Source organism: Castanea sativa, chromosome 9, assembly GCF_040712315.1.
Source record: "Castanea sativa cultivar Marrone di Chiusa Pesio chromosome 9, ASM4071231v1".
In the NCBI taxonomy this organism is placed as follows: domain Eukaryota; kingdom Viridiplantae; phylum Streptophyta; class Magnoliopsida; order Fagales; family Fagaceae; genus Castanea; species Castanea sativa.
The window spans coordinates 30,305,950-30,430,000 of record NC_134021.1 but is presented as its reverse complement, the minus strand read 5'-3'; the positions used below and the strand labels follow the sequence as shown (position 1 = coordinate 30,430,000).

The 124,051-nt window shown below is 35.8% G+C and overlaps 8 protein-coding genes and 1 pseudogene across 17 annotated transcripts; 7 read left to right on the top strand and 2 right to left on the bottom strand.

Annotated features, from left to right (window-relative positions):
* Positions 1-17,512: 17,512 nt before the first annotated feature.
* Positions 17,513-18,508, top strand: LOC142611409 (ethylene-responsive transcription factor ERN1-like). The gene has a single exon (XM_075783528.1). It carries the CDS (start codon positions 17,651-17,653, stop codon positions 18,479-18,481), a length of 831 nt encoding a protein of 276 aa, XP_075639643.1. The 5' UTR covers positions 17,513-17,650; the 3' UTR covers positions 18,482-18,508.
* Positions 18,509-19,232: 724 nt separating this feature from the next.
* On the top strand, positions 19,233-19,661 carry LOC142609029 (uncharacterized). Its single transcript, XM_075780672.1, has one exon. The coding sequence runs from the start codon at positions 19,233-19,235 to the stop codon at positions 19,659-19,661; it is 429 nt and encodes a 142-aa protein (XP_075636787.1).
* Positions 19,662-23,672: 4,011 nt separating this feature from the next.
* On the bottom strand, positions 23,673-28,418 carry LOC142611412 (tubulin alpha-5 chain). Its single transcript, XM_075783531.1, has 5 exons — positions 28,180-28,418; positions 26,441-26,655; positions 26,155-26,354; positions 25,185-25,693; positions 23,673-24,289 (listed from the first exon to the last, which is right to left on the bottom strand). Exons 1-5 carry the CDS (start codon positions 28,290-28,292, stop codon positions 23,974-23,976), a joined length of 1,353 nt encoding a protein of 450 aa, XP_075639646.1. The 5' UTR covers positions 28,293-28,418; the 3' UTR covers positions 23,673-23,973.
* Positions 28,419-32,914: 4,496 nt separating this feature from the next.
* LOC142609028 (arabinogalactan O-methyltransferase 1-like) lies at positions 32,915-33,540 on the top strand (annotated as a pseudogene).
* A 2,787-nt stretch (positions 33,541-36,327) lies between these two features.
* On the top strand, positions 36,328-49,787 carry LOC142610884 (double-stranded RNA-binding protein 1). 5 transcript variants are annotated; one of them, XM_075782855.1, is made up of 7 exons: positions 36,328-36,376; positions 37,395-37,755; positions 43,034-43,165; positions 43,905-44,140; positions 44,288-44,507; positions 48,300-48,467; positions 49,238-49,787. In XM_075782855.1, exons 2-7 carry the CDS (start codon positions 37,419-37,421, stop codon positions 49,519-49,521), a joined length of 1,377 nt encoding a protein of 458 aa, XP_075638970.1. In that variant the 5' UTR covers positions 36,328-36,376; positions 37,395-37,418; the 3' UTR covers positions 49,522-49,787. The 5 variants fall into 5 exon arrangements, with proteins under 5 accessions (XP_075638970.1, XP_075638973.1, XP_075638969.1 ...); XM_075782858.1 differs by lacking the exon at positions 36,328-36,376 and having other exon boundaries at positions 37,497-37,755; positions 43,015-43,165; XM_075782854.1 differs by lacking the exons at positions 36,328-36,376; positions 37,395-37,755 and adding an exon at positions 40,979-41,372.
* Positions 49,788-60,444: 10,657 nt separating this feature from the next.
* Positions 60,445-70,247, top strand: LOC142610827 (diphthine--ammonia ligase). The gene is made up of 12 exons (XM_075782768.1): positions 60,445-60,690; positions 61,033-61,104; positions 61,531-61,610; positions 62,180-62,405; positions 62,494-62,526; positions 62,738-62,820; positions 62,972-63,044; positions 64,863-65,208; positions 65,326-65,657; positions 65,833-66,170; positions 68,039-68,396; positions 69,729-70,247. Exons 1-12 carry the CDS (start codon positions 60,613-60,615, stop codon positions 69,942-69,944), a joined length of 2,235 nt encoding a protein of 744 aa, XP_075638883.1. The 5' UTR covers positions 60,445-60,612; the 3' UTR covers positions 69,945-70,247.
* A 2,545-nt stretch (positions 70,248-72,792) lies between these two features.
* Positions 72,793-77,849, top strand: LOC142610632 (superoxide dismutase [Cu-Zn] 2). Its single transcript, XM_075782498.1, has 7 exons — positions 72,793-72,958; positions 73,045-73,149; positions 73,230-73,325; positions 73,408-73,439; positions 73,740-73,815; positions 77,374-77,427; positions 77,612-77,849. Exons 1-7 carry the CDS (start codon positions 72,871-72,873, stop codon positions 77,638-77,640), a joined length of 480 nt encoding a protein of 159 aa, XP_075638613.1. The 5' UTR covers positions 72,793-72,870; the 3' UTR covers positions 77,641-77,849.
* A 2,525-nt stretch (positions 77,850-80,374) lies between these two features.
* LOC142611048 (eukaryotic translation initiation factor NCBP) lies at positions 80,375-87,806 on the bottom strand. Its single transcript, XM_075783060.1, has 6 exons — positions 87,476-87,806; positions 85,685-85,780; positions 85,473-85,577; positions 84,419-84,496; positions 80,845-80,964; positions 80,375-80,751 (listed from the first exon to the last, which is right to left on the bottom strand). The coding sequence occupies exons 1-6, from the start codon at positions 87,671-87,673 to the stop codon at positions 80,620-80,622; spliced, it is 729 nt and encodes a 242-aa protein (XP_075639175.1). The 5' UTR covers positions 87,674-87,806; the 3' UTR covers positions 80,375-80,619.
* A 15,862-nt stretch (positions 87,807-103,668) lies between these two features.
* On the top strand, positions 103,669-110,805 carry LOC142610196 (translocase of chloroplast 34-like). Of its 6 annotated transcripts, none has more exons than XM_075781944.1 (8): positions 103,669-103,793; positions 104,569-104,694; positions 104,816-104,923; positions 105,028-105,152; positions 105,313-105,577; positions 109,996-110,064; positions 110,207-110,368; positions 110,464-110,805. In XM_075781944.1, the coding sequence occupies exons 2-8, from the start codon at positions 104,596-104,598 to the stop codon at positions 110,572-110,574; spliced, it is 939 nt and encodes a 312-aa protein (XP_075638059.1). In that variant the 5' UTR covers positions 103,669-103,793; positions 104,569-104,595; the 3' UTR covers positions 110,575-110,805. The 6 variants fall into 6 exon arrangements, with proteins under 6 accessions (XP_075638059.1, XP_075638055.1, XP_075638054.1 ...); XM_075781940.1 differs by having other exon boundaries at positions 104,566-104,694; XM_075781939.1 differs by lacking the exon at positions 103,669-103,793 and adding an exon at positions 104,064-104,300 and having other exon boundaries at positions 104,566-104,694.
* Positions 110,806-124,051: the final 13,246 nt, after the last annotated feature.

Sequence of the window (124,051 nt, the reverse complement as noted above, 5' to 3'; positions counted from 1 at the left end):
GTCCAGTTTAAGACGGTCGTCGATAAGAAGGTCGTCCACGCAGGAAGGTGCTTGGACAAAGCTTTGCATGGTCAAAGTTCAACCACACCATGTCATCCAAGGGAACCTCAACCTCGTCCATAATAAGGTCGTCCATAAAGGGACAACCTTTCTTGGAAGCGAGATATGCATAGCTGGAGGACCCCTGGATGAGGACCCCTGGACGAGCCATTGACACTTAGGGAGTTCTTGAGTATGTAAAAAAATTCTGTATTACACGCATAACTTCTAATGACCGTTTTGTGAGAAAAAAGATAACTCCTAAACAATTGAAGAAGTTATCCCTAAACCCTCACACCTCCTCAAATCCAAGGGAGGTTACAAGTCTAATAACTACTCTTAGGACACTATATAAACACTCATTCAGACCAAATAAAGGTACGTTTTGACATTTCCTAAAAATTTGGAACTCCAAAAGTATAGAGAGAAAACTAACTTTAACATCGGAGGGTTCTTGGCCGGCAGCCCCGATCACCTTTGATCGTTTTTCTTGCTTTTTCAGATCATCAAGACAGCAAGTAGTCCTTTCAAGTCCGAAACATCCAGCCTACTGATTTTCTTCGCATCATCAATATATATATATATATATATGTTTTTTTTATAAATATTTTATGGGTTCCTAGAGTGGTGAATGACGTAGCTCATGCTTTGGCTAAATGGTTTAAGGAATAATGTATACGGCTCTTTTGATTTGGCACGTGGCCCTTTCTGTTTTGTATCCGTAGTTAAGGAGAAATTTACCAGCCACTCTATATAATTTCCTTGCTTGTTAATAAAATAGTTCCATTCCATCAAAACAAAACTCCACCATTCATTTCTAGCCTCGTGGCCGAGGATGTCCCCAATTTTTAGTTTTCAACTGGTATCAATAATAAAAGTCTGTCTTTATTATCCAAAATGAAATAAAATAGAAAGAAAAACAAGAAAATTGAACCTAAAAGCTTGAAGTGCTGGTTAAGGCCAAATTTCGTCGAACAGTCAAAAGGATTGCTCCTAAAAATTAGCTAACAATAGCTTTTTCTATGTGCAACTAATTCTACTCAATTACACAATGGCTAGGTGCTTAAGTTTCAAATTATTCATAATAATATATACTCTTAACGACCAGCAATAACAACTCAGAAATTAAGAAAAACTATAAAGAAGATAGAGATTGTGAGTATGGTTTTGAAACTCAAATTGTTCAAAGAACCAGAGAAAAAAAAAAAAAGTTCAAAATTTTTGAGGTTGAACTGCGATAATATCATAATTAATTTAACACAAAATAATTAAAATAAATGCGTAAAATTATGTGTAGGGGTATTGGGCCCAATAATTTATGAAGGACGGCCTAACGAGGTCTTTTGGGCTAGAAACCCAAATCCGAAAATATCAAAATGATCGTGGAGTATTTAAGTGTCCCATACCGTCCGAGGAGTAGATTTGTCCTCGGAATGTTAAGCCGAGGATACAAAGTATACGTGGAGGACAGTAGAAAGAGCGGTGGAATGTCTAAAGTAAAGCTGCTACCACCGCCCATATATTAAAGACTCTGTAATTGATACGCTGACAGTATAGATGGAAGGATGGGACCTGAGCATAGAGCTTGGAACTTGGTCCCAAATTCCAGCGGGCTTTAGGGAAGAATGGATGGGACAAGTATCCAAAAATGAGGGTTGCAACCATGAGGTGGAAGATGATGAAGAGAAGAGGAGGAGTATAAAGAGGAGGGAAGGCATACGAAGAAGAGGGAGGCTTTTTGAGAAAGAAAAAGTGTATGATAATCAATATTTGTATCCAAACTTGAGAAATACTATTAGAAACTATCCTCGGAAACAGTCCGAGGAGGAATTCTCAGTCTTACTCTTTGCAAACGATTCTTTGTTTTGTTCCATTGGGCCCAAAGCCCGTTCTTTTTGTAATTGTCTAAGCCATCCTTGAAATCTAAATTACAAACCCATCCTCTACAAATTAATTGTGAAAAAAGGCCTTTCAAGCCCATCTTCCTCCCAGTCGTGGTTTGGGAATTTGAATTGAGTCCTTACAATTGGCGTCGTCTGTGGGAATTTAGTCTTTAAGGAAGTTTAGGACATCATGGTAGGATCAGGACCACAACGCAGTGCGGAGTCCATGGGCTCTCAGCATGAGGATCACTCCTTGCATCCTGATCACGGAGAGAACCGAGAAGGAAGTGTACATACTACACACACCATCAGAAGTGCAAGTCATTCGCAAGGAGGAAGCAGAGCTCCTTATGAAAGAAATGCCAGGGCCATGCAGAAGGAGATTGACGGCCTAAAGAGGAGATTGCGCCGCGAACGGCGGAGGAGAACTCCTCCGGTGTCTGACCCCTCTTCGGAAGGATCCGAGGATGACAATTACGGGCAGAGATCCAGAACTCCCCCAGGTGAATATGTCTCTTCCGAAGAAGACAATCTGCATGGGAGACGTGGCAGAGACTACCCCCCTAGGGGCTTAGGAAATGACGCAGTGGGAAAAGCATTACACCAAATCTCCAGATCACCCTTCGCGCGCAGATTGGAAGAAGGAAGGTTGCCTCGGCGCTTCACACAACCGGCCTTCACTCTTTACAATGGTCGGACGGATCCTGTGGAGCACGTAAGCCATTTCAGCCAGAGAATGGCAGTGCATTCCAGGAATGAAACTTTGTTATGCAAGATTTTTCCTTCCAGCCTAGGGCCCGTAGCCATGAGATGGTTTGACGGCTTAAGGGCAGGCTCCATTGATTCTTTCAAAGAGCTTACTAGGGCATTTGGTTCTCGCTTTATCACATGCAGTAGAGTTCCTCGTCCATTAGATTCTTTACTATCCATGGCCATGAGGGAAGGGGAAACCCTGAAAACATATTCGGACCGGTATTGGGAAATGTTCAACGAAATTGACGGAGACTTTGACGATGTAGCAATAAGGACCTTCAAGGTCGGCCTACCAACGGAGCATGACTTGAGGAAATCCTTAACGAAGAAACCTGTCAGAAGCGTACGTCGACTGATGGATCGCATCAACGAGTACAAAAGGGTTGAGGAAGATCAGCAGCAGGGAAAAGGCAAGGCGAAGGTTATCCCACAAGAAAGGAGGGATTTCAGGTCGGACCGATACAACAACAATAGGCCTGCGCGGGATTTTTCCAGGCAGGCTGGTCACATGCGCCCACAAGTGGTCAACACCGTATTCAGGGAGCCGGTGCAGCAGCTGTTGGAGAAAATAAGGCATGAGCCTTTTTTCAAATGGCCAAATAAAATGGCAGGGGACCCTTTGAGACGCAACCAAAATCTCCACTGCCATTATCACCAGGAGAGAGGTCATACCACCGAGGACTGTCGCACTTTGTGGAATCACCTGGAACAATTGGTTAAAGAGGGAAAGCTGAAGCAGTTTCTGTACCAACCCAACGGGCGAGGAAACCAATCAGGAGTGGCAAACCACGACGGTCCTTCATCCAGACCTCCTCTAGGTACTATCAATGTCATTTTTGCAGCACCTGGTAGGACTGGCTCAGCTCCTTTCAAGGTAATGTCAGTGGCTCGAACATTGGCCGAAGAGTCACGGGATCAGCCGAAGAGGATTAAGGCAAGTATCCTGCCAGTCTTAAGTTTCTCTGAAGAGGACAAGATGGGGACCATCCAGCCTCATGATGATGCCTTAGTGGTAACCCTCAGAATAGGGAACTATGATGTAAAGAGGGTAATGGTTGATTAAGGCAGTGGTGCAGATATCATGTACCCTGACCTATTTAGAGGCTTGAAGTTAAGAGTTGAAGATCTTATGCCATATGACTCACCCTTGATAAGCTTTGAAGGGAGAGCTGTCATTCCAAAGGGGCAAATTAGACTGCCGGTGCAATCAGGTCCGGAGGTGGTAGACGTAGATTTCATCGTGGTCGATGCTTATTCTCCCTATACAGCTATTGTGGCAAGACCTTGGCTGCATGCGTTAGGGGCTGTTTCCTCAACCTTGCATGTCAAAGTCAAATTTCATTCTGGAGACCAGGTGGTGGAGCTACTTGGGAGTCAGTCTGTGGCTCGACAGTGTGTCACGGCTGCAATTCTGCGTCGACCAGAACCAGACTCCTCGGCCTCGGCTAACAGAGAGACATAGCAATCAAAGTCTCTTCACACAGCCGAGGTAGATGAGGCGGTATGTGAAGAATTGGAGAAAATTCTCATAGACAATGATCCTGAGAAGTTCTTCCAGGTTGGAGTTCAAATGCCACAGGAAGAGAAGACAGAGCTGATTTTACTTTTAAAGAAAAATATGGATGTATTTGCTTGGAACGCGTATGAGGCCCCTGGAGTTGATCCGAACTTCATATGTCATCATTTAAAGGTCAATCCAACTGTAGTGCCGAGGAGGCAACCACCTCGGAGGTCCTCCAAAGAACATTCTGAGGCCGTAAAAGAGGAAGTGCTCAAACTCAAAGAGGCAGGGGCTATCAAAGAAGTGTTTTATCCTGAATGGTTAGCCTATACGGTGGTGGTGAAAAAGAAGAATGGGAAGTGGAGAGTTTGTGTAGACTTCACAGATTTAAACAAAGCTTGCCCAAAGGACTCATTCCCGATGCCTCGGATTGATCAATTGGTTGACGCTACTGTTGGACATCCTCGGATGAGTTTTCTTGATGCTTTCCAAGGTTACCACCAGATACCTTTAGCCGTTGAAGACCAGGAGAAGACTGCATTCGTCACTCCGACAGGAAATTATCACTATAAGGTAATGCCCTTTGGTTTGAAAAACGCAGGGGCTACCTACCAAAGGATGATGACGAGAATGTTTGAGGCCCAGCTAGGGAAAACTATTGAGGTTTACGTGGATGACATGGTGGTGAAGAGTAAAGAAGTTTCTGCACATCTGGAAGATCTGAGCAACACTTTTCAGAAGCTGAGAGAATATAAATTGCGGCTCAATGCCTCTAAATGCTCTTTCGGTGTAGGATCGGGCAAGTTTTTAGGATATATGGTGACTCACCGGGGAATTGAAGTGAATCCTGCTCAAGTTAAGGCAATAAACAGCCTACACCCACCTCGGAATCCTAAAGAAGTGCAAAGACTAACAGGTATGACTGCTGCTCTCAACCGATTTATATCCCGGTCCGCGGACAGATGCAGACCTTTCTTTCAATTATTAAATAAATGGAAAGGTTTTGAATGGACCGAGGAGTGCGCAGTGGCTTTCCAACAGCTAAAAGAATATCTCTTGCGACCACCAGTTATGTCTCGACCAGAAGTGGATGAAATTCTGTTTGCATATATTGCGGTGGCCAACCATGCAGTTAGTTTGGTTCTTATCCGAGATGACAATAACATCCAGAGACCGGTTTATTATGTAAGTAAATCTCTACACGAGGCCGAGCTGAGTTATTTACCACTGGAGAAAGCTATCTTGGCGGTGGTACATGCTACACGAAGACTTCCCCATTACTTCCAGTCTCATACAGTTGTTGTTCTTACGCAACTCCCTCTTAAATCTATTCTGCGAAGTGCAGATTATATGGGAAGAATTGCCAAATGGGGAACTGTCCTAGGAGCTTTCGATATCAAGTATATGCCTCGCACCTCTATAAAGGGACAGGTCATCGCGGACCTTGTGGCGGAATTTGCTGAGCCTTCGTTAGAAGACTATCAAGAAGGCATGGGTAAAAAATCAGTAGGCATGGTTTCGCGTGAAGGGCCTCCATTATGGAAAGTCCATGTTGATGGAGCAGCAAATCAGAGGGGGTCGGGTATAGGACTAGTTTTGATATCCCCAGAGGGAATTACTTTTGAGAAATCTTTGAGATTAGGGTTCTCGGCCACCAACAACGAAGCAGAGTATGAGGCCGTCCTCGCAGGGATGAACATGGTTCATAAAATGGGAGGAAAGACGGTGCAAATGTTCTCGGATTCACTATTGGTGGTAGGCCAAGTAGAAGGGAAGCTAGAAGCAAGGGATTCCAGAATGCGAGAGTACCTAACCCAGGTCAGGTATATGCAATCTAAATTTGAGTCTTTTTTACTATTGCATGTATCCAGATGTGGCAATACCTATGCCGACTCATTAGCCACGCTCGCAACGTCCTCGGCACAAAGTCTACCACGAATTATCCTTGTTGAAGATCTGTTGAAACCCACTGGGACGGACGGTAACCCCACTCAAATTCTCCAAATTAGGACTGGGCCTAGTTGGATGGATCAAATAGTAACATTTCTCAGAAACGACATCCTGCCTGGAGAAAAGACTGAAGCAGATAAAATTCGCAGGAAAGCCACTCGTTTTTGGTTATCCGAGGACCAGAAATTGTACAAACGTTCCTTTTCCGGACCATATTTGTTATGTATACACCCCGAGGCAACGGAGCTACTTTTGGAAGAGCTACATGAAGGGATTTGTGGAAGTCACACAGGGGGAAGGTCTTTGGCTCACAGAGCCCTCACTCAGGGCTATTGGTGGCCAAATATGCAGAGAGAAGCGCAAGATTATGCAAAGAAGTGCGACCAATGTCAAAGGTTCGCTCCAAATATACATCAACCAGGGGGAGTCCTGAATCCTCTATCTAGCCCATGGCCTTTTGCTCAATGGGGCTTGGACATTGTTGGACCCTTCCCCAAAGCAACAGGAAACAATCGGTGGCTTCTCGTGGGAACAGATTATTTCACCAAATGGGTTGAAGCTGAGCCATTATCAAATATCAGAGACATGGAAGCAAAAAAGTTTGTATGGAAGAATATCGTTACCAGGTTCAGCATCCCTCATACTCTCATTTCAGATAACGGTTTACAATTTGATAGCAAAGCCTTTCGAAAATACTGCTCTGATCTGGGCATTACGAACAGATATTCCACTCCGGCTTATCCCCAAGGAAATGGGCAGGCCGAGGCTGTCAACAAAGTAATAGTGAGCGGACTCAAAAAGAGGTTGGGTGACGCCAAGGGGAAGTGGGTGGAAGAATTGCCACATGTCTTGTGGACGTATCGAACTACACCACGAAGATCCACAGGTGAAACACCTTTCACCATGACTTATGGAGCCGAGGCAGTAATACCATTAGAAACTGGGTTCCCAACCCTGAAGAAAAGCTCTTTCATTTCAGATAGCAATGATGATCTATTAATGAGAAACTTAGACTTAGTTGAGGAATGACGAGAAACGCCATGGTTCAACTAGCTTATTATCAACATAAGCTCAAGCAGGGATATGATTCTCATGTGAAACTTCGACCTCTTGGACCTGGGGACTTAGTATTAAGGAAAGTTTTGGGTACGAAGAATCATGCGTGGGGAAAATTGGGGCCCAACTGGGAAGGACCTTATCGTATTACTTCGGTCGCAGGAATAGGGGCCTACAATCTGGAAGATTTGGACGAACGTGTTGTACAACGTCCCTGGAATGTAAATAATCTACGAAGGTACTATTATTAAATAAAAGGCACTTCGGCCATTTTTTGTTGTAAACTACATTATATTCATAATCTTCGTTCGTCTAAGTATCAAGCTGAAACTTGGTATGCCTGGATCCTCGGACCACATACCTCGTCTAAATTGATACTCTTTACTAAATGTTAAACAGAACCTAAGTTACGCCTGGTCCTTGGATCATCTACTTTGGGAAAATTAACATTTTAAATTTATTCGTCTAAGTATCAAGCTGAAACTTGGTATGCCTGGATCCTCGGACCACGTACCTCGTCTAAATTGATACTCTTTACTAAATGTTAAACAGAACCTAAGTTACGTCTGGTCCTCGGATCATCTACTTTGGGAAAATTAACATTTTTAAATTTATTCGTCTAAGTATCAAGCTGAAACTTGGTATGCCTGGATCCTCGGACCACATACCTCGTCTGAATTGATACTCTTTACTAAGTGTTAAACAGAACCTAAGTTACGTCTGGTCCTCGGATCATCTACTTTGGGAAAATTAACATTTTAAATTTATTCGTCTAACTATCAAGCTGAAACTTGGTATGCTTGGATCCTCGGACCACGTACCTCGTCTAAATTGATACTCTTTACTAGGTGTTAAACAGAACCTAAGTTACGTCTGGTCCTCGGATCATCTACTTTGGGAAAATTAACATTTTTAAATTTATTCGTCTAAGTATCAAGCTGAAACTTGGTATGCCTGGATCCTCGGACCACATACCTCTTCTAAATTGATACTCTTTACTAAGTGTTAAACAGAACCTAAGTTACGTCTGGTCCTCGGATCATCTACTTTGGGAAAATTAACATTTTAAATTTATTCGTCTAACTATCAAGCTGAAACTTGGTATGCCTGGATCCTTGGACCACATACCTCTTCTAAATTGATACTCTTTACTAAGTGTTAAACAGAACCTAAGTTACGTCTGGTCCTCGGATCATCTACTTTGGGAAAATTAACATTTTAAATTTACTCGTCTAAATTGATACTCTTTACTAAGTGTTAAACAGAACCTAAGTTACGTCTGGTCCTCGGATCATCTACTTTGGAAAAATTAACATTTCGAATTTATTTATCTAAGTACCAAGCTGAAGCTTGGTATGCCTGGATCCTCGGATCATTTACTTGGGAAAAATTAACACTTCCTTTATTTTTTGTCAAAAACATCAGATACTTAAAATGCATCACTTAATGCAATTCCCGGCATAATTAAACCTTCCTGGAGTATCAATTTCAATTCAAGTTGTTACTAATAACTTTGGTAAAAGACCAAGTGATGATATTTATGGAATGATATGATCAAAACAGAGCAAAAAGTAAGAATCATCTAAACAAGTAAAACAACATTCGTGCTTATATTAAATTCAAAATAAAGTACTTTTTCAATCACATTTAGAAATTACACTTAGGCATTCATTGTTTCAGCTTGATCTTCAGAGGGCCTTTGGGGTCTTTAGGAGATGGAAGCTGGGCCGAGGACTCAACTGCAATTCCTTTGCCTTTGGGATCATCTATCAAGGGTATTGGATTAGCTTGATCACCCAACTCATCCTTCGAAGATTCCCTAAGGTCACTTGAGGGCTGTACGTCTTCAAGCGCCTTTTCTTGTACTGGATCGGCTTGCTTAGGAGCATCTTCAGGAAGAGTGGAATCCTCAACCAAATCACCCCCTTATCCTCAGATGATCCCTGGGCAGCTTCATGGGCAACTTCAGGAATGGAAGAAGCGCGAATTGCGGGAGGATAGTAGACACTCTCTGCTTTCCAAAGAGTGGAAGAGGCATCAACCCCAGCTTGGGAAAGTGCCTCATTCCACACTTGGAGGCAGTAATGCCTACATACCTCGGGAACCTGAGCCTTGAAAGTTTCGGTGACCTCCTTCACGCCTATATCATAACCGTCTTGTTCGGCTTGGTCCCTTGAGATCTCGGCCTCTTCTTTCGCTTTCTCGGCCTTTTTCTTCTCCTCAATGGCTTCCTCTTTGCCCTTGATGGCTTCCTCTTTGACCTTCTCAGACTCGTTCAGATCTTTCTTGAGATCCTCTACGAGCCTTCGTGCTGCTAAGAGGTTGTTGTCGGCTTCACGGAGCTTTAGGCGCTGATCCTCGGCTTGATTAGACGTTGTCTTCAGATCAGCCTCCAAGCCTGCCTTATCACTCTCTGCCTTGGCCAACTTTGCTGTGACCTCCTGCAGTTTCTTCTTGTGAAGGTCCGAGATCTTTTGGGCGGTTTCACGCCTGGCTTCCTCGGCCCTCAGAGATTTGTAGGAGTTGATGGCAATCTCCTCTGCCCTATGGGCAGATTGAACGGCCTACGAACAAAACATATAGAAATTAGACATATGTAGATAGGAAATAAAAACAAAAGCCAAGATTTTAGAGAAAGAAAACTTACCATTGCAAGCTCCTTCTTCAAAGTCATGAAGACGGTATGGTCCCTTTTCTTTCTCAGCTCAACCATATCCTCGGGGAGTAACAGCGCCTGCTCCAATGCATCCGTGACGCATGCAGCTGTCCCTTCATCGGAATTTCTAATGGACGCATCCACGGTAATGACCTCGTCGTCCATAGACATGTCAGGGAGCCATACAGGGGCGCGCACGGCCACCTGTTGGTCAGTTCTTCTTTCCGACCTAGTCTGTATAGTGCGGGCCTGCTTTCCACCCTTTTCCACCTCGGGCTCCTTGGAAACAGAGCCCTTTCCTACCTCCACCACTTCCTTTCCTTTCGGCTGATCCCTTTTTCTTTTGAGATCAGCTACGTTGGTGCGTTGAGTTTGGGAGGATGGGGGAGGAGGAGGAAGCCTAGCTTCAGGGCCTTTGTCAGCACCCTTTTCTTGAGTCCGAGGGCGCACCTCTTTTGGTGGTTCTTGGACTCGAGGGGCCTTATCAGTGCCCTCAAGGACATCCTTTAGGCTGGGCTTAATCTTTCGTTGAATGCCCATATTGTCAAAATCTTCAGTAGTAGCCTTTGAGATATGGGTAGAGGTGCCGAGGATGGAAGTTGAATCTTCAGGAGGGTAGGGTTGATTAAAAACCTCAAACTCGTCCTCGGAATCTGATACCTCAACTATTTCTTCTTCTTTTTCCTTTACAGTGGAGTGGGAAGACGCGGCCTCACCAAAGGTTAATTTTGTAGAGAAAGGAACTGTGGGAATCCCAACCGGAACGAATTCTGGTGGTTGGATTGGTTGGGTGACCAAGGTGCCTTGAGGAATGGTAGTCCCCTCCGGTAGCAAGAAACCTTCAACAGCAACACTGATCCGAGGAAGACGAGGATCGTGGGCTTTGATCACGCACTTCGGCGCCTGAAAAGCTTTGGATATTGGAGTGTAGCCGAGGATCAGATGAGCTGCTCGGAGTTGGCCGTCAGTGTGCACAAAAACCTCAGCTTGTAGGATCCTATCCAACCGTCCGAAGTCAACGAGATTGGGATGACGATCCGCAGCGTGTGGATCTGTAGAATTATCCAAGTAAAAGAGGGTAAGAATAAGTAAAAAGACAGAGGATAATAGTATGTAAAAGAAATTTCACCTGGAGTCCCTTCCCTTGTCGGACAGGGGAGGCCGTCGTGCCAATTTCCTGATATGATCAGGAAGTCGTTTTTTAGGCCCTTATTTGATTCAGGCAGACATTGAATTAGCCTAACTTCTGGGTATCTAGATTTTAGGTAATACTCGTCTTTTTTGCTTAGGAAATGGAGGTTGTAAACCCAGTTCACGTCGTGGTGAGTGAGCCCTAAGTTCATCTTCTCATTTAAGGCATCTATGGAACCTAGGATCCTAAAGACATTTGGGGCGCACTGGGTGGGAGCTAATCTAAAAGCCCTAAGATAATCCCTAGTCACGGTTCCCATGGGGATTTTCATTCCCCCTTCGATGAACGCAATCATCAGGATTACGACTTCCCCCGTTTCTCTTTTTGTATAATACTCTTCCTCGTTACAGTACCTAATGGATACATCTGAGGGAATTTTGTACTTAACCTTAAACTGCTCTATTTTTTCGTTTGAATCTACCAGGGACGCAAATCTACCCATTCTTATTTTGAAAAAAGGGGGGGGTGTGAAGAAAACTAACTACGCCGAGGATGAAAGACACAGTGAAAAAGAGAAGACGGGAAGGAAAAGAAACAAAAGAAACAAAAAGCTGATAAGGAGGGGAAAGAGTATTGAAGAACTTACTTTTAAAAAAGAAGAAAGCACGTCACCTCGGACAGAGTACTTGATAGAAAGAGAGAGTACGGGGAGATGGAAAGTGTGGCAGGTACGTTATGAGGTTTCTGTAGTGTGGAGAATTTTGAAGAAAATTAGTATTTATATGTCAAAAGGTGTTTTGAAGCGGGCGAATTCCCGCCTCAACACAGGAATCGCTCTCGACCGTTGGATATGTGTCATATCAATGAAACGCGGGGGACATAGAAGCGCCAATAATAAATTCGGGAGCGTTTCGCATACCGAAGCATCGGGAACACGCGATGGGTAACTCAGAAGTTATTTCCGTTAGTAATATTCCAGGATTCTGCAGGGTAAAAAGGTCTTTTAAGTCGAGATCCTATTTTCCTCCCGAGGTGAAAGAAAAATAAAGAATCTCGAGGGGCTATTGTAGGGGTATTGGGCCCAGTAATTTATGAAGGACGGCCCAACGAGGTCTTTTGGGCTAGAAACCCAAATCCGAAAACATCAAAATGATCGTGGAGTATTTAAGTGTCCCATACCGTCCGAGGAGTAGATTTGTCCTCGGAATGTTAAGCCGAGGATACAAAGTATACGTGGAGGACAGTAAAAAGAGCGGTGGAATGTCTAAAGTAAAGCTGCTACCACCGCCCATATATTAAAGACTCTGTAATTGATATGCTGACAGTATAGATGGAAGGATGGGACCTGAGCATAGAGCTTGGAACTTGGTCCCAAATCCCAGCGGGCTTTAGGGAAGAATGGATGGGACAAGTATCCAAAAATGAGGGTTGCAACCATGAGGTGGAAGATGATGAAGAGAAGAGGAGGAGTATAAAGAGGAGGGAAGGCATACGAAGAAGAGGGAGGCTTTTTGAGAAAGAAAAAGTGTATGATAATCAATATTTGTATCCAAACTTGAGAAATACTATTAGAAACTATCCTCGGAAACAGTCCGAGGAGGAATTCTCAGTCTTACTCTTTGCAAACGATTCTTTGTTTTGTTACATTGGGCCCAAAGCCCGTTCTTTTTGTAATTGTCTAAGCCATCCTTGAAATCTAAATTACAAACCCATCATCTACAAATTAATTGTGAAGAAAGGCCTTTCAAGCCCATCTTCCTCCCAGTCGTGGTTTGGGAATTTGAATTGAGTCCTTACATTATGTAATATTGACTAAATCGGTGTTTAAAAAGGTTCAAATATATCTTAATTCAAGATAAGATGATATTGTGTTACAATTCATTGCATAAATTTGGTAAATTTTCTCTTGTTATTTAAAATATTTTAACAAATTATATCTAAAAATAATAAATTAATATAGCTAAAAATTTTCTTAAAACAATATAACTAAATAATAATTATATTAAACTTTTTTATATATATACAATTATATTAAACCTTTAATAAGCCATGCAAGATAAAAGGAAGAAAAAATAAATCCAATACAACTCATAACTCATGAGATCTCATCTAGCAAGGCTTTTTAAGTAAATAATTAAAAACATCCAAACCCCACTCATGTTTCCCCAAGTCATCAATAACCAAACCCTTCCTCTGAACATTTACACAAGTCTTTGTAAAATAGAATAAGCCCCAAATTTTGCCCAACCAACCCCCAAAACCTCTCAAATCAGTATGTGTATAATTGTGTAAAATTCATCACTTTCACCTCCAAACCTAATTCTTCTCTTAACATTTTCTCCCCTTTTTTAATCCCTCTTCCACAATTTTCAAACAAACAGAGCATAAGAAAAAGTGCAAAACAATCCCTCTCAGTCTCTCCCCCACATCTTTTTTTGGCAAAACTACATTATGGGGGTACAACCCACGATTGTGTAGCAATCATTGGGCTTGGGCCACAATTAATTTGTATGAAAATGAGGGTATAGCTCACAATGGGAGGTCCAAGGTAGGATTAAATTGGTGGTTGGTCATTCGAAGAGGCTGTAAGGTGGTTTGAAATTATCTGTTGAGCCATTCGAGGAGGTTCTTAGGTGGCCGAGGTGCCCTTCAAGTATTCTGAACTAGATTACTTTTTTTTCAAAAGGAATGTGTTATCCTTCCTGATCACTCATGTTTCTCTCCCCAGAAGAATGTTCTAACTCCATTTCCTTCAATTTCTCTCCTTTTTTATACTATTCCATTAGTGGGTCAGTAATGATGAGAATTTTCCACCTATGCATGGGCCCTACCACTTGTAGGTTCTAGGTGGCTTTTTAAGTCTAGAGCATTGTTCAAGCACGTCCAATCTGTTAGGATATGTGTCCTTTAAATCTTATTGTATAATGCTATGTATGACATTATGTATGATATTATATTGTGATTAATAAAGTTGTTTTATTATTATCTAAAATAATGATAACGTGAATATTTGGACATTATCATATAGTTCATAAGATATATAGTATGTGATTTATGTGATTTAGTCACAGAAAATATAAATCACAAGTTCTTTGTAAACTCAAAATTTTAGTTCGTAGTCGATGATGAAATTGGGCATTTCATCTGCGAAGACTATAACATATCAATTAATATGATTTGTCTTGATCATGGAAATAGAGACTTCTAGTTGATATGTTTTAAGTGTTAAGACATATTAAATTGGATCGCTATGAGATTTATTACTACACTATCAGTTTACTTGTCAAAAGATTAAACAGTAATTTTACTATCATTAACTTCTTTTTAAAACTAGGATACGTTTGTATAAGTTCTTAGAAAATTGTGTTTTGAGTTTAAATAAGTATTTGCAAAAAAAATTTATATGGAGTTATAATTGCAAGACAGATTTTTGAGTTTTAAATATACTTTTTTAATCTCCCTAAACACCTAACCAAAAGGACCCTTAGTCTCAATGATTTTGGGCTACCAATTAAAACTTTAAGATTATTACAAATTAACAGGTGTATTTTGTGATATATTATTATAAGAACAAAGTTTTGCTACAAATTTAGTTATAGCCAATTGTTACATCAATATTCAATATCTTTTTATTGGATATAAATTTTTACATATCAACAATTGGATTACATTTTCTTCTTGTATCATTCATGCTGGCAAACTTTTCAGAATATCAAAGTTCAACAACCATGTTATCAATTAAATGTTTAAATTTTAAATTTTTTTAGGCTAAAATTATACATAAAAAATAAGTGTATAGATCGAATAGTAAATAACATCCAATTAACACAAAATTTGACATGTGTGTTAAGATTTAAGAACATGAAATTCAGCGATTGAATTTTCAAAATATGTAGTCATATTAATTTTTTTTAATGGAAGTTGTACCTTTAGGCTACAACCAAGTTTGTAGGCAAAATTTATCCTTACTATAAATTTTATGGGAAAGTACTAGAGGTACTACAAATTTACTACTAAAACCTACAAACTGATGTAACAATAAATGTGATTAGTGAGTTTCAACCATCTCATAACTGAATATTTAAATTACATTTTTATGATTAGTGATACATCAATTTGAAATCTCAATGTAGTAAAACATGTAGTACCTGTAGCACTACTCAATTTTAAATAACAAAGTCTTTTACATAAATTAATTAAATGTTTTTGAAAAATATTATGTCCACAATATTTTCACAACAAATTCTAAGTGGTGGGTTATTATTGGTTGTTATGAGTGGACAAAAAAAATTATTTAAGTCGTAGATTTAAATTAAAACCAATAAAAATTTATCATCTATAATTTATTGTAAACGTAACACTCTTCAATGTTTTTTGGTTGAATGAGTATCAAAATTGGTTGTACTATAGTATAACAAACATTATTGGTTTTTTTTTTTTTTTTTAACGGGAATGTTTGTATCGTTTTTTGTTTTTACAGAACAATATAAAATCCATGTATTTATTTATTTTTGTAGTTTTTTTTTTATGAACTATTTATTTTTGTAGTTAGCATATGTAATCACAGGAGAAAAATTAGATATCCTCTAAGAACAGAACATTCTGTTATGGATAAAGTCATAACCTAATCTCAGTCCTAGTCTTATTAAGAACAGAACAATTATTTCAAACCTTACAAGTTTCCTACAAATGTAAGCACCTCCATTTTTTTTGGTTGAGAAAGAAGTTAGTATACAAATTATATTGTTATAGTAATAAGTTAGTCATAGGGACAGAGGAAAGGCCAGTATACTAGTAAGTACTGAACTGTCTGTCTTTTCTTTTCTTTTTTTCTTTTTCTTTTTTTATCATTAATTTACTCTCATTTTTAAGTTGAAGAGTTGTTAAACTGTCCTCTACTCTATCAGATCATTGTATTTTTTTTAAGTAATTAAAAATATCGTTAGCAACTTGATTATAAATTTATTCATTACGAATTAGATAAAACTAATAATAAATCTACGAATAAGATAAGACAAATTAAAGCAAACAAGTTTTGTTTGGTGACGATCTGTAGGGAGGGAGTTAGAACAAACGCACCGTTCAGCACAGGATAATTTGATAATCTTTTGTCCTGTGTATAATTATATATTATAATTTATTTTTTTCAAGTTTCAATTTATGACAACCGTTTTTTATAATAAATAATAGTTCTTTATCATCAAATTAAGACACTAATTAATTTTTAATATAGACTATTAATTATTTTTTAATATAGACAAAGATTAATTCTAAATCTCTTATTCAACTATTAAAATTTATTAATTGAATTAATTGAAATTCATATATATTATAATAAGTGAGTACTACTAACAGGGTCTACCTTAATTCCAGCCCATTAACTTTGAAAGTTGAAACTTGAAACACTTCAGTATTTGTGTTCATTCTAAGGATTGTTTTGGTGCCTCCAAGTGGCAACCCTTCGTGCCTTCACGACTTTCTTCTTCAAACGCTTGACTTGGGCAGAGGGAAGACAGTAGTGAGCATCTCTGAACCCCTCTAGGTGGGCCAAGGATATATATAATACCCTAGATTGTTTTCCACCATTTTTTTAGGACACCCTTGTGTGCTTCCTGAATTACCTTTAATGTCCTTGCAGTGATAAGTATTCAACAGGAAACATGTTATATCAAGTTTTACTAAAATAAATTTACATGAGAATAAATTTGATTAATATTACATTAATATCATAATGAATAAATTTCTTAATTATTTTTTTATGTTGTGCTTAAAAATTAATGTATTTTGTAAACATTATATAGTAAAAATTATGTTACCCATATTCTTTTTCTATTGTTGGATCTTGGCAATTCATCCCTTGTTAGACATATTTTTTAGGTTTGAAATTAAGTTTTCTACATGGATTCAAGTTATTTCAACTATTAAAGTAATTTAATATTTAGATTTGAATTCAGTCTACGCTAAAAATAAACTAGTAAAATAATTTAATATTTAGATCGAAATTCAATCTACACTAAAAATAAATTTATTGGTGTTTTCGCTTGATAATACAAATAAAAATATGATGTACCAAGCTTATAATTTTCAAATTCTATCATTATTATTATTATTATTATTATAAGAAAAAGAGTTTTCTATTCTGTTGGAGTTACTACTCTATTTACTACTATTTACTAGGTGAAAGTGACTAATGCAGGATATATGTTCTAGAATTATGTTTGAGTTTGAAGAAATTGGGGTTCATGAGGTTGTTTAACTTTTACCAGTACTCATTTGATACAAACAAAATATGAGGGTAGATTAGTCATTTGATAAAAGTCAAAGCAAGGGTACATTAGAAAGAGAAAAAAGAATCAATTAACTGAATTTTTTTTTTTTTTTTGAGGTAGATTAACTGAATGGTAGATTAACTGAATTAATTAAGTGATGGTTTGTCCACAATGTGTATAATAATATCATAAGATGACAAGTAGAAACCAACACCTGCGAATGAGTCCGTGAAACTCTTAAAGACCAAATTGCTTATAGAAAACTCCGACCTCCAATCCATAACATTCAACCAATAAGAACATGTAGACGAGCTCTCCACCAACTTATAGAGCTAAAAACAGATCTCTTCTTTAAATCACCACCCCTATATCTCAACCCCCCCTTAATTATTCTATTGTGGACAATTTGCAATGGAGATCCAGTTCCAACAACAAAAGACTACGCAGCATAAAAAAGCAGGCATTCCCATCAGCAAAGATAGCAAGTTCAAGGTAAGAAACAGAAACACTAGTAACACAAACAAGTTTGTTGGAGTGAGGCAAAGGCCTTCTGGGAGATGGGTAGCTGAGATTAAAGACACTACACAGAAGATAAGGATGTGGCTTGGCACATTTGAGACCGCTGAAGAGGCTGCCCGAGCTTATGATGAAGCCGCTTGCCTTCTTCGCGGATCAAATACTCGCACCAACTTCATTACCCATGTGTCTTTGGATTCTCCTCTCGCCTGTAGGATTCGAAATCTCCTCAAAAACAAAAAGGGAGCCATAGAACAACAGGTTAATGTTGATGCCTCTAGTACTAGTTGTACTCCTACTGTTACTCCCACTATTAGTACTGGTACTAATATTAGTAGTAGTTCCACTACTTCCACAAGCAGCTGTGTAAACTCTCTTTCCAGTCAAGATATCCGGTTGTTTGATGGTGCGTACAAACCAGATTTAAGCAACTGCAGAGAGGAATTTGAGTTGGGTTCTTCTCAATCTGATCCTTCATGCGGTTTCGGGCTTGGGTTTGATCGATTTTCGTTTACTCAAGAAGCGTTGGATTTGCCAAAGAATTTAACTTTGCCTGACACAGACACAGCCGAGTTGGAGATTTCAGAATTTGAAAGGATGAAAGTTGAAAGACAGATATCAGCTTCGCTATATGCAATGAATGGGGTGCATGAGTATATGGAAGCTGTTCAGGATTCTGCTGAAGAGTTATGGGATCTTCCGCCATTATGTTCATTGTTCTGCTAAATTTGATTGTTTTAATGGCCTTTAAAAGATATTGTTCTCGCTTATTACTAGCTTCTTTTTTCTTTTTCTTTTTTTGTTGTTTCCTTTAATTTAATCCCATAAAATGGTGTATGGTTGGGGATGGGATGCAAGATTACATAACAAAGAAATTTAGTTATAACTTATAAAAGATGAAATTTCTGTTTGTCAGACTTGTAATTCTTTGCTTTGAAAATGCCGACAGAAAAAAACGCATAGAGATGTTAGACCTAATGATTTGGACAGGCCTTCTCGATCTTCACTCTCTATATAAACTATAAAGTCTAACTAATCATACTCATTTATTAGTTTTTTTTTTTTGGGGGGGGTTGAATATTCAAAGTCACCATCCCTATATTTTGAAATCTCTCTATGCTTCTCAAAAAAAAAATTTCTCTGAGCCAAAAACTCAATTAAATAGCACTCTATAATATTTTAAACAATAACGTCAAAGATTTAGATTCCTTCCTTCATTATAACTATAAAAATAAAATAAAATAATCTCTTATCTTCTTGGAAGTGCACAAAGATGTCATCAATTTCTTATTATTAAAAACAAATTGCATCCTCTGACAGCTCAAATAAGGAATTTTCAATTTTCGAGGGCCCTACCCTCTCTAGCCAGCAATAAGGTCAGTAAGTGTGAAACAATTGTGCTGGAAAAACCCACCAACTGGATTTATTAAGTTAAATGTAGATGCAGCTGTCCCAGGTCAGTACTTCCATAGCAGTTATGGCTAGAAATGAGGCTGGTGGTGTTGTCAAAGCTTGGGCTAGGACACTCCCAAAGTGTGAACCAATTGCAGCAGAAGCAGCTGCCATTGTATGGGCTCTAAATCTTGCCATGGAGGAAAAATTCCAAAATATTGTGATTGAAGGAGATGCAAAGCTATGCTTTGATGCAATTAATGGGGATGTTCAGAATTGTCACTGGAATGCAAAGACCTTGCTGGCCAATCCTGTGGAGCTCAAAGCTTATTTTGCTAATTGTTGTTTTTGTTGGGTAAAGAGAGAATGTAATGTCATAGCTCATGCTCTAACTAAGACTGTTTCTCTCTTTTCTCCTGTTCTCAAGTGTAATAATTACTACCTACCCCCTGATGTACGGGATGCACGGGAAAGAGACATGTTGCTTGTAAATTCTATTTCATTGGCTGATTAATGATATGGATTTTTTTTTTTTTTTTTTTTGAGGAACATATGGAATGTTTGTTAAAAAAAAAAAGAAAAAGAGTAAACTATCTTGTGTATTATTTATATATGAGTCTAAATTTGGTAAGGATGGGATGTAAAACCCACTATCCAATGAGAGATTTTCATATCAACATTTTACTTAAAATTTAATATATTTACAATCATCTAATAACATTTCAATAAACTCTTTTTTTTTTTTTTTTTGATAAACTCAATAAACTGCTAATTTGGTTAAATTTAAACATGGATAACAGAATTGATTGGGTTTGGTTGTACTTATTCTTAAATATGTAATAAAATGAAGTAGCATGTTGAGATTGGAAAATAAAACATACCACATCCTTACAAAATTTAATCTCATATATACCATCATCTTGCATGAGCTGGTTACAAAACATCATGACCATCATCACAAATAAATAGATAAAAGTGAAAACTCATGAGAGGTAAATTTTTTTCCGTTCAAAATCCAATGCTAGATAGAGGTCCAGTATTTTCATAATGATGTTGATGGTCGACCCTGTAGATGTGAATTCTCCACCGAGTTTGGAGTCCATATAAAGTTGTCCGCTTCCTAATTTTGTGACAAATGAATTTTGAGAATCTTTAATATAGACTATTCTCAAATGTGGACTAGATTAAGTTCCCTATTTCATTGAAATATGATTCTTTTTGTTTATAAGGTTAAGGGAATCCTTGCCATCTCTTCTATCCTGAGCTCTGTGCTGAGAGTTCAACCATGAACCATGTCTTTTTTCTTGACCAATATTCATACTGACTTTTCAAGTATGAAACCAAATCCGGTTTTAGGTATAGGTATGTCATACTCCTTGTGCCTCATCTTTCTTTGTGTTTCACTTAGGCTGTGCATCTTTTTCCCCAATGACCTTTGAACTGTTAGAATTACAATTTGGAAAAGTCATAACCTGGCTAATAGCCTATAATAAGCCTTTGGTCAGAATCCTTTGTCCGTTTATTTAGAGTATCATATTCTACCAAACCTTGTGATAGTTTAAAAAATCCACTCCATGGTTTTGTGAATAAAGAGTTTCTTAATGAAGTTAAAGTCATGACATGACTCTCTTTCAGCATGGACATCTTCTATCATGAGCTTCTTAAAATGATTCCTTATACTTCAAGCATTTTGTGAATGGTGACTCCCTTCCTTGGGTTGTGAAAATGGCACATAACGGAGGAACAAAATGTCAAAAGATGGCATTGATGATACCTTCTGTTTTAAGGAGTCCCTAGTAGATCTATTCACACCGTCATTTTCCTAGTCTAAACATTCTTTTGAGGAAGGAATGACTCCTAAAGGTCTTGCCAAGCAAGTCATTTGCAATAGTGGATCTAATGTTTTGTATGTTGTTACTTGTGGAAGGGATCTCTACTGGAATTCACTAGCTAGGAACATCATCTTCCAAATAGAACTTTACATCAGCAAAGTGAAACTTAGCTTCAGTAAAAAGGAAGTCATTGTACATCTTTCTCACCCCATTCTAGAAGTATTTGAAACATTGATGCAAAGTTAATAGAACTATTCCATTCTTGTGGATCCATGGACGCCTAGTAGTACATTGTAGCTTGTCTTGACATCAATAGGATCTGGAACAGGAGATTGCTCTTCAATTCTCCAATAGTCAATTCCAAGCGTATGATACCAATTGCACATTATCTTCCTTGTTTATTCCTTGGATTACCAAGTGACTACTTAACAACTCTTCCATTGTAACGCCAAAGGTGTCTCCGTATCATCTTAAGCATCAAGTAGGCAGTTGAGTCTCCTTCAATAAGGATACAATTGACCTTTTTCTCACAAGCATAACCAGAGACATAAAGCGATCGATTATGAGGCCTATAACCTAACAATAAATCTTCATTTAGTGAATAACTATTGTGGTAGAGCAAGCATAATAGAGACCATTGCATCCATCGGCTTGTTGCACTACAAAAATATTGTACTATAATGGTGTTTCCAAACCGCTGTTATAGTTCTATAAAGTGTTGGTATAGACCAAATTGGGCTATGTTAATGCTTTTAATGCTGACCATTTTTAACGCAGGCCAAGAATTGACATAATAAGTTATAATCTTCAAGTTATCAGAATAGACCTAAGCAAGCTATCCTGGTAGTTCTAATGACCGCCGTAGGAGATCATAACCTATATGTCATTCCATAAACAATTATTTTCAAAAATAAATAAATAAATAAATTTTTAAACCCTAATACAGTGGTTAAAACTGCCACTATATGCTTTTTTTTATGTTTTTTTTAAATAGGCTTTAGCGGCACTTTGAAACCTGCCGCTATAGGTCCATTTTTCCCCTGCCACTGAATTTTATTTTCTCAACCTATTTATAGATAAAAAAAAAATAAGCAATTCAAATATAGGTCTGGATCTAGTTTACACACATGTATACATCCCACAATCAAATATGTCCAAAAGTATCAAATTAATACAATACAATAATAAAGGTTCTGACTATAATAATTGTTATGCCCAAAAACAAAACATTCCAAATGTCTAGAACGTTATATCAAAGTTCCATACTATTTAATAAATTTAGTACAACAAAATAAAATAAATAGACTCCAAACTAACAAAACCACAAGCAACATATTTCCTAATGAGATTTTCCTGATGATTGATTTTGTGCAATAGGAGAATGTTCATCCACATGGATAAGTATTTTCCTAATCAAAGCAATGCATTGTAAGAATTCAACTAAATTAAAATGCAATGGAGCTCCTTTAAGAATGATAGAATCTCGCCTTCACTATCATTCCTTTTGGAAGGATTTAGTTCAATATGTTATGAGTCTTTTTCCTCATTAAGGATGTCATAATAGGAAACCAGATGAACAGTTTTCACTAAATTATTTTGGAGGAAACCTTAGGGCAAAAACTTGACTAAGGGCAAAAACTCAAGTTGAGTGACAAGAATTTGGGATTTTTCAACAAATGAATGATTGTATTGCAATTTGGCCTTTGGATTTCTAGCTTCTTGATGTCTTACTCCTTTGATCAAGAATGAGGCACGTTTCACAATCTTCTTGATTTTTGAGCGACTAATTAAATATGGGAGGAGCATTTGTTCGTCAAGTCACCATTGTACATCCTTTTTCTTCATATGTCATTAAATTAATAACATAAAATGAATCATGGTTTGGGAAAAATTATTAGAAAGTATGGGAGCATTACTTCCTCCTCTCACATGAAGGATAAGCCCCATAGTAAAACCCACATTTGAAGCCCACTCCTTATGTGAGAGGAGGGAGTATTGCTCTAGGAGTATATAAGTATTAACCATAGTTTGGACTCCTTTATGGTGGCTAGATGGACACGTGCTTGAGAGAACCAAATTGAATGAGTGTGGTGTTTGACCCTTGGAAACATCATTACACCATTTAATCTATGAATAGAAAATGAAAGTTTTTCTTACCCTCTAATAAACTAAAATGCACCAACTAGAAATTTTATGGTTACCCAATATGATAGTGCAAAACTCATTTTTTTTTTCTACTCTAATGAAACAATAAGTTTTAATTCTTGCAGTGACACCAAGAGGGACTATAAATTTGGAGTGTAAAACATTAAAAAATTGCTCGTGGGCCCTAAGAGATGGTCTTTCTATGGCTAGATCCTTAAACATTGATAATAAATTTATTATCAGTGTGGATGCATCTTTAGTTTTTTTTTTTTTTTTTTGGGCCGAATGTGGATGCATCTGCAGTTTTTAACCCAGCCTATTGCGGATGATTGCCGGAACATTTTCCGAGCTTTCCAAGAGCTCAACCAGGGAAACCAACGATGTTGCTGATGCTCTTGCAAAACTTGGCCGCTGCCAATCTGCACCTTTTGTCTATTATGTAATTCCTTTTGATATTATAGAGATCTTATCCTCTGACTCTAATGCCATAATATGTACCCATTTTATTCGGGCCACAATTGCTAATAATTAATATTATTATCCCCGTATTTTACCCCAAAAAAATCAGCCTCTCTAGAAACAATTAGAATTAAAATTCTCTAGGAATCACCTCTCCCAAACTTTACTTACGTGGGAGCTTTATACATTGGGTTTAACCTTTTTATAGATAACTCATATCAAACACAATGAAAATAATTTGAAAACCACCATAAGAACTGAACCAGCACACATGTTGAGAACATTGGCCATACAAGAGAACGTAGATAAAATTATGACAATCCACAGCTGGAGAATAACACGAGGGATGCAGAAGGATAGACAGAATTTTTATGCTTCAACGGCCGACTTTCAGTAATCTTCTCCTTCATCCTCATCATCATCAGCTCCTTCTGCCCCAACTTCCTCATAGTCTTTCTCCAGAGCAGCAAGATCCTCACGGGCTTCTGAGAACTCACCTTCCTCCATGCCTTCACCAACGTACCAGTGGACAAAAGCCCTCTTGGCATACATGAGGTCAAATTTGTGGTCAATCCGAGAAAAAACCTCTGCCACAGCTGTATTGTTGCTTATCATACAAACTGCACGCTGAACCTTAGCAAGATCACCCCCAGGTACCACTGTTGGGGGCTGGTAGTTGATGCCACATTTGAAACCAGTTGGGCACCTGCAAGTACATGTATGACAGTAACTCAGATCACAAGAAATAGAAATGACAGATAAATCAAATGTTTTTTCCCCTAGACTCAAAATACTTTATCATCACCTCTTAATATTTATGATACCTCTACTTATATATATCATCAATCACAGGAAACCACACTCCTAGAATAGTGACCTAGTTTCTTCTTCACCAAACAGATTATAGACAAAAGTGTTGCAGTTTCTAGTAGAGTGGCTTTATGTCATAATGTTACTACCAATACATTGCAACATATAGTGCATGGACCAAGACAAATAATATACAATAACTATCTATGCCCCAAAAAAGGATATCTTGTGTTCAGAACTTTACATTATTACCATCAGTGCAGGGATCATTTATATTTTAAACATGATTTTGCATAGCATGTTTGGAAATTGATCTGGAGTGTGGCGTATAGATGCCTTACTGGATTTAACTGGGCTAAAAATTACCTAAAATGAAGCAACTTCTTGGTGGTTTTACTCGAGCAATCCTTGAATGCTCACATCAACTATATTTGATGGGAAAAGAATGAGAATTCCCAAGAAAAACATAAAGATAACAACATTCTCATATGCGGACTGTAAGCTGAAATCTGAATAAGTTTAAAAGTTTGAAGATACTCAACAAAAATCTCTGCAAACCTGAGGGCAAGTTTTGTTGTATTCCTTCAGGTTATTTCAATTTTATTTCTTCGTTTGTGATAACATAAAATTGTAATTTGTAAGTTTAGATGTGTGAGTATTTCTTCTCTGTAAGCCACTTGCAGCTTTGTAATTTGGGTTCGAACTGTTTGGAGATTTTTTACTTTTTTTTTTTTTTTGGTCAAATAAACTTTCTTTAATAATCAGAAAACAAAAAAGATGAAAGAACTAACCAGTCAACAAATTGAACTGTCCGCTTTGTCTTAATAGTTGAAACAGCAGCATTCACATCCTTGGGTACAACATCCCCACGATACATCAAGCAGCATGCCATGTACTTCCCATGCCTTGGATCACACTTAGCCATCATACTTGAGGGCTCAAATACTGAACTTGTGATTTCGGGAACAGATAGCTGCTCATGGTAAGCCTTTGCAGCAGAGATAACCGGGGCATAAGATGAAAGCATAAAATGAATACGAGGATATGGTACAAGGTTTGTTTGAAACTCTGTAATGTCCACATTAATGGCACCATCAAACCTCAAGGAAGTGGTCAAAGAAGAGATGATTTGGGATATTAATCGATTTAAGTTGGTGTAAGTTGGCCTTTCAATGTCTAAGGATCTCCTGCAGATATCATATATAGCTTCGTTGTCCAAAAGCACAGCCACATCTGTGTGTTCAAGTAGAGAATGAGTTGAAAGCACACTGTTGTAAGGTTCCACTACTGCTGTAGATACCTGCACAATTAAATTGCTGTATCAGATTTTTGTATGCATGATTTGAGAACCATAGGGCAAAAAGAGAAATTTAATATGTATATCTACTAAAGGGGAAGACTCTCTAATATGTTAGTCTTAAAAAAAAGCTCTCTTCCCCCATGTCCTGTTTTTAGTCCAACATCATTTTAGTGTTTTAATACTACTTAAAATTCAGAAAGCCCCAAACTGAAAGCCTGAAATTTTCTGTTTAAACAAAGATTTGTAGAGGTGGCCATTTCTCAAGATTTAATACTATGCTTTCCCTATAGATTTTGAATAGGAAGGTAGCCACACCTGTTCCTTATGCATACAAAAAGACAGCTGCTGCATAAAAATTTATGGAGAGAGAATATAATTTAAAGACGTTTGCTATGTTTATCCAAAATGCATTTGAAGTACTCATCAAGAAAAAAATAAAATAAAATAATTTGAGAATGCACCTGAGGAGAAGGAAAGATGGTGAAGCCAAGTTTTGACTTTTTCCCGTAGTCTAGAGACAAGCGTTCCAGAAGCAATGAACCCAAACCAGAGCCAGTGCCACCACCAACAGCATTAAATACCAGAAACCCTTGCAAACCAGTGCAATTATCAGCCAATTTTCTCACTCGATCAAGGCACAGGTCAACGATTTCCCTCCCAACTGCAGCATAACAACATAAAATAAATGGTTTATAAGCCAATGAAATAGGCAGCGTAGTTAACATTACAATAGAAATTTATAAATACCAGTATAATGTCCCCTAGCAAAATTGTTAGCAGCATCTTCCTTGCCAGAAATAAGTTGGTCAGGATGAAAAAGTTGTCTGTAAGTTCCAGTCCTAACTTCATCAATGACCGTCGGTTCCAGATCAACAAATATAGCTCTAGGCACGTGCTTGCCAGAACCAGTCTCGCTAAAGAAGGTGTTAAACGCATCATGTGCAACACCTACTGAGGTGTCGCTGCAAAATGTTGATAAAGCTAATCATTAGGTCAAAGAAGAAGAGTGCATATCAAAAATTCCCCGTACAGAATTTTTGTTATTTGGAAAAATGAGTTCTAAAGTTAGTACCCACTACATATACAAATTGGATACTCCTGGCTACATGTGTTGTGTTATAGCAATTTTCATGCATTTGCAAACCAATTAATGCCCACACAAACCATCAAAGTCTGTTTATTGGCGGGTCATTGCAATTTTTGCAAATTATAATGGTGCGCTGCAGACTCAAGATAAGAAGTCATGTAGTTAGGACTTAGGAGGAGAAATAACAATGTATGTACGTAGTACTGATGACTCTAGATTTTATACTATAATTTATGGATTAATTTACACATGCTGTTCACCATGTTGATTAGGTACAATGTGATTCATTGAGAAAGGTCCAAGTTCATTAATTACATCGTTTTAAACAAGACAGGCTACATTGGTTGAATCAAGTATATATAGTGCATTGCCTGAACCATCAGAGAAACAATAAGTACTAATAAGATCGATAGAAATTGAGCATCCTTCAAAAATCCAAAAATCAAAAATAGTGACAATAATGAGAATAAATCCTCCATGCATTACTTATAATTAAGGGATATACCACAAGAAAAGCTAAATTAAAACATGGTGTAGCGAAAGGATAGGACAATTTAAAACACATTTCCATTTTTCCTTAATTCAATGCTATGGGTCTAAAAGTAGACCCATGACATCATCTGGTCCAGTACTACTAAACACTGGACCTCTAAGCTTGACCAATTTTTCTATGCATGTGACAGTGACAGTGACAGTCACAGATAAATGAGAAAGTACATATTGTTAAAGACAAATTAATGAGTGCCGTAATGTGGATTAGGAAATTAATTAATGAAGTGAAAGTCATTATGAAGAACGGTTCAAGAGCTGTGCGCTGCTGCATGCATTGGACCATTTCCTTTAAGAATAAATAACAGCATGATTATTATTCCTCATCCTCACGCAATTATTACTCGCTAAAGGAAACGAAATTTCAGATTGCCAATAAATCTTTTTTTTTTCTAATAATAAATTAATCTAAATGCTCTGATAGAAACAAAGACAAAAAAAAAAAAAAGAACTCACAGAATTGAACTGACAACGGGGCTCATTTTTTTAAAATTTTAGGGACAAAAAATGCGCTCGACACGTAAACTTTGGGAGTAGCAGCGTTAAAAAAATAGAGAGGCGATTGTTTTCAATATTTTCAAAACAAATTATAAATAGTTAATTATTATTGGTTATAATTTCCCGAAATATAGAGATTGGGGACTAAGGAAATATAAGTAAAGTGATATTAAGAGATAGTAAGAAGAGTATCAAATAAATATTAGAATTGTAGGAAGGTGAAGAGAGGAAAAGATGGTGGTTAAAACTATTATATCTATATGGTATACAAATACTACAATTATGGAAGTAGAAGACTCGGGTTTGTTTGGTTCGCAGAGAGAGAGAGAGAGAGAGACAGAGAGAAAGGCACCTGGGCATCGTTCCGTCAGGATGAATGCCATGCTCGAGACAGTACAGCTCCCAACATGAATTTCCCACCTGAACCCCTGCTTGTCCTATATGTATGCTTATGATTTCTCTCATCTCTCTCTCTCTCTCTCTCTCTGTTTCCGTTTGCGTATTGCCTGAAATTAATAAAGACAGAAAGAGGAATAATAAAAGTTAGAAGATATTTTGCCCTCAAGTCCCAACCCCAAATGTTTTTTTTTTTTTTTTGATCGGACCAACCCTAACTGTTAGCAAAAAAAAAATGTCCCACCCCCAACTAAACTAAAAGTTATCACTTTTCTTTTTCTTTTTTTGTTGCTAATCACCAAACTTTATGACTTATTATTATAATCAAATAAATAAATGACGACTGATAAATCAAGGGCGACGAGGTCAACAAAAGATATGCTTCTTGTTTTCTCTTTTTTTTTTCCTTCTCAAAAAAAATTAGAATTTTAATTTATATATAGTTGACAGATGATTGATTTTTATTATCACAATAAAATATTAGTTAATTAATTTTTTGTGTAAATAAATTCGTTAAGACAATAAATTTTATATTTTTTAAGAGAATATTAATTTATAGCATCTGTTTTAAAAATAATTCTTTATTATCATATTAAAACATTAATTAATTTTAAAAATAAGCAAAATTGACCCAAATCTTTTATCCAAACTATTCGGAATCACTAATTTTTTTGGCTGAGTTTGGAGCGACAGATTTATACAAGGTTAACATCGTTGTTTTGTTTGATATATTGTTGTAATAAAGGCAACAATGCCCAATTTTGGGATCGGGAGTTGGGACCGCCACGGGAGACAAGTGTGTGGTGCAGAAGTGGAGTTCGGCACAGCTCTTTGATTGTCGCTTTCCTTTCCTTGCAGTTAGTTAAGGTTCCCACTCATCCACTTGCCTATTGTTCATTGTACTTTTACCCATTTCCCACCTTCTCATCAATGCTTTCTTTTTTTTTCTTTTTTGTTATTATATGAGATTCACATGTCAATTGCTTGTTATTTAGGTTGTTAGATTTTTTTTTTTATACCCATATTATCATTATTACAATAATTTTGAAACACAAAAATATTCATAACTACCAATGTGACAAAGAAGTTTTTTTTTTTAGTGTCATATATTTTCTTTTTTTAATAAATTTTGAATAAATTTGTTTCGAAGACTTGTAGATAAACTATCAAAAAAAATTATAAGTAGGTAAACTATCTATATAATTAATAAGACTTAAACACTTTTTACATAGAAAAGATAATCACTTAACGCAACAACTTTTAAGATTCAATTATTTAAAACATAAATTTATAATATATGATAAAAATAATGAAAACAAACAGGGTAAAATACACTAACTACTACTTTGGTTTCAGCTAATATATATATATAGCAGAAATTAAAAGAAAATCCAATTAGATTTTAAATTAGAATTTAATTAAAGTCTAATTTTGTGTTACGGGTCTCATTTAATCTAAACTTTTAAATTTTGTGCCAAGTGAGTTAATTCAATGTAAAAATTAAATTGTAGTAAAAATTTAATTTTGTGCCACATATCCCATCTATTCTAAATTTTTTAATTTTTATACTAAGTGAGTTAATTCAATGTAGAAAACGAGGCGTCCAATATAAATAAACCATAAAAACCTAATAATATACCATGACTATATACAATCCATTACTAACTAGGTAATATATATATATATATATATATATATATATATATATATATATATATATATATATATATATATATATATATATATTCAAGGCATAGTGAAAATTCAATTAGAATCAAAATTGAATTTTGCTTTTGTTAGCTTTCCATACAAATTAAATTGTTTATATTTTTGTTATTATTTTTTCTCTAAACTAATGAGCATATTTTTTTATACCGATCTATTTAGATATTTTGTATGCGAAGATTTTGAACGTTACAAACTGTTATTAAGTTGAACGATCTCATGCACCTATCCTCATTCAATTTAGGAGATACTATTGGACCAATTTTTTATTTTGTGTTGTATTTAAGAGAATTTCACAGACAATGGTTGTAAATTCATATTGTATATGTAGTATCCAATAGTGATTTTCAAAATTATGTATGTAATAGCAATGTAATGAGAAACTCGGCGTAACTAATATCACATAAAAGATATCATACCATTTTCAACCAAACTCATGAATTTAATGCTAAATATTTCTTCCAGCAGATGACATCATACAGTTGATATTATCCATCAACGTCAGGACAACTACTGTTGTGCAGCTGTTAGCTGCAGCAGCTATTGTTATACTGCTGTCAGTTGCAGCAGCTACTGTTGTACTACTGTCAGCAGTAGCAGCTACTGATGTACTACTGTGTCAGTTGCTATACAGGTATAGTAACAGCCTTAAAGTTTTAGATTTCTTCTTTTGGCTAAAAACCAAGACCAACTAAAGAAATCACTCATTTTAGTAAAGATCTTTCCTTATTTGCTGACTATTCCTTCAACTAAATCTCATTTAGTTATATAAAGAGACCAAGCAACACACAAGAACACACACCCATAACCCCATCAAGCACTCACTGTCTCACTCTCTTATTTTGAAACTTCATTATTTTGCAATCCATAAACACATTTTCATCTCTTTCTCCACTTTTCTTACAAAATCTCTTTTCTTAGAAAGCATCATAACCCATAACATAACACAAAAGACCACTCTAGCAGCAATTATAAACTTATGTATTTGCTATATTTAACTTCCATGTCTCTCATACTTCCATATATTTTACAAATACATTCTTCACAAACTATCCATACATACTTCCCGTATATTTGCTCATACATATTACAAACATCACATCTCACAAAACATATATATTTCTTACTATCTCCATATATCTTAAAACATATCAAACACTCTTCCAACAACATTTTATCAAAATTCTTTCTCATAGAAGGCATATATTTATAATGCTAAAAGCCCTTCTTATGAAAGGCACAAACTTATAATACTAAAAATCATTCTTATAGAAGGCAATATCACTCATATTTGACTAAAAAATAAAAGAGCATTACATGAGAAAAATCATTTAAGTTCATGATAAAGGGAATAAACTTAACCAACCTATGCACACGGTTGGACATATTCTCTCCCTCCAATTGTACCCATTTTTCCCCTTCAATTATGAAGTCACCATGAAGGACTTATATTATCATACTATATCACTAGACTCATTTTATTATATTGCTAAAATGTTATAAGCAGGGGTGTTCGCGGTGCGGTGCGGTTTTGGGCCATTTTTAGCACCGCACTTTGCAGTGCGGTTTAACTAAAACCATAACTGCACCGCACCTTATTTTTGCGGTCACATATGCAGTGCGGTGTGATATGGTTTAAAGTTTAGCCAAAACCATAACTGCACCGCACCTCATTTTTGCGGTCACATATGCAGTGCGGTGTATAAGATGCGGTTTGAATGATTTAAAGTTGGTATATTTTTTCGAATTTTGGGTTTTTTTTACCCAGCCCAAAACTAATTTTTCCCTTTGTTTTAGTCTAAGTTTTAAACTATTGAGTTAGGTTTTCTTTATTTTGGATTGGCTCTCCTAATCAACACTTGCTACGATTATCAAAAAAAATTTTAACTAGGGTTATTAAACTATTAAAAATATATTTAATATTAAAAATAATTAAATATATTAATATATAGAGAGGGTGCGGTGCAGTTTGTGCAGTTTTTTTATTATAAAACTGCAAACCGCACTTCACCATGCGGTGTGGTGCAAAATTACTTGCAATGCGGTGCGGTTATACCATTTTGCAGGCGGTTTTGGTGCGACTTTTGCAGTTTATGCGGTTTGGTGAACACCTCTAGTTATAAGTCCACTGATGTTATACAGCCAAAGCTGCAAACCACATAAAGGGTTGGAGCCACAAATCATATAAAGTGATGCAATAGTTGGGACCACAAACCATACTAAAATTAGTCAACGTTTCTCTATCTTTGAAATCACATTATTAAGTATATGTTAACTCATTATCACTATAACGCTAAATGCAAATTATTCTAATAATATCTTACTATTTAACAAATATGGATTCACTAATATTTCACTAATGAATACTAGCCTCATCGCATGCGTTTCACACGTGGTATGAGGCTCTTTTTATTTACTTATTTAATATTTTACTGTTATTTTTCAATTTGAATTTATCTATTATTAGTGAGGTTACAAAGAAAGAGATTTTTAAGAAACTAAATTTAAGGGGTAATTACACTAAACCTACTTGTGGTTTGGGCGAAAATCAGTTTGTCTACCCGTGGTTTGAAAAGTATCACTTAACTCACCTAAGGTATGTTCCGTTTGTTTTCCGTAACCCACCTTTATTAAAATCAAGGGTAAATAAGTATTTTTGCTCAAATTTTATATCTCTCTCCTCCCAAAACAAAAAATAGCACAAAAATGTAAGAGAAACAAGATTAAAAAGTGATATTGATCTCTCTCTCAATTCACATAAACCTTGAACATGAAGAATATACCCAAAAAAATAAAACCCAGATCAGAATATAAGAATACTTGTCCAAATCTGAGAAAATTTAATGCTATAAAAAAAACACTTTGTATTTATATCCTCATTCTATCCTCTGCAATACCCATTCCTTTTTTTTTTTCAAATCTCCCAACAACATTGAAGAATGAGTAACAACAGTTCACAAGAAAACATGAAGAACAATAATAATCATCGAAACTCAATTCTCGGAAAATCTTTGTTCATCAGAGCAGCTCTGTCTGGTCTTATAGCCGGCACGCTTCTCATTTCCGACTTCATTGGCTCAAGATCGGGAAACTCTCTGTTCTATTCCCTAGCCATTGTGAGAAACGGCGACGGCGAGCGGTCACTCTCCAACGCCGATCCAGCTCCAGGCCATTCTCCATTACGCCATGTCACGCATGGTCCCATAGCACTCTTTAGGGGAAATCATGGTTTCCTACGACTTGTTGAAGACCAGAGCTCCGTGCAACTTCCTAGTGTTCGGACTCAACCACGAATCACTGATGTGGACCTCGCTAAACCCACGTGGCAAAACGGTGTTCCTTGAGGAAGATCCAAAGTGGTTCCAGACGGTTCTTAAGGACTCACCGTACCTAAAGGCCCACCCAATCAAGTACCGAACCTAGCTCTCCCAGGCCGAAAGGGTACTTCGCCGAAGCGCCAGCGCCAGGTAGGATGGGTGCGATTTTCTTGGCGGCTGTCATGGCTCCCCCTCCAAACACTCCAAACCACAAAAAACACGTTGGTTTCACCACAGGTCTCTCTCGAAAAGTTTCTGAGTTTTGGGTGTTTTGATTCTTGTTATGTTGTGTTTTGGGGTTAAGAGGTGTTTTTGTAACGGATGGGCCTGAGGTGGGTTACAGAGATTGACGGAAATATACCACAAGTGGGTTAAGTGATACTTTTCAAACCACGGGTAGGCAAAGTGATTTTCATCCAAACCACAAGTGGGTTATGTGTAATTACCCCTAAATTTAAGATTTGAAAATGAGTAAACTGTTAGATTTAGTGTGTGCTAGTTTTTAGGGGAAAAAAATGTATCAAACGTATGCTATGTCCACAACATTTTTACAATATTTTTACAACAAATCATATGTGGTTAGTTGTTATTGGTTCAAATTTGAACCTAATACTGAGATTACCTTTTTGTCTCAATAATAACAATTACTACCAACCTGCCACTAAGTATTTATTGTGAAAATGTTGTGGACATTGCATTTCTCATATTTAAATAGAAAGTGTGCTAATTTTTAGGAAAAAAAGTTTCTTTGGTATTTTTTTTAAAATTTTGTTGAATTATAATTTTAACCCTATTTTTTATTTTTAAAAAATTAGACTAATTAGATTATGGGCATTTTTAACATTTTATAAAGGCATAACTAACTTTAGGAATTTTCTTAATATATAGAGATAAAAATATTGACAAATTGAACCCATCCCACTATACATTATTTGGACATGAACCACCACTGGATATGTATTATTTGGGCATAAACCACCACTGAACATACATATTATTTGGACATAAACCATAACTGGATATAGGGAAAATTATTGTGTACTCTTGGAGTACCATAAATGCATACTCCCTTCTCTCACATGGATGGTGGGTCCTACTAATTAAATTCATGGTGGGACCCACCATTCATGTGAGAGGAGGGAGTACGCATTTATGATACTTCGGGAGTACCTAATAATTTTCCCTGGATATAGACTATTTTGGACTCATCCCATTATTGGACATATGACACTTAATTAATTACGTTATAATATTGGACATCACTTAATATACATAATAATGATGTTCAACTCATCATTTACTTAAAGCTATTCAATTAAACATATTATTTATTTATTTTAACCATTATCACAATTCTTAGACTTTGGGCTTTATCTATTTTGTAGGCTTAAAAATACACTGAAAGCTATTGGTCTATGTGACCCAATATCGAGTTTTGGACTGAACTCTCCAAAACAAATCCGGGCTAGCAAAGTCATCCCTCCAATAGAAAACACGTGACTACATGCAAAAACGGCCCCCGAAAACCATAATGCCCATGCAATAGTGACTACCTTAGCTACCTTTTCTTCTTCAACTCTGTCAATCATTAGCATATTCCATAATAAATCTTGGAGTGACTGGCAACTAGACGTACTAATGGATGCCACAACTGTTGAACACAACTAGGCCTCCCTAACTTTAGGACAGTTCCATAGGATGTGTCCTAACGTCTCAACCTCTCTGCACTCATCACAAATGCATTCCTAAAGCACATTCTGTCTCATGAGGTTGACCTTCGTGGGTAGGATATCTCTACAGGCTCTCCACGTAAAGTGTCTAATCTTGTGTAGTATAGGAAGGCTCCAAACCTTTCTCCAGAAGCGTCGTACCTGACTATTATTTGAGCTAGCTCCATTATTAGCAGGATGAGAGAGCTTCACTGCTAGCGTATAGGCCCTACGCACGCTAAAGAGATCGTTTGGTGATACGGCCCAAATTAGCTTATCATTGTGGAGTTAAGAACTTAATGGAATGCTCTTAAACACCTTAGCTTATGTGGAAGGAACAGAACATCAAGGACCACTGACTTCCAACCTACAATTTTAGGGTTAATAAGTTCGCTCACCCTTGAATCTAAGTGCATGAAGTGTCTGTTTGGGACAAGCTTTTTTGCAATTTCAGCTTTTTTTTTATACTATTCATAGGTCTCACTGAACTATTCTGCTAGTATTATTCATGGGTCCCATTGTACTATTCAGCTAACTTTTACCTTTATCTACAATACTTTCAGTAAAAAGTTTTCAGTTTCAGCTAAATAAGCTATTCCTAAACGGACACGAAGTGTCAAGGAGAGATCGTTTTGTGTGTGGAGGCAATGGGTAACCATTTGTCGCCCTAGATCCAAATATTGGTACCATTACCCACCCTCCATCGCAATCCATCTCTAATCAAAGGTTGAGCAGCCATAATACTTCACTAAGTATGGGAAGGGTTGTTGCTAACAATAGCTTGAACGAAACCACACCTTGGGAAATACTTAGCCTTAAGAACTTGGTAAACCAGAGAATTGTGGTATGTTTGAGGCCTTCATCCTTGTTTTGCAAGAAGAGCCAAGTTGAATTGTTTTAGTTGCTTAAACCCCATACCTCCACAGGACTTTGGTTCACATAGCTTCTCCCAGCTAAACCAAGCTATTTTCTTCTCATCTTTCTTCTAACCCCCATCAAAAATTCTGAATCATACTCGTTAAATCTTCACAAAGAGAGTTTGGTATTTTAAAACAACTCATTGTGTAAATAGGTAGAACATGTGCAACTACTTTAATTTACACTTCCTTCCTTGCTTTAGATAGCACCTTCTCTTTCCAACCCATTTATTTCTTCCCAAGCTTCTCCTTGATACCATTAAAAGTATTCCGTTTGTTTCTCCCCGCAAGAAAAGGTAGGCCAAGGTACTTTTCGTGTTGTTTTTATGACTTGAGCGCCAAACCTACTTTGATCTCCTCTTGGACTTCTATAAAAGAGTATAGAAACTTTATAGATGTCAAAAAAAAACTCTTCTATACTCTTTTTACTTTTCCCTTTTATTCTATGCCAATTGTAGCCTCCTCCAACAGAAGAAATTCTATAGGTGAGCGTTAAAGAACTTTGAAAAGTACTCAAATTGATTACTTTATCTAAATTTTGCTTGTACTTTATTTGCTATAACCTACTTGTTCTTTGCTTAACTCTCGCTTAAGGGAGCTTACTTTTCTTTTCTTTTTTTATAACAAAAAAAGGATAGGGAGGCAATCAACATGGCAATCCTATCTTAATTAATTAATTAAGTGTTGATCCGAAAAGTTTGATTTCTCGAATTGCACTCACATTACACAATGATTTCTATTTTTTCATGGTCTTTTACTTTTAATTAAAGTAAGATAACTCACCCTACACATATTATATATATTCACAAATACACAACATTTCAAACAAAGTGAACAAAATTTCATAACTGTCATATTTTACTAATAAATACTTGAAATGTGATTTAGTTATTAAAAAAAATATATATATATATATATTAAAAATGATTTATTTAAAAAATAGCAACAAATTCTCATAAGGTTTGTGAAATAATAGAAATAGATAAAACAAAGTAAAAAGAAAACAAGAAATATATATTAATAAACTCTTGTATTCAAGTGGTCATCCACAAACTTTTTGATATCTCTTAGATGTGTTCAATAACAGTAAAGCAATTCCACATATATATAGAACCTTAGAAGAATGCTTGTAGAGTTCATGGCATAAGGTTGCAATAATGAGTACAATTATTAATATACGTTTCCCTTATAGTCTTTACATATTTCAGCTTTTACACATTCTAAATAACTTTTTTATTGCCCAAACTTTACACATTCAAATCAGACTTTATTTCTAATAAGGAGTTTATTAAAAGGAAGAATAATAATGATAGGATGACGGTGGGGGGTCGGGCCTCAAGACATTAAAGCTCAAATAAAAAAAATGATGTGATACAGTTAAGCCCATCCACCCGTGAACATATATAATACATTCATTCATTTTGATTTTTTTTTTTTGATAAACATTCATTTTGATTTTGATTTTGATTTGAATTTCCCTGGCTGTAAATGTAATTGCAAAAGCAAAAGCACAGGAAAGAGAGAGAAATGTACAAGTCGAAGCTGCAAGAGTTGTGCCACCAAAAATCATGGGGTTCACCGGAGTACGTGAGTACAAAGGACGGCCCAGACCACAACCCCTGCTTCACCGCCACTGCCGCTCTCACTATTAATTCTAATTCTCCTCCTCAAACCTTTCATTCTTCTAACCCTTGTAAGTCCTCCAAAGAGGCCCAAAATGACGCCGCTAGAGTCGCTTTCCTCCACTTTACTCAACCTCCACCACCACCACCTCCTTCCTTTACTATTCGCTCTTCTTTCGCTTCTTTTCCACAGCCTTCACTTCCCTCCTCTTCCTCTTCCTCTTCCTCTTCCTCATTCTCAGGTAACTATATTTAATTTAAACATTAACTTCTTTGAAATAAACCTTAAATCTTTCATTTTTAAGCAAAAATCACAAACCCCATTTAAATTTACAGCTTTTAAGAACCCACCCATTAAAAATTTATAATAAAATAAAAACTCATATAGAGAACTAGCGCTTTATTCTGGACAAATTTGGAGATTTTTACTCTCAAATATATATTGATGAACATATCAAGATTATACATCTCATCAATTTCTAAGCATATGGGTATAACATATGAAGCGTACCATGACATTTATTAATTTTATTTAATACTTTTATGAATGTTCATAAGCTCTGTATTTTGCTCAAAATTAATCCTGTTAGTCTAGTTAAGTACAAAACATCAATTAATGTAACCATTCATGTCATATTGATGGAGGGAACTTCTGCTGCATCTGCTGGAGGTTCTCTCAAGTTACTTCATCATCATGAAGGCCTTGCCACTTATCGAGTTCCTCGGTGATGGTTTGGTTTCACAACTTCTTACTCCAGTGTTGCAAGACCTTATTGGGCTTGGGGACAAACTCAACTTCTTGAACAAGAGCAGGTAGGATTGTGGAGGGAGTAACATTCTTTTCAAGCTTCAGCGCGAGGCATGACACATTGAATGTAGGATGAATTCAAGAATTGTAATTTCAATTAGTAGGCCACCTTCGCGATGAAATCATTTTTGTGGCAATGTGGTAATTGGTGTTGTACGAATACTTGGCTAGGGGCAGCCATTCCAACTACAAGTTAGGCCCATTGCAAGCATGCGACAAATGCCACCGGAAATAGTTCCCAAGAGTTTTAATTTTCATAAACAAACATCCTTTGGTAAATTAATCCTAGAGTGTATGCTCTAATTTCAGCTTTTAGAGGGACATTCTAAGCACAACCATATTATAGAAAAACAAGGGGAAAAGAAATAAAAATGGAAGTGGTGCATTAGGTACAACCATGCAACGTTGCATTTGCAGGAATACGGTCAATAATAGTACTTTCTAAAACATTGTGCCTTCCTCTCAGGTAAGTCAGGTCAGGGCCCCTTGATTGTATCTCCTGCGCACAAAGGAAAAGAAACTCCTGAGATCTCATCTTCTAGCTTGCAACCAAATGTCACTGCTGATCTGCAACAGCTTGTGGGAGCTACCATGAATTTGAACCCATGCACCAGGCAAGCTGGGGAGAACAGAGGTGAGGTTTCACAAAGCCCTTAGCATTTTATTTATGAAATCCATATTGCTATTTTGTTAGACCATCATTCTCGACTTAAGATTTGGTTTTTTATTTTTATAATTTTCCCCCTTTTTCACTTGCCAGGTTCATACTTTTTGTTTAGGCTAAAATGCACTTTAAGTTCGGGGTCACTTCTAAATCGGTCCATTGGCTTTCAAACTTTACAAGCTACACACTTGACTATTAGAATGTGTCCCTTATGCCATGGGCAGCCACATTTTCACCGTTTACCCACTTAAGAATGACTTTGTTTTTCTATTTTTCTGTCCAAAACAATGTCTTTTTGAGTGGGTTAACTGCAAGTTTCTAATAGATGATAATGAAAGGGGCAAACTTAGAGGGTGTATAAATGGTGTTTTAGCCATTTGTTTATGCTTCTTATATGCATGCAATTCTCTTTTGTGGCACTAACCTCCTCTTACACATAACTAGATCTAAAAGGACATTAATTGGAGTATTTGAAGGTTTAAATATTCTCAAATTCTCACCAAATCTATGACATAATTTGCATAAATAAAAGACTATGCCATTTTGAAATGTTGACTCATTACAACTACAGATTTTTTCAAGCTATATACATATGTGTGTGTGCATTTGTGGGCAAAGTTCATTAGAGTTGCATGTATCTTTCTCAGATTGCTAGGTAAATGATTTCCATGTTCGTACTGACGTGTATGACATTAATGGTATTTATGTCTCTAAGAGCCTTCTTGTTTGGACCTGATTACAGTGAGTATCGAAGTCAGCCTTAATCAGCCCTCCACTCTATCTTCAGGACCTGATACCTTTATAACATGTAACAGAGATTCTTCGGTGGACGCTTCATACGGCCTATCTTCACATTCTTCAACTAATTTGGTTATGGACTCAAGTCTTGTGCCGCCAGCTGAAACAATTATCTCATCCTGTAAAATGATATTTGTTCACCCGCACGTGCCAAACATGACAATTCCTAGGGGCTACACTATATTGCCCAAGAGTGATGATAAATGGGTTGCATTCTCCCCTAATTGAGATAGCAGGCTGACCAGTTTCGTTTGGTGATATTTATGAGCTCACAATTGTACATGCAACATTTATAAACATTTGATTTGACCTTCCTACATTGATATTTTCTTTTTCTTTTTTCTTTTTTTTGAGAAACACACACACACATATAGGGCCATTAAAGATGGCGTTAGCAACCGGAATAATCCTTTACATGCATAATGCATTGCTGTCTTTAGTGAGAATGCATTAACTGCTAATCGTTGGATTGATATTCCTCTTGGAGACACGTTAATATTGAGCAATCAATGTGAAATGGCACTATCGTCCCCTCCCCTCCTTTCCCAACAGGCTGCTTAGAACTTAAGCAAATTTCAGTAGCAGGCAAGCACCCTCAATTATCTGGTACTGCATCCTTGTAATTTTTTTTATCCAATTAGATTCTATCACACAATTAATTAAATTTAATCCTTTAAGGAACCAATCATAATCGTACATGATTGGCCTTAATCATACTAATCATTAGAATGCACATCAACCGTGGATATTTAATTCTCACTAGTCCTGTATAAGCTCATAATATGTCATTTTTTTGTTAGGACTTCTAGATTTATTTTTAATTAAGCATTTGAAAATCTAATAATAAAATTACAATTTTTTTCATAGGTTGTGAAACAATGATTTTTCTCTTGAAGTGAGGTTAAACATAGTTGCAAAATCTATAAAATGTCCCTCGTTAGCGAGCTTTGAATAAGTGAATGTTAATGTAAAAGAAGACATCCCAAATAACCTTTTCATTATCCAAATTTTACACATTTTAATCAGACTTTATTTCTAACAAGTTTATTAAAAAAAAGAAGAATAATAATGTAAGATGGGGTGGCGTGATCGGGCCTCAGGAAATTAAAGCCCAAATAAAAAAAATAATGTGATACAGTTAAGCCCATCCACCCGTGAACATATATAATTCACTCATTCATTTTAATTTTGATTTGAATTTACCTGGCTGTGAATGTAATTGCAAAAGCAAAAGCACAGGAAAGAGAGAGAAATGTACAAGTCGAAGCTACAAGAGCTGTGCCACCAGAAATCATGGAGTTTACCGGAGTACGTGAGTACAAAGGACGGCCCAGACCACAACCCCCGCTTCACCGCCACTGCCACTCTCACTATTAATTCTAGTTCTCCTCCTCAAACCTTTCATTCTTCTAACCCTTGTAAGTCTTCCAAAGAGGCCCAAAATGACGCCGCTAGAGTCGCTTTCCTCCACTTTACTCAACCTCCACCACCACCACCTCCTTCCGTTACTATTCGCTCTTATTCTTCTTTTGCTTCTTTTCCACAGCCTTCACTTTCCTCCTCTTCCTCTTCCTCTTCCTCATTCTCAGGTAACCATATTTAATTTAAACATTAACTTCTTTGAAATAAACCTTAAATCTTTCATTTTTAAGCAAAAACACAAAACCCCATTTAAATTTACAGCTTTTAAGAACCCACCCATTAAAAATTTATAATAATAAAAAAATCCCATATAAAGAACTAGTGCTCTATTCTGGATAAATTTGGAGATTTTTACTCTCAAATATATATTGATGAACATATCAATATTATACATCTCATCAATTTCTAAGCATATGGGTATAACATATGAAGCTTGCCATGACATTTATTAATTTTATTTAATACTTTTATGAATGTTCATAAGCTCTGTATTTTGCTCAAAATTAGTCCTGTTAGTTTAGTTAAGTACAAAACATCAATTAATGTAACCATTCATGTCATATTAATGTTGATACAAGTAATATTGTGCTATTGCCGGCAAACCTGGTTTGTTTGTTTGTTTTTTTGTTTTTGGGTTTGATGGTCGATGCCAAGAACAGTGATTCAGCCATTAGTGTGTTGATTTTCTTTTTGTTTTATTTTTTGGGTCTTACTCTTGTGTACATCTCATGAACTAGGATTGTGCTCTTTTTGCAGTTTCCTAATGAAATTCATTATGACCATGTCTGGATAATTTTTGATCCATATATCATGGAACATTACCTACTAGGACAGAAAACTGGATATAATATCAACTAGACATGGATTTAAGCAGTTTAATGCATTTGACTATGTGTCTATCTTTATGATTTTTCAGGTTCAAGATAAGAAATTTAGTTTCATGTGGAGTTCCTAAGGGTTGAGGGCCACAAGTCCATACAAAAGCATTCTCCTTTTTTTTTTTTACTTTCAATTTTAATGATTATATGTTAGTGAGTTAGCATTGCTTTGAAATTTGTAGGAACATTACTGGCTCACATGAATGAGAACTTCATCACCTAAGGTGAACCGTCACATCCCATATTGAGGCTAATATGAGAGAGCAAAAATATTGAAAAAAATGACAATTAAATTTTTCTTAGGTATAAATATTATTGTTTAGAATGCTGGAAGTTTCCTGAGTAAATATTGAAATTTTTTTGTACCAATACTTTAATGAGACAAAAGAATTATGATGTTGATTACATTCCAATATATTTGACTGATAGTTTTTGAAAATAAGAAAGTAGTGACACGGTTCATTGGTCTATGGAGTCTTCTAATATTCATTATTGACTAAGATATTGTAAATTTGGCTATATTTAAGACCTTGCTTAGGTGGGACATTCTTATGGAAAGATCAAAGTTAGTTTTTCCGGTAATAGCATCTTTAATTTATTACCCATTTATTTTTTTTGTGCAAGTTCGTCATAGTATCATCCAGAATACGTTGATTTCATTTTCTTGCAAGTCCTAGAGTTCTGATAACAAATTATGTATACCAATATGCATATGCTTATTTGACCCTTTTCATACAATTTCTTTGCATCCAACTCTTTAATTGATCTAAAAGTCGTTGGGCTAGAATTTCATTCTTACTTGTGTTAGATTTTATGTGGTTTGCTAGTTTATCTATTTATTTAATGGAAATAATGTGTTATGCTACGTCTACCGCCAAGATCCAAACCTGCAATGCACATACTTGAATAATTCACGTTGCTTTCATATCAGGTTCTCATTATTGCTGCAGGTTCTACTACTGGAAGTACTGATTTGGATATTGTATCTGCCACCAGGCAGGCAATGCAACCAAAGACGCAAGAAATATACCAAACTCCTCAGGTCAATGGAACCACCTTATATGTGAACAATGATTCTAGAGGTAAGGAAAATTATTTCAGTGCTTCAGATCCAACCAGAGATACCATGGTTACAGAAACCAATTCCTTGTGTATCATGTGCAGAGCTCATATGGAGCCACTGTATTATTTATTGTTGTGCTGCTCAATTTTGTTCTCTCATTATTTGGGCTGGCTTGGGTTTTTCTAGATACTATTTTCAATGCGTGCAGTTAGAGTGGTAGAGTGCGTAATACCTGATGGGTTCACATGCTTTATATGATTGCATCTTTACCTGTATGTTGGAACTTATAATGGAATGGAATATTTGAAGGGGTGGAGTGATCCTTGTGTGACATCAATGCAACTTTTTTGTGCTCTTTGTTTGCCTAGATTGCTAGTTCCTCCACTTCTCTACTGATTCCCTATGTGTTTTTTTTTATTGGTAAATTACGCACACACCCAATGGGTCTTAAATGTTCTCCATCCCGTTATTATTGGAGCAGGAAATGTCAGTTGAGGTGTAGCTCAATGGCATTATATTTCTTTCTTTTTTTTTAGTTGTTCCTCTCTTGTCTACTCCTTGACACCTGTGTGCTTGACTGGAACCCCCTCAGTCTCTTTTTAAATTGATTCTTTCTTTATAATAACCACGTGCTACATTAGCTTCATTCATGGTTACTGATGTTTCTTACGTTGATATGTTTTGAACATGTTATTCTTTGTTTCACGACATGTTATATGTCAGGACTTACAATTTTCAATTTCTTTCGTGAGTCATAGATATTCAGCATTTTTACAAGAACCAGCTGCAAAACTATGCTCAAAAGAGAAGTCTCTGTCTACCTGTATACTCTTGTGAACGTGAAGGCCCTCCTCATGCTAGTCGCTTCAGGTGTAAGGTCACAGTTGACAGACAGACCTATGAGAGCCCAGAATTCTTTTCCACATCGAAGGATGCTGAACATGCAGCTGCAAAAGTCGCTTTGACATCATTGGTGCCAGATGGAGCTAAAGAGGCTAGTCTTCTGTTTCCTGTGGCCATTTGTATAACTTTTTGTATCCTTAGGAATTAATTATTCTAGTGCATCTCTATTCACTCTCTCTGTGGGTTGAATCTGTGTTATTCTTTCCAATTTTTTAATCTTGGTTTTTCAATTTTTCAGGATGATTCTGGTCCCTACAAAAACCTTCTACAAGAGTTGGTTCAAAAAGAAGGGTTTTCTCTACCAGTTTATGATACAAATAGATTTGGTGAAGTTCATGTACCAGTTTTTGTTTCAACTGTGGAGATAGAAGGGGAGGTTTTTAAAGGACATGAAGCAAGGACCAAAAAGCAGGCAGAGATGAATGCAGCAAAGATTGCTTACACTACTCTGAAACAGCGTAAGTGTATATTTCTTTCAACACTATTAGTTTCAGGATTGGTGTTAACCTTAAGTAAACCTTTTTCCTTCTAATGCTTCTGTTTATACGTAGATGTTGCATCCTATATGAACATCAGAGACACATAGGTATCAAATTGACATGGAGTAGTTCCTCTTATAAACTTAAATCGTAGGACATGTAATTCTTCTATAGCACCAGGTAGATTCACACTTGGTTGTTGATTTATAAGATGGAAGAGTGTCTTTAGAAGGTAATTGCATAATGCATGTAATTATTATTTTAACCATGAACCTCTTTTAGTAAGCACCTCATAAAATTTATGAGTATAAAGCCACTCAGTGGATATTTATTTAATGCACATTGTTTTGTTAAAAAAGTAATACTCATCTTTGTAGGGTATAATACCTAGTTATTGTTCATATATGGAATTACATACATACATATATATGTGTGTGTGTGAAATTGAGTGGGAATTGTATCCCCAAGGTTTCTGTATGACCAAAAAAAAATGGTAAGATGTCATTAATGTGGATAATTTCTTGGTTTTATTTATTTATTGGTAAGTTACACATACACGGGTATGGTTTCAACCTATGACCCTACCCTCGATCTTGTTTCTACAAGGGAAGTTGGTGCCATTTGAGTTAGTTCTCATTGGCATAATTTCTCAGGTTTATATACTGAAATCTCAAAAGGAAGCCCTTCCTCAAACCAGAATTGGAACTTCTTTTTTGAGATAGTGAGAGACCTATTTTTGCCTAGGTCTTTAATGTACAGAAGTTGCATGGAGAAGTTTCTTTTTTATTTTTACCCTCTTGAACGTTGATGATTGTCATCTTTATCTTTTCCAAATTTATATTGATCATCTTTTGATACCTTAGTTTGGTCACCCCACTCAATGAAAAAGCTAAAGCCCACACCAAAAAGGTCCAAAAGTAGACCTTGGCAGTCGCACATAGAATTTATGCGTGGATACTGAAAGGATCAAGGTGGTGTTTGGGGTGAAGTTTTTGAGTGTTAGAGATATAGGGCTGATGACGAAACTAGCCTAGGGTTGGGAATGGATGAGTGTGACAAGTATTACTGTGGGATGTATTAGAGAATGGGATTAGGATATGAGAGTGTTGAAAAATGGTGTGTTAGAGAGGGTGAGAGAGAGTTTAAGAGAGAAATGAAGAAAATACCTTTGTGATTGGACAGGGAGCTCAAATTTCATGTTTTACGCACCATGTCATGTGTGATTGGATGGCTGCCTTAAGTGGCCATTCATTTTCATTGATTTTTTTATTTCCCCTTAGTGTGTGTGTGTGTGTGTGTGTGTGTGTGTGAGAGAGAGAGAGAGAGGGAGGGAGAGAGGGAGAGGGAGTTTAAGAGAAAAATGAAGAAAATACCTTTGTGATTGGACGGGGAGCTTAAATTTCATGTTTTACGCACCATGTGTGATTGGATGGCTGCCTTAAGTGGCCATTCATTTTCATTGATTTTTTATTTCCCCTTAGTACATTGTCTGTGTACCAAGGGATTTTTGTATGTTTCATATCATTATTTACTTATCCAAAAAAAAAAAAAAAAAAGAGAGAAGAAAAAGAGTGTGATGAAGAAAAGGCATTGCTATTCAATTAATGAGCTTAGGGTTTTATAATTGGTGTCTTATAGATGGACTTCTTCAATTCCTATCAGTTGTTCATTTAGCACATGTTAAAGATGGTTATTTCCATATTTAACAAAATGCATCACTATTCAATTAATGGGCTTAGGGTTTTACAATTGGTGTCTTATACATGGACTTCAATTCCTATTGGTTGTTCATTTAACACCAGTGTTGGTAAAAGAGTGGGTTGCACTTAAGCGCAAAGGCCTTTTGGAGCCTAGGTGCAAAGTGCAAGCGCGCCTCTTATTGAAGTGAAGTGCACATTTTGAAAAAATAATTTAATAAATTTTAAAATAATTATTAATGAGAAATACAACAATCAAATTATCATATAAATTGAAATAAAACATTTCATATAAATCATATAATATTTAGATAAGCCCTCCTTCTGCAATTTTAACACGAAAAATGCCAATCAAGTCATTTTAATTTTTTTTTGGATAAACTAGATATGAGTACTTCCATGTAATATTCTTTGTTAAATCTCTGATAGCCATAATGCCCCATGAATAATCACTAATATTAGTTAATAATTTAATCACCTAATGACTATAAGTCTATAAGATATAGTGTGCTATGTTCAACATCAACTATTAAAGTAACCAAACAATTACGACACACACACACACGCATATTTATATATATATATATATATATATATATATATTATGTCATACTTTTTTCATGGATGAGGTAAGAATATCAGGACATAGCAATATGGTAATTGGTACCTAGAAAATATTCAAAAGGGAGTTGTGGGTTTTAGGACAAGTTACACTCAAAAAAATTTTTTTTTTGAATAATTTACACTAAAAATATGCCAAATCAATGGTTTATATTAATAATGTCAAGATCCTATAGTTTTGATTTAGTTTTGGTTCTCAACAAAAAAAAAAAATCCGTTTTGGTTTTTTTTTTTTTTTTTTTCTAAAAAAAGGGCTTCTTTGAATGTCTCACTTTAGAGGCAAAAAAGTGTTGGAGCCTTGGGGCTTTGCACTTCGTGCTTAAGCACGCCTTTACAAACATTGTTTTGTACATGTTAAATATGGTTATTCCCATATTTAACATGTGTTAAATGAGCTCCCAACTGATCTATTTAATCCTCACATGTGCTAATGATCCATGCATAGGCTGCAACTAACTACTCTAATTAACTATACTAATTTGCCTTGTTACATGAGATAACCCTATTCTGGAATTCCAACTTGAGTTCCCAGCTTGCCAACGTGCGCCATTAATCTTCAGAGACTGCTGTGCTAATTTGGAATCAATAGGATTGTCCAGGGCTGACCGGCACTTTGGTCCAGGAAGTGCCAGTCTGCAGCCTTGAAGTGTCAAATGGGGAAAAACTTTCTGTACTAAAGTGTTGTTCGGAGCTTTGGTTTAGTGATTCTGGATTTGCTCCAGTTTTGCTACTAAGAATCCCCCCCCCCCCCCCCTCTCTTAGAACAACTCGCCCTAAGGTGAGGGAACTTCTGCTGCATCTGCTGGAGGTTCCCTCAAGTTACTTCATCATCATGAAGGCCTTGCCACTTATTGAGTTCCTTAGTGATGGTTTGGTTTCACAACTTCTTACTCCAGTGTTGCAAGACCTTATTGGGCTTGGGGACAAACTCAACTTCTTGAACAAGAGCAGGTAGGATTGTGGAGGGAGTAACATTCTTTTCAAGCTTCAGCATGAGGCATGACACATTGAATGTAGGATGAATTCAAGAATTGTAATTTCAATTAGTAGGCCACCTTTGCGATGAAATCATTTTTGTGGCAATGTGGTAATTGGTGTTGTACAAATACTTGGCTAGGGGCAGCCATTCCAACTACAAGTTAGGCCTGTCGCAAGCATGCAACAAATGCCATCAGAAACAGTTCCCAAGAGTTTTAATTTTCATAAACAAACATCCTTTGGTAAATTAATCCTAGAGTGTATGCTCTATTTATCAAAAAATAAATAAATAATCCTAGAGTGTATGCTCTAATTTCAGCTTTTAGAGGGACATTCTAAGCATAACCATATTATAGAAAAACAAGGGGAAAAAAATAAAAATGGAAGTGGTGCATTAGGTACAACATTGCAACGTTGCATTTGCAGGAATATGGTCAATAATAGTACTTTTTAAAACATTGTTCCTTCCTCTCAGGTAAGCCAGGTCAGGGCCCCTTGATTGTATCTCCTGTGCACAAAGGAAAAGAAACTTATGAGATCTCATCTTCTAGCTTGCAACCAAATGTCACTGTTGATCTGCAACAGCTTGTTGGAGCTACCATGAATTTGAAACTATGCACCAGGCAAGCTGGGGAGAACAGAGGTGAGGTTTCACAAAGCCCTTAGCATTTTATTTATGAAATCCATATTGCTATTTTATTAGACCATCATTCTCTACTTAAGATTTGGTTTTTGATTTTTATAATTTTCCCCCTTTTTCACTTGCCAGGTTTATACTTTTTGTTTAGGCTAAAATGCACTTTAAGGTTGGGGTCACTTCTAAATCAGTCCATTGGCTTTCAAACTTTACAAGCTGCACACTTGACTATTAGAATGTGTCCCTAATGCTATGGGCAACCGCATTTTCACCGGTTTACCCACTTAAGAATGACTTTGTTTTTCTATTTTTCTATCCAAAACAATGTCATTTTTGAGTGGGTTAACTGCAAGTTTCTAATAGATGATAATGAAAGGGGCAAACTTAGAGGGTGTATAAATGGTGTTTTAGCCATTTGTTTATGCTTCTTATATGCATGCAATTGTCTTTTGTGGCACTAACCTCCTCTTACACATAACTAGATCTAAAAGGACATTAATTGGAGTATTTGAAGGTTTAAATATTCTCAAATTCTCACCAAATCTATGACATAATTTGCATAAATAAAAGACTATGCCATTTTGAAATGTTGACTCCTTACAACCATGGATTTTTTCAAGCTATATATGTGTGTGCGCATTTGTGAGCAAAGTTCATTAGAGTTGCATATATCTTTCTCAGATTGGTAGGTAAATGATTTCCATGTTGGCACTGACGTGTATGACATTATTGGTATTTATGTCTCTAAGAGCCTTCTCATTTGGACCTGATTACAGTGAGTACCGAAGTCAGCCTTAATCAGCCCTCCATTCTATCTTCAGGACCTGATACCTTTATAACATGTAACAGAGGTTCTTCGGTGGACGCTTCATATGGCCTATCTTCACATTCTTCAACTAATTTGGTTATGGACTCAAGTCTTGTGCCGCCAGCTGAAACAATTATCTCATCCTGTAAAAGGATATTTGTTCACCCGCACGTGCCAAACATGACAATTCCTAGGGGCTACACTATATTGCCCAAGAGTGATGATAAATGGGTTGCATTCTCCCCTAATTGAGATATCAGGCTGACCAGTTTCGTTTGGTGATATTTATGAGCTCACAATTGTTCATCCGACATTTATAAACATTTGATTTGACCATCCTACATTGCTATTTTCAACTTGCCATTAAAGATGGCATTAGCAACCGGAATAATCCTCTACATGCATTGCTGTCTTTAGTGAGAATGCAGTAACTGCTAATTGTTAGATTGATATTCCTCTTGGAGACACGTTAATATTGAGCAATCAATGTGAAATGGCACTATCGTCCCCTCCCCTCCCCTCCTTTCCCAACAGGCTGCTTAGAACTTAAACAAGTTTCAGTAGCAGGTAGGCACCCTCAATTATCTGGTATATGCATCCTTGTAATTTTTTTTTATCCTATTAGATTCTATCACATAATTAATTAAATTTAATCCTTTAAGGAACCAATCATAATCGTACATGATCGACTTTAATCATACTAATCATTAGAATGCATATCAACCGTGGATGTTTAATTCTCACTAGTCCTATTTAAGCTCATAATATGTCATTTTTATTGTTAGGAGTTTTTTTTTATATACATATTGTTAGGAGTTAGAAGTTTGGACTTCTAGATTTATTTTTAATTAAGCATTTGAAAATCTAATAGTAAAATTACAATTTTTTTCTTAGGTTGTGAAACAATGATTTCTCTCTTGAAGTGAGGTTAAACATAGTTGCAAAATGGGGTGTTTATAAAATGTCCCTCATTAGTGGGCTTTGAATAAGCGAATGCTAATGTAAAAGAAGACGTCAAATTTTGTGACCAGAGTTTAACCGAGGTGGTGGTGAAAGAATGTTAACAATGTTTGGAATCTCTTAACCATAATATAATGGAGTTTATGCTTAGCAAAAAATAAATAAATCAATACAATGGAATTTTTTAAAGATGATTCTAGTCCAAACTAGTTGTCTCATAACGAGAGCTCAAAGGAAGTTGGGGGTATTTAGAATGTCAAAAATGTCTAACAAGGTCAATCTAAAACTTGATTTTCTATATTATCTTGATTTTTTATCAAGAGAAGCTCTAAATGAAATACATTCAGGGATATTAACTAAAAGGAAATTTTTTCTAGAACAACTTTACCATTTAACCTAAGAACTTCAGGTATATGTAACTGTATAAGATGTGTGATACCTAAATTGTGTGGTTTGGATTGTTTGAGCATGTGTTGTGCAAGCATGTGCTGAGTCCCATGTCGAGAATCGAGAATTTAGTAGTGGATCTTAGGTTTATAAATGATTGCAATGAGCTCCAACTAAAGTGCCAATTTGTCCCTTCAATAGTGCTGATTGGCACAATCAACAAATTTTTCTCTGTTGTGTAATTGTGTTTATTTTTTGGGTCATTTTTTCATCCAAATCTTATTTCTTTTAAGATAAGACTTACCTATTACGTAATGGCAGACTCTTTAATTTATCTTAGCTTATTTTTTAAACTACTTACACCTCAAAAAATAAAAGAGGCACACACTATTCCCCTAATTTTTTAGAGATTCTTGAAACTATACAAGAATTCTGATCTTCACTGGATCAAATTTTTGTAAACTCTCTTCAAATTTTTCTCATTTATTACTACATTCCTCTTAGACAATAGAGAGATTAAAACTTCACTACTGATTTCATTAATCTAATAGTTGATTTTATTTTCAAGATCTCTCACATTTCTAAGAGGATCCCCTTTGCTTTCATCACTATATGGCAGGTATATAACATGTTTTTAATTGCGAGATTTGAATTTCTCACATGTTTTTATTGTTTGATTTGAATTGCTCACATGATGAATTATTAGATCTATTGTCTCCCATGCTTTAGAATCAATATTTGTAAGGTGTAATCTTAGATCTAGCGTTACTTTTTTTAGAGTAATGCTAGAGATACAAATTTTTTTACAAAAAAAATTTACAAATTGCTAATGTGATGAGCGGTTATTGGTAAATAAAAAGCTAGCCACATTTACAGTTTGTAAAATAGTTTGTGAGTGTTGCATTACTTCTCTTTAAATCATTCATATATCTATTATTTTCCATGTTAAAAATGTTTTTCCATATATAATATATCTAGATCTAGTATTTTCATATCTAAAATGTTTTTTTTTTGTGCATATTATACATATAGATCTAATATCTTATGTATTAAAAAAAAATTCCATGTGTTAAATTCTTCATTTTCTTTCTAAAAAAACCATATATTTTCTTTTCTAAAAGCCATCTCTTTATTATCAAAAACCAGATGCAATATTTTAATGTATTAAATTCTTTGCTTCCTTAAAAAAAAACCAGATCTGATTTTTTTTTCTTCTTATTAAAAACTTTTTTTTTTTGGTTATTAAAAAGCCATATCTGATATTTTCTTAATAGAAAAATATGTTCTTTCACAAAATAATTCCAAATTTACTATATATTAATAAAAATGTTTTCGTTGCATAGTATAAATCCAGATCTAGTATTTTCTTCTTAAAAAATACTTTTATTTATAATAAAAATAGATCTGATATTTTTCTATTTATAATTTTTTTTTTTCATGCATAAATCATAGATCTGATTTTCTATCCCTTAGATCTACTTTTTTATCTGATTAATCTCTAAATCTTAAAACTTGCCTTTTAAAATAGATTTATGAATTTTGGTTGAAAGAATAATTCTAGATCTAAGAGAAACCTAACATCTGAGTGTTTGCAATTTGATCCAATATCAACATGTTGTATGTTTTGTGTCATGTCTTGTATGTTGATCAGTGGATATGTGAATGGTTATTCAAAGTCTAGAAGACCAGATCTTCTAGGCAAAGCGAGTGCCTAACATCTTCTCACTTTGTAACCTAATTCCCAAGCCTAAAATTGTGGCTCAAAGATTAGTGCTTTATCATTTTTTTTTTTTTTGGATAGAATGTATTTAGGACCAAAGGCTTGTACTTTCTTTATAATGTAACTAGGACCTAAGCATCGTAGATTTCTATCAATTGCAAAAATTATCAATGTTATACAAATTTATTCATTTTACGGTTTTTTTTTTTTGTATAATTAAAATATACGTGACAACTCTAGAAAATAATTTACCCCCAAAGAGATTTCATAAGTCTCCTTTGAGCGCATTTAGTCTACTGATCTCTCACACCAACTTGTCCCTTTCTTTACAAGACCTTTTTCCTCTTTTGGGTAATTGTTACGGCGAACGGGCTTTTGGTCCAAACTCTATATGGAAGATTCAGCTACTATTGGTTATGGTTTAGGTTTCAACAAAATGGTTCCTAATAAATCATAAAATGGTGAAAACCATTAATGTTGTTCACATCCAAGCAAAATGGCTCTTTCCTAAGACATGCACCTCTCGGTTTCCTCTTTGGCATGGAGTACTTTCCCTAGACAGCAATGAGCCATGGCAAGATATCAAAACTATAACACTCCTCCCTGAGCTTCAACAATGACGGGTCTTTCCCATTGGACCCATTGGACCGCCAGGTCTAGGTCGTGGGAATTCCACCTTCTAATCTAAGGGTTCCTTTTCTTTTTGGTGTACGTGGTTTCTTCTTTCTAGTTCTCTTACTTGGATACCTAATGAAGGCTTTGGTTTAGGTTCCTTTTCATATATATATATATTTTCCCTCTTTCTTTTTCTCGCAAGGATTGGGTCTTGGTCTTCCTTTGGACTCGTTTGGTTGCTCTATTCCTCTAACAGAAGCCTTGGGCCACTTCATGCCCATTTCAAAGGCTGTTATGCATACACTTTCTAAGAGTTTTGAGCCAACACTGGGATCATTCATTCTTGCCTTATTCAAAGGCTATTCTCAACTGATACCACTTTCTAGGCTTATTCTTTCATTTAAGGAGGATTAGGCCATCCTCGACACCCATTGCCCCATTCTTGGTCAAGACCATATGTGATCTCCTTTTCCCATTCAAAGAGGGAAATTGGCCCATCCTTGGCCCTTATTATTGTCTAATTTGGAAATATTTGTTGGCCATTGATGCTTTTCTCTTCCCTTGGACTCAAATTTCTTGGTCATGGGTTCTATTTACCAATCCAATCTTGGTGTAAAAAAATTCGTAGCAACACTAACCAACCTTGAGAATCCCTAATATAAATAATTGCTATGCACAAAAGTTTGAAAATTTTTCAGACTTGCTAACCAACTTCAAGGAATTCCAAAGAACAATTCTTCGAATTGCTAACCAACCTTAAAGGAGCTCCTAGAGAATAATATTTGGAATTACTAATCAACCTTTGTGGAATCGTAAGGAAAAACTCTCTAAATTACTACAACCTTCAAGGAATTCCTAAGGAAAATATTTTGATAAATACTAACCAATCTTTGACGAATTCCTTGGATTGAGGGGGAGGGATGGAGAGTAGAGTAGAATAAAATTGACTCAAACTTAGCCTATTTTCAGCTAACTTTACTCTACTCTCCTCCACTTCATCTCCCCCCCCCCCCCCCTTCCTTCAATCCAAACAGCCCCTAAAGAATAGTAGCTATGCATAAAGCTTAGAGCGGCATTTTAAACTTTCAGGCAAGAAGCTTAAAAATTGATATCGAAAGACCCACATATGGAGACAAATTTCAAGATATATATAGTTTATTTTTGTATAGTTTTCTTAGAATCATTCTCTTCTCTCTTTTTTTTTTGTGCAAAAAACTTCAAATTTTGAAAACTATATCCCCAAATACTTATAAAACAATCCTAATTAACAAAGTAATTTTGCAAATTTATTAGTAAGCAAAAATGTCTATAGTTGCACATTGTCTAGGGCTGTATTTATATATGAACTAAGTAGTTTATGAACAGTTTAGGCTTAGGTTGAGAAAAAACTCGTTTATGTTCATTTATTTAGCAAACAAGTCAAATTTCAATCTAATAAGGATAAATTTTAGCTTGAACACTATTTAATATCTTTTTATTGAATGTAAATTTGACAGATCAATCATTAAATTGCTTTTTTTTTCTTCTTAAATCCTTCATACTTGCAAAGTTTTAAGAAAATAAAAAATCAATAGCTATATGTAGATGCTTGTTTTTTTAGAAGTCCAGGAAGGGGAGGAAGCCCAACAACGTGGGCAGAAGAAAGTGAAAGCACCATTAAACCCAAGTGGCAGGAATAGTGGATCGCGGATCTATAAAGCAAACAAATGGATCCTGAAGAAGTAAATGGGCCTAAAAGGGCCCAAAAAAAGAGAAATAGCAAACTCATGGGCAGTATGAATGTAGAAAAGTAAGAATGGGTCACAGCTGCTACAGCATATCCAAAGCAATGTAAGTAAAGAGAGTAAAGGGTAATGGAAAACCCATAAACCCTAAAGATAAAGAATAAAGTATTTGGGCCAAGGAAGCCCAAGGAGACAGTAAAAGCCCATGGAAAAACACAGAATTAGAAGAGGGCCAAGGATGCCCCAAGAGAGTAAACAGGCCAAGGATGCCCAAAAGAAAGTAAGCAGGACGCGGGAGCTCGCAAGTAACGTAGTAAAAGGCCCAATAAGTCCATTAGGCCATCAAAGAAGGAATGAGCAGTAAGCCTCAAAGAGGCTTAACGGTCTTGGGTCAAGCAAACATCACGGCAGGCATAGCAGAATAATGCAGCAAGAAACAAATAGCAAGGCTGAGAATAAAGCACAGAATAGCCCACAATCAGGGAAGGCCTAGCCCCTAACGAAGCAAGCCATAAATGAGAAGTCAAGGAAAGTAGCTCACGCCATAAGAGGTCAAAGACGAATAGCAGAATGGGCAGATGAACCTTCAGACCGTGGCAAACACATGAGCAGCGGGCAGATTTTGGACGAGCATGGAAGTAAGGCACACACAAGGCCCAGACACCACCAACCTGTATCTAGCCAATACAAGAAGTGGTGAGTCATGAGTCAGGGATAAGAGGGCATGGTCTGGCGATGGGGAGGGGAAAAATCTATTTTCGTGCTTCCTGCTCAGGCTCTTTTAGAGGCAGTGTCTTGCTGGAATGACATACCACCCAAAAAAGGCAAAACTGAGCTGGAACCACTAAGTGCATGCCATGAGGGACGGAGAGAAAGAGAGTATTTACATCGTGACAAGTAAGAGTGCCATAGTAAGCAAGCAAAAAAAATAGTCTTCTTTGTCTGGTGACGTGGAGTGGCGCGGTTTGCATAGGTGAGTGGCACTAGTTGGGCGACTGAACAATCAATAATGGTCGACAAGAATAGCCACACCAGACAAAAAACGGTTAATGACTAAAATGGTAAAAGTCAGTCACTGCAGGCATCATATAAGTAGCCTTTACTGTGCACAACGAGGGCCAAGAACCACCTCTGGGGAGAGAATTGCGAGAACTAAGAGAAAAACATCGAAAGATAAAAGGAAGGAAATAATTAGAGGGAATAGAAAGAAAAGATAAAACGGAGAGAACAGAGTAGCAGGCATGCACCAAATAGGTTAATTCTCCTCTCCCTCTCCAACCCGTGTTCTCTAATCACGTCAAATGACCTCTCTAAACACAAATCATTCAAGCCCACCCCTTCAGAGCAGTTAAGTTCTCCTTCATAGAGATTAGCCGTGTTGAAGAGATGGTTCCCCTTTCTTGACTTAAACCCAGTAACGTAATTTGATACGGTAGACTGACCATTGTTTTCTTTTAGTAAGCTTATCGCTATTTGTTTTGCACTTACTCTTTGTGGCTATTTCATAAAACGAGTATTCATTATCAAAGCCCATTACTTACCTTTGTCTGAATAGCAAAAGAATTTACATTATTATCTTTATTGTATCTACCTGCCTTAGCTATTATGACAATTCTGCCTGTCATGGGCATGTGATAAAAGACTCAGCAAGTAGGGCATCGTTTGCGCACAAGCTGAACCAAGGAGGGTTGCTATTAGGCCGGTCTCAACTCCCTGATCCAGAAAACTTTGGGCCTAGTGCAACAAAAGGCGGCCCAACCTAACATTTGCAAAAAATGCCCACACACTATATTATCAACAAATGTTTAGATTTCAAGTTTTTTGTAATATAAGATTATGCATAAAAAAATAAGTTTATGAATTGAATAATAAATAATATTCGATTGGAACGAAATTTAACATGTGTGTTAAGAACATAAAGAAAATGCAATCCAATAGCTAGATTTTCAAAATATGTAACGGTTTTAACTTTTTTAGTGAGTTTTGGAGCCAAACATTGTCCATATAAAACAATATAATAATATATTTGAAAATAAATTTATGAGTACGAGGCTCAATTCAAGTATTTATTATATTATTTATATGTGTAACATATATTTTAAGACTAAATTTATATTAAAATCTACATAATAATAATAATAATAATAATAATAATAATCTATATATATAATAATAGCTAAAGTTGAGAGAAAATCCAATTAGATTTCAAATTAGAATTTAATTAGAGTCTAATTTTGTGCCACGTGTCTCATTTAATCAAAGTTTTAAATTTTTGTGTCAAGTGAGTTAAATCAATGTAAAAATTAGATTTCAATTAGTGTTTAATTTTGCTATGTCTTTCCCATCTAATCTAAGTCTTTTAATTTTTGTGCAAAATGAGTTAATTTAGTGTAAAAAAACGAGAAGTCTAATATCAGTAAACCATATAAAACATAATTTTTGAATGATTTTATATTTATAAGCCTTTTTTTTTGTAAGACTAAAAACAATTCATGTTTATAAGTCATATATATATATATATATATATATATATATATATATATATATATTAATATGTAAAGTTGAGAAAAAATCCAATTAGATTTCAAATTAAAATTCAATTAAAGTCTAATTTTGCGCCACATGTCCCATCTAATCAAATTTTAAAATTTTGTGCCAAGTTAGTCAATTCAGTGTAAAAATTAAATTTTAATTAAAGTTTGATTTTACAGCACATGTCCTATCTAATCGAAATTTTAAAATTTTTGTGCTAAATGAATTAATTTAGTGTAGAAAACGAGAAGTTCAATATAAATAAATCATTAAAAAACATAATCATATATCTAACACTATATATAAAGTTAGAGGAAAAGAGAGTTTGAATGATTTTATATTTGTGAGCTTTTTTTGTATAACTAAAGACAATTCAAATTTATAAGTCATATAAATAAATATATATATATATATATATATATATATATTAAATTCTACAATTGAAGTCTAATTTTATGCCATGTTTCCTAAATTATTTATTTTTAGAGAGCTTTATTTCTTGATTTTAGAATCAAATGTGAGACCATATCATAAATATCCATTCAATGAGCTATTATGTACAAAAACCAAAGAGTCTAGAATTAATAAACATAAAAATATTTTAAAAAATGGACAATTTACATTTTCTACCTAATAATATTCTTACGAAACATTTTAAAGAGTTAAAAAAATATTAGAATGATTATCAATAATATTTAAATTATATATGCAAGAATTATATTCATGCATATGCATGAGGTTACAAGCTAGTAATAATAATAGGTGAAGCTGAGAAAAAATCAAATTAGAATTCTAAATTAGAGTTCCAATTTTGCCTCTATATCTTAAAATTATTTGTTCTTTTAGAGTTTTATTTTTTAATTTTAGAATCAAATGTGAGACCATATCATAAATATTTATCCAAATGAGTTTTTAAGGGTCTGTTCGGATTAGGGATGACAATTTTTCCCCTCTTAACCCGCCCCTCCCCGCTTCACCCCACGTGGGTTTTCCCCACCCCACAAAGGTAATGGGGTAAGGATAGGGCAAGATTTTAGCCTTGCACCACAAGGCGGGACGGGGATGGGTTTAGACTTTCTAGACTTGCCACGCCCCGCCTCACCCCATATTGCTAAGAGTTATAATTGTAAATTTTTCATACCTTAAAACCCTACTATTTAAACAAATATATTAATATTAGCTTATTTTGTTCTACCTAATGTGGTTCTTTACCTTTATTTTGTCATGTGTTATGCTATGAGATTTTTTTTGTTTTTGTTTTTATGATTGTCTTGATAAACACTTGAATATATTATTCAATTTTTTTTTTCTAAAAATTGATTTGATTTGCGGGGATAAATTTAGTTGTAATTTCAAGTATATTTTTTAATGATGCAAGGAAAATTAGTAGGCTGAATGCTCCGGGCTTCAAAGGGCTAATAATTGTTTCGAAGGCCTGAAAAGAAAAACACATGATCAAAGGTGACCAGGATGAACAGGCCAAGAACTCTCCAATGCTAAAATTAGTTTCTCTCTTAAATTATAGAATTCCAACTAAAATGAGTTGTCTCAAAAACTTACCTTCATTCGATGTCAAGGGGAGTTTTTATAGTGTGCTCTTGAAGCAGTTACTTGTCTTATAACTCCCCCTATATTTGAGGATGTCAGAGGGTTCAAGGTTAACTTCCACAACCGCTATAAGAGTTAGAGTACGTTATCTTTATCTTCTATAACTATCGTTAGAAGTTTTGCACTTAGGGGGAAGTTATAGCGATGAACCAAGATTTAACTCACGCCTCAGAGTGATAACACGTGGTAGATTAATTTATGAAATTCTTCCTAAGTGCCACGGGTCGTCTTGGAGTTTTCCTTATGGACGACCCACATGTCCATGGATGACCATCCTAATAGGCACATGGACGACCGTCTTGATAGTCATAACCGTTCTCATCTTGACACGGACGACTCTTATGGACGAATTGGAGTTTAAGTTTCAGTTCACCATCATTTTTATTAATGAAATAGGTTTCATTAAAAAAATTATACTACTTGTAGAGCAAATTAACAAAAAGTATAGTTTTACAGGGTAGGGCGGGGCTTTGCAAGGCCCTATAGGGCGGGGATGGGGCAAGAAAATTTCCTAGTCATGTGGGATGGGGCAAGACAAAATCTTGCGGAGCAAGGGCAAAGACCCCATCCTTTGGACCTGACCTGCCCTATTGCCATCCCTAGTTTGAATACCGTTTATTTTACTGAAACTAAAAATTAATTGCTAAAAATACTGTAGGTAAAGATAAAAATTAGTTGAAATAGTACAGTGGAGCCCATGAATAGTATCAAAAAGTACAATGGGGTCTATAAATAATAGCAAAATGGCAAGACTTAAGACTTAAATATAGTACTTAAGTGTTGTTCCTTAGGTTCCTCTCTTAAGATTCTACCATGTGAATTTTTTCTTATGGAATGAAAGTGTATTTTTTAGTTAAGTAAAGTAACCATATGGCTGAATTTTAAGAGGAAAATCTAAGGAACAGCACCTCAGATACTGCACCTAAGGTACTGTACCTAAGTTTTGTTTATAGAAAAAATAAGCTGAATAATGAAATAATTTTCATTTATAATCTGTATCCAAACAGAAGCTAAATAAAAAAAATTAAAGAGTTTAGAATAAATGAATCGTAAAAATAAAAAAAATAAAAAAAACTTCACAATAATAAATAAATATGGACAATTTACATTTTATGCCTAATAATATCATTACAATTTTGTTTTAAAGTTAACAAAATATAAAAATAACAATCAATTGTATTTAAATTATATATATATGAATTATATTATACATCTTATTATATATCTTTAAGTGGATTCATGCATATGCATGGGGTTATAAGCTAGTTATATACTTATTATATATAATTTTTTAGAGTAAAAGTATTGGTGAATCAATTTTTTTTATAAATTAAAAAAAATTATTCTACCTAATTAATTAAGTAATATAATCATAACTATAATTAATTTATTAATTATTAACATAGGTCACATGCAAGCCCCTCTATTTCATTCAGAACAAAAAAAAAATTATTAACAGATTTTGAAGGACTAATGAATTTTAGACATACTGTTTAAATGAAAATTTTCCCTTTAGTTTTTTTTAAAAAATAATTTTTATAAGTAAAAAGTAGGGTTGGACAACTTGGACTTGGAACTTCAAACCAGACATGAACTATAAAGTTATTAGTGAAATACACTAAAAAATTTCTCTCACACTTTCTGCCACGGTTCGGAACACGATCCTCTCTCTTTCTCTCTTCTTTCAACTTTCTTTTCACTCTTACTGTCTGCCCATATTGAATATTGTTGAGGTGGTGGTGGTGGTGGTGGTGGTGGCCTATATTGCCCAAAACATAACGACACAGCAAGAAGAAGATGAAAGTGGTGGCATTGGTAAGCGGCGGCAAGGACAGCTGTTATGCCATGATCAAGTGTATCCAATACGGTCACCAGGTTTCTTTCTTTCTTTCTTTCTTTCTTTATTTTCTTCTCTCCCAACAGAGAAAACCCAGTTTGCAAAAGCAAAGAAAATATATTATGGGATGATGTTTTCTGGGGTTTGATGAAAATTTGAAAAAAAAAAAGTCAGCCTTGCCCATGCCCATGTGATTTAGTACTAACAAAGTTATTAATTTAGCTACAAGTGCTCTGTTTGGGTTCCTTTTTTTTAAAAATCAATTTTAGTATTTACTTATCTTTTCTAATGATTCAGTTTAAAGTTTGATAATTAACCGGCATTGGTATATTGTTAATTATATATAAAATTAAAGATTGAATTTTGATTGCTATTTGCAGGTTGTTGCATTGGCAAATTTGATGCCGGCTGATGATTCAGTGGACGATCTCGATAGCTACATGTACCAAACTGTTAGTCTCTGTATCTTGCTGGTTTTCTACTGTACGTGACTTTAGAATTTTGAACACATTAAAATTGAGTACCAATAAATTTATCATTGCATTAACCAACAACAAACATCAATCGTTTGTTATGCCTTCATTGTTTCAAAATTATGTGCGAATGCAAATGCTTCGAAAACTGTGTTTAGGAGTAAGCCTTGAGCCCACAGCAGACACTTGCATTACAATAGTAAAGACATGTATGTATATGTCCACACATGTTTGTTTATGCCCTTGCTGCTGTTTTTTCTTTCATTCTATATTACTTATTTTTTTCTTCTGTTAGTTGTTATCATAACAGATAAGATAAGAAACACAAGTTTTGTGAAGATAAATGTTTCTTCTTACTTATGTTTGTTTTACCATTTGGTTGGGGCTGTTAAATCCTTTCCTCAGGTTGGACACCAAATAATTGTCAGCTATGCCGAATGCATGGGACTACCACTGTTCAGACGGCGAATAAAAGGATCATCAAGGCAAGCCTTTTAAGTGGGAATTCTTTGGTATAGAGTGTATATGTATATTTCATTATAATACTTGGTAAAACTATTATTTGATTGGGGGAATTTTTAACAATCTATTCTTTTTATGGGTTAAGAAAGTAGTTTATACTTGTGAAGATAATTGAAAGACTTATTTTGAAGTCAAGGCCAGTGCGAACTCTTTAGGAGAGTTTTGTGTACACACTCTGTGTACATTACATATCTTCTCATTTTCAATAAATCTTTTACTTAAAAAAAAAATTAAAAACTTCAGGTGTGCTGTTCCTATGCTGCTCCCTGATTATTGCATGTTTTCACCTGATATAACAATTTTTTCCTATTTTTTTTAACCTTTTGTTTATACATTATCCTTCATGAGCATAGGTGGATTTGTCGGGAAGGTTTTTCTATCAATTTAATGACAAAAATTTTCTATCAAACTTGATATAACTGAAGGCAAAGTTTTTCATTGAAGATTGTATGCGTCACTCAAGAATCCACTACGATTAATTGAAAGTATTCAATTCATATTCTCACTTTCAATGGTTTTGTGGATCAATTAGGCATCAAAAGCTAAGCTACAGAATGACTGCGGGTGATGAAGTTGAAGATATGTTTATTCTGTTAAATGAAGTAAAAAGACAGATACCTTCTGTCACAGCAGTATCTTCTGGTGCTATTGCATCTGACTATCAAAGGCTGCGAGTGGAAAGTGTTTGTTCAAGGTTAGGGCTTGTTTCTTTGGCATATTTGTGGAAACAAGATCAGTCATTGCTCCTTCAGGAAATGGTAAATCGTATATTATAAGTAAGAATGGTGGCCATCAATATTTGAGATATTTTGTCTAATAATATGTTGTTCCTCTTATCTCAACTAGATAACAAATGGGATTCTGGCTATAACAGTAAAGGTATGATTTCTGGTTTGACCCATGTCTTGTTTTTATATGTGCTTATCATGTATTAATATGTCCACTCTAGGCCTTATGTAATAAGGGTTTGTTGGTTTGATAATAATTAAGTGAAACATTGTACTTTCTAAATGCATAATAAGTGTAATTGCTATTTATATTCACATAGATGGCTTGTAGATTGGAGTCCAACACTCTTTCAATTTCATAGGTTGCAGCTTTGGGGTTGGACCCTACAAAACACTTGGGCAAAGATATAGGATTCTTGAAGTCCTATCTACATAAATTGAAAGAGTATGTCAAAATCTTTTTTTTTTCCCCTTTTCTTTTCTTTTTCAGTTACTCATTTATTAGCTGCTTTTTTGGTATTTTTTTTGTCACTGATTTTCTAAATTTTCAAGGACAACTGTGTAAGTGGTTTATTCATTCTGCCATCACTTCGTAGGATGTACGGGATTAATGTATGTGGTGAAGGAGGGGAATATGAGACACTGACACTTGATTGCTCCCTCTTTGTTGTAAGTTCACTCCATGGCTCTTTTTGGTCTAACAATTTTGATTGAGTTATCCACCCAATGTTGCTTCCTCTTTGTTTTAAGTTCACTTCAACTGTTTGTAACAAGGCTTACCGTTTGTCATGAACAAGGTGTTCTACATTTATCAAGAACTAGTAAGTTACCCATGCGGTACATGGATAATATTGTAATGTTTTATGTAAAATGGTTTTGGAGAATATTGTATATGTTTTATAGCATAATTGTTATACAACTTTATTAGTAATGAGTTCATCATAAAAATAAAAATAAATTATAAATTGCACACACATATCCATTATAATTATTCATTGAAGTAATGAGAAATAATTATAAAAAAAATTACTTATCAACAAAAAAAAAAAAAAAAACAACTTTGGAGGAATATTATAGAATAAAAGTTGATATAGAACAAAATACTCATCCTAAACACCCATAGTCAATCACATCATTTACATAATCACAAATCCACAATGTCTGACCTTAACATCAAAATCGGAATTGTCATTGTCACTCTATATAAAATGCAAGCCCCCTTCCTTGGTTGTAGCTAAATCATACGGGTTAGGATTACATGATACAACAATGTTAGAGCTTGGTAGGTGTCGTCAAAAGATTGAAGGTAAATGACATCATTTTTTGTCTCTGTATATTTGACACAGGATGACATGAATGACTATGGGTAGGTATATATAAAGGGGTAGAAGTGCAAGAGGTGAACATGTTGAATTAAAATGCAAAGAGTTTTGTATGTTTGTGTGAGGGATGAAAAGTTTTGAAATATTGAACCAACTGAAACAAAAAGTCAATATTTAATTTGTTTTTATCTCCGATGTAGCATTTGAGAATATTTCAATTCTCTTTACAAAGAATGTGCCACTTGGCAAAACTTCATGTTTTCCCACATGAGGTCTCTGCTTTTATATATATATATATATGTGTGTGTGTGTGCTGATGATTGATTTATTCAGACTCTTCTTTGTTCTTTGGGTTTTATGCCTCTTCCTAGCCCATGATCTCATATATGCTCAAGCAAATTTCTTTACTGCTAATCTTTATATTTTCTTCTTATAGTGTTGTTATTTATCATAACTAGTATTATGCCTGGATGCACAGCTTAATTAAAAATTATAAAGAAGTAAATTGAAACTTTATTAATAATTTGTTTGTTGCTTGAAACTTGATAATGTTTGACATAAAGTAAATTAACTATTTTAATAAGTCACCGGTAGAAAATAAATAAACACATTAATTTTACAATATATAATACATACATATAAAATTGTGATATATAATTAAAATAAATGTAAATTTTACTTTAAATTACTGGTAACCTTTTGTTATTGATTTAGAATTTTAAATCTCTTAAAACATAGGTAATATAATATTTCGTAGAGTAAACTATTGGTACTTATGTTAATATAATTGTAGTTGAAGTGGAATTTTACATTTCTTAAAACTTAGGTAATAGAGTTTTACATAGAGTTTATTATTGGTATATTTGTTAATAGAATTTTAAATTTCTTAAAACGAAGGAAATGGAGTTTTAGGTCGAGTAAACTATTGGTAATAGAGTTTTATATAAGGTAAGCAATCTTAATACTTACTGCGAGTGTTGACACTTGTCACAAAGAAAAGATAACCACTTGGCACCACCGCGACTTCTAAAACCCAAGTCTTATTATATATTACATGATTTAGTTAGCTTGTACCATTTTCCTAAATTTATGGTCGTTGATTTACTATTTAAATAATTGATATTAATAATATTTTTGTTTTCCATATACCTTTATGAATTTACAGAATGCCCGAATCGTGCTCGATGAATTTAAAGTTGTACTGCATTCTTCTGATGCCATTGCTCCAGTTGGAATTCTTCATCCCTTGGCTTTTCATCTAGAAAAAAAGGCAGAGCACCTTTCTTTAAGTGGCATTGATGAAGCCTCTGAGATTTCTAAGGAGAAAGAGGGTTTTGTATTTGAAGTGCAAGGAGACTGTATACAAAGCTGTGAAGCCACATTCAAGGCTGCTGCTGAAGTCGTTGAGGCAGATGAAGTTGCAGAAAATAGAGTTCACATCGCAAGAACGAAAAGTGACAATACATTTTCCATTTGTTTCTGGTTGCAAGATTCGTGCAGAACTTCAGCAGGTAGATAAAATAAGAATGATGATTTTGATTCATTCCTGGAAAGGGTATTTCTCATCAAGAATCGTTGTGCCTTTTGCTCTTGCTTTAGTTTTCAATGTTACTATTTTTAATTTGTAGGTTTGCAAGAAGATTTGGAGGCTGTTTTAAGGAAGATTGAGCTAGAGCTTTTGGGATATGGTCTTGGCTGGGAGAATGTCCTTTATATTCATCTATATATTGCTGATATGAATAATTTTTCTATAGCAAATGAGACATATGTGAGATATATAACACAGGAGAAGTGCCCTTTTGGTGTTCCATCCCGAAGTACCATTGAACTACCACTATTGCAAGTGGGTTTAGGAAGTGCTTACATAGAAGTTTTGGTGGCAAATGACCAGAGTAAAAGAGTTCTGCATGTTCAAAGTATTTCCTGCTGGGCACCAAGTTGCATAGGACCATATAGCCAGGTAAATTATCTGCAATTTTCATTTTCAGCACAAACAATGGTAATCATCTCATGTATGCTAGGCTTAGAAAATTCAGTTTTTTTTTTTCAATGAGGGGACTGACACAGGCTGTATGAAAGAAAGTCTTTTATTTAATCATCTGCTATGTAGTCTATCTTATGATTTTTACTTCCAGGCAACCTTGCATAAGGAGATACTTTACATGGCTGGGCAGTTGGGGCTCGACCCTCCGAATATGAATCTCTGCAAAGGAGGCGCCACTGCTGAGCTGGAACAAGCATTGGAAAACAGTGAAGCAATAGCAAAATCCTTTAACTGTTCAATATCTACCTCTTCTGTTCTCTTTGTTGTTTACTGCTCGACATATGTGCCATCATCAGAGAGACACAAAATTCAGGACAAGCAGGACAGTTACCTTAAGCAAATGAGGCTCCTTCAGCTAGACAAAGGAAGTGTTATTCAAGTTCTTGATCCCATTTTTCTATATGTCCTTGTGCCTGATTTGCCAAAAAGGTACTTATTCTATATGCTCTAACCTTTGTCTAGAAGCATAAGTACGGAAGAGGGTTACAGGTAGTACTATTAATACATTGATCATCAAACAATTCTTAAAAGAGTAGGACACTGTGGTGGGGTTCCACTAATAAATACTTTCACCCTATGTTTTTCTTCACAGTTATATTCCTATTCTATACTAGAAAAAGGTCATACATCCATGACATTTCAAAAGTTAAAAACAGGAAGAGTCTTAGAAGTATTGTTCTTGGTATTGGATATGGTTCCCTTCTAGAAATGTCCATATCAAAGTTTTTTTTAATTTTTTTAATTTTTTTATACGCTTTTTAAGGAAGTATTGTGCTTGGTATTGGATATGGTTAGATCCGATCAAATTTTCATAAAATACAAAATCACTAATGCTTTAGACTGATCTAATATGTCTAAAAAATTTAAGTGGCCAACGTTTTTAATACAAAGAAAAGATAGTCTGGCCAAAAGAGGAAAAAAAAAAGTCATTAAAAGCATGGGTAAAACTATAAACATTGGTAATACCTGCTTCGGTCCTAATTTATCAAAAAAAATTACCTGCTTTGGTCCTAGGCCTAGTTTATTTCAAGCCCTTGCGATGTCCTAGGTCAGTTAGAAGCTGTCAATGGCTTTTTTGAAAAGTCGATTATGGGTTAGCTGGTTAATTTTATAAGTGTAGGTCCTTTGTGTTAGGTCTCAACCAACACTTTGTATTTGGAATCTTGTCTATACTACTTTATTGGGTTAAACTAGATGTTATATTTTGCATTTCCTATCTGTCTGCATCAGTGCTGGGCATGTTTGCTTTGACTTTTTATGAAATGATATCTGTGTGACTAGATGTTTCAGTTTGTGGTTTGATGAAGTATTGCATGTCTAGTCCATTCATGCAGTCTGTCCATGTCTGTTCCCTTCTTTTTAAATTTTTTTTATTGAAGTTAAAATTATCCTCAAACATCTTGCCTAACATGCCCTACTCCGTGCTTATCCATATTTGACATTTGGACAAGATCGAATCAATGGGCCAAGGTAGTACTAGACTGGGTGCTGTCTTGGTGTTCCTATACTTTCACATAATTCAACAGTATAGTAAGCATTAGAATTATGGCAATAACTAATGATTTGCTTAACTAATTTTATGGTGACTTGAATAAAGTACTTCAATTGTGATGTTGCTATATGAATTATCAATTTGTTTCCTACCTCATTGCTAGGTTGCCTCCTGCCTAAAATGTTGATTGCAGCAATTAATATTTTGTCAAGTTGCATTTTTCAACACATGCTGAGTAGCATTAATTCTGCCTTTAGGTTTTCATTACTTTCTTCTTTTCCTTTCCCCTTTTCCTCCCTTCTTAAAATGCTGCTTTCCAAGTAATGAACATTCCACTAGTTGTTGTTGTTGTTGTTGTTGTTCTTCTTCTTCTTCTTCTTCTTCTTCTTCTTCTTCTTCTTTGTATTTTTATTGGGAATGATTGTCATAAAGAAGCATCTTTTTAAAAGATTTTCATCATGTGCCCTAAAATGCTAGAAATGCACATACAATGGTTAATTCAGTACTATACTAAACATGTCTAATGTAGGATATGTTAGAAACAACTAAGAGTTCAGGTTTGCATCTTGAGGCCACTGCCTAGAAGAGTCAGTCATATAGTAAGCGTTATCAAGATATTAAGTCTTGTGCTTTGAAGGTTCTGGCCTACATTTGCATACACCCATTGTCCTGATTTATGAATATGGAGTTTTGTATTTTTATTTTTTCATTTTTTTGCAGTATTGTGGGGATCACTTATGGTAGGGCTTACCATTTATCTTGCCTGCGATACTGGAATTACATCTTTTTGTTATTATTGATGCAGAGCACTTGTGGAAGTAAAGCCTCTTCTATATGTCCCAAAGGATATGAATGTGACAATTGGAACTGAGCAAGAACATTCTTGCTCCAGGATGCCTAGTTATTGGGGTATTCAGCATGCACACTGGCATGATTCTTGCATCCAGAAATGTGTTGTTCAAGGAAAGATCTGTGCAGTTGTCTTGTGTATCACTAGTGAACTTCTTGTGAAGATTTGTTCTGAGTCTCTAGGTGGTGATCAGGATAATGGAGACTGTCAAAATTCACTCAGAGAGGCACAAATGGAAAGAGTATCAAGATTTTGCATTTATCTTCTTGATAAACTTTATATGCAGAACAATTTCTCTTGGGAAGATACAAAGGTTAGTTTTTTATGTCAACACCTAATTCTTCCAGTTTAAGCTGGTCCTTGGGGCCTGTTTACATTTGATATGCCTTTCTTGATCAAGTCTAGCTTTAGCTTGTGAAAATATTTTTGACCTTAACTAGGCCATAATCATTTATTCAGGCTTTTACTTCATTCCTCCTATCCTTAAGCAGTGCAAAACTGCTTTTACTTTCTTCTTCCTGACCTTGAGCAGGCGACAATCAATTTTCGTTCTATGTTCAATAAAATAATCATATATGCCTTTCTAGTTTTCTAGATACCATATTACACAATTGTCCTTAGTGATATCACAATTTCATGTATTAGGGATTCCTTCAAACATTATTAAAAAATAAATAATAAAATAAAATAAAAATAAAAACAGAAAAAGAAAAAACAATTCACATCAAAATCCTTACATTCTCTTCCTAATATTTTAAAAATAGATAACATATCTCAAAAATCATTCATTGAAGAAAAAAAAATTGAAACAAGAACTTTGAGTGCCCAAAACCCAACAAAACAAACCAAAATCAAAGTAATAAGATATAGACTTAATAATTATCAATTACTCACAGTTATAGGCTCAATCAAATACATAGCAAGTAGTGTTTTGATATAAACTCAAATTCCTAATTCTAAAATAACTACATGTTAACTCAAACTAAATTCATAAGAGAGATAGATGACATCTTTTAAAATAATAAGAGAGATGGATGACTTGCTATGGGGATTCAACACATCAAAACACCAAAACTTATCAACCCAAAGAAGATATGCCAAAAAAAAAAAAAAAAACACATCAGCACAAAGCAGAGCTGCAAGTAAGAATCAGAAATCCACTGTAGAGATGGCAGAAATAATAAAATATCCACCTACAAAAAGAAGAAAATCAAAGAAAGACAGAGTAATCTCATTTCTTTTTTTTTTTGTGGGCAGAACATGGAATGAATGGGAGGGGAAGGTGCATAGGGAGTAATAACAAATTTATGGAAAAGAATATGGGGGGAGAAAAAGAATTAAAAACAGGAGAGGAAGGGTTGGGAGAAGAGTAGTGGTAAGGTGAGGAATGATGGAGACAAGAAGAGTCAAGAAAGACTGTTGATGTGGCACAACAGGAGATTAGTAAAATTAATTGCTTATCCTCTATTATAATAGATAGATTTTACCATAGATTTTTCTGTTCTATTTGGCAATCATTTAAGATTTTAAGATTTGCTTTACTGTGTGTCAATTCTTTTCTTTTCTTTTCTTTTCTTATGACATTTTCATCATTTGTGATCTTTGTCACTATTATTAGTTTGACCTGGTATATTTTCTTTTGAAGAATTTGAGGTTCTACTTCCCAACAAGCCTTGGCTTGCCTCTGGAGGCACTTTCCCTGATGTTTACCAATGCAATCAACGAACTAGCTAAATTGGGTCAGAGAATTATTATTGGTGAAGAGCCCATCTTTAACCTTATTCCTGTCTTAGGTGCTGGGAGGTCTGCCACATCGATGGATGATATTATAACCTGTGAACTATTTGCCCGGAAGTCATGAGTCTGTTTGCTTTACCCCAATCCATCTGTTTTTAATTTTTTTCATCATCAATTCACGAGGAATTCAAGATTATGGAGGGGACAAAGAAGGTTAAGGGAAGTTTAGAGAATTGTGCGAATACATTTGTTACAACTTCTTTTGAAATCTATCACATCTTCTCACCAGTATGTCCCCTTCCTCTTCTAATGTTAGTTCATATTATGTATCAAATGCTTAAAGATATAATCCATTTATTACATTACAGATCCACAACAATGGATACGGAAATGCTTTATAGTGGCTACAACTTTGTTTCAGTGTCAACTAAAGGTTTTTTTTTGTTTTCTAAATCATTTTTTTGGTTTAGTCTTTGGTATGACAACCATGCCATGGCCCATGACATTTGAGATTAAAAAAAAAAAAACCAAAATTACGCTGAATATTTTCCCCCAATTGTTTTGAAGATTATCTTGGGGATGATTTTAAATTTAATGGCTCTCTACTCGCCTACCCAAATTGAATTAGATTTATTTTCTTTTTGTATCTAAATGGAGAGTCCATTTGAAAATTTGTGGTGGTTTGTTCATAATTAAATGACCAGTAATGTGCCGTGAATAAAGTATCAAAACGTCGATTAGAAAAGGTACAATTTTTATGTACTGTATTCATGAACCCTAATGAGCAGTTGCTTTTCTCTCTATAAACAAATCTATTTGAACCCTAATGAGGAGTTGCTTTTCTCCCTAAACTCTCTCAAGCCAGTTCACCTGCACCGGCAACATGTGACACCCCCAGTGAGAGAGAAGGGGTTAAGGGGCAAACACAAGTCAATTTCAGATTGTGAATGGGTGGCCACTTGTTTGTATGATCCTAATTTATCCAACTGAAAAACCCCCCCATATTCCTTTCAAATTGCATGGGGTGCAACGAAGTAAAAAGTTTTTACGAGTAATTATTAGGTATTTGTGTTTCTAGAGCACGGTGATGTGATGTTTTATCTTCTCATATTTATAGTAGATTTCACTAATAAAAATTATGGCAGAATTCACTATAAATGTGAAAAAAAAAAAGAACATTATATCACAGAAAGGATAAAATGCCTAATGGGTTTTGTGCGTTTACTGTTGCTTTTATTTTTATTATTCTTCACATTTTGGCACAAGAGGCAAAAAAATGGTAATTTTACGTGTGAAAAATCTAATATTAACCCTAAACCTTAAATTCACATCCTGATTGGTCATAATGCAATCGTGATTGAATTGGTCTCTTTTTGTGTCCAAAACATTGTCTAGATTATTGTTTTACAAAAGCTTAAATATGATTGACTAATCTATGATCTTACCGTATGCATGCATGGGATAATCCACGATTGATTTGAATAGGTTCATGAAAGATTAATTAAAAATATTGAATCTATTGGTTATTAATTTTAATTATGAAAGACATGCAAATACTAAAATATTTCCATACTAATAATATTATCTTTTCATTAAATTCAAAATAATTGTATTTATCTAATTGGGTAATGTATTTTTTTTTATTAAATTAATTAGAATTTGAACCATGGAAGAACAACTACCAAAGATAACGTCCAAATGTTTATAACTAATGTGCCCATTTGGAGGCCATGAGTGCTGATCGACACTGGGTCTTTATCCTATAATTTATTTATTTTTTCATACAGAGAATCAGATTTGTTTCCACTTTGTCTTGAGTTTTATGAGAGATAAACTTGATATATATATATATAACTTGATGTTTTGCATGAATTTTGGTCCCTAAAAACAAGGAAAACACATCTCTCTATAAATAGGAGAGGTACACCAACTGAAAAAGGACCAAAATTTTCACATACGTAAAGTCCTATAGTGCATATAGCAATGATTTTTTACTCTCTTTTTTTTTTTTTTCTGCATATTTTCAACATACATTTAGCACATCTCCAACACACACAAATCACTATAGTTTTCATATTATTCATCAACCACATTGTTCATTGCATCAATTTTCATCAACAATAAATGAAGATCCATTCACAAACTTCATCTTTCCGAAGAAATCATAAAGGGTGGAGATCTCAACAATTTCAAGATCAAGCATGATCCTTAGGGTGAAGAGAACCAAACTCTATAACGTGGCAATCAACCGTTTATGATCCAGAATTTTCATGTAGGTAGTATTTTAATACTTTTTTAAGAACGTGTTCAATTAGGTTTTGTTATTTTCTTTACAATAATGTGAAAAAAGAAATCCAAAAATATGTTTAGAATAGATTCCTTTTTTAGCATGTTTTAGTATTTAACATGTTAAGGCTTTAGAGATAGGTATGATATGCCCAATAACATGTTCATGCATTCATAAATTAATATGTAGATATAGGTTTATTTTTTAATTAATTGCTCGTATGATTTATATCAGGGTTTCATGCATCTCATAACATGTCCCTATATCCATAATTAAAACTTCTACATATTTTAGTATCATATAAATCACATAAAAGATGAAAAAATAAAAAATATATATATATATTATGTTATTAAAAAAAAAATGAAACTGTTCACATGTCATCTTGGTTACTGGTTAGATCTAAATGTTCACTATAGATGTTCATATGCCATGTAACTATTATAATTGTCTTGGTTGCCAGAATATAAATTGTTTATATTGGCTATTGTACTTTAGAAATCTAACTTGGATTGAGGGAGATGAGTGCCTAACACATTTCCAATCTTTTCAATTTTTCTTTGAAATTTCATTATTTTTCCAAATGCTCATTAACGATGAAGAGAAAATATTTACCTAAAAATATTTATAATTTGTCTTATTAGTTATATGAAGAGAAAAGGCCGGAAACTCCAAAGCCCAAAAAAAAACAAAAGGAAGCAGACGAGATGAGACGGGCTATAACTATCACGGTTTACACAAACACATGACATGAGTAAATGAAATGAGTCTCAAAGCGGTGGCTCTCATCTCCTCCTTCTCCGGGGATAACAACGTTCGAGGCTCTATCCATTTTGTCCAGGAAACCAACGGTCTCACTCTCTCTCTCTCTGCTTTTTTGTTGTGATATTCGATTTTACATAATTATATATACTTATTTATTTATACTTACATATAGGGTCAACAACCCATGTGAAAGGCAGGATAACAGGGCTCTCACCAGGCCTCCATGGCTTCCATATTCACTCCCTTGGTGATACCACTAATGGCTGCAACTCCACTGGTGCTAATTCTATGCTATGCTATATTGCTATTTGGCTATTGTTAATACTAAATAATAATGGGAAAGTTTTGTTTTGTTAGGCTCTCATTTCAATCCATTAAACAAGGATCATGGATCTCCTATTGATAAAGTGCGTCACGCTGGTGATTTGGGAAACGTTGTTGCAGGCCCAGATGGTAATACTTTGTATATGTGTGTTTCATTTCATGCACATACAGTTTAAGTAAAACGTTGTCATTAATTTTATATCCCCTTCAGGTGTAGCTGAGGTTTCCATTAAAGACAACCAGGTAATCAATTTATATTTTATTTATGGCATCAAAACTTTTCTGCTTCTTTTCATTGGATTGTTCAAGTTGACAGTAGGTTAATAATAAGAAGGGAATGTGATGTCCTAATATTAATTCTGTATGATTTAACTAATATCCATAATGCTGTGTTACTCACAATGGGAATGGGAATGGGAATGGGAATGGGATGAATTTTATTCCTTTTGCTGTCATTGTTATGGGTCTTAGTTTTACTTAAACTGTAGTGTTCTCTGAATATATAAAATTGTCCTCTCTCACTGACACTGTTACGTTCTGTAGATTCCGCTCGTTGGTCCCCATTCCATACTTGGGAGGGCAGTTGTTGTGCATGCTGATCCTGATGATCTTGGTAGAGGTGAGAGTATATTTAATTTGCTTACATAGTGTTTGTATAATACGTGGGATCTACATGATTTTGGCAGAGTTATGTGTTAGACACCACTGTCCCAAAAGCTTAAGCCAGTTGGATGTGAAAAGAACTGAATATGAAAATTTGTGAAAATCTTTGCCAACACGGTTATGCTTCTTTTGCTGTAATTTTGTTGGGTGAAGTGAAGTATTCATTATTATTGAAGAATGAATAAATTTATATTTGAAGGATTTTGAGTTTGTGATGGATAAAGATAATAAGAAGCTTTAATTGCGGAAATTTTAGAAATGATCTGAAAGTTTTGCTAAAATTAGAAACATACTTCTTTTTCTCTTTCCAACTCACCAATCTTGCTATTGTATTTTAAATTTTCCCTTTATGGTTCTGATGTATTTATTTTGAGGTATATCAAGAGTGTTTTTACTTCTTAGTCTCTCCAACTTTGTGAAACTTCCTCTTTCATATCTCATGGTTATTAAGTATAATGGCTTCCTCAGTAATATTCCTAGTTTTTTTTTAAATGTTATGTTTTAAAGTGAAGGCTTATTTTTGGTTGTAAGTCTCATTGTGAATAGAGTTGCTTCTTGTCATTCTCTTTGTGCTTAGAGTTGCTTGTCATGTGACCTAATTTTCATTAAGCATTACCATCATATTATAACTAGCTAAGTTATAATTTTTTTTTTTTAGACCTTGTTTGGAGATATTTTCTATGTTAGGTGGCACACCTGCTACATATTTTTCTGTATTCACCTGAACACATTATTACATTTGGGACTGTGCGTGTGAACCAATTAGCTATCAGGCTTGGAATAAAATTTTATCCACAGGTTTAAGCATATAATGTTTGCACATTATATAGGAATCCAAGAAGAACACTCCTCAAGTTGAGCCAGAAAATACTCTTCCCCAGGATTGGTGTATTGGAATGTGAAAATCTTCCATTCTTGATTTCCCTTACTCCTTATATTCTCTCTCTCTCTCTCTCTCTCTCTGGCCGATTTATCATATGTTTCTCAGATTGTGGCTAGATATCCCATCTTTTTCTAATAATTGGTAACATATTTTACAATTAATGGTTAAGGTTGTGCCTGATCCAGATTGTAAGTTTCAGACTATTGTAGGAATCCATTAGCTCTGGGTGTAACTTTCCTAGGATAGTTACTGATGCAGGAGCATAACCATAAACTATTTCAATATTTTGTTTTGGATTTTCATTAGATAATTTTAGATTTTAATGTTTTTATTTGTTTAGTTTGAGTTGTGATAGGGATTAAATTTCATCCTCTTAGATAAGGATTAGTTTAGAATTTGCATTAGTTTGGATTAATATTTGAGTTAGATTAGGATTCGTTTTAGGGTTATTTATCTTTATCTCGTATTTTCCTAGAAGCTCTATATAAAGCTCCAGATGGTTTATTTTGTATTATAATCAGAGGTTATTTCTGTAAAATTGTATTGTGTTTGGTGGTGATTCCAAACAACTCTTAGGTGGTGAAGCCTAACGTTTACCGTGGTACGAATCTAGATGGGAAGCCTAGGTTACATGCATGTATCTAGATGGATTTTCATCTTGAGAGTTTATTATATTTGGAATTTTTTTGAGGAAAATATGAGAAAAGAAATTTTACATGTTTATTATAATCTAGATAGATAGATGCCTCTAGCCGGGGTGCCTCAATGGTAAAAAATAGTGTTTGGGCTAACTTTTAACTCAAAAGTCTCTGGTTCGACTCTTAGCTGAAACATTTCATGATTTACCCGATGCCTACTTAATTGAGGTGTATAGGCATCTATGGTTTTACCCCTCAAGAGTGGTCCCATTGTCTCGTTCCTTGAGAGGGTTCCTCATCATCATTTTTTTTTTTTGATACATAATCAAAGATTTATTGCATAAAAAGGACATCGTGTTCACGATGGTGAACACTCTGTGCTTAAAAGGAATATAAGTAACTCAAAAAGAGATATGAACATAAAGGAGAAAATCATAAATGGAAGAACATTGTGTAAAACCCCAAATTCTAACCCACTGAAACAAAGTCCCAACTAGTATAGGCTTCAAAAGATTTGTAGATCTCACAATATCTCCAAAAGTATGATTATTACATTCCTGCCAAATTAACCAATTAAGGCAAGCTAGAATCATATTCCAAATATTTGAAGAATGTTTCCTTAGCCAATTCCTCCATCCAAAAATAAGGGACGCTACTATCTTTAGCATCACCCACGGTATCCTTGTCAACAAAAAAATAAATAATAGAAATAGTCTAGACAGATGTTGGTAGCTGATATGAGCTGTATGCCAATGGTTTACATGGGCATGGAATTATTATGTAGCTCTAACAATTTTTTTATTGGTAATTACACGGGCACCCGATTGGTGACACCCACAACCTTGCCGTCTCCACTTAATTTTATAAGGAAATGAGGTGCCATTTGAGCTAGAGCTCATGGACATATAAAGTTTTGACATTTATGATAAGCCAAATGGGTGAGGTTATAATCTGATTCCGTCATTGAGGTTTTATTCTTTGGAGTTCACTTTGAAGGGTGATGTATGAAATGGAGGTCTTTTGTTGTAGGAAACAAGCTTAGACTCTGATGTGAATGGTATAGTATTAAACAAAAATCAGGGAGATTCTATATGTTTCATGGAATCATAGTAGGGAGAAGAGGAATGAACCCTATCTAGGACATAGCCCCTCCTTTTAAACAAAGGGTTTTTCGTTGTTCCAAATGACAATCTTTTTATCACCCAAGAGAATGGGCCAGAAGCTCAGTTTGTACTGATTGAAACAATTATATCCTTAAACATTGCTTGCAAGTGTGGATTGTCTGGTACTTCTGTCTTGAAGAACCATGGTTCACTTGGTGGGATCAATAAAGTTGATATCAGTGAGAAACAGGTATAAAAATTTGATTGCATGAAACACTAATCACAAAAGTCTTCCTCTTCACTAAGGTTCACCAGAAATTAAGACAAAATTTCATGCAGGTGATAAAAAGACATGGGGGAAACTCGAGCAACTCATTCTATGAGCCATAAACGCTAAGAATTAAATAGAGGATTTGGGTCTTTAATATGTGTTAGGAATTGGGACAGTTTCAAGCATCACCTGAAGAACCCCCATAAATCTTTCCTATAACAACTCAAATTAAAGGGATGACTTTATAGATGCTTAGACTTTTTGGTGGCCTGTAGCTCTCTGCTTTGAATTTTTGTAGTAGGTAGACAGGTTTTTGGAAACATGCTCAAAGTGAAGAATTTTCATCCCTCCTTATTATATCGCACAGAATGATGTGAGGTGGACACAAGGCTATTTAAAATTTCTAAAATATTTCCAAAAACTATAATTTTAATCGCCTAATCGGCCAGCTTCACTTTTTCTTACAATTTGCTACGTCCCACAATGGTCAGTAATGTGGTTAGCTATTTCTGTCTGAAAGTTCTTGTTCTCAAATAGCTGCCACTTTTTTATTTTTTATGTAAACATATATGTCATCACATTCTTGGAATTTCACTAATTAAACTGACTAATGCAACAGGTGGACATGAACTCAGCAAGAGTACTGGGAACGCTGGTGCAAGAGTTGGATGTGGTAAATATTTTTTCCCTTAGCTTTCGTTATGTTTTTGGAGAGAATTTTGAAATGCAGTCAGCAAAGCAGGGTAGGGAATGCAATAGTGTAACCCAGCAGTTCCCATTGCACCTTTGTTTCATCTGAACTCTATTCATTATTCATACGTAAAGAAGCCTAACGTTTATACATCAATTTTGGTCAGGTATCATTGGGCTTCAATCATCAGTTTAAGTTGGATTGCTTGCAAATAATCAATAGGTTCATGAAACATACATGGATGCAATATGTAATTCTCCCGCAGAAGGGCCTTGGAAAGCATTTGGAATGTACATGATTATGAATGAAACTGAAATTACATTTTAAACTCTTTTTATCTTATCTGTGAACCTTTCGGATTTGTGGGCATGATCATCTAAATTTATAGTTTGGTCTCTGGAAAACTTCCAAGTTCTTGTCTTTGCAACACCTTTATATGCTTCCAATGCCTTGATCTATTACTTGTATGGCCACCAAGGCTGGATCTTGAGTCTCAACTCTCAATTAGCCTGACCCCATTGCAATTTTAGAGGAAGCTGGTGTCAGTTTTGCTGGACCTTTTTCTTTTTTCTTTCCTTCAAGTTGGAGGATTATTAGCGTGCGCTTGCGTAGAAATTAATCTGCGTTTTGTGTTTTGGAGCCCGGGTCTCACGGCACTGTTCACGGCAATAAGTGTTATACAGTATTTTCGGCTTTAAAAATTATTTTGATATAGTGTTTTCAACAATAAGTTTTCAGTTTTCAGTTTTCAGCAAAATAAGTGGTATCCTTTTAATTCCCTTAATTTTGGACTTGGCTAAGTTCCTTATATGAACCTGTAATCATCTAATTCACTCTGTAGAGAGTGAGAGCATTTGGGTTCTTTTATTATCCGATTTTCCAGTTGTTGGTGATTGTAGAAGTATTTGTAGGGAGCTTGACCAAGCTATTCCTTTTGACATCATAGTAGTTGAAAAGAGAATTAGAATATTTATCTATTTTTATTGTCCACTACCTTTGTATTCCAACATTTATCTATTTTCATTCTTATGTAAAATCATTTTCGACTAAGATAAACTAGTAAGTTACCATGCAATGCATGGATATTGTTGTAATGTTTTAAATAAAATGGTTTTAAAGAATGTTGTACATATATTATAACATAATTGTTATAGAACTTTATTAGGCATTAGTTCACCTTAAAAGACAAATAATATAAATTGCGCAAGTACATCTAGGGCTATCCAGAGTACCCGACGACCCGCCGGACCCGATCAGCCCGACCGAAACCGATCTGTCACGGCCAGACAGAAACCTCCGACAGGTCGGTGACGGGTCCCAGTCTTCAGAACCCGACCCCGGCGGGTCGAGTGACGGGTTTCATCCTCAAGAACCCGATCTACCCGACCCACCCGACAAAACCTCAAAAAGAAGCTGAAATCCGGTGACATTTGGGTTTCTTAGCTCCGATCCGGCGACGTTTGGCATTTCTTTACTCAAATCCGCTCAAATCCTCACTCAAATATGCTTAAATCCGGCCAACTCCGGCAAAATGAAGCTTAGATTCGAGGAGATCTAAAGAGAACTCGACTGTATTTGGTAAGATCGAGCTTAGATTCAAGGAGATCCGGCGATAACAAGCTTCGAATAGAGGAGATCTGACGAGATCAAGCTTTGATTCGAGGAAATCCGGCCAAAGCCCAGCGATTTTCAGCAAAAACATGTACAATCCGGCGAGAAAATGCAGAATCCGGCGAGTTTTTTCAGATTCCGGCGACGCTTTTTTTCCAGATTTCGATCCTTTCTTTATTCCGGCGACCCGCCTGGCCCGCCTGGCCCGACCGACGATCACCCGCACCCGAAACCGACTCAATCAATTTTTCCGGCGGTCGGTTACGGGTTCCTCCGCCCCTCCACCCGACGCCGGCGGGTCGAGTCCGGGTTAGGTCCAAAACTAACCCAACCCGACTCGTGGACAGCCCTAAGTACATCTATTACAACTATTCAATTGAAATAATAAGAAAAAATAACAACTTTGGAGAAATAATTGTTATGATATTTCCTTAAAAATGATATTATTTAAATTTGAGAGAAAAATGAGTTATTTGTTATGATTTTTTATTTTTATAATTGTTGTGTATATAAAAAAAATAATTAAAAATATATTAATTTTAGAAATTATTACATCTACTAAAAAATAACTATTACAATCATTTTAGAAAAAGACTTCTTTATTTTAAAGAATAATTATTCATAAAAAATGACTATTATTCGTAATAAAAATTTGACTCAACTAAAAAATAGTTATAATATAGAAATAATTATTACATTATTTATTATAGTTTATCAAACGTACTTTAAATATCAAAAGAGTCTCTCATTAATAATAATCAGACCAGTGGCATATGCCCAACATACTCAAATAGTCCAAGATCCATTTCTCCTAGTGGTGCTCTATCAAATCACCGGAATTTATCCTCAATCTACCATCCAAAAAGAGGGCATCTCATGAGATGAGCCATCAGAGTTACCATTCAAGAAGTTGTTTTGCGACTCACAGTAAACTTTTGTTTTCTTTCAAGTTTTAAGAAATGGGTGAGATCCATCAAGATTGATTGACGAGATGTTGTCAGTTGTTACCCCCATAATCATAGTTTATCCCTCATCTATTACTATAAAGGTAAAGGGTACTTTAGGGGTTGATAGCAATAGGATTTGAACCATTGAACAATTAACTAGAAAGGGAAAAGAATTTCAACAAAAACAAAATCATTCTAACATTAACATTTCTGATGCAATCTTAAATTTGAATACGACCTGATGCTGTTAAAGAACGGAATTAGTGCTTATGCAGGTCTCCACTATCCCTTTTCACCACCAGAGTGAAACAAGCCTAGAGTGAGCCATTGCACATTTATTCACAACACTGGCATCCAAGTATTAGCAAGCATTAGGTATGCAACGTACCATAAAATTTCATTATAAAACCAGATATTTGTAAATGCAACTAACAGTAAATTCAGTTCAACCTAAAGGATTGTCACCAATCACAACACACCCCCACATAGTTGTTAGATTGCAGAGCAGGATTAATGGACTGCTATCAGTAGATAAATTTCCTATATAGCAGTCACCTTGACAGGAAGACTTTGATTACACATATGGTTGCAAAATGAGAGAATCCAGCATAGAGCTCTACCCTCTCAACCATGTGTTTCTGTATGATGAGTTGTCACGCAGAGAGGCATCGTGAGGCTTGTACTCCATAACATAGCCGTGGGGAAGCTTTAAGTGCCGTTTAATAGCATCTCTGAGAGCCATTACAGCCTGGTACAAATAAACCAAGGTCAAGGTATTACATAAGTATTTTGTGCATGTAAAGTGTATGTCTGTGCCAAGAGAGATTATAAAACCACCAACCTGGTGATCAGATGCATTGCGGTTCCACACACTCAATATATCCTCATTGAAACGAATGCTTAGTACTGCACCACATATGTTATCTCCATAATCAAGTTGGTCACCCACTAATGCAAGAACCTGCACAGGTAGGCAGGACTAACTTACAAAACAAAGGACAAGTCAATTTAAACCAAGGGTCCTAAAATCCCTAAAAGGGGTGGCATGTAGTGGAAATTAGGCTTAGATCTCTCAAGGAGGATACTGTTTTTTAATAAGTAATGTATTTTATAGCATTATGAGCTACCTCATGTGTGGAAAAACACAAGGTAGCCTAAAAACATAGGTCAACAATTACAAGCAAATGAAAGTGAATAAATTCTGTGACAGTATTACTATCACTCAACCTCAAGACATCCGACCAATCTCTTGGCTGTCTAAGAAAGAATGTCTTTATCTGGGATTCCGAAACCACCACATTCTCAAAGGTATGATTGTTATGTTCCCTCCACAATAACCAAATCAAACACAAGGGGCTAAATTCCATACCATAGGTGAGTACCAAACTAGTTTCGCTAGCCAACTAGGAGATCCCCACGGTTTTTGGCACAACCCATTGAACCCAATTAGCCCAAGGACATATATATATATGATTGAAAAGAAAAAACAATGCAATCCAAGTACACAGCAAGTGTACTTTAATTGCTACAATACATCATCTAAAGGCACATAAATCCAAAAATTACACCTAATCAGAAAAGGAATGACCACTTAAGGCAGCCATCCACTAATAAATAGGTGTGTGTAATAAATATTCCAAAGGCAATCATTCTACCCCTTGAAAAGTATTCTTCCATTCTCTCCAAATAGTCCATATGATGCATAAAAGAATCACATTATAAATATCTACACTTCGATGTCTGTGAAAAGCCCCTTTCCACCAAGCTAACAAATCCACAACTCTCTTATGGCATAACCCATTGAATCCCAAACAAACAAAACACCAATGATGATAGATTATAAGGAAAATCACAAAGAATGAGCAAATGGTCTATGAACTCCCCATTCTTGCCCATGAAACACCACTCTTCTAAACAAAAAATCTTCTTTGGAAGATTACCCATGGTAAGGAATTTCACTCAAGCATTTGTCTGCGTAAAACATAGAAAAAAATTATGGCAACCTTAATGCCCTGAATACTTCTCCATGGAAATTATTGAGGATTCCCATTAGAAAGAACCCCGCAAAAAGATTTTAACTCAAACGTACCGGTCCTTGTTGGTATCGAGCAAATCCTATCTTCTCCATCCCTTTCAATCTTAATAGAACAGTTAAGATCAAGGAAATCCTGTAGAATCTCTAATTCCAAATCATGCACATCTCTTTTAAAAGTAACAAAAAGGTTTCTCTCCAATCTAGTTTGGAGAAAAACCTTCAAACTGCTTATATATCTTTTTATTGTGTGTGAATTTTGAAATTCTCCATGCTTACAAAATTGCAAGAAGATCAAAAATCATTGCTCATAAATCAAGTGTTTAAATTTTTTCAAATTTTTGTAGTCTAAAATTATGTATAAAAAATAAGTTTATTGATCGAATAGTAAATAATATCCGATTTGAACGAAATTTGACATACAGGTTAAGAACACAAGGAACATGCATCTAAAAGTTAGATTTTCAAAATTCACACCCAATAAAAGATATATGAGCATTTTGAAGGATTTCTCTTCAAACTAGTTCATAGAGAAACCTTGTTCTAAAAGTAATATGCCAATGAATAACATCAATATTCCAGGGCAAATACTCCACCATATAGGCTTCTTTAGACTGGGTTAGGCAAAAAAGTTTCGAAATACCTCCTTAGGTATCACATCCCCACATCATACATTATGCCAAAATTGAATACAATGGCCATTTCAAACTTCAAATCTGATGAACCTCAAGAATTTTGGCCAACCATTTCTAATATGCTTCCAATGACTACACCATGTGGTTCATGAAGCACACCTAAAACCCGTCCACCGCAATCACTCTCACATTTTCTATCAACTACTGCTCTCCATAATGCCTCTTTCTCTAAGCCATAACCATTTCCCCAATAAAGCACGGTTAAAACATAAAAAGCATTTAATACCCAAGTCTCCATATAGCATTTGCTGACAAATTGTCATCCAATTAATCGAATGGAATTTAAAATCATATGCATACTTGTTGGAGTAGAAATGAACCATAAGACTTATCAATTTATACTGGCTAGGATTCACAGAACTTAGGGTACAATATAGGGTAGGTGATTGAGTTCAAAAGCCAAGTAAAAATTTGAAGACATGAGACCAAGCTCAAAATCACTATATTATGTTTACAAGGCTTTATGCCCTTGAGAAGCACTGCAAAAAGAGCATACTTTTTGGTGCAGAAAGGGGCTATAGGTTTTACTAAGATCAATTGTGGCTTGGCTTTACAGACCAGCATGTAGAATGTTAGGTAGGGACTGGGTTCAGAATCTCAAATCAGAATTTGAAGCCATGAGACAGAAACTCGAAATTACTAGATTGTCTCTATTCTAACCAGAATTTTACACATCGTTTTTATATCATATCAGGCAGGGCTAACCTATAGCAGACCACCAATTCCACATACCCATGCAATAATTACAACCTTTAAGGGGTTTTCTCAGAACTATAAAATGACTTGATAAATTCAGTTTAATTATATACAACCATATTAAAAAAAACATTAAAATTCTAGTTCCGTGATTGAGGAAATTTTAATTTATGTATGGAATATATGTAGTCTACATTGGGGCAATGGTTTTTTTAGCCATACATATATTGTATGAAGATACAAGATAGGATTCGAAACGAAAGAAATTTGCTTAAAGATAGTGTGACCCTATTGATGAAAAGACACGGGAAAATCATTTGAGATGGCTTGGTTTGATCATGTGCAGAGGTGAACGAGTAACAGACAAGTAAGAAAGAGTGAGTTGATTCACATAGAGAGAACAAAGAAAAGGTAACCAAAGATCTAAAACAACATTAGGACTAAGGGGCTTATGGTTAGCTGCATGTGTGCAAACAGGCTTCTCAAATCAATGCCCTCTTTTTAAATTTCATGATAAATTCAGTTAGCCGAAACTACTGCTGCTTATATGTAAAAAAAATTTCATCATCAGCATTCTATATGCACTATGTAAAATGACACACAGCCAAGAACTTCATAAGTAATGAAACTTTCCTTAAAAAACTGGAACGATGGTCCAAAGATCAATTTCAGTAATTGGCAAAACCAACAAGTTTCATTTGATAAATAGCAATTGCCATTGAAGCCACTTAATTCTAAGTACATCAGATTTTCAATAAAACAGCCTAAATGCGTGAAAGTGACATATATCAAATTTATGAAATGGCTCAAATGAAATAAAATGTTGAAAACACCCAATATGAACTTATGATAGGACTTGTGGCAACAAGTCAGAAACTATCAAATCAAAGAGAAAGAGATTAACTACGAATATGAATATAGCATCGCAAACTTGAAACTACACACTTATGAGATTAAAAAAAAAAAAAAGTAATTTAAGCCTTTCCCCTTACCAGATCTTCCCAAAAGCGACCTGAGACAACCTTTTTGAATCGTATTATCCACTTACCGCCATTACAATTAGCAGAGTCCTGAGAAACAACAAAGTTTATTTAACTAGTGAGTACTGTTGATAAATTCAAACCTTTATAAGTCCTAACTAATCACATATAAAAAGGAGGCAAGTGTGGCTGCGGCTGAGCTTAAGAAGTTTACAAATGGAGTTCTTCATTGGAATGTAAGTTTCTTTAGGGCTGTACATAATAGGGAATTGGAGGCTATGTTGAGCTTCATGGATACCATAAATGGAACTTCTGTAAAGGGAATTGGGGAGGATAAATGAGCTGGAAACCAGATAGAACTAAGGGGTTTATGGTTAATGCTTATTATTGTCTGCTAGCGGGCTCTAATGATTTATGCTTTCCTTGGAAAAGCATATGGAAGCAAAAGATCCCCTCTCGAGTGGCTTTCTTTGTTTGGACTGCAGGTTGGGGGAAATGTTTGATGATTGATAATTTAAGAAAAAGAAAGGTTTGGAAATTGGATTGGTGTTATATGTCCAAGTGTAATGGTGAATCAATTGACCATCTTTTCCTTCATTGTCCAATTTCCATGGACTTGTGGTCTATGGTTTTGGGCTTATTTGGAGTAAGTTGGGTTATGCCAAAGTTGTGGGGCTCCTAGTTTGTTGGCAAGGGTGGTTTGGTTGTCATTGGAACAGTCATATATGGATAATCGTTCCCTATTGTCTCATGTGGTCTCTTTGGAGGGAAAGAAATAGTAGGTGCTTTGAAGATAATGAGAGATCCATTTCAGACCCCAAGTTATTTTTCTTCAGAACCTCAGTAGATTGGTTGTCTGCTCTGCAAAACCAATCTTACTCTTCCTTTCTTGATTTTCTAGATTTTTGTAATTTTTGTACTTGATTTCTTTGACCCCTATACAATTCCTGTGTACTAAGGCGTCCCTTTTTTTATATCAATAAATCTTATTACTTTAAAAAAAAACATATAAAAAGGAGAAAAAAGTAGGAACATCTTAATTCAGGCTTAGTCCTTAGAAATTTACCTCCCATAGAGGGCGGATTCCATCCTTGAAAAGATGCAAATCTGTTGGGCTTGGCAAAGAAGAGGGGCGGGCCAAGTGGCAATAGCAGACCCAAAAACCTTCAACCTAGGCACACATAATGTTCAGAGTGCTAATGAAGACAATGTTCAAAGAAAGTGAATTTCAAAATGAGGTAACAATTCACACTAATCTGGTATTTTCCAAGAACTTACCGTACTAAATTCCACAATTTTCTTTATATTGTCCTCATATGATGTTTGCGTTCGAACTCCAGGGGTTCGACGAGTGTACCAAAAAACAAACTTGTACTGATCATAAAGACATTGAAAAAAAAAAAAAAAAGTGTTAATAAACCATTGTGATTATAAATTTTCTAAAACGGCTTTAAATTTTAGACAACAAAAGAATAACGAAACCACATATAGCATTTCATGCTAAAATTTAAATTCAGTCAAACCTTATAGAATAAATTTCACCCCTCCAATAATTTGAAAAGGTTGTGAAACTGTTGTCAATCTAGATCTCTAAGTTAACCAGAATTTAATATGCCTACAGGAAAAGGCAATGAGAGGCCACCTCAGTTGCATTACACAACTAAGGGATAGAAGACCCTTCAAAGCCTGATTTAGATAAAGCTCCCATCAGGGATAGAAGCAAAAACTTTTTTCCCCACCCAAGGCCACATGCAAGCCTTTATGAGGGTAAAAATGTTCCTTTTCAGTATTCAAATTCACATAATTGAGGAAGGTAGAAAAGAATTTAAGTTCCCAATGAAAATGAGCTGGAAGCAACTACTCCTTAACCCTATGGTGTTACACATAATATATATAAAAAATTACGTAGAATGGAATTCATTGCACTGCATTTAGATTCGTAAAGTTAAATAGTTAATAGACAAATATTATTTTGATAAAAAAATCAATGCCAGGTTGATTATCAAGAAATGTCAATTTTACTCATCGTTTTTATATCATATCAGGCAGGGCTAACCTATAGCAGACCACCAGTTCCACATACCCATACAATAATTACAACCTTTAAGGGGTTTTCTCCGAACTGTAAAATGATTTGACAAATTCAATTTAATTTTGTACAACCATATTAAAAATGACATTAAAATTCTAGTTCCATGATTGAGGAATTTTTATTTATGTATGGAATATATGTAGCCTACATTGGGGCAATGGTTTTTTTAGCCATACATATTGTATAAAAATACAAGATAGGATTCAAAACGAATGAAATTTGCTTAAAAACAGGGTGACCCCTATTGATGAAAAGACAAGGGAAAATCATTTGAGATGGCTTGGTATGATCATGTGCAAAGGTGAACGAGTAGCGGACAAGAAAGAAAGAGTGAGTTGATTCACATAGAGAGAACAAAAAAAAGGTAACCGAAGATCTAAAAAAAAATTAGTAGAAGTAGTAAAACAGGAAAAAATAAATAGATATAAATAGATATGCCGATTGCCGACTAAGGAATTGATAGAGAGTATATTTTGGATATGATAGAATGACGGAAAAGAATACATAATACTAATCCAGATTAGGGGTGGATGATTCATAGTTGATAGCCAGATGTAGCAAAACTCGTGCCGTCGTCTGTCACCATTTCAACTCATAAAGATAGTGAGTTTCAATTCAAAGCTTCCAATCCAATTTCAACTTCGAGTTTAAGCTTCTTCTTTTTTTCCTAATTGTTCAAATAAGCAGCATTCACGTAACCTAACTCACATTCTTTCAAAACCAAGTTACCAACAATTCAATTCAGTCCTATTTCTCTATCTATCTCTCACTTAAATCACAGCTACTACAAACAAACTATATTTGATCTATCAGATATTGATTAGTTGAAATGTTGCTAGGTCAGAGATTGTTTAAATAGATTCTTAAATTTCTAAAATCAAATTATTCTTAGAGCCTCGCATTTCTAGTATTCATAAATTAAAAAATAAACAGAGTTTACAATGAATTTAGAGAAAGAGCGAGAGAGAAAGAGAGACCTTGAGGGGATGAAGACCAGCTCTGAGGTCGCGAGCTTGGCGTTCACGGACATCTTCGCCTTCTTTGTTGTTATTGTTGCTATCAGCAGTGGCTGACCATGAAGAAGAAGAAGATTCTAGAATTGGCTGGGAGTTATCACCGTTGTTACCATTGTTGTTGTTGCTATCTGATTCTTTCTTCTCTACTACCAACTCCATTTTCAACTTCTTCTTTTCAAAAGCCCTAGTTTTCTCTCTCTTCTCTCTCTCCACCCAGACTGAAACCAAGACAGAAAGAAGTGAAAACAAAAAAGCAAAAAAAACCCTGTACACTGCAGCCTTTCGTTTTTTATTTTTGGGTTGGGGGAATGAGATTCTCTTATATACTTCTCGCTTACAGGGATGGAAGTTTCCGAGCCGACCCGACCCGACCCGACCCGGTCCCTATTATTGAATGAGCAAAAGTTTCACTCCAAATAAAATATGTTTATGTAGGGGACGGGATATGTGTGTGTTATAAATATTTTGTATTCTAAAAAAAGAAATAGTTGGTTAATTGAAAGATGAGTGTGAATTAAAAAGATTTAAAGTCCTTATTATATACTCAAGAGTTAAACCATTTTAGATATACTAATATACACCACTATTAGGAGATGTGGAAGGTGAGTTAAAACTTGTCACTTAGCATTATTCTATCTCAACATTTGTTGTGAAATGTTGTATTCCTAACATTACTCCATCAAACAAAATTTACTTATTTGTTTTTGTCTTTCCCTCAAAAAGAAAATAAAAATACTTGTTCGTAAGCCACGTAAATCTAATCAAAACTATCATAATAATTAGTGAGTCACTTGAAATTTTAAATTAAATTAACTATAGTAACACATACATATAAAGAGTCAAAAGTTTGGCTTAAAAGTCATGATTGCACCAAATAAGTATCATGTTTAATTACAATTTTATAAGTAGAATTAAGGGCCTAATTGTTCCTATCAACTTTTTCTCTGTTGCTTCATGAATTGATTGGTTGGCTTAGTTAGGGTTTTGTAACCAACCATTGTTAAAAATGAGACCAAAAATGTATTTTTGCTCTCTTTTATGTTTCTCTCCTCTCAAAACATACAAAACATATTCTTTTATGTTTTGTATGTTTTGAGAAGAGACAGAAATTAAAGAGAGCAAAGATACATATTTAAATTTCAGTCAAATCATAGGTGGATAAGTTGTAATTAACCCAAAAATTCTTTTTAAAAAATCACTAAATAATGGATACGGCCTAAACATTTTAGTGACATATAATGTATAATTGAAATTAATTTTCCAAATATAATCAATGATGTGTAATATAATCAAAATTAATTTCCCAAATATTATATAACTTATAATTTACATTTTTTTTTTGCAAGTACTAATAATTTACATTTTTGAACTCATATTAGAAACATATAATACATCACATAATCAAAACTAAGCTCTAAAATATTAAAACACATAATAAGTATTATGCATGAACCATAAAAATAATTTATTGGGTGGTACATGGTGCACAAAACTCTCACTTTTACGGGGTCTGAAAAAAGTTATGATAGGCAACTTTAACACTAATTTTTTGAAGAGATTGATCGAACTTGAACTCGCGACTTGTGGATTTTGGTGGAATGCATTTACCATCTTACCAAGGTCCTCGTCAAAATAAACTAGCATCATACACCATGGCTTTAAAAACCAGACCGAATCGGCTGGTCAAACCGATTCAAACTGGAACCAGGCACCAATCTGGTCCAAAAAACTCATAAAATTGGTAAAATTTGAGAACCAAGACCAAAAATTGTTCTTTAACATTACCAATTTTTAAAACCATGGTGTACACGTGTATTACACAATTTTCAATGTGGGATTAAATATGATGGTGAACTAAAAAATCTAACCAACTCCAACTCGTCCATAGGATGCGTCCAGAACATAAGGGACATCCCACATAAGAAGGTCATCCATGGAAGGACGACCATCCGTGGGAACGAGGTACGTTCGTCAGGAAGGCTCTTGGACAACGCCTAACACTTAGGGAATTCTTAAGTGTGGATTAGCCTACAAGAGCTGGCGATGGAACCACATGTTATTATTCCAAGGCATGAGTGAGATCCAAGTTCATTGCTACAACTCCTTATTAAAAACTTAACTTCCAATGACAGTTATATGAAAAAATATATAACTCCTATAGTGGTTTTGGAAGTTATCCTTGAACCCTCTGACCTCCTCAAATACAGGAGAAGTTACAAATCTAATAACCGTTTCCAGGACACACTATATAAACACTCATTCAGACCAAATAAAGGTACGTTTTTACGATTCCAAAAAAGTTGGAACTCTAGAACTTGAGAGGAAAACTAACTTTGGCATCGAAGGGTTCTTGGCCGGTTCACCCCGGTCACCTTTGATCATTTTTTATTCTTTCTTTTTCAAGCCTTCAAAACAGTTGCTAGCCCTTCGAAGCCTGAAGCATCTAGCCTACTGATTTTCTTCGCATTATCAGTTAGCGCCGTCTGTGAGGATTTCGATTACTTGTGTTTTGAAGATTCGTCTTTCCCCGACAAAAGACTGTATGGTTCGGACAAGATCAAGGGCTACCAGCCCAGGCCACCAGGAGAGTAAGGATGCTTCTAGTAATCCCCACTGTGATTATCAGTCAGCACCTGTCATGCAACCGCCTTCCATTCAACACATATAGTTCATAGCTGCCGCCATGGCGGAATTAACCCGTCAGAACCAAGAGTTGAATAGGGAGATCAGTCTAAGGAGGCAACACCATGAAAGACACGCGGAAAGGCAAGCCTAGAGTCAAGAAGGTAGAGGAGAAAATGCTGAACCCGAAAACCAATCAAGGGGTACTGCTTCAAGAAGAGTACCGTACTTGGAGAGGGAGATGGACCAAATGAGAAAAGCTATGGACGAAATGAGGTAGAACATGAGAAGGGCGAACCCCGTAGATGACTTAGTTCACCGAACGGACTCTTCTTTCACGGCTTCCATCAATAGTCATCCCTTACCCCCAAAGTTTAAGATGCCTTCCTTGGATTCATATGATGGAACTTGTGACCCGTGTGATCATATTGCTACCTTCAAGACTACTATGCACCTTCAGGGAGTTCCGGACTAGATTATGTGCAGGGAATTCCTTACCACCCTCAAGGGACCAACGCGAGTGTGGTTCAGCAAGATACCCCCAAACACTGTGGGCTCATTCGAAGAGTTGAGTAAGTTATTCGTCAACAATTTTATCGGAGGACAACCACAAGCGTTCCTCTTCTAGTTTGCTAACTATTAAACAAGGAGAAAATGAGAGTTTGCGGTCCTTCATTACCCAGTTCAACAGAGAAGCCTTGATGATGGACGAGATGGACAATAAGTTGCTATTGGCCACCTTCCACAATAGGGTCAACTTTGATTTATTCATTCATAAGCTTTACGAGCAAGAGCCACAAACCATGGTTGAACTCGTCCATTCAGTCCAAAATTTCATGAATGTTGGGGATGCAATCATAGCCAAGAAGAGAAAGAAAGCAGAGCGCATGGAAGTGGATCTCTCGCGTCATCCTAAGCAGGGCCCTCATCCAAAGAAGGCTCGAGGGGGAGAGAAAAAAGATAGAGCTAGCAAGAAGGCGAGTTCTTCAGCGAGGAATCAGCAATACGCTCCCTTGAATATGCCACTTGAACAAGTGCTTATGCAGATCAAGGATGACCCATCCTTGAAGTGGCTAGAGAAAATGAAAAGAGATCCCAACAAGCGCAATAGGAATAAGTATTACCGCTTTCATAGAAATCATGGGCATGACACGGACGAGTGTTTTGATTTGAAGCAGTAAATAGAGAATTTCACCAGGCAAGGAAAGTTTAGGAATTTTCTTAGACGAGACCACAAGGACGAGAAGTTGAAGGCAAAGGTAGAGGAGTCGTCATGACCCCCACTTGGAAAAACAAGAGTTATTATAGGGGGAATCTCAACAGGTCAGTCATCCAAGTCCAGAAAGACATACCTAAAGGCAGTGCAAAACGTCTAGTTGTCTAGACGATCTCCAAGGACGAGGGTAGTTGACGAGCAAGCCATCACGTTCACGGACGAGGATGCTAAAAAAGTTCACCACCCACATGACGACGCGATCGTCATTACCCTGCTCATTGCCGATTATAGGATCAGAAGGGTGTTGGTAGACAATGGTAGCTTAAAGGACATATTGTATTACCCCGCCTTCCAACAAATGAGGCTAGGAAGAGATTAGCTCCGTCAAGTGAATTCGCCCTTGGTAGGATTTGAAGGAATGAAGATGCAACCTGTGGGCACTATTACATTGCCTGTGGTAGTTGGAGCGTACCCACAACAAATAACCAAAGAGGTAAACTTACTTATTGTTGATTGTTCTGAAGGATATATGCATGTGGGTAGCGAAAAAATAACGGATCTACTTCATTCATATAAGTTAACATGTACTATATAAGTTTCAAAATTTGAGAACAAAAGAGTGTACCTTAGATCGGTGAATTTCAAAACGAAGATCAATAGTGCTTGGGAAGACTTTCAATCTTCACTCCAATTCCACTAAGGCCTAAGATGTGTGGTCTCTCAATCAGTTCTAAAGGGAGAATGTCAAGGAGTGTCTAACACTTCTTACACCACTTCATAATGATTGTTCTTACAAAATTCTCTACAGAAAATTCTGTATATTTTTCCCTTTGTGTCTAACCGATTATTCTAATTGGGCTGGCCTTTTGGGCCTTTCCAATTGGGCTTAAGTGTGTGGCTTGAAGTGGGACCAAAAGGGACCAATAAGACACTAGCTCTAATAGGCCTTGGGTTTTTCTGTCAACTCTTGACAAGTCCAAAGTTACCATTAACTATATTTAATACCACTATATAAATATAGTTGCACTATAGGCCTTACTTATAAATTATATCCCAAGACTTTATTGTACATGCAACCCCTTCATTAAATATTTGTAGTAACACAAAGTCATGAATGTAGACTGCCACTTCGTAAATTACTACATCTTATCCTTGAGTACCCGGTTTAATCTTTTAAGTTATTCATCATATATTTATGAAATCCAATTTCATAAATATATACTCTAGTAACTATTTACTAAAGTAGTTAGGTCTAACATTCTGAATAACAAATCCATTAAACTTATCTCAAATGAATATTTGTATCTCTATTAAGAGACTATGAATTCCATCTTGAGAATATATGTTCCATCAACACTAAATGTGGTTGTCCAACATACTGAGGTTTTAACCATTAATCTAGATCTCACTCCTGATATATCAAAGCAACCTACACCTCATGATCAAGTCTATTATTCTCTCAGGATTAAGAGTTCATGCAAATAGAAGTTGTGAGTTTATTATTCAATTGACAGTCGTTAGAAGAATAATAAATTTCACACCAGTCCAGTTCAATATGTTTTAACTTTTAAAACACATCAATATACCAACTAGAAATCTACATTTCCATGATCAAGACAAATCATCTTAGTTGATATGTTATAGTCTTCGCAGATGAAATGCCCAATTTTCATCACCAACTACGAACTACATTTTGAGTTTACAAGGAACTTGTGATTTACATCTTCTATGACTAAATCACATACAATGCATCTCATGGATTATATAATAATGTCCTAATATTCATGTTACCATCATTTTTAGATAATAACAAAACAATTTTATTAAACACAACATTAAGTCATACATAATGTCATACATAATAAAATACATAACATCATACAATAGGATTTAAGGGCACTAATCCTAACATGTTCATCATCGTACAATGCTATTATTGGAAGGCGGTAACCTCTACCTACCATCTATCCGTTAAGTTCCCGACTGAGTATGAAGTAGATCAAGTGCAAGGAGATCAATTAGCTGCCAGAGAGTACTATTTAGCCATGTTGGCTATGGACGAGCATGTATACACAATGAGCATAGACGAGAGGAGGATTACTGCGGAGCCCACTAAAGTACTAGAGGATATTCCTTTGGATGAAAACAACCCTGAGAAGTTTACTAGAATTGGAGCAAGTATGGAAAAGAAGACAAAGCAGACTTCAATCCAGTTTTTGAAGAAAAGCCTTGATGTATTTGCATGGAGTCACGAGGACATGCCAAGTATTGACCCAAGTGTCATTACCCATCTTCTAAACGTGTATCCTTACTCCATGCCTGTACGTCAAAAGAAAAAGGTTTTTTGCTCTTGAACGAGACAATGCCATTAAAGAAGAAGTCCAGAAGTTAACCACGACGAAATTTATTTGGGAAGTGTATTATCCAGATTGGTTGGCTAATGTGGTTATGGTCAAGAAAGCTAATGGCAAGTGGAGGATGTGCGTGAACTTCATTGATTTGAACAAGGCTTGCCCCAAGGATAGTTATTTATTGCCACGCATTAACCAGCTGGTGGATTCAACAGCGGGTCATAAATTGCTGAGTTTCATAGACGCCTTTTCAGGCTACAACCAAATAAGGATGGACGAGGTAGATCAAGAGAAGACCTCATTCATTACTAGCCAAGGGTTATTTTGCTATAAGGTGATGCCTTTCGGTTTAAAGAACGCGGGGGCGGCTTACCAAAGACTAGTTAACCGTATGTTTCGTCCACAAATCGGACGGAATGTGGAGGTTTACATAGATGACATGCTGGTAAAGAGTTTGGACAAGGAGAAGCATTTGGACGATCTTTAAGAAACCTTTGATACACTTAGGCGGTATAACATGAAGTTAAATCCAAGCAAGTGTGCTTTTGGAGTTTCGTTAGGGAAGTTTCTAGGGTTCATGGTTTCGCATAGAGGAATTGAAGCAAATCTTGACAAAATCCAGGCGATACTGGATATGGAGCCACCGAAGAATATCAAAGAAGTCCAATCTCTCACCAGACGAGTTGCAGCCCTTAATAAGTTCATCTCAAAAGTCACTGACAAATGTTTACCATTCTTTAAGGTTCTCAAAAAGGCATTTGAGTGGACGGACGAGTGTCAAAAGGCCTTCCAGGACCTTAAAACTTACCTCACCACAGCACCTTTGCTGAGCCCGTCCGTACCTGGCGAAGAATTATACTTGTACTTAACGGTGTCCCCACATACAGTGAGCTTGGCATTGATCAGAGAAGAAGGGCGGATTCAGAAGCCGGTTTATTACACGAGCCGGGTGCTAAAAGGAGCAGAAGGACGATATCCAATGATGGAGAAGCTAGCCTTTGCTTTAGTCACGGCTTCTAGGAAGCTGAAGCATTATTTTCAAGCTCATGTCATCAACGTCCTGTCAGATCATCCCCTAAAGAAAGTAATAAACAAGTTGGAAGCTGCAGGACGACTAATTCAATGGACTGTGGAACTTAGTGAGTTTGATGTCAAGTACCAACCGAGGAGTGCGATAGAAGCACAAGCATTGGCAGATTTCATTGCAGAGTTCACTCTCAATTAGGACGAGCTGGACAAAGAGGTAGAGGCTCAAAGGTGGGTTATCAATGTAGATGGATTGTCTACGCTATACGCAGGAGGGATTGAAGTCGTACTAAAGTCCCCTAAAGGAGATAAGTTGGAATATGTAGCCCGTCTACAATACTAAACCACCAACAACGAAGCTGAATATGAAGCTCTCCTTAAAGGGCTAGAATTGGCCAAGTCTTTGGGGGCAGAGTTAATAATAGTTCAAGGAGACGCTCAATTGGTTATTAATCAAGTGAATTGAATATGTGAAGCTAAGAGGGATCGAATGAAAAAATACCTCGACAAAGTAAAGCGGCTCATCCAGAAGTTTAAATAAACCAGTTTTATTCAACTCATGATGGAGGAAAACATGGAAGCAAATGCTTTGGCAGGAGGAATTATGGACAAGTATGACATAGTTCAGTACATGCCGAGTATAGACCTTCTAGAAATACAGCAGATAGGAGGGGGAGAAAATTGGATGACTCTAATAATAGTCTATCTCAAGGAAGGAAGGCTTCTAGAAGATAAGGACGAGGCTAGGAAGTTGAGGGTCAGGGCTGCCAAGTACGTCCCCATAGATGAAGTACTGTACAAACGAGGCTTCTCTTAGCCCTACCTAAAGTGCCTAGCTCAGGACAAGTCAAACTATGTATTGAGGGAAGTCCATGAAGAAGCATATGGGAATCACTCGGGAGCGAGATCACTAGTCCATAAGGTCGTCCATGCAGGCTAGTACTGGCCAACTATCCAAGCAGATGCTAAGGCTTATGTCAAGGTATGTGACTAGTGTCAATGCTTCAACAATGTTCCACGACAGCCCTCGGAGTACCTAACCCCAATAATGGCCCCATGACCCTTTGCGCAATGGGGACTGGATATCTTAGGTCCTTTCTTACTAGGAACTAGATAGATGAAATTTTTGATAGTGGGCATTAACTACTTTACCAACTGGGTGGAAGCAGAACCTTTGGCAAAATTTATTCAGCAAAATATTAAAAATTGTGTTTAGAAGAACATTGTATGCAGGTTCGGGGTACCTAGAGTACTAGTATCTGATAATGGACGATAGTTCGACAACACACATTTCAGAGATTTTTGTGAGTAATTTGGAATCAAGAATCACTATTACTCCTCTCCCACCCATAAGCAAACGGCCAAGCAGAAGTAGCAAACCGATCCTTACTGAAAATCATCAAGACTCAGCTTGAAGGGGCAAAGTGAGTATGGCCAGATGTATTGCCAGGTGTTCTTTGAACTTACAGGACGACTGTGAGGACTCCAACAGGAGAAACCCCTTTCAAGCTAACCTACGGAAGTGAAGCAATCATACCTGCGGAAGTTCATATGGCTAACCATCAAGTGATGAAGTACCAGGAGAAGGAAAATGAAGAAAAACTTCGTCTTGACCTCGATCTCATTGACGAGGTAAGGATAGATGCAGATCAAAGGACAGCAAGATATAAAAATCTTATGACTAGGCAGTATGATGCCATGGTAAAACCTAGGTGTTTCAAGATTGGGGACCTCGTCCTTAAAAGGGTATCCTTGGCAACCAGGAATCCGGCTCATGGAAAACTAGGGCCCAATTGAGTAGGACCCTATAGGGTTATCAACTGCAAGAAGCAGGGGTCATACTACTTAGAAGCTCTGGAGTAGTCATACATGCGAAAGTTCATATGGCTAACCATCAAGTGATGAAGTACCAGGAGAAGGAAAATGAAGAACAACTTCGTCTTGACCTCGATCTCATTGACAAGGTAAGGATGGATGCAGATCAAAGGATAGCAAGATATAAAAATCTTATAACTAGGCAGTATGATGCCATGGTAAAACTTAGACGTTTTAACATTGGGGACCTCTTCCTTAAAAGGGTATCCTTGGCAACCAGGAATCCGGCTCATGGAAAACTAGAGCCCAATTGGGAAGAACCCTATAGGGTTATCAACTATAAGAGGCAAGGGGCATACTACTTGGAAGCTCTGGACGGACGGAAGCTAGAACATCCTTGGAACATGGAGCATCTAAGGAGGTACTATCAGTAAAAGGTGAGCTTGGACGAGAATTACCATGGACGAGATTACATCTGTGTGGTCTACATGTTTACTCATGTTTACTATTAGTATGTATTTTAAATAATAAAAAGTGCATTAGTTTCTAACTTTTGTGCTGCCTACGGACTAGGTTGTGAAGGACAAAGTTATTTCTTGGCTTGCATAAGTATTTTAATTTTCTAAGGCACTAACCTCTAGGCATGTCCATACTTATGGACAATATTTATATTATAAATATGGTTTGGGTTTCTAATGTATTTGATGCATGAATCTAATCTCCATAATAACACTCACAAGAAGGCTAAAGCCTAAGACAAATGAAAATTTCTGGACGCATGTATGTAACGTTCATAAGCTTTCCTTGAAATGAGGATAAAGCAAAGAAAAATAAGCCAATGCATACTCGTCCAATCAATGGATAAGAAAACCCATGCTCGTCCAAAGGATGGGAAGAAACTGTAAGCGTGACGCCCAAGGAGTGGACGAGAAAAAGCATACAATGAGCATTTGAAGTCCATAGTTGAGCGCCTAGCCAAGATGCTCTCATATTTTGGACGAGTGGAACACTAGAAACGTCTTGCCCAAAGACGAATGCCAATTGTTCAGCCCATGGACGAGGAAAAGAACTGACTAAATCATCGGAGCCATTCTTAGGATGAGTTGTACTTACAAACTTCAAAGAATGACAAACATGTTGAACATGAAGGAATGAAGTATATAGACGAGCAAAGAAACACGAGTAGACGAACCACTTAAAAACCAGAAACGTGAATGATATAAACAAAAAGATACACGCGTCCATACAATAATATGTTCAATAATAGACAAATAATGGAAATAAACATTCATAAGTCAAACCTTTAAAGGGTAGACAACTACCGTCCAAAAACTCTTATAAAGTAAAAGCCTAAAAAGGTAATTGTTTGGGAACTCGTCCTAATTTCAAATGGTCCTAGACTATGGACCTCATAAAAAATAAAAAAATAAAAAAGAAGAAAGAGAAAGGGGAACTAAAATAACTTTTCTCTAATACAAATTTTTTACTAAGGGGCATCTCCGGTCTTAGGCTCGTCTTGGGCAAGCTACGTGGTGGCATCGTCCTCAATGTTAACGTCTTCTGAGCCTGTTTGGAGGAGGGAGTTGGCAGAGCCACCAAGGTGAAGTTTGATGGGACTAAAATCAACCTCAAGGAAGCGTTCAATGGTGTCCATGTGGAAATCTTTAAAGCCAGCAGCATAGTTCATGTCCAGAAGGTCAATGAACTGGCTGGAAGCTTTAAGCTCCTCCACAGCAACCTTTTTAGTGTCCTTGAAAAGGGTAAGCTCGTCATTCTTCTTCTGAAAATGATCAAGACGAGTGTCCTTCTTAATGATGTCAGCCTTTAGCTCCTCGACGAGATTCTTAAGCTCCTTAACCTCGTCCCTAGCCTTGCCTGCTACCTCGGCCCAGCCTCTGCAATCATCCTTAACCTACCGTAGCCTTGTCTCAAGCTTGGTCATCTCCTTGTCTATCTCTGTGGTCTGCTTAGACCCTGCGATGAACTTTGACATTGCCTGTGCAAACGATTAAGAGTCCTATTAAAAATAAAAACAATAGCCACAGTAGAATGACAAGACGAGGTAAAAGATAAAGTTACATATCTTGAAGAGGTCAGTAGAGTGCTCAAACTCCTTCAAGGACATATCATAGTAAGCAGCCACATCTTCCTCAGTCACAAACTTTTCAAACCTCTCACAGGATAGGTTCTCGTTTTCAATAATGTTCATAGGAACCTTTGGACGAGGCTGAGACAAAGCAAGAGTGGTGGTCTTGGACGAGGTGGCGCCAGCAGGGTCAGGCATGTCCACATCAAGGACTTGGACAGGTGGCACTTGGGAGATAGGAGGGGTCATGCCAGGCTTAACGATTTTAGGCCTAGACGACCCATGTTTCGCCTTTTTATGCCTTCGACGACTGGGAAGGTTTTCCAAATCCAGCATCTTGGGCAAATTCTTCCTTTTGTCCCCCAATGGAAAGATGAGGCTGAGACTGAGCTTCTGGCCTAGCAACCTCGTCCACTACCTCATTCCCTTTGTTCTCCTTCATAGTAGCCATCTCTACAATAGAAATTGTTAGAATCATTCCAAAAGATGACATCAAAAGGAATTTTTTCAAAGTAATGACTTACGTCGACGGACTGTAAATTCGTGGGCTATGGCTTCAAGAAAGGGCTTAGGACCAAGTCCCTACATAGCAAGACGTTGTAAAGTAACTAGGGAATGGAAGTCTCTCTCAAAATGAAGACGAGCATTTTAAATACGTCCAAGGTAGAACTTGTTCAAGGACGGTCGTCTAACACCTGCAAAAAAGAAAAGGAAAAGAAAGGGGGGGTCAAATAATTATAGAACGACATACATAGTAAAGATAACAAAACAATGGTAATAAGCATACCTTCAGGACGAAGGTTTCCTAACTCTCCAGTATATGGGGCAAACGGATCTCTGCCAACCACAACAGGGTGTCTTGCCTAGAAACCAAAGACAAAGAAAAACTTCGTCTTCCAGATCCTATCTGATGTAACCAAAGACTTTATTATCCTACAATCTTTCCCTCTGGTTGTGAATTGATAAAAACCAAGGGATTGGTTAATTTTAGAAGGTTTGTAACAGTAAAGAAATTCGTCCACGGTAAGAGGACGATCCCCTTCAAACACTTCACTCCACAAAATTTGCAAAGAGTGGACTAGTCTCCACGAATTGGGGTTAAACTAACACAACCCTAAACCTAATCTAGTGAGTAACTCCCTAGCAAAAGCATTAAGAGGCAACCTAAGATCTCCTAAAAGGTAAGCCTCATAGACTCCTACATCAAAACGAGGTTGGCAACACCATTTCTCTCGAATGGCCAACCTAGGCTTCAACTTATCTGGAATTTGGTACCATCTCCTTAGAGACGCTAACTTCGTATCGTCCGTCCTAGAGTGGACTCCCAAAGCACAAATGTATATTGTCTCAACCTCGTCCTGAGGAGTGGACGAGGGACCACTCGAAGGACTGGCCCCAGACCCAGACCCAGACCCAAACGCTACTTTCGTCCTAAGTTGTTCTTGAAGGACTTCTAAAGGAACCCTAGGACCCCTAGAGGTATATTCCTCGTCCGTAGTGTTTCCTTCACTACTACTATCACTAACACTACTAGAGCCACTGTAACTAGTTAAGTTGTGGTACTCATCGATCTCCTTATCAACACTATTACTAGACGAAGAGACGACAATTTCAAACATTTTGAAAACTTAAGGAAAACCTAAAGATGAGTATGAAGAAGATACCTGGCTCTAGAAGAAGGAAAACTAGGGACGCTGAAATACTTCTAAACGAGGCAATGAACGAGGAATGTCAAAGAAGAAAATTTGAGAAATGTAAAGGGTACGAGAGAAATTCCACTATTTATAGGCGTTGAATTTTGGTACCTGAAACGATGTGATCAACCGGGAAGCGCCACGTGGCATTTTCCTTGAAAACTTAAATTGACGTGACAAGTCGCCAATGAAACCATGATGCGTGGTACAGTCTGGAACAATAAAATTCAGCCATTAAAATTGTGACACGTGGAGCGACATCTAATTACCAATATGAAGACATGCGTCCAAAGGACGCCAGTAGATCCTTCAGTGCTCTGGACGACCCTTGGACAAGGGGGCAACTGATGGTGAACTAAAAAATCTAACCAGCTCCAACTCGTCCATAGAAGGCGTCCAGAATAGAAGGGACATCCCACATAAGAAGGTCGTCCATGGAAGGACAATCGTTTGTGGGAATGAGGTACGCTCGTCAAGAAGGCTCCTGGATGACCCCTTAACACTTAGGGAATTCTCAAGTGTGGATTAGCCTACAAGAGTTGGCGATGGAACCACATGTTATATTCCAAGACATGAGTGAGATCTAGGTTCATTGCTACAACTCCTTATTAAATACTTAATTTCCAATGATAGTTATATGAAAAAAATATATAACTCCTATAGCGGTTGTGGAAGTTATCCTTGGACCCTCTAACCTCCTCAAATACAGGGGAAGTTACAAATCTAATAACCGTTTTCAGGGCACACTATATAAACACTCATTCAGACTAGATAAAGATACGTTTTTACGATTCCAAAAAAGTTGGAACTCCAAAACTTAAGAGGAAAACTAACTTTGGCATCGGAGGGTTCTTGGCTAGTCCACCCCGGGCACCTTTGATCACTTTTTGTTCTTTCTTTTTCAAGCCTTCAAAACAGTCGCTAACCCTTCGAAGCCCGAAGCATCCAGCCTACTGATTTTCTTCGCATCATCAAAATATTTCACCACAATTAAAAAGAATAAAAAGTCTCATTTTCAATGTGGGATTAAATATTTTCACTAACTCCTCATCTTCCATATTAACTCCCACATCTTTACTTTTATATTGTCATATAAATCTATTTTAATTAATTAATACTAAAATGCTCCAATAGAATATACACATTAATGACGAGTAAAAGCAAATAAGGAAAGATAATAAAACATGACATTAATGACAAATGAAACAAAAAAAAAAGGCAAGAAATATGATTGAGCTCAAATTGGCGTACGCCATAAGAAGGATGCGTACGCACTTGAGACTCAAGGTTGATTTCCATAAACAACCAAAACAAGAACCCTAGCCGCATGAGAGGTGCATACGCTAGGACATTGACACGTACGCATCTTGAGGTAGATTAGGGTTCTTATATGCTCTTAACAAAAAATAGAGATGAACAAAATTAAAGACATGGTATGAAATATGTTCATGCAAAACATCATATTAAGGCTTAAAAACAACTAGGGGTGTGCATGGGTCAAGTTGGATCGAGTTAAGAGGATTTTTTGACCCAACCCACCCTGGTGGGTTAAAAAAATTCAACCAAACTCAGCCCATCACATAAGTCCAACCCAACCCAACCCAACCCACATGGGTCGGGTTGAACCCATGAATTGGACATTTTTTTTATTACTATTATTATTAAATTGAGCAAAAAAATTATAAATATAAATATATTAAAAAAACCCAAAGATTAGTATCAATGTAACTCTTTAAAGGCAATTAACACTAATGACTAAACAACAATAGTAATTTACTAGGGTTTGTGTGAACTAATTGGCTTTTATATAGAATAGGAAGAGCTAGTTATTTTAAAAAAAATATTAATTATATAATATATTTTAAATATATATTAAATATATGGGTGGGTCGGGTTGGGTTTGGCGGATTTGAAATTTTATGACCTGTACCTAACCCGACCCGCCATCAAAAAAAAAAAATTGTAACCTAACCCAACCCACCAAGCCCTAAAAACCGACCCAACCCAGCGGGTCGGGTCGGGTTTAGCGGCACATCTCTAATTACAATAGTGTACATATAAATTTAACTGGGTAAAAGATTTTGTAACAAGGGTATTCTTATATTCACTATTCAACTAGTGAATATAACGTGGGCAACTAATAAGCTAAGTAATTCAACTGGACAAAACTTATAAATCAAAACTTGCACTAATAATTAAACTGGGCAACAAAAATGTGGGCAGCAAATTTACACAATACAACTAGTTTTTAACACATCCTTTACTTGGGCACCAAAACTTTCAACAAATATTTAAATTTTCTTCACCTGGGCAACAAAACTCACAATTCAACAAATATTTATACATTCTTGTTGAGTTCATTGTTGCTGTGAAGAGGCTGAAGTGAGGTTGATGATTAGGAGATGAGAAGGTGAGATTAAGTAGGGGGTAGGTTAGAGCAAAAAGTGGGAGGGTGTTTTTGTCTTTTCTTATTCCTTAACATTTTCATCTATCTTTTCTCTCCATTTTGGAGAGAAAAGTTTTGTGTTGGCCTGGGTGGAAAATGCTTGCGCTCCACATAAAAGTTTGTTTTCCCCTCTCAACCAAACAATACACAAACTCATTTTTTCAACTATTTTCTCTCCAATATTTTTCATTCATCTTATTTTATATCCAAACAAACACACTCTAAAGTATGTTTGGATTGTTTGTTGAGAGGTAGCTTAAAAATGTAGAGAAGGGGAAAATAAAGGAAGGAGACACCTCACACTAGTGAGTAGACAGGCCAAGAGAGAAAAACTTCCAACATATTTTACAAATTGACGTGGCATTGGCAAAATTTATAGAAAATCTTATAAGACCAAAACTTAAAAAAAAAATAAAAACCCAAATTAGTACCAATTACAAAGCTATGGTTTGGTAACGGTGGGTAAATAATGAAAACTATTATTTAAATAGCGGTTTTTTTTAGTATAAAAAAAAACTTTGTATTTTATGATATATATAATTTTTATTTTGTGAATTTAATTCATAAGTGAATAAAGTAATTTGAAAATGAATAGGAGAGTGCTTTTTTTTAGCAAAAAAAAAAAAAAACTATGTTTTTATATATAATTTTTATTTTGTGAATCTAATTTATAAATGAATAAAGTAATTTAAAAATTAACAGTAGAGTGAGTTTTAATTAACTCAACTGGTAAAATCTCTGATCATTGTATAAGAGATCTGGGGTTTAATTTCCGTCTACACCAAAAACTAATTGGTGTCTTAGTTTGATGATAAAGAGCTACCATCAGAAATAAATGCCATAATTTAAAATTCTCTTAAAAAAGAAAAAAGAAAAAAAAAGAGAAGGATAGACAACATCTGTGTCCCTGGTGTCAACGAGATGTTATACCTATACGGTAATACCTAAGTCTAACCCATCCATCCGACCTTTTTATCGCTCGCTCCTCTTTCCTGTCTCTCTTTGCCACTTTTCCTCGCACAGGTTTGCTTCATATATACCCTTTCCTTGATATCTTCAATTTTATTGTATTTTTTTGTCAATTAAGGATATCTCAATACTAAACCCAATTCATGTTTTCAGAAAGATTGTTTACTTGAAAACATACCACCTGGCCTGGGTTTAGGCGTCTGAACGATTAGTATTTAATACAAATTTGATGCCAAAAAAAAAAAAAAAAATCGAAGAAGAAAATGACAATAGCCGGCCTGCCTGGATTTGATTTTTATTAAATTTCCACATGTAAAGGCTGATGTGGCATAGTACCACGTCAGTTTGTAAAATGCGTTGTTGTACGATAGACAAAAAAGGCAGCTTGCATTTGTTTGCTTGTTCAGGAGGGGATAGAGCAGACAGACTCTAGTATAGTATAGTATAGAGATAAGGCCGCTTTGGGGCTTTCCCTGCTTCTTTATAATTGTATTCACAGATTCTAAACAAAAACAAACTGCATTTTAATTTTTCAGTGCCCTTTCCTTTCCTCAGTTTCAGGTAAGGTAACCAAATTCTCCAATTCTTCTCTCTCTTAGGGTTTAGGGTTCTTCTCTTTCTGGGTCTTTTTATTGCGTAATTACTGTTTTCGTGCTGTGAGCTTGTACTTTTTAAGTTTATTAATTACCCAATATGGGTTGATGTTAAATCATCTTCATTAGGGTTTAATTTTGGCTTTGTGCAGTTTTTATTTATAACCCCTAACCCAGTCCCAGACCTTTATTTGCTGATTGTGTTTATTTATTTGGTTTTTCTTTTGTTGTAGTAGTAGAGTAAGACAAAAGAGGAGTTATCTATGGCGTCCCAGCTTATTCGTGATTGGGTAGGGATCAACACATTCGCTACTGCCACCCAGACCAAATTGCTTGAATTGTTGGGAAAGCTTAAGCAGGAGGTTCTTTTTCGTACCCCATTTTCGCATTGTTAACATACATGTTTTGCCTTGCTTTTGTTAATTATTGTCACTTGTGCTGATTATGTATGCTTTTGATTTCTTGCATATGCTATGGGTGTAGGATGTGAGCACATTGACAATACTTGTAATGGGGAAAGGTGGTGTTGGGAAATCCTCAACCGTAAACTCGATCATAGGAGAAAGAGCTGTGACTGTTAGTCCTTTTCAGGTATATGCTGCTTTCTTTCTTTCCCTGTTATGGAACATTTATTTTGTACTACCTTTCTGTGCACTTCATATTTGTTTATACGGGTTATTTGTTGTTTGCCATAGTCGGAAGGACCAAGGCCTGTTATGGTGTCGCGTTCAAGGGCTGGATTTACTTTGAACATCATTGACACTCCAGGACTTATAGAAGGAGGATATGTCAATGACCAGGCACTTGAGATTATAAAACGGTATGCTAAGTTTTACAATTCCTTAGTGAATTATGTTCCTGGCTTTTGCTTGAGGAATTGATGTTGATCTATTTATGACTCTGACTTCGTCTTCTTTTCTTTCTTCTTTCTTCTTTCATTTTTCATTGTGGGTGGGTGTGGGGGGTTGTTGTTTGAGCAGTTTCCTTCTGAACAAGACCATTGATATCCTACTCTATGTGGACCGCTTGGATGCGTATAGGGTTGATAACTTGGATAAGCAGATTGTTAAAGCCATAACAGATAGTTTTGGTAAAGGAATATGGAATAGGGCTTTGGTGGTCCTTACACATGCTCAGCTCTCACCACCTGATGGGCTACCTTATGAAGACTTTTACTCCAAAAGGTCTGAGGCTCTTCTAAAAGTTGTTCGTATGGGTGCTGGGTTAAAAAAGCATGATAAGCAGGTCTGCTTTTCTCTCTTATCTCCTGATTCTTGTTCTGCAACCTCAAGTTCAATTTATGTTTTTTTGCCTCCCCTATACTGTCATTATTAGTTAATTTTTTATTTTTTGAAAATAAAACATCTATTCATAGTGCTAAATAAACCAGTACATCAGTTCGCAGTTGGAACTGTAGGAAAAGGTGGATTTTGGCCAAAACAGCACTCTTGGTCTGTTATTTGGCTAACATGTGCCTCTATAATTGCATTTTTCTTCACAAAATTTTAGCAGAAATAATTAAATTCACGGCCCTTTATCCTAATGTCCCTATAGAAACCTTGAAGCTGCAGGCCCTTGCACGGCATTGATCACCACCTGTGGATCCCCTTTCAATATGACGTTTCTGTAGCCCAACTCCCTGGCTAGCCGTGAACCTTCTATGTCTGCCATGGCTTCCTCTGCAGCAACTTCTCTGGTATAAGGACTCCATTTACTTATAGCTGCTATGGCTTCACCGTTGGTATAACTTCACCGTTGGTATAACTTCACCGTATCACTCTTGTCCACAATTGTGTCCATAAACAATTTAAATCACCCTGACCTGCTATTGGAATTGAGTGAATAGGAAAGTGGTGCACTAAATCCCTGTGTATAACCTCACAGCTCCAGAGCGCATGGCCCGTAGTCCATATCCCAGTACCACATAGGGGGACACCAAATATCTTCTGCTCAAGCTGTACCTAGTTGACTAGTTCAGATAATATCATTACAAGCGTGCCAGATGAAGAAACCAACCTTGCTTGGCACATTCAATTTTCCATATTACCTTTCAGAAATATTTTCCTTCAGCTCCATGGGAGCTTTCACCACAATCCCTCTCTAGTTCATCTCTTAGCAGCTTGTAAGTACTTTTAACTGTAAAGTGTAAACTGTCCATTGGCAGTCCCACTCCAAACCAGCATGTCACAAGGCAGAGTTTGACTTATAGGGATACCATGAATCACTTCAGCTTCATGCTCCATGAACGTGCTCTGCAACAAGCTTCAATTTCCCCATTTTCTCTCTTGATCAATCAACTCACTAACTTTCGTATCAAGTGGATGGTGCAGCCTAGGGGATGCAATCTTATGGGTTGGTTTAGTTGGAACCCAGCAATCTTGCCATACCTTGCTCCTGGTATACTTTGCCACGTATATGAGGCATTGGACTTTATTGTTGCTGTCATGAATGTCCCTCTATGAAAATTGCTTTGCCTTGAGTGTCTTGAATACAAGGGTGTTTTCCATGGTGAGTAATCTCCAGCACTGTTTTGCCAGGAGTGCCACATTGAAAGTCTCTAAATCTCTAAATTCCAATCCCCATTTTACTTTTGGCGCACATAATTTTTCTCACCTCATCAAATTCATGCCTTGATTCTCTCTTCCATTGCCCTGCTAAGATTTTCACACAAAGTAGAAGGTAGTTTGAAGACGCTCATTGTGTAAGGGGTATTGCTTGGGCCACTGCATTTATCAACACTTCTTTTCCCGCCCTTGGTAAAAAAAATTTCATTCCAACCTTGCTCCTTTTTCCCCACTCTTTCCTTTATGCTCATGAAAACTTTCCTTTTGGATCTCCCTACATTATTGGTTCATATTGCAGTGCTTAAATATTTAATATAAGACATTGTACGTGAACTTTCTATTGGCTAAATTCTCTTTTGGAAGATGCATGAATGACTTGGAATGTGATTTTCTCTTTTACTTATGCATTTCTTTCTAGATGCAGTTTATATGAGTGCTGCGTGCATTTTGCTTAATGACCTATATGCCTATGAACCTCTTTTTATTGCTGTATAAGGTTTTGTTTATGTTTTATTTTTTATTCTCATTTTTTGTTGCTTATTGCAACACAAATGAAGAAGATGGCTTTATGCATTTTTGGATTGACGTTTTTACTTTTCTAAAAAAAATGGGATCAAAATTTTCTGAGTCATGAAAGTATTGGCAATATTGCTTAAAAGATTCCAAGATATTAACATGGTTGTGTTGCGTGCATATGAGTATTTGCTTATTTTTTACACTTTAAAGGCTAAAATCACCTCATAATGGAAAATTTTCCTCAACATCAAAGTCATGAGGCCTATATTTTTTTGACAAGTAATAAATTTATTGAAAAGGCGCAAAAAGGGGACACCGCCCTAGCACAGTGGGAAGTATACTAAGGATGAGCCAAAGAGAAAAAGAATTAAAAGAAATACAATATATAATTTATCTAAAATCCAAGTCATCTAAAGAGTTCTAACAAATTTGATGAAGTGAAAGAGGTAGAACTCAAAATCCAATCATATAAAGCCTTCAGAAATACAAACTTGAACATAGATAAATGTAACTCCCTCCCTAAAAGCACACATTCCTTTCTCTCCAAATGCGCCATGGAGTAGCTTTCCATATTTCACCATTAGTTCTCTTGTCAAAGTGTCCTTTCCAACAAGATAGCAAATCCCTCACTGATCTAGACATTACCTTATTAATACCAAAACAAGTAGAACACTAATGATCACACTTCCTAAGCAATATCACAGTGTAGACAGAGATGTGCCACTGACTCCCTTGGTTCTTGTACATATAGCACCAATCCATAATAATTATCCCCCGCTTCCTCATATTGTCTATTGTCAGAATTATTGCAAATGCAACACACCATGAGAAGAAAGCTATACCTTCAGTGGTACACAGACTTTCCATATGTTTTCTGTGGAAATTTGTTTTCCACTCCTACTCTCAAGGCCTTATCATATCTATTCACTTGAAAACCATGATTTTATGACGAGATGCATACCAATTTATCTTCCTCCTTCCCTCAGTCTTTGTTGCACATAAATCATCCAAAAAATGTTCCATAGATTTTAACTCCTAGTCATGGATGCTTGGGAAAATAAAGGATTTCAAATAGGGCTTCTATTCTTGAATTCTATAGAATCTATCACTCTGGCATCTCTTCCCCTAGCAATTGGGAAAAAATCAGGGTACCTTTCCTTAAGAGTAGTTGCCAAGAGCCTTGTAGCTAAGTGGTATAGCTTGGTCTCCTTTATGAGAAGAACTAGGGTTCGATTCCCCCTTCCCTCACTTGTTGTAACAATTGAATTATCAAAAAATTGTAGTCTTGCCATTCCAAATATCATGCCACAGTTCTGGCGGGTGGGGTCTTGTATCTGTTGTTTGCTCCCAAGGGGTGGGTCCAAAGGGCTTTGCCTTGCTAAGGTTTCCTAAGACCAAAGAGCCAGGAGGAAAAAAGGGGGGGGGGGGGGGCTTTCCCTTCCTGGTTCTCCTATAGCTGGATCCTCCGGAACCACAAGAATCCTTAGTTAGAATGAGATCCCAACTCAGCATCCTTTTTTGAGATTTTGAGAAGAGTTGCCCTTTGGAGAGCACAGTATGATGACAGTTGTAAGCACATCATTCAAAATAAATAGAAAATTATATGTGTGTGCGTGCGCGCCCGACAATTGAACTTTGGACCCACTCCCCACGGACCCTACCTCAACTATTTCAACCTATTATGATGTTCTTCCACAGTTTACACAGATACATTATGTTATGCCAGGCTGTAAAAGAATTACAGTTGTGTCATCTGGCAGTTCACCTGTGCCCACATGTCCTAAGATTTTTGTGCTTTGGATTTATTTGATAGATGCATGCCTACACTGTTACATGCTTACATAACTATGAGAGAATTATGGTTGCTTATGTTTTATTGCTTGGGTTGATGTGGGAAATTATGGCTGGAATGGTGCCTGAATTATTGACTAGTTGGAAGGAACACTTTGCAAAAATTTGGAAGTCTATTTATTCACTTGTGCATAAATGTGGGACATTTGGAGAGGAGAATTCCCACACTTTTGAGAGTTGTGAGTTATTTCTGTTGAGGGAAGCATTTGGGCTATTTATTCACTTATGCATAATGTGGGGCATTAGGAGAGAGAAGAAGCTACTATTTGCTTCTCCTCTATATTGCTAGAAGTACTTAATTTTTTAAGTTTTAGGAGTCAGCTTTTTTGTTTTTTCTTTGGTTATTAATCTTGTAAACAACCAGTGTTCTAGGGGTTGCACCCCTTTTAGAACTCCTTTTTCTCTAAGTACAAATTTACTTATCAACAAAGAAAAACTTACAGCGAGTCCCCCACCCTCCACTTTTTTTCCTTGATAAGTGACTTTGACAGTGAGTTTCCATGTCTAAAGATTTGCGTTAGTGTCACTATCATATTTCTTGCAACAGAGTTCCAACTTGTGTTCACCATAGAGTTATAGTTTATTTATATTGGAGCTCAACAAGTTGAAAAATGTTTGTTTAGAAAGAAATTTATTTAGGAAATTCATTTGTCTATTTTACTTAATGAATTTTTTTTATTTATAAACATTTTACTTAATGAATTTGTTTGTCTATTTTGCCTCTCTCTATAGGATTTTGCAATCCCAGTTGTTTTGGTTGAGAACAGTGGGAGATGTAATAAGACTGAAAGTGATGAAAAGGTTAGTCATTTTCCTGTTGCCACATGTTTGTTGTTTTTACCTTTTAGTACATTCATCATTGGTGATTTTTCTTTAAAAAAAAACGTCATTGATGTTTTTTCATCTTTGAGAGATTGAGAAGATGGTTGTGCTTTGGTGACAGGTTCTTCCAAACGGGACTGCTTGGATTCCTCATTTAGTCAAAACAATCACAGAAGTTGTGTTGAATGGAAGCCATTCTATTGTTGTTGACAAGAAGCTGATTGAAGGGCCAAACCCTAATGAGAGAGGGAAGTTCTTAATTCCGCTTATTTTTGCCCTCCAAGTAAGTGTCTTAAATTTAGATGCTTATTTGTTTCTCATATCTTTGGATAAGTGATCAATGAAATTCATTCAATTTTTCTCTCTGCTTCTTGGCAGTATTTCTTTGTCATTAAACCAATTGAACGTGCCATCAAGAATGATATTGCAAAGGAGAGTAGACCATCATGGGAGATGCGTGATACAGGCATGGGCAGTCGCAAGTTCTGATCTGGCTATGAACCCCTGCCACCATGAAATTTTCTTATTGTTGTCTATTTTCCTGTACTGATTACATCTCTATCTCTTAGCCGTTCCTAGTATATTCTGCAGTATTGGTAATCTGCGGCATATGGATTCCTTTGCGTTTTGAGAGAATTGGATTTTGTGTACTCGGAGATAATATGCTGTTTGAATTATTTTTTCACTACCTAATTAATTTTGCGTCTGTAGAATTATTTATTTCCCTATTCCAATTCTTCCTTGCAAATGATGAAGATTTCTTGTTACTCATAAAAAAAAGTTGGAAGATTTCCTGTTTATTTTCAAAGAGTCCCGTGTGTATTATTGCTGTAGGGGTGTGCGTTGGTGATGCTTTGCAGTAACGTGAATTATAAGAGCATGCTGTCATGGATAACACAATGCCAGCACAGTAACTGTTTGTCAATCTAGGGACAAGGAGATTATCCTGTAATGGTTTTTCTAGTTCTGAAACTTTGTTAATTCTAAAACTTGATGCTGTCCATTACCGTGGTTTTTATTTTAGTGACTTCCATATAAGTTGTGGTTCAAAAAAAAAAGTTGTGGTTCAAAATGCATATCATAAAATGTATTATAGGAAAACCCTGAGAAAAAAATTCACATCATAACTTGGTTTTAACTTTTAAGATAATGTATTACGCTTTTTGATGAATGCCCAGTCCTTCATAGATAGAGAAGAACATATGTGCTTTTCCTTGAGTTATATTGGTAATGGTACGTGAAAGGGCGAAAGGAGAGTTTTTAGTTGCGTTTTTAACAACCCTGAAGTAAGCCAAATATTTTACATCCCTAGCAAGCCAAATATTTTACATCCCTAGTAGGCCACCATTTCTTTTCCCTTTATTTTATTTGGATTTTTGGACGAGTAAGTTTGCTTCCAAAGGAAGAGGGAGATACACAAGAGGAGGGGGGGGGGGGGGGGGGTTTGATAAAAGAGGGTGTTTAAGCCTTTTATTGACTAATTTCTTAGATGTGTGTAGTTTACCTGTCACACAACACTGCGTAGTTATAGAGAAGAATCCCTCAGAAGTAGCTCCAAGGTGTGTGTTGAGATTTTCGAACTTAAGATTTCATGGATCTTATGATTGCTTGAAAACCACTAAACCAACCCTTCAAAGAAAGGGGGAGCTAAGATTTAACAAATGACATTGTCATTTGAGACATAATTTGTTAGTTGCCGATTTTATATAAGCAAATTTCACTCTCATGCCAAAAATTGCTCTAGTTGTGGTATACGCATACATTTCTTTTTCTTGATGCTCTCGTTGATTTTTTTTTTTCTTATGTTCAGTTGAAGCTTGTGTATCCACTAGAGAAGATGTCGAAAGAAGTTGAGTCAGACAACGAAATTTTGAAAGGGGTGAGCTCGAGAGATACGGTGGTAGTGACAGAGGGTACTCAAGCTTTGAGCCTATGGGAAGATGAGTGTGATGGGGACGATGATGAAGGTGATTGGAGTACAGTCATTGGGCCATAAATTGACATGCTCTATTGGGAAAATGGTGGTGATTCTATATGGCTAGAACCATTAGTTGTATCCATTACAGTGGAGAATAAGGTGACTCAAGTGGAGGTTGCAAGCAAACCTCAGGCTTTGATTTGAGTGAAAGAGGAAAACCTAAGGTTTTGGCTATATGTGGGCAGGTCTTATGAGGGCCTTGAAAATCAAGTTACAACATTATTCCAAGCTATTGAAGAGAAGAATAGACGGGAGGGTGGTATCTAGAGGAATTTATTGAAAGCAGTATCAAAGGGCAATATGTAGCTAAAGAATTAGGTGACTTCTTGGAATTTTGAGACCAGCTCAGGTAAGACTAGAAGCGTTTAACAGGGAGAGGGTTATCATGTTGTCTTAATGAATCTCAAAAATATTTCTTGGAATGTGAGAGGGCTAAACGATCGAGATAAGAGTCCTGAATTTGAAACTTGATTAGGGATCAGAAGACTAATATTATATGTTTACTAGAAACTAAATTGGAGTTCATTACTCGTGGGTTGATAAGAAGTATGTGGGGTTGTCATTATGTTGACTAGTTATACTTAGAGGTCTCTTGGTGCTTCAGGGGGTATTTTTTTAATGTGGGATAAAAGGGTAGTGGAAAAGATGGAGGAAGCTGTGGGTCAATTGTCAATATCTTGTAGATTAAAAAATGTGGAGAATCAATTCGAACGGGCATTCACAGGGGTTTATGAGCCTAATTCAGACAGGGATAGGAGGTTGTTTTAGGAGGAAATGTCTGGTTTACTTAGTTGGTGGAATGTACCATGGGGTGTTGGAGGTGATTTCAATGTGATTTGCTTTCCTACCAAACTACTGGGAATTGAGAATTATTCTCAAGCTATGTTTGATTTTTCTGATTTCATCTCAACTCATGGTACGATTGATTTACCTTTGGAAGGTGACTCTTTTACTTGGCCTAGTACTCGTAAGCAGGTTGATTTAGAATTGATCGCTTTCTGTTCTCAAGTCTCGACGGATCGAGAGGTTTAGTTCCCAAATGTTTATCAACGAAGGATGCCCCACCTTATGTCTGACCACTTTCCAATTCTCTAAGATTGTGGTAGGTTCCAAAGAAGCTATCATCCTTTTAGATTTGAAAACATGTGGCTCAAGGTTGAAGGTTTTTTGGAGAAAGTAAAATTGTGATGGGATTCCTACTAGATTCAAGGGCATCCAAGTTATAAAGTCACAAATAAATTGAAGGCCTTAAAGTTAGATTTGAAAAAATGGAATGAGGAAGAGTTTGGGAATGTGGAAATTAAGAGAAAGCAGTTATGTAATGCTCTTAATGAACTGGATGATACTAAGGAGAGCAGGCATTTAAATTGGAAAAATATCATATTTGCACAGATCTTGAAAAAACCATTCTTTTGGAAGAGATTAGTGCGAGACAAAAATCTAAAGTTCTTTGGTTAAGGGAGGGGGATAAAAATACGAAATTTTCCCATAGAGTGGCAAATTCTCATAGGCGGCGTAATGCTGTAACCAATCTTCTAATGGATGGAGAATTAATTACAAATCTAACAAGTATTTCTAAATGTATTATGCTGTTTTATTGTTGTCTGTATATTAAGGATGATTTCCATCACCCTTTTTTGGATGTTATGGATTTTAATAGTTGTAGACATTGCATTTTGTACCCCTTAAGACTCAGGCACCCATTCCCAATGATGCTCAAACTCTAAGGTCCAATGCCAGTTTAGAGCCCAATTAAACATTAAATTGACTTGAGGAGTGTTAAAATGGAAAATATATCCTTTTAAATGAGCAAAAATCTATTTTTGGAAATAAAATGACCAAAGTGGCTCTCGGCCCACGTACGTGGGTAGCGGCTTGCGTACACGGGCCAAAGCATGCGTACACAACTAGGGTTTTAGAAGCTTGATAAATGCAAGTTTTCTGCAATAATGGTTGAGGTTTGGAATGAATCCCACATCGTCTAGAAACCGTTCCAAACCCCATTTTTTCTACTACATAAAATTTTACATGGTATATTTTGAAAACACATAGAAATCACACGGGAAAAACCTAAGATTCACTAGAAAATAGTTAATCAAAATGGAGTTTTTCACAAAACACTCTCAAGTCAATTTTATTTGATTGAGACCTTTTCTAGCCTTAATCCTTTTAGTTTAACATTTCTAATTGCTTGTTTAATGACTTATGATAGATTTAACTTAGGAAAACGGTAAAAAAATCAAAGCTTGGGAACTCCTTTTGAGGTATCAAGCTTCAACCTTTCTTTCTTCTTTTTAAGTCTTTCCCTTCTGCTTTAATCTTGTTTCTTGGCTTTGTTTATGCATATATATATGCTTGTGTAGTTTAGTTTTATGCTTGTCTAATGCTTATAAGCATGATAGGTTGTTAGAATTAGGATTTTTTTTTTGTGCTTTATTTTTTTGTTTCGTGTTTCTGGGTTAGGGTTTGTGAACAAGCCCACGCATGTATGCCATGAGCATGCGTATGCAGGTTAAACCCTGCATACACAAGCCTTTGGTCGCTTACGCAGCCACTTGTCTAGAAACCCTAGTTTAGATTTCTTGTTTTGTTTGGTTTACCCAATTCACATGTTTTGCCTTTGTTTAAACCATTTTCATATGTTTATATGTATCTGAGTCTCTGTCTTGTATGCTTGCTTATCTTTAATATGTTTAGATTAGGGTTTTATGTTTATGTCTTGTTTAAATACCATCAACATGCATTCACATGTCCATGCACAATGCCATAGGTGCTGAGATGCTGTAAGGTAAGTAAAGTAAGTCATGCATTCACAAAACATGCATGTTGATTGTTTAATCCTCCCTTGATATATGTGTACAAAGTTGATGCCCTGTTTTTTATTCATGATATGATTTGCTTGCTACCATATGGATGTTTATGCTCTGTTGACATGATTGAGTTGTTGCCTTGTTTTAGATATATGATAGGGTTTCACATGTTAGATGAATGCTAGGATTTTCTCACATGCGTTTGGGTTTGGCTCTCTTCCGCTTTATGGGTAGATAGGTATGTGTTTTGGGATAATAATGCCATGATTGTAAGTTTAGATGCATGCTAGCGCGCGCGCGTGTGTGTTTAAGACACAAGTATTGACAGTGTTTTTAATAAGGTTAAGACGTAAGACACAACGATGGGAGGCCAACCTTAGGGTTGGACAATCTTGGGTGCCTAACACCTTCCAAATAGTGTATCTAAACTTCGAACTCATACTTTGGTAGTAAGATCAAAGGTCTTTCCTTGAGAGAACGCTATATTTATGGCTCCTAGACCTTTGCAAAATTTAGATGGCAACTCTAACGCCCCTTGTGTCCACAATAGCCTCCTTAAGGAAAAATCTGAGTGGTTGGAAAGACTGTTTGAAGAGGAGGAAGTGTTAGGGGTGATTCAGAATTTCAATGTTGATAAGGCTCCAGGCCTTGATGGATGTCATTTGGCCTTCTTCAAATCTTGTTGGAGTGTAATTAAGGCTAATATTATGGAGATCTTTCAAAAAATTTATGCCCACGATAAATTTGAAAAAAAGTCTCAATGCTACCTTTATTTGCCTTATTCCTAAAAAGAGAGATGTTGTGGAGGTCAAAGATTTTAGGCCTATTAGCTTAATAGGCAGGGTGTATAAGATTATTGTCAAAGTTTTAGCCAACATGGCGGTCCTTTAGGATATTATTTCTGCCCTCCAAAACGCTTTCATGAAAGATAGGCAGATTTTAGACTTAGTTCTCATCGCCAATGAATGTTTGGATAGTCGTATGAAGTCAGGAGTTTCAGGGGTGTTATATAAATTAGATGTGGAAAAGGTATACAACCATGTCAATTGGGATATTTTAATCTATATGCTCTAGAGATGTGGGTTTTTGGAGAAATGGAGGAGGTGAATTAGGTATTGTGTTTCTATGGTGTATTTATCTATTTTGATTAACTGTAGCCCAAGTGGATTTTTTAAGAGTTCCAGGGGCTTACGCCAAGAAGATCTTCTTTCTCCAATACTTTTGCTAGTGTAATGGAAACTTTAAGCCATATGATAGAGGTTGTGTGAGATGGCTTTATTGCATGATTCTCTGTTGGGTCTCTAGAAAATGATGGTATAATGGTGTCTCATCTTTTCTTTGTAGACAACACTCTTATTTTTTGTGATGCTGACGTGCATAAGATTGCCCATTTCAGGACTACTCTTGCTTGCTTTGCTACTACTTCTAGATTGAAGATTAATTTGAGCAAGTCGGAATTGATTCTTGTGGGAAATGTAACTGACTTGGAGAAGTTGATGGCCATTCTTGATTGCAAACATGCGACAACTTCCGATGAAGTATTTGGGTCTTCCTTTGGGTGCCAAATGCAAAGAGAAGACAATATGGAATCCTATTATTGAGAGGATGGAAAAAAGATTGGCAAGGTGCACTACTTTGTATTTATCTAAGGGAGATAAAGTTATGTTGATTAAGAGCACTCTCTCAAGCTTGCCTACTTACTTTCTGTCTTTATTTCCTATTCCTGTTGATGTGGCTAACTGTATTGAACAGTTACAAATAAATTTTTTATGGAATGGGTTAGGTTGAGACTCCAAAGTCCATTTAATGAGATGGTCTCATATTTTTTCTCTTTTAATGTATGGGGGACTAGTGTAGACACCTCATTTTGTACCTGTTAATATTTTTGGTCCTCGTTCCTAATGATGAGCTTGACATGCATCAACCAAGGGTAATTAAAGTGTTTTTAATAGTTCAAAGGTAATTACAACTCAAAAGTGCTCAAAGCGTTTTGAAAATGATGTTGTAAAATGACATTTGCTTACTGTTTTGACCATAATTTTTTATCAAAAAAGAATTTTTTATCAAAAAAGAATTTTTTGAGTAAAGTTTATTTCATTGGAAAGTAGACATCATGGACTTCAATTTGAATATAAATTTTTCCTAATTTGGATTTAAATGGAGTAAGTTATAGCCATTAGAAGTCAGACCATTAGTGTTGTAAGGAATTAGGGTTTCAGCAAGCATGTGTAAGCACCTTTGAGGGCGTGCACAAACCCTCGCAAGCATGTGCACCCACCTTTAGTTCTAGAAATCTGGAAGTTTCATATTTAGGGCCCTAAAACTTCAATCTTTGGGTTGGGCCACTCCCCAGACCATTAAGAACGTCCAAAAGCCTTTAAAAGGCCCATAAAATCCTAGTTTTAAAGTATAAATACTCATCTTATGTCTCCAATCAAAACTCTAGCTAGAAAGAGTTTATTTTGGCATCCATGTTTTCTAAAACCCTAGTTCATTTCTCTAATCACTCACAAAGCACACTAGCACATTTTTTACAACATCAAAACCTTTCTTTAGCAATCTCTTAAGGCAAAAAGTTGTTTTCTAATTGGTTTTTCTAAATCTTTTTCAAAAGGATATTGTTTTCAAGTTGTGATACCTAGTTCTATTGTGTTCTTTAATTCATTTGTAATTTCAATCTAAAGTTGTTAGTCTAGGCACTAAGGGGTCGATTAAACAAAGCTTTAATTTGTGATCTTCAAGTAAGGTAAGTCTTCTTCCATGACTTTTTCTTTGCTATGAATTTTAATGTTTGATATAGTTTATTCAAGTTTTGTTTATTGTAGTGATCATCATAAGCTTTACGTGATATGTTTTAGGGATAATTACAGTAAACCCACCTGTGGTATGACCCGTTTTCACTTTGCCTACCTGTGTTTTAATCATTTACACTTTGCTCACCTGAACTTCAATCCGTTACCCATCCATTACCCACCTCACCCTCAGACGTTAGAAAACACTTTTTTTTTATTCAAAATTAGAACATAGCACGGATCAAAACACGAACCCAATTTGCTTTTCCTCATGAGCCCTAGAAACACAAAAATCCCCTGTATTAAGCTGGGGTTTTGATTTTTCTGATCGTGCTTTCATGTGAGGGTGAGGTTCTGTCTATGGGTTGTCTGGAGGCATTGAATATTCGAAGATAGATCATCACCAGGTATGACATTTCTGTTTTATGTGGGTTGGGGTTTCAAGTTTTGATGGTAGCTTTGATTCACAAGAAGTTGATAAACGATGTCTTCTTCGAGTGGAAATTACTCAGGTTCAAGTGGGCATATGTGTACATATGAGACTTGTGTGCTAAGAACAAATCTGATAGTGGATAATTTTGGGAGAAGGTTTTTGGGTTGTAGCCGATATAAGGTAAATATACTTTTTACTTAATCTAGTTGATTCACGTGAGATTGGAATGCGATATGTTCAATTCAATTTATGAACAGGTTGGTCCTAAGTGCCCTTTCTTTAAATGGATTGATAATCCCACTTGTATGCGTGGGAATGAAACTGCATTTTTGGTGCAACAAATGCTAGATTTACTGCAGAGTGAGTTGCAACTTGCACATGAAAGGGAAATAGTAGTTACCCAAACAGTAGCAGAAGCTACCTAAATGGTAGAAATTGCTCAAACCAGGGCAGCAAAAGCCACTGATAGGGAGTGAAAGTTTCGAGCTTCCTTTGTTCAAGCCAAGGAGATAGCAGTGAGAGCTTTAGAGCAAGAGAGAAAGTGCAGAATTGCACTAATTTTGTCATGGGGTTTTTTTTTTTTAATATATTTTGGTTATGTTGTTTTTATATTTTGGCTCAAGTGAATATGTTGGAATGATGAGATTGAGTCTGCCTGGTGGGTTGTAATATAAACTGGCCCTCAATTGTATTGTAATAGAACTATGTAAGATTTTTTTGAGAATGAGAACTATGTAAGATGGTAGATGTAGTTGGCTTGAAGCCACTTAATAATATAAGCATATTTAAGATAAAGTGTTATTTATGTTAGATGCTATTGGTATTTTTGTTTAAAGTGAATTGGCTACTTGTAAGCTGTGAGCTGTTGGTGTTGGTGTTTTGTTGGATGGTGTAAGCTGTGCCAGGATTGTGCATAAAGTGCATTTTGTGAAGATAATTGTGTTGAAAGTGAATTGTTTAAAATTTAAAGTGCATGACAACTATTTGTCAACTTGCAAGAAAAGACAACAAATGCACACATAAACACCTGCTATTCAACATATCAACATATGCTATAAACACCTGCTATTCAACAAATGCACACATCAACACATACTCCTGCTATTCAACACATACAGCTTCACACATAAACAAACTCATATATGGGCAACTACAATAATCAGAATAATAATTCTGAATACCGGTCATTAAATTGGGAAATTGTATACATAATTAAGGTGGCATTGAATAGTCTTTTATCAACCACCAATAAATAAGGCATTTGGTACAACAACCAAAACAAAAAACAGTTGCATTTGCCCATTGTTTACAAAACTTACAAAAGTACAAAAAGTGTTTGAACATCTATATAAAAAATTATCTTGCCATTGTCTACAAATCCCAACAGTGTCTGCCCTGCCATTGTCTACAAACTACATAAAACCCTAACACCTACATAGCCCTAATACATAGCAACAATAGTGTCTTGAACTAGTCTTCATTTATTGCCCCTGTCTCTCCCACCACAGCTGGTCTTTTTAGCTCTTGTTTTACAATTCTGAGTCCTAGCTGCATCACCCCTTCCTCTCAAAGCAGCTCCTCTGGTAGCAGGTGGTCTTGTAGGTGCTCTGCTGTCCCATGATTCTGCAGGGGTGTGTGCTGCTGGCTGGTTTGAAGAGAACCAAGGAGCTCCTCTAATTGTGTACTTGAAGTCTGAAGAGTACCTCAAATTTCACTTCCTCATCATCCATTTGCAATAACAAATTACCATTTGGCACGTACACAATTAACAATTAAAGAATTGCAAACAATATACACAAAAGAGTAAACATTTGCATGTTTCTGTTTTGTTTTTGGGATGCAACACACACATTAGAGGGACCACATTTCTTCTTTGCTTTTGTTTCTGTTTTACTAAATAGCACATGCAAACACTAAAATTTAAACCAACAGAAACACTAGAATTTCTCATTCGGTCCACTGTGAGACACAATGACCACGACAAACAAAATGCCCATAAACAAACACAAATCCAAACAACAGGTGGTCACATTTTTCATAAACATCAACAAACACAACCAATATTCTCATTCCATTACATATAACATTAACCATTGGCTGATTACTCAAAAAACAATAAAATAACCACAAGCCCAAAGTAAAAACCCAAACAAGGATTGATTTCTTACCAAGATTTTAATCCGTCGAACAACCCGTTGCTTGTCTAGGTTTACAATTGCAACACTATTTCAATATCAGATGCAAAATGGAGTTTCTACGGGAATTTTCGCGTTTCTAGAGCTTGTGAGGAAAAGAAACTTGGGTTTGTGTTTTGATCCGTGTTATGTTCTAATTTTGAATAAAAATGTGTTTTTCTAACGTCTGAGGGTAAGGTGTGTAACAGATGGGTAACAGATTGAAGTTCAGGTGGGCAAAGTGAAAACTGGCCATACCATAGGTGGGTTACTGTAATTATCCCTATGATTCAATCTGACCATGTGATCTAATTTTTATTTGTTTTAGTTTCCCTTTGTGTTTCCTTTTGCTCTTGTTCTTAGATTTGAAGCTAATACGTTATAATATGTAGAACTTTTCACATGTTCTTTATATAATTGTTTTGATCTTTGCTTGATGATGTTAATATGACCATAATATGATTTTGTTAGTCTTTAGTTTTTCCTTCGTATTTACTTTTATATATGTTCTAAAACTTTAAGTTGTTTTAAGCTAAACAAGTGATTTCTACAAATTATGTGCTAAGGATGGTTGCACATGATCAATGATGCACACGCATGGTTTTGACCTTGCGTACTAAGTATGTGTATGCACCCTAAATCCAAATTTGGCAAAAACCTTTTTTTTATTTGATTGATTATTTTTCTATTTGTTCTTTGATTATGTTTAACCCTGTTTTAGGTGATTTAATTATGTTTATTTGTTTTCATTTTTTTATGTAGTTAAATTTGCCATTTTAGGTTTAATTTGACATATTTCCTTGTATGTTTGATTTCATTTGTCTTTTTTATTTTTATTTTACAATAATCTGTTTGGTTGTGTTTTAATGTGTTTCATTTTTTGTTGTTATGTGATATTTAGCATGTCATTTGTGTTACTTTATTTAAGTGCATTATATATGTTTAGAATTATAGATTTTGGCTCTTTTAATAATGTCTTTAATTAAATATGGTCTATTAACATATAATGGAGGCCAACCCACAAGTCAGGCGGTCTTGGGTGCTTAACACCTTCCCAAGCCAAACCCTAACTTTGAACTCAATGTCTAGTGCGTAGGCCTATGTAAGTAAGTGGCCCAAAGGCTCAATTTGATTCTTAAACCTAAACCGGGTGGCAACTCCAAAATCTCCGCCTCCAGTCCATACGGTTGAGGCGTACTTCCTATGGGGCATGAACCACCTATTTAGTGTGAGACAGTGTGCTCACAACTAGGTGTAAGGAAGTTGAAAAAAATTCAATTAAGCCTTGATTCAAAAATGGTTGAAGAGATATCATACAGAGAGATATATTTTGGTGAAGGGTGATTGAGGCGAAGTATGGTAGTGATTGGGGGTGGTGTTCTAAAATGGTTTTTGGTCCTTATGGAGTTGGCTTGTGGAATAATATAAGAGAAGAGTGATAGAATTTCTTCAAGCATCTTTAGTTTTAGTTAGGGGATTTTTTTAGAGTGAAATTCTAGCATGATTTGTGGTGTGGAGATATGATTCTTAAGGAGTCCTATCCAAAATTATTTGGAATCAGTTGTATAAAGGATACTTCTATAGTTTTTTTTTTTTTTTTTTTATGAATAAAATATGGGTAAAGTTGAGTTGATGTTGTGAAATTCCGCAATGGTATCATGCATTGGGATTTGCAATTTTCAAGATGTGAGCAAGATTGGGAGTTAAAATTTCTATCAAATTTTATGGATTTAATTTATTCCTACCTAGTTGGAGAAAATGGAGAAGATAAGCTTTGTTGGAAACTAGCTAAAAAGTAGGGGTTTTGAAGTGAGAGGTTATTATAAATTTTTGGTGTTTAATATAGCTGTATCTTAACCATGGAAATTTTTTTGGAAATTGAAAGTTTTGCCTAGAGTTGTTTTCTTTTCTTGGACTACTGCTTTGGGTAGGATTCTCGTTGTGGATAATTTTCAAAAAAGAAAAATTATTGTAATAAAGTGGTGCTATATAACTTCACTGCCATATGGCTATGAAATTGTGCTTATGGGTCGAGTAAAAATGGGATGAGCCAGCCTGACCCTGCCCATTAACGACCCTTAGGTGAACTCAATTAATGAGTTTTAGAGGGTTATATCAATTTGGTATGATTTGTTACTACAACAACAATAAAACATTAGTCCCAAAATTTGATAAGATTTGTTAAGTTTGAAGAAAAAAAATAAGGACCATTCATCTATCTATCTATCAATATATATTTACTAGCCTTATCATACGGGCTTCATGCATGCTATGAGGCTTTTTTATTTTTTAGTGTCATAATTTTTCATTCATTCACATTTAAAATTTACAAGATTTCTCATTAATATTACGCATTTAGAATTTATAAGTGGATAAAGTAATTTGAAAATTAATAGGAGAGTGACCATATTTTTTAGGCAATGTTTTAGTGGGAGTTAGAGTTGTATTTTTATCAGATTGTCCTTTAGTTTTGTCTTTACTTAAACATAAGGGTGTATGGACATTTTTGAAGAAAAAAATGAGGATCCCAAATAGGAGAAGCCCATCAAATAGTAGTGTGTGTATATATATATCTATTTTTTTTAGGTAGTAAAAATTAAGACGATATTATTAACTCACCAATCTCTCTATTTTTTCATAGACAATCGTGGATTGGAGCTATGGATATGAATTAGCCAAACCCAACTTGGTCTGCTCTCCAAAAAAGAACCAACTTGGTCCAAGCTTTTATTTACTTTACTATTTAACTTATTAATATTTTGAAAATGTCAAAATTTTATTTGGGACATATTTAATAGATTGTAATAGACACTATAATGTAATAATTATTCTTAAGTTTCGTTTGGGAGTTTATAAAGGAATGAAATGGAATGAAATGTATTTAAGTAAGGGAAAGGAATGGAAAAGAATGGAATGTAATGGAATTAAGTAACCTTGATTAGATGTTTTAAAATAAAGGAATGAAAATGAATGGAATGTAAGTAATCTTGTTTGGGAGTAACATGGAGAGAACTCAGAGAATGAAATGAAATCATTTTATGACAATATTACTATTAGACTCTTATTTTAAAATAAAGGGTTGAATATATAGGGGTATTTTAGGAGTTTCAGTAAAAAAATTATTAAATTTAATTTCATTCCCTCTCACTCTTCCCAATTTTGAGGGGAATGAAAATTTGAGGTTTAAGGGAATAGAGAGGAATGAGTGTTCCCTCCTATCTATTCCATTCACTCCCACTTAAACTCCCAAACAAGATAATTGACTTCCCTTCCATCTATTAAAACTCTAAAATAAGGGAAGATAAGAATATTTTAAAATTATTCTTTCTATTTCTTTCCATTCCATTCCATTCCCTCATTCCAAATGAGGTTTATGGTTTAGCTATTCTTTAGTTTGATTATGTCTTTATTATAAGGAATAGTCATTCCTTATGAATAACTATTTTTCAAAATAAAGAATAGTTTTTTTTCTTTAAAATGGTTGTATTAGCTATTCTTTAGTATATGCAATAATTTATAAAATTAATATATTTCTAAATAAAAAAACTTTCCATATACATGTAATAATTATAAAAATAAAAAATCATAAAAAAATAACTCATAGCTCTCTCAATTTAAAGAATGTTATTTTTAAGAAAATATAATTGTATGAATAAGATATTTTTAAAACTAAATCTTAAGTTTTATTCTAATGTTATAATCACAACCAAACTTGTGAATATGTATAGTTATTACATTACAACACATTTTATTCTTGAAAATAAAAATTACAATTTCTG

Bases quoted from the DNA above. Each gene is read 5' to 3' on its own strand.
- LOC142610884 (XM_075782855.1), top strand. From the start codon at position 37,419: ATGTACAAGTCGAAGCTGCAAGAGTTGTGCCACCAAAAATCATGGGGT. The intron at 44,508-48,299 runs GTAAGTGTATAT...CCTTCCTCTCAG, and splicing joins TTACACTACTCTGAAACAGC to GTAAGCCAGGTCAGGGCCCC. The intron at 48,468-49,237 runs GTGAGGTTTCAC...ACCTGATTACAG, and splicing joins GCAAGCTGGGGAGAACAGAG to TGAGTACCGAAGTCAGCCTT.
- LOC142609029 (XM_075780672.1), top strand. From the start codon at position 19,233: ATGGCTAGAAATGAGGCTGGTGGTGTTGTCAAAGCTTGGGCTAGGACA.
- LOC142611048 (XM_075783060.1), bottom strand. From the start codon at position 87,673: ATGGAGTTGGTAGTAGAGAAGAAAGAATCAGATAGCAACAACAACAAT. The intron at 84,497-85,472 runs GTAAATTTCTAA...GTTGTTTCTCAG, and splicing joins GAATCCGCCCTCTATGGGAG to GACTCTGCTAATTGTAATGG. The intron at 80,752-80,844 runs GTTGGTGGTTTT...TATTTGTACCAG, and splicing joins GCAATGCATCTGATCACCAG to GCTGTAATGGCTCTCAGAGA.
- LOC142610827 (XM_075782768.1), top strand. From the start codon at position 60,613: ATGAAAGTGGTGGCATTGGTAAGCGGCGGCAAGGACAGCTGTTATGCC. The intron at 62,527-62,737 runs GTATGATTTCTG...TCAATTTCATAG, and splicing joins TTCTGGCTATAACAGTAAAG to GTTGCAGCTTTGGGGTTGGA. The intron at 66,171-68,038 runs GTACTTATTCTA...TTATTGATGCAG, and splicing joins GTGCCTGATTTGCCAAAAAG to AGCACTTGTGGAAGTAAAGC.
- LOC142611409 (XM_075783528.1), top strand. From the start codon at position 17,651: ATGGAGATCCAGTTCCAACAACAAAAGACTACGCAGCATAAAAAAGCA.
- LOC142610632 (XM_075782498.1), top strand. From the start codon at position 72,871: ATGAGTCTCAAAGCGGTGGCTCTCATCTCCTCCTTCTCCGGGGATAAC. The intron at 73,326-73,407 runs GTAATACTTTGT...TATCCCCTTCAG, and splicing joins CGTTGTTGCAGGCCCAGATG to GTGTAGCTGAGGTTTCCATT. The intron at 73,440-73,739 runs GTAATCAATTTA...TACGTTCTGTAG, and splicing joins TTTCCATTAAAGACAACCAG to ATTCCGCTCGTTGGTCCCCA.
- LOC142610196 (XM_075781944.1), top strand. From the start codon at position 104,596: ATGGCGTCCCAGCTTATTCGTGATTGGGTAGGGATCAACACATTCGCT. The intron at 104,924-105,027 runs GTATATGCTGCT...TGTTTGCCATAG, and splicing joins TGACTGTTAGTCCTTTTCAG to TCGGAAGGACCAAGGCCTGT. The intron at 110,065-110,206 runs GTTAGTCATTTT...CTTTGGTGACAG, and splicing joins AGACTGAAAGTGATGAAAAG to GTTCTTCCAAACGGGACTGC.
- LOC142611412 (XM_075783531.1), bottom strand. From the start codon at position 28,292: ATGAGAGAAATCATAAGCATACATATAGGACAAGCAGGGGTTCAGGTG. The intron at 26,656-28,179 runs GTGCCTTTCTCT...AACATTTTGCAG, and splicing joins CCTGACGGAACGATGCCCAG to CGACACCTCAGTAGGTGTTG. The intron at 26,355-26,440 runs GTATTTATAAAT...GTTATGCTGCAG, and splicing joins TGCTAGGGGACATTATACTG to TTGGGAGGGAAATCGTTGAC.